The 133,461-nt window shown below is 45.9% G+C and overlaps 44 non-coding genes and 4 pseudogenes across 44 annotated transcripts; all 48 read left to right on the forward strand.

Moving 5' to 3' along the window:
* The first annotated feature begins 1,268 nt into the window (after positions 1-1,268).
* Positions 1,269-1,458, forward strand: LOC130298570 (U2 spliceosomal RNA). Its single transcript, XR_008849907.1, has one exon. It is a non-coding gene; the product is annotated as a U2 spliceosomal RNA (small nuclear RNA).
* Positions 1,459-3,538: 2,080 nt separating this feature from the next.
* Positions 3,539-3,729, forward strand: LOC130298528 (U2 spliceosomal RNA). Its single transcript, XR_008849868.1, has one exon. It is a non-coding gene; the product is annotated as a U2 spliceosomal RNA (small nuclear RNA).
* Positions 3,730-5,806: 2,077 nt separating this feature from the next.
* Positions 5,807-5,997, forward strand: LOC130298540 (U2 spliceosomal RNA). The gene has a single exon (XR_008849879.1). It is a non-coding gene; the product is annotated as a U2 spliceosomal RNA (small nuclear RNA).
* A 2,083-nt stretch (positions 5,998-8,080) lies between these two features.
* On the forward strand, positions 8,081-8,271 carry LOC130298552 (U2 spliceosomal RNA). The gene has a single exon (XR_008849890.1). It is a non-coding gene; the product is annotated as a U2 spliceosomal RNA (small nuclear RNA).
* A 2,077-nt stretch (positions 8,272-10,348) lies between these two features.
* Positions 10,349-10,538, forward strand: LOC130298571 (U2 spliceosomal RNA). The gene has a single exon (XR_008849908.1). It is a non-coding gene; the product is annotated as a U2 spliceosomal RNA (small nuclear RNA).
* Positions 10,539-12,623: 2,085 nt separating this feature from the next.
* On the forward strand, positions 12,624-12,814 carry LOC130298563 (U2 spliceosomal RNA). The gene has a single exon (XR_008849901.1). It is a non-coding gene; the product is annotated as a U2 spliceosomal RNA (small nuclear RNA).
* Positions 12,815-14,899: 2,085 nt separating this feature from the next.
* On the forward strand, positions 14,900-15,090 carry LOC130298575 (U2 spliceosomal RNA). Its single transcript, XR_008849911.1, has one exon. It is a non-coding gene; the product is annotated as a U2 spliceosomal RNA (small nuclear RNA).
* Positions 15,091-17,168: 2,078 nt separating this feature from the next.
* On the forward strand, positions 17,169-17,359 carry LOC130298529 (U2 spliceosomal RNA). Its single transcript, XR_008849869.1, has one exon. It is a non-coding gene; the product is annotated as a U2 spliceosomal RNA (small nuclear RNA).
* Positions 17,360-29,604: 12,245 nt separating this feature from the next.
* Positions 29,605-29,795, forward strand: LOC130298530 (U2 spliceosomal RNA). The gene has a single exon (XR_008849870.1). It is a non-coding gene; the product is annotated as a U2 spliceosomal RNA (small nuclear RNA).
* A 2,084-nt stretch (positions 29,796-31,879) lies between these two features.
* On the forward strand, positions 31,880-32,070 carry LOC130298531 (U2 spliceosomal RNA). The gene has a single exon (XR_008849871.1). It is a non-coding gene; the product is annotated as a U2 spliceosomal RNA (small nuclear RNA).
* Positions 32,071-34,162: 2,092 nt separating this feature from the next.
* On the forward strand, positions 34,163-34,380 carry LOC130298578 (U2 spliceosomal RNA; annotated as a pseudogene).
* Positions 34,381-39,769: 5,389 nt separating this feature from the next.
* Positions 39,770-39,955, forward strand: LOC130298573 (U2 spliceosomal RNA). Its single transcript, XR_008849909.1, has one exon. It is a non-coding gene; the product is annotated as a U2 spliceosomal RNA (small nuclear RNA).
* A 2,084-nt stretch (positions 39,956-42,039) lies between these two features.
* On the forward strand, positions 42,040-42,230 carry LOC130298532 (U2 spliceosomal RNA). Its single transcript, XR_008849872.1, has one exon. It is a non-coding gene; the product is annotated as a U2 spliceosomal RNA (small nuclear RNA).
* Positions 42,231-44,316: 2,086 nt separating this feature from the next.
* Positions 44,317-44,507, forward strand: LOC130298533 (U2 spliceosomal RNA). Its single transcript, XR_008849873.1, has one exon. It is a non-coding gene; the product is annotated as a U2 spliceosomal RNA (small nuclear RNA).
* A 2,090-nt stretch (positions 44,508-46,597) lies between these two features.
* On the forward strand, positions 46,598-46,788 carry LOC130298534 (U2 spliceosomal RNA). Its single transcript, XR_008849874.1, has one exon. It is a non-coding gene; the product is annotated as a U2 spliceosomal RNA (small nuclear RNA).
* Positions 46,789-48,878: 2,090 nt separating this feature from the next.
* On the forward strand, positions 48,879-49,069 carry LOC130298536 (U2 spliceosomal RNA). The gene has a single exon (XR_008849875.1). It is a non-coding gene; the product is annotated as a U2 spliceosomal RNA (small nuclear RNA).
* A 7,689-nt stretch (positions 49,070-56,758) lies between these two features.
* LOC130298537 (U2 spliceosomal RNA) lies at positions 56,759-56,949 on the forward strand. The gene has a single exon (XR_008849876.1). It is a non-coding gene; the product is annotated as a U2 spliceosomal RNA (small nuclear RNA).
* A 2,098-nt stretch (positions 56,950-59,047) lies between these two features.
* LOC130298538 (U2 spliceosomal RNA) lies at positions 59,048-59,238 on the forward strand. Its single transcript, XR_008849877.1, has one exon. It is a non-coding gene; the product is annotated as a U2 spliceosomal RNA (small nuclear RNA).
* A 2,084-nt stretch (positions 59,239-61,322) lies between these two features.
* Positions 61,323-61,513, forward strand: LOC130298539 (U2 spliceosomal RNA). Its single transcript, XR_008849878.1, has one exon. It is a non-coding gene; the product is annotated as a U2 spliceosomal RNA (small nuclear RNA).
* Positions 61,514-63,595: 2,082 nt separating this feature from the next.
* On the forward strand, positions 63,596-63,786 carry LOC130298541 (U2 spliceosomal RNA). Its single transcript, XR_008849880.1, has one exon. It is a non-coding gene; the product is annotated as a U2 spliceosomal RNA (small nuclear RNA).
* Positions 63,787-65,874: 2,088 nt separating this feature from the next.
* On the forward strand, positions 65,875-66,065 carry LOC130298542 (U2 spliceosomal RNA). Its single transcript, XR_008849881.1, has one exon. It is a non-coding gene; the product is annotated as a U2 spliceosomal RNA (small nuclear RNA).
* Positions 66,066-68,158: 2,093 nt separating this feature from the next.
* On the forward strand, positions 68,159-68,349 carry LOC130298543 (U2 spliceosomal RNA). Its single transcript, XR_008849882.1, has one exon. It is a non-coding gene; the product is annotated as a U2 spliceosomal RNA (small nuclear RNA).
* Positions 68,350-70,439: 2,090 nt separating this feature from the next.
* LOC130298544 (U2 spliceosomal RNA) lies at positions 70,440-70,630 on the forward strand. The gene has a single exon (XR_008849883.1). It is a non-coding gene; the product is annotated as a U2 spliceosomal RNA (small nuclear RNA).
* Positions 70,631-72,721: 2,091 nt separating this feature from the next.
* On the forward strand, positions 72,722-72,912 carry LOC130298545 (U2 spliceosomal RNA). Its single transcript, XR_008849884.1, has one exon. It is a non-coding gene; the product is annotated as a U2 spliceosomal RNA (small nuclear RNA).
* Positions 72,913-75,002: 2,090 nt separating this feature from the next.
* LOC130298546 (U2 spliceosomal RNA) lies at positions 75,003-75,193 on the forward strand. Its single transcript, XR_008849885.1, has one exon. It is a non-coding gene; the product is annotated as a U2 spliceosomal RNA (small nuclear RNA).
* A 2,087-nt stretch (positions 75,194-77,280) lies between these two features.
* On the forward strand, positions 77,281-77,471 carry LOC130298547 (U2 spliceosomal RNA). Its single transcript, XR_008849886.1, has one exon. It is a non-coding gene; the product is annotated as a U2 spliceosomal RNA (small nuclear RNA).
* Positions 77,472-79,554: 2,083 nt separating this feature from the next.
* LOC130298548 (U2 spliceosomal RNA) lies at positions 79,555-79,745 on the forward strand. The gene has a single exon (XR_008849887.1). It is a non-coding gene; the product is annotated as a U2 spliceosomal RNA (small nuclear RNA).
* A 2,088-nt stretch (positions 79,746-81,833) lies between these two features.
* On the forward strand, positions 81,834-82,024 carry LOC130298549 (U2 spliceosomal RNA). The gene has a single exon (XR_008849888.1). It is a non-coding gene; the product is annotated as a U2 spliceosomal RNA (small nuclear RNA).
* A 2,091-nt stretch (positions 82,025-84,115) lies between these two features.
* LOC130298550 (U2 spliceosomal RNA) lies at positions 84,116-84,306 on the forward strand. The gene has a single exon (XR_008849889.1). It is a non-coding gene; the product is annotated as a U2 spliceosomal RNA (small nuclear RNA).
* Positions 84,307-86,395: 2,089 nt separating this feature from the next.
* Positions 86,396-86,586, forward strand: LOC130298553 (U2 spliceosomal RNA). The gene has a single exon (XR_008849891.1). It is a non-coding gene; the product is annotated as a U2 spliceosomal RNA (small nuclear RNA).
* A 2,077-nt stretch (positions 86,587-88,663) lies between these two features.
* Positions 88,664-88,854, forward strand: LOC130298554 (U2 spliceosomal RNA). The gene has a single exon (XR_008849892.1). It is a non-coding gene; the product is annotated as a U2 spliceosomal RNA (small nuclear RNA).
* Positions 88,855-90,935: 2,081 nt separating this feature from the next.
* LOC130298555 (U2 spliceosomal RNA) lies at positions 90,936-91,126 on the forward strand. Its single transcript, XR_008849893.1, has one exon. It is a non-coding gene; the product is annotated as a U2 spliceosomal RNA (small nuclear RNA).
* A 2,094-nt stretch (positions 91,127-93,220) lies between these two features.
* LOC130298569 (U2 spliceosomal RNA) lies at positions 93,221-93,411 on the forward strand. Its single transcript, XR_008849906.1, has one exon. It is a non-coding gene; the product is annotated as a U2 spliceosomal RNA (small nuclear RNA).
* Positions 93,412-95,515: 2,104 nt separating this feature from the next.
* On the forward strand, positions 95,516-95,675 carry LOC130298577 (U2 spliceosomal RNA; annotated as a pseudogene).
* A 653-nt stretch (positions 95,676-96,328) lies between these two features.
* LOC130298576 (U2 spliceosomal RNA) lies at positions 96,329-96,538 on the forward strand (annotated as a pseudogene).
* Positions 96,539-98,629: 2,091 nt separating this feature from the next.
* LOC130298556 (U2 spliceosomal RNA) lies at positions 98,630-98,820 on the forward strand. Its single transcript, XR_008849894.1, has one exon. It is a non-coding gene; the product is annotated as a U2 spliceosomal RNA (small nuclear RNA).
* Positions 98,821-106,557: 7,737 nt separating this feature from the next.
* On the forward strand, positions 106,558-106,743 carry LOC130298574 (U2 spliceosomal RNA). The gene has a single exon (XR_008849910.1). It is a non-coding gene; the product is annotated as a U2 spliceosomal RNA (small nuclear RNA).
* Positions 106,744-108,846: 2,103 nt separating this feature from the next.
* On the forward strand, positions 108,847-109,015 carry LOC130298572 (U2 spliceosomal RNA; annotated as a pseudogene).
* Positions 109,016-111,103: 2,088 nt separating this feature from the next.
* Positions 111,104-111,294, forward strand: LOC130298557 (U2 spliceosomal RNA). The gene has a single exon (XR_008849895.1). It is a non-coding gene; the product is annotated as a U2 spliceosomal RNA (small nuclear RNA).
* A 2,092-nt stretch (positions 111,295-113,386) lies between these two features.
* Positions 113,387-113,577, forward strand: LOC130298558 (U2 spliceosomal RNA). Its single transcript, XR_008849896.1, has one exon. It is a non-coding gene; the product is annotated as a U2 spliceosomal RNA (small nuclear RNA).
* Positions 113,578-115,670: 2,093 nt separating this feature from the next.
* Positions 115,671-115,861, forward strand: LOC130298559 (U2 spliceosomal RNA). Its single transcript, XR_008849897.1, has one exon. It is a non-coding gene; the product is annotated as a U2 spliceosomal RNA (small nuclear RNA).
* Positions 115,862-117,952: 2,091 nt separating this feature from the next.
* On the forward strand, positions 117,953-118,143 carry LOC130298560 (U2 spliceosomal RNA). The gene has a single exon (XR_008849898.1). It is a non-coding gene; the product is annotated as a U2 spliceosomal RNA (small nuclear RNA).
* Positions 118,144-120,234: 2,091 nt separating this feature from the next.
* On the forward strand, positions 120,235-120,425 carry LOC130298561 (U2 spliceosomal RNA). Its single transcript, XR_008849899.1, has one exon. It is a non-coding gene; the product is annotated as a U2 spliceosomal RNA (small nuclear RNA).
* Positions 120,426-122,513: 2,088 nt separating this feature from the next.
* Positions 122,514-122,704, forward strand: LOC130298562 (U2 spliceosomal RNA). The gene has a single exon (XR_008849900.1). It is a non-coding gene; the product is annotated as a U2 spliceosomal RNA (small nuclear RNA).
* A 2,071-nt stretch (positions 122,705-124,775) lies between these two features.
* Positions 124,776-124,966, forward strand: LOC130298564 (U2 spliceosomal RNA). The gene has a single exon (XR_008849902.1). It is a non-coding gene; the product is annotated as a U2 spliceosomal RNA (small nuclear RNA).
* Positions 124,967-127,039: 2,073 nt separating this feature from the next.
* Positions 127,040-127,230, forward strand: LOC130298565 (U2 spliceosomal RNA). The gene has a single exon (XR_008849903.1). It is a non-coding gene; the product is annotated as a U2 spliceosomal RNA (small nuclear RNA).
* A 2,086-nt stretch (positions 127,231-129,316) lies between these two features.
* On the forward strand, positions 129,317-129,507 carry LOC130298566 (U2 spliceosomal RNA). Its single transcript, XR_008849904.1, has one exon. It is a non-coding gene; the product is annotated as a U2 spliceosomal RNA (small nuclear RNA).
* A 2,069-nt stretch (positions 129,508-131,576) lies between these two features.
* On the forward strand, positions 131,577-131,767 carry LOC130298568 (U2 spliceosomal RNA). The gene has a single exon (XR_008849905.1). It is a non-coding gene; the product is annotated as a U2 spliceosomal RNA (small nuclear RNA).
* The last annotated feature ends 1,694 nt before the right edge of the window (positions 131,768-133,461 follow it).

The following is a 133,461-nucleotide window of genomic DNA, read 5'->3' on the forward strand; positions in this document are numbered from 1 at the left end:
ACAGTCGCTTTTTATGTATTCAGCACTATGTATAATGTTGTAAAAATGCTCTAGAAGCTAAAGTCGCAGAAATGTCACACATATTTGGCCTGCAACTTTCTGTGCGACAAATTCAGACAGGAAAAATCAGTATAAATCCTTAGAAAATTATCCCCAGTGTCTCCATCTGCTGGCGGTATTGAATAAGCATTGCTGCACTGATGGGGTATGCATTAGACGAAAAAAAAGAAGAAAAAGAAGAATAATACGCCAGAAAAGAGGCGAAAAGGAGAAAAACGTAAAAAAACGTGAAAAAAAAGTAAGAGGAAGAGAGGGAAAAAAAGGTGGAAATGGGTTTAAAAGTGATTTCGGCGGAGAAATATATATATATATATATATATATATATATATATATATATATGCGCACACACACACATAGATATAAACGTATTCTCCGTGAGATATTGCAGCCGCTGCTGTGTCCAGGCCCAGGAGCCTTAGCACTGTGCTGTGATGTCACTCAATACCACTGACATCACTAGTGTAAACAACATCTCTCCTTTGCTGTGTATGTGACTATGAGCTGTTTGGTGATGTCGTCTATTACGCCTTCATAGAAGCAACAGGAGATTGTTGCATCCATCTGAACCCTCAGAACTACAGTGCTATGATGTCACTCACTTCCACAGGCCTTGCAGAGTGTAAACAACAACAACCCAGCTTTGTTGTGTATGTAACCAAAGGGATTTGTGATGTCACCTAGAACCTTCACAGCAGCGACAGCTTTATGAGGAGCATCAGCACTGCTCTGCCTGAGCAGAACCATCACCGCCATAGGTTGTCAAATAACCCGGATTTAACCCACACAGGTAAGTCCAATGGGGTGCAGGCATGTCCTCTATGCTTACAGCTTCCCGTGGGTGTTGGTTTGATACCGTTTGGGGACAGCCAAGGAGGCATCTGCAGGCAACAAAGGTAGGTGTGTGCTTGTGTGTGTGTTTCCTATGCAGATCCTAAGCCCAGTGTCACATGCCAAGTAGGAGGAGTAAGAAGGGTTCCTGGCAAATCCGGGTTATGGATTGCATTTAAAAAGGCCCCGTGGGAGTGCAATGGGCCCCTGTCTTGCTGCTTAGCAATAATGGTATGGGTTTAGGTTCTGCTGTGTGTACTGGTGGTTGACTGCCCCCCAGCCCAGAGTGTGCATGGAAAATTGTCTGGCAGCCTCCCTGACAGCAAGCAGTGATAGTGCCCATGAAGGGGACCTTGTTGGGCCCGCCCCTTTCACGGTTATCGCTTCTCGGCCTTTTGGCTAAGATCAAGTGTAGTATCTGTTCTTATCAGTTTAATATCTGATACGTCCCCTATCTGGGGACCATATATTAAATGGATTTTGAGAACGGGGGCCGATTTCGAAGCTTGCTTCCGTCGCCCTATGCATTGACCCGATATGGCAGTATCTTCGGGTACAGTGCACCACCCCCTTACAGGGTTAAAAAGAAAGATTCCTACTTTCATTGCTACCTGCTTGCTGGCTAGCCAGCTAGCCAGCCCTGTGGGCCTTGCTGCTGCTGCAGCCAAAAACAAAAGGTGGTGCTGCTGCTGCTTCTGCTGCTTCTGCTTCTGCTTGTGTCTGGCCCCTGTTGGAGCGTCCAGGCACAGGACTTCTGCTGCTGCTGACTAAATGGCCTCCTTAATTGGATCATTTGAGTAGCCAGCACACCTGTGCAGGTAGGGCATGACATGATAGGCAGCTGCCTTGATAGCGGGTGGGTGCTGAATGTTCCTAATTGACAAAATAAGATTAATGCTTATGAAGAAATATAAAATCTCATCCCTTCCCCAATATCGCGCCACACCCCTACCCCTTAATTCCCTGGTTGAACGTGATGGACATATGTCTTTTTTCGACCGTACTAACTATGTAACTATGTAACATAACATGGGGGGGGGTCTCCTGGCTGTTCACACAGGTGTGTCATTGCTGTACATTGACCATGCATTGCTTCTGTGGTATTGCAAAGGCAAAGACAAATGCTTCCAGCCATCCATTGCACTAATGGATTGGTCATCAGCTGGCTGTCTATGTCCCGCATCAATATAGACCAAAGTACAGAGGGTTAGGCTATGCTATTGTGCACCTACCTGATGCATCAGAAGGTGCGAGGCCCTTGCTAAATTCTGTGCACAGACTTTGAGATCTATGCTTTAGACTGTATCTAAACCTGCTCCAACATGGACTGACATTCTGGCCTACTTTCAGCCGATGCGACTTGTCTGTCGCTGAACAGTCGCTTTTTATGTATTCAGCACCTATGTATAATGTTGTAAAAATGCTCTAGAAGCTAAGTCGCAGAAATGTCACACATATTTGGCCTGCAACTTTCTGTGCGACAAATTCAGACAGGAAAAATCAGTATAAATCCTTAGAAAATTATCCCCCAGTGTCTCCATCTGCTGGCGGTATTGAATAAGCATTGCTGCACTGATGGGGTATGCATTAGACGAAAAAAAAGAAGAAAAAGAAGAATAATACGCCCAGAAAAGAGGCGAAAAGGAGAAAAACGTAAAAAACGTGAAAAAAAAGTAAGAGGAAGAGAAGGGAAAAAAAGGTGGAAATGGGTTTAAAAGTGATTTCGGCGGAGAAATATATATATATATATATATATATATATATATATATATATATATGCGCACACACACACATAGATATAAACGTATTCTCCGTTGAGATATTGCAGCCGCTGCTGTGTCCAGGCCCAGGAGCCTTAGCACTGTGCTGTGATGTCACTCAATACCACTGACATCACTAGGTGTAAACAACATCTCTCCTTTGCTGTGTATGTGACTATGGAGCTGTTTGGTGATGTCGTCTATTACGGCCTTCATAGAAGCAACAGGAGATTGTTGCATCCATCTTGAACCCTCAGAACTACAGTGCTATGATGTCACTCACTTCCACAGGCCTTGCAGAGTGTAAACAACAACAACCCAGCTTTGTTGTGTATGTAACCAAAGGGATTTGTGATGTCACCTAGAACCTTCACAGCAGCGACAGCTTTATGAGGAGCATCAGCACTGCTCTGCCTGAGCAGAACCATCACCGCCATAGGTTGTCAAATAACCCGGATTTAACCCACACAGGTAAGTCCAATGGGGTGCAGGCATGTCCTCTATGCTTACAGCTTCCCGTGGGTGTTGTTTGATACCGTTTGGGGACAGCCAAGGAGGCATCTGCAGGCAACAAAGGTAGGTGTGTGCTTGTGTGTGTGTTTCCTATGCAGATCCTAAGCCCAGTGTCACATGCAAGTAGGAGGAGTAAGAAGGGTTCCTGGCAAATCCGGGTTATGGATTGCATTTAAAAAGGCCCCGTGGGAGTGCAATGGGCCCCTGTCTTGCTGCTTAGCAATAATGGTATGGGTTTAGGTTCTGCTGTGTGTACTGGTGGTTGACTGCCCCCCAGCCCAGAGTGTGCATGGAAAATTGTCTGGCAGCCTCCCTGACAGCAAGCAGTGATAGTGCCCATGAAGGGGACCTTGTTGGGCCCGCCCCTTTCACGGTTATCGCTTCTCGGCCTTTTGGCTAAGATCAAGTGTAGTATCTGTTCTTATCAGTTTAATATCTGATACGTCCCCTATCTGGGGACCATATATTAAATGGATTTTTGAGAACGGGGGCCGATTTCGAAGCTTGCTTCCGTCGCCCTATGCATTGACCCGATATGGCAGTATCTTCGGGTACAGTGCACCACCCCCTTACAGGGTTAAAAAGAAAGATTCCTACTTTCATTGCTACCTGCTTGCTGGCTAGCCAGCTAGCCAGCCCTGTGGGCCTTGCTGCTGCTGCAGCCAAAAAACAAAAGGTGGTGCTGCTGCTGCTTCTGCTGCTTCTGCTTCTGCTTGTGTCTGGCCCCTGTTGGAGCGTCCAGGCACAGGACTTCTGCTGCTGCTGACTAAATGGCCTCCTTAATTGGATCATTTGAGTAGCCAGCACACCTGTGCAGGTAGGCATGACATGATAGGCAGCTGCCTTGATAGCGGGTGGGTGCTGAATGTTCCTAATTGACAAAATAAGATTAATGCTTATGAAGAAATATAAAATCTCATCCCTTCCCCAATATCGCGCCACACCCCTACCCCTTAATTCCCTGGTTGAACGTGATGGACATATGTCTTTTTTCGACCGTACTAACTATGTAACTATGTAACATAACATGGGGGGGGGTCTCCTGCTGTTCACACAGGTGTGTCATTGCTGTACATTGACCATGCATTGCTTCTGTGGTATTGCAAAGGCAAAGACAAATGCTTCCAGCCATCCATTGCACTAATGGATTGGTCATCAGCTGGCTGTCTATGTCCCGCATCAATATAGACCAAAGTACAGAGGGTTAGGCTATGCTATTGTGCACCTACCTGATGCATCAGAAGGTGCGAGGCCCTTGCTAAATTCTGTGCACAGACTTTGAGATCTATGCTTTAGACTGTATCTAAACCTGCTCCAACATGGACTGACATTCTGGCCTACTTTCAGCCGATGCGACTTGTCTGTCGCTGAACAGTCGCTTTTTATGTATTCAGCACCTATGTATAATGTTGTAAAAATGCTCTAGAAGCTAAAGTCGCAGAAATGTCACACATATTTGGCCTGCAACTTTCTGTGCGACAATTCAGACAGGAAAAATCAGTATAAATCCTTAGAAAATTATCCCCAGTGTCTCCATCTGCTGGCGGTATTGAATAAGCATTGCTGCACTGATGGGGTATGCATTAGACGAAAAAAAAGAAGAAAAAGAAGAATAATACGCCAGAAAAGAGGCGAAAAGGAGAAAAACGTAAAAAAAACGTGAAAAAAAGTAAGAGGAAGAGAAGGAAAAAAAGGTGGAAATGGGTTTAAAAGTGATTTCGGCGGAGAAATATATATATATATATATATATATATATATATATATATATATATGCGCACACACACACATAGATATAAACGTATTCTCCGTTGAGATATTGCAGCCGCTGCTGTGTCCAGGCCCAGGAGCCTTAGCACTGTGCTGTGATGTCACTCAATACCACTGACATCACTAGGTGTAAACAACATCTCTCCTTTGCTGTGTATGTGACTATGGAGCTGTTTGGTGATGTCGTCTATTACGGCCTTCATAGAAGCAACAGGAGATTGTTGCATCCATCTTGAACCCTCAGAACTACAGTGCTATGATGTCACTCACTTCCACAGGCCTTGCAGAGTGTAAACAACAACAACCCAGCTTTGTTGTGTATGTAACCAAAGGGATTTGTGATGTCACCTAGAACCTTCACAGCAGCGACAGCTTTATGAGGAGCATCAGCACTGCTCTGCCTGAGCAGAACCATCACCGCCATAGGTTGTCAAATAACCCGGATTTAACCCACACAGGTAAGTCCAATGGGGTGCAGGCATGTCCTCTATGCTTACAGCTTCCCGTGGGTGTTGGTTTGATACCGTTTGGGGACAGCCAAGGAGGCATCTGCAGGCAACAAAGGTAGGTGTGTGCTTGTGTGTGTGTTTCCTATGCAGATCCTAAGCCCAGTGTCACATGCAAGTAGGAGGAGTAAGAAGGGTTCCTGGCAAATCCGGGTTATGGATTGCATTTAAAAAGGCCCCGTGGGAGTGCAATGGGCCCCTGTCTTGCTGCTTAGCAATAATGGTATGGGTTTAGGTTCTGCTGTGTGTACTGGTGGTTGACTGCCCCCCAGCCCAGAGTGTGCATGGAAAATTGTCTGGCAGCCTCCCTGACAGCAAGCAGTGATAGTGCCCATGAAGGGGACCTTGTTGGCCCGCCCCTTTCACGGTTATCGCTTCTCGGCCTTTTGGCTAAGATCAAGTGTAGTATCTGTTCTTATCAGTTTAATATCTGATACGTCCCCTATCTGGGGACCATATATTAAATGGATTTTTGAGAACGGGGGCCGATTTCGAAGCTTGCTTCCGTCGCCCTATGCATTGACCCGATATGGCAGTATCTTCGGGTACAGTGCACCACCCCCTTACAGGGTTAAAAAGAAAGATTCCTACTTTCATTGCTACCTGCTTGCTGGCTAGCCAGCTAGCCAGCCCTGTGGGCCTTGCTGCTGCTGCAGCCAAAAAACAAAAGGTGGTGCTGCTGCTGCTTCTGCTGCTTCTGCTTCTGCTTGTGTCTGGCCCCTGTTGGAGCGTCCAGGCACAGGACTTCTGCTGCTGCTGACTAAATGGCCTCCTTAATTGGATCATTTGAGTAGCCAGCACACCTGTGCAGGTAGGGCATGACATGATAGGCAGCTGCCTTGATAGCGGGTGGGTGCTGAATGTTCCTAATTGACAAAATAAGATTAATGCTTATGAAGAAATATAAAATCTCATCCCTTCCCCAATATCGCGCCACACCCCTACCCTTAATTCCCTGGTTGAACGTGATGGACATATGTCTTTTTTCGACCGTACTAACTATGTAACTATGTAACATAACATGGGGGGGGTCTCCTGGCTGTTCACACAGGTGTGTCATTGCTGTACATTGACCATGCATTGCTTCTGTGGTATTGCAAAGGCAAAGACAAATGCTTCCAGCCATCCATTGCACTAATGGATTGGTCATCAGCTGGCTGTCTATGTCCCGCATCAATATAGACCAAAGTACAGAGGGTTAGGCTATGCTATTGTGCACCTACCTGATGCATCAGAAGGTGCGAGGCCCTTGCTAAATTCTGTGCACAGACTTTGAGATCTATGCTTTAGACTGTATCTAAACCTGCTCCAACATGGACTGACATTCTGGCCTACTTTCAGCCGATGCGACTTGTCTGTCGCTGAACAGTCGCTTTTTATGTATTCAGCACCTATGTATAATGTTGTAAAAATGCTCTAGAAGCTAAAGTCGCAGAAATGTCACACATATTTGGCCTGCAACTTTCTGTGCGACAAATTCAGACAGGAAAAATCAGTATAAATCCTTAGAAAATTATCCCCCAGTGTCTCCATCTGCTGGCGGTATTGAATAAGCATTGCTGCACTGATGGGGTATGCATTAGACGAAAAAAAGAAGAAAAAGAAGAATAATACGCCCAGAAAAGAGGCGAAAAGGAGAAAAACGTAAAAAAACTTGAAAAAAAAGTAAGAGGAAGAGAAGGGAAAAAAAGGTGGAAATGGGTTTAAAAGTGATTTCGGCGGAGAAATATATATATATATATATATATATATATATATATATATATATATATGCGCACACACACACATAGATATAAACGTATTCTCCGTTGAGATATTGCAGCCGCTGCTGTGTCCAGGCCCAGGAGCCTTAGCACTGTGCTGTGATGTCACTCAATACCACTGACATCACTAGGTGTAAACAACATCTCTCCTTTGCTGTGTATGTGACTATGGAGCTGTTTGGTGATGTCGTCTATTACGGCCTTCATAGAAGCAACAGGAGATTGTTGCATCCATCTTGAACCCTCAGAACTACAGTGCTATGATGTCACTCACTTCCACAGGCCTTGCAGAGTGTAAACAACAACAACCCAGCTTTGTTGTGTATGTAACCAAAGGGATTTGTGATGTCACCTAGAACCTTCACAGCAGCGACAGCTTTATGAGGAGCATCAGCACTGCTCTGCCTGAGCAGAACCATCACCGCCATAGGTTGTCAAATAACCCGGATTTAACCCACACAGGTAAGTCCAATGGGGTGCAGGCATGTCCTCTATGCTTACAGCTTCCCGTGGGTGTTGGTTTGATACCGTTTGGGGACAGCCAAGGAGGCATCTGCAGGCAACAAAGGTAGGTGTGTGCTTGTGTGTGTGTTTCCTATGCAGATCCTAAGCCCAGTGTCACATGCAAGTAGGAGGAGTAAGAAGGGTTCCTGGCAAATCCGGGTTATGGATTGCATTTAAAAAGGCCCCGTGGGAGTGCAATGGGCCCCTGTCTTGCTGCTTAGCAATAATGGTATGGGTTTAGGTTCTGCTGTGTGTACTGGTGGTTGACTGCCCCCCAGCCCAGAGTGTGCATGGAAAATTGTCTGGCAGCCTCCCTGACAGCAAGCAGTGATAGTGCCCATGAAGGGGACCTTGTTGGGCCCGCCCCTTTCACGGTTATCGCTTCTCGGCCTTTTGGCTAAGATCAAGTGTAGTATCTGTTCTTATCAGTTTAATATCTGATACGTCCCCTATCTGGGGACCATATATTAAATGGATTTTTGAGAACGGGGGCCGATTTCGAAGCTTGCTTCCGTCGCCCTATGCATTGACCCGATATGGCAGTATCTTCGGGTACAGTGCACCACCCCCTTACAGGGTTAAAAAGAAAGATTCCTACTTTCATTGCTACCTGCTTGCTGCTAGCCAGCTAGCCAGCCCTGTGGGCCTTGCTGCTGCTGCAGCCAAAAAACAAAAGGTGGTGCTGCTGCTGCTTCTGCTGCTTCTGCTTCTGCTTGTGTCTGGCCCCTGTTGGAGCGTCCAGGCACAGGACTTCTGCTGCTGCTGACTAAATGGCCTCCTTAATTGGATCATTTGAGTAGCCAGCACACCTGTGCAGGTAGGGCATGACATGATAGGCAGCTGCCTTGATAGCGGGTGGGTGCTGAATGTTCCTAATTGACAAAATAAGATTAATGCTTATGAAGAAATATAAAATCTCATCCCTTCCCCAATATCGCGCCACACCCTACCCCTTAATTCCCTGGTTGAACGTGATGGACATATGTCTTTTTTCGACCGTACTAACTATGTAACTATGTAACATAACATGGGGGGGGGTCTCCTGGCTGTTCACACAGGTGTGTCATTGCTGTACATTGACCATGCATTGCTTCTGTGGTATTGCAAAGGCAAAGACAAATGCTTCCAGCCATCCATTGCACTAATGGATTGGTCATCAGCTGGCTGTCTATGTCCCGCATCATATAGACCAAAGTACAGAGGGTTAGGCTATGCTATTGTGCACCTACCTGATGCATCAGAAGGTGCGAGGCCCTTGCTAAATTCTGGTGCACAGACTTTGAGATCTATGCTTTAGACTGTATCTAAACCTGCTCCAACATGGACTGACATTCTGGCCTACTTTCAGCCGATGCGACTTGTCTGTCGCTGAACAGTCGCTTTTTATGTATTCAGCACCTATGTATAATGTTGTAAAAATGCTCTAGAAGCTAAAGTCGCAGAAATGTCACACATATTTGGCCTGCAACTTTCTGTGCGACAAATTCAGACAGGAAAAATCAGTATAAATCCTTAGAAATTATCCCCCAGTGTCTCCATCTGCTGGCGGTATTGAATAAGCATTGCTGCACTGATGGGGTATGCATTAGACGAAACAAAAGAAGAAAAAGAAGAATAATACGCCCAGAAAAGAGGCGAAAAGGAGAAAAACGTAAAAAAACGTGAAAAAAAAGTAAGAGGAAGAGAAGGGAAAAAAAGGTGGAAATGGGTTTAAAAGTGATTTCGGCGGAAGAAATATATATATATATATATATATATATATATATATATATATATGCGCACACACACACATAGATATAAACGTATTCTCCGTTGAGATATTGCAGCCGCTGCTGTGTCCAGGCCCAGGAGCCTTAGCACTGTGCTGTGATGTCACTCAATACCACTGACATCACTAGGTGTAAACAACATCTCTCCTTTGCTGTGTATGTGACTATGGAGCTGTTTGGTGATGTCGTCTATTACGGCCTTCATAGAAGCAACAGGAGATTGTTGCATCCATCTTGAACCCTCAGAACTACAGTGCTATGATGTCACTCACTTCCACAGGCCTTGCAGAGTGTAAACAACAACAACCCAGCTTTGTTGTGTATGTAACCAAAGGGATTTGTGATGTCACCTAGAACCTTCACAGCAGCGACAGCTTTATGAGGAGCATCAGCACTGCTCTGCCTGAGCAGAACCATCACCGCCATAGGTTGTCAAATAACCCGGATTTAACCCACACAGGTAAGTCCAATGGGGTGCAGGCATGTCCTCTATGCTTACAGCTTCCCGTGGGTGTTGGTTTGATACCGTTTGGGGACAGCCAAGGAGGCATCTGCAGGCAACAAAGGTAGGTGTGTGCTTGTGTGTGTGTTTCCTATGCAGATCCTAAGCCCAGTGTCACATGCAAGTAGGAGGAGTAAGAAGGGTTCCTGGCAAATCCGGGTTATGGATTGCATTTAAAAGGCCCCGTGGGAGTGCAATGGCCCCTGTCTTGCTGCTTAGCAATAATGGTATGGGTTTAGGTTCTGCTGTGTGTACTGGTGGTTGACTGCCCCCCAGCCCAGAGTGTGCATGGAAAATTGTCTGGCAGCCTCCCTGACAGCAAGCAGTGATAGTGCCCATGAAGGGGACCTTGTTGGGCCCGCCCTTTCACGGTTATCGCTTCTCGGCCTTTTGGCTAAGATCAAGTGTAGTATCTGTTCTTATCAGTTTAATATCTGATACGTCCCCTATCTGGGACCATATATTAAATGGATTTTTGAGAACGGGGGCCGATTTCGAAGCTTGCTTCCGTCGCCCTATGCATTGACCCGATATGGCAGTATCTTCGGGTACAGTGCACCACCCCCTTACAGGGTTAAAAAGAAAGATTCCTACTTTCATTGCTACCTGCTTGCTGGCTAGCCAGCTAGCCAGCCCTGTGGGCCTTGCTGCTGCTGCAGCCAAAAAACAAAAGGTGGTGCTGCTGCTGCTTCTGCTGCTTCTGCTTCTGCTTGTGTCTGGCCCCTGTTGGAGCGTCCAGGCACAGGACTTCTGCTGCTGCTGACTAAATGGCCTCCTTAATTGGATCATTTGAGTAGCCAGCACACCTGTGCAGGTAGGGCATGACATGATAGGCAGCTGCCTTGATAGCGGGTGGGTGCTGAATGTTCCTAATTGACAAAATAAGATTAATGCTTATGAAGAAATATAAAATCTCATCCCTTCCCCAATATCGCGCCACACCCCTACCCCTTAATTCCCTGGTTGAACGTGATGGACATATGTCTTTTTTCGACCGTACTAACTATGTAACTATGTAACATAACATGGGGGGGGGGTCTCCTGGCTGTTCACACAGGTGTGTCATTGCTGTACATTGACCATGCATTGCTTCTGTGGTATTGCAAAGGCAAAGACAAATGCTTCCAGCCATCCATTGCACTAATGGATTGGTCATCAGCTGGCTGTCTATGTCCCGCATCAATATAGACCAAAGTACAGAGGGTTAGGCTATGCTATTGTGCACCTACCTGATGCATCAGAAGGTGCGAGGCCCTTGCTAAATTCTGTGCACAGACTTTGAGATCTATGCTTTAGACTGTATCTAAACCTGCTCCAACATGGACTGACATTCTGGCCTACTTTCAGCCGATGCGACTTGTCTGTCGCTGAACAGTCGCTTTTTATGTATTCAGCACCTATGTATAATGTTGTAAAAATGCTCTAGAAGCTAAAGTCGCAGAAATGTCACACATATTTGGCCTGCAACTTTCTGTGCGACAAATTCAGACAGGAAAAATCAGTATAAATCCTTAGAAAATTATCCCCCAGTGTCTCCATCTGCTGGCGGTATTGAATAAGCATTGCTGCACTGATGGGGTATGCATTAGACGAAAAAAAAGAAGAAAAAGAAGAATAATACGCCCAGAAAAGAGGCGAAAAGGAGAAAAACGTAAAAAAACGTGAAAAAAAAGTAAGAGGAAGAGAAGGGAAAAAAAGGTGGAAATGGGTTTAAAAGTGATTTCGGCGGAGAAATATATATATATATATATATATATATATATATATATATATATATGCGCACACACACACATAGATATAAACGTATTCTCCGTTGAGATATTGCAGCCGCTGCTGTGTCCAGGCCCAGGAGCCTTAGCACTGTGCTGTGATGTCACTCAATACCACTGACATCACTAGGTGTAAACAACATCTCTCCTTTGCTGTGTATGTGACTATGGAGCTGTTTGGTGATGTCGTCTATTACGGCCTTCATAGAAGCAACAGGAGATTGTTGCATCCATCTTGAACCCTCAGAACTACAGTGCTATGATGTCACTCACTTCCACAGGCCTTGCAGAGTGTAAACAACAACAACCCAGCTTTGTTGTGTATGTAACCAAAGGGATTTGTGATGTCACCTAGAACCTTCACAGCAGCGACAGCTTTATGAGGAGCATCAGCACTGCTCTGCCTGAGCAGAACCATCACCGCCATAGGTTGTCAAATAACCCGGATTTAACCCACACAGGTAAGTCCAATGGGGTGCAGGCATGTCCTCTATGCTTACAGCTTCCCGTGGGTGTTGGTTTGATACCGTTTGGGGACAGCCAAGGAGGCATCTGCAGGCAACAAAGGTAGGTGTGTGCTTGTGTGTGTGTTTCCTATGCAGATCCTAAGCCCAGTGTCACATGCAAGTAGGAGGAGTAAGAAGGGTTCCTGGCAAATCCGGGTTATGGATTGCATTTAAAAAGGCCCCGTGGGAGTGCAATGGGCCCCTGTCTTGCTGCTTAGCAATAATGGTATGGGTTTAGGTTCTGCTGTGTGTACTGGTGGTTGACTGCCCCCCAGCCCAGAGTGTGCATGGAAAATTGTCTGGCAGCCTCCCTGACAGCAAGCAGTGATAGTGCCCATGAAGGGGACCTTGTTGGGCCCGCCCCTTTCACGGTTATCGCTTCTCGGCCTTTTGGCTAAGATCAAGTGTAGTATCTGTTCTTATCAGTTTAATATCTGATACGTCCCCTATCTGGGGACCATATATTAAATGGATTTTTGAGAACGGGGGCCGATTTCGAAGCTTGCTTCCGTCGCCCTATGCATTGACCCGATATGGCAGTATCTTCGGGTACAGTGCACCACCCCCTTACAGGGTTAAAAAGAAAGATTCCTACTTTCATTGCTACCTGCTTGCTGGCTAGCCAGCTAGCCAGCCCTGTGGGCCTTGCTGCTGCTGCAGCCAAAAAACAAAAGGTGGTGCTGCTGCTGCTTCTGCTGCTTCTGCTTCTGCTTGTGTCTGGCCCCTGTTGGAGCGTCCAGGCACAGGACTTCTGCTGCTGCTGACTAAATGGCCTCCTTAATTGGATCATTTGAGTAGCCAGCACACCTGTGCAGGTAGGGCATGACATGATAGGCAGCTGCCTTGATAGCGGGTGGGTGCTGAATGTTCCTAATTGACAAAATAAGATTAATGCTTATGAAGAAATATAAAATCTCATCCCTTCCCCAATATCGCGCCACACCCCTACCCCTTAATTCCCTGGTTGAACGTGATGGACATATGTCTTTTTTCGACCGTACTAACTATGTAACTATGTAACATAACATGGGGGGGGGGTCTCCTGGCTGTTCACACAGGTGTGTCATTGCTGTACATTGACCATGCATTGCTTCTGTGGTATTGCAAAGGCAAAGACAAATGCTTCCAGCCATCCATTGCACTAATGGATTGGTCATCAGCTGGCTGTCTATGTCCCGCATCAATATAGACCAAAGTACAGAGGGTTAGGCTATGCTATTGTGCACCTACCTGATGCATCAGAAGGTGCGAGGCCCTTGCTAAATTCTGTGCACAGACTTTGAGATCTATGCTTTAGACTGTATCTAAACCTGCTCCAACATGGACTGACATTCTGGCCTACTTTCAGCCGATGCGACTTGTCTGTCGCTGAACAGTCGCTTTTTATGTATTCAGCACCTATGTATAATGTTGTAAAAATGCTCTAGAAGCTAAAGTCGCAGAAATGTCACACATATTTGGCCTGCAACTTTCTGTGCGACAAATTCAGACAGGAAAAATCAGTATAAATCCTTAGAAAATTATCCCCCAGTGTCTCCATCTGCTGGCGGTATTGAATAAGCATTGCTGCACTGATGGGGTATGCATTAGACGAAAAAAAAGAAGAAAAAGAAGAATAATACGCCCAGAAAAGAGGCGAAAAGGAGAAAAACGTAAAAAAACGTGAAAAAAAAGTAAGAGGAAGAGAAGGGAAAAAAAGGTGGAAATGGGTTTAAAAGTGATTTCGGCGGAGAAATATATATATATATATATATATATATATATATATATATATATATGCGCACACACACACATAGATATAAACGTATTCTCCGTTGAGATATTGCAGCCGCTGCTGTGTCCAGGCCCAGGAGCCTTAGCACTGTGCTGTGATGTCACTCAATACCACTGACATCACTAGGTGTAAACAACATCTCTCCTTTGCTGTGTATGTGACTATGGAGCTGTTTGGTGATGTCGTCTATTACGGCCTTCATAGAAGCAACAGGAGATTGTTGCATCCATCTTGAACCCTCAGAACTACAGTGCTATGATGTCACTCACTTCCACAGGCCTTGCAGAGTGTAAACAACAACAACCCAGCTTTGTTGTGTATGTAACCAAAGGGATTTGTGATGTCACCTAGAACCTTCACAGCAGCGACAGCTTTATGAGGAGCATCAGCACTGCTCTGCCTGAGCAGAACCATCACCGCCATAGGTTGTCAAATAACCCGGATTTAACCCACACAGGTAAGTCCAATGGGGTGCAGGCATGTCCTCTATGCTTACAGCTTCCCGTGGGTGTTGGTTTGATACCGTTTGGGGACAGCCAAGGAGGCATCTGCAGGCAACAAAGGTAGGTGTGTGCTTGTGTGTGTGTTTCCTATGCAGATCCTAAGCCCAGTGTCACATGCAAGTAGGAGGAGTAAGAAGGGTTCCTGGCAAATCCGGGTTATGGATTGCATTTAAAAAGGCCCCGTGGGAGTGCAATGGGCCCCTGTCTTGCTGCTTAGCAATAATGGTATGGGTTTAGGTTCTGCTGTGTGTACTGGTGGTTGACTGCCCCCCAGCCCAGAGTGTGCATGGAAAATTGTCTGGCAGCCTCCCTGACAGCAAGCAGTGATAGTGCCCATGAAGGGGACCTTGTTGGGCCCGCCCCTTTCACGGTTATCGCTTCTCGGCCTTTTGGCTAAGATCAAGTGTAGTATCTGTTCTTATCAGTTTAATATCTGATACGTCCCCTATCTGGGGACCATATATTAAATGGATTTTTGAGAACGGGGGCCGATTTCGAAGCTTGCTTCCGTCGCCCTATGCATTGACCCGATATGGCAGTATCTTCGGGTACAGTGCACCACCCCCTTACAGGGTTAAAAAGAAAGATTCCTACTTTCATTGCTACCTGCTTGCTGGCTAGCCAGCTAGCCAGCCCTGTGGGCCTTGCTGCTGCTGCAGCCAAAAAACAAAAGGTGGTGCTGCTGCTGCTTCTGCTGCTTCTGCTTGTGTCTGGCCCCTGTTGGAGCGTCCAGGCACAGGACTTCTGCTGCTGCTGACTAAATGGCCTCCTTAATTGGATCATTTGAGTAGCCAGCACACCTGTGCAGGTAGGGCATGACATGATAGGCAGCTGCCTTGATAGCGGGTGGGTGCTGAATGTTCCTAATTGACAAAATAAGATTAATGCTTATGAAGAAATATAAAATCTCATCCCTTCCCCAATATCGCGCCACACCCCTACCCCTTAATTCCCTGGTTGAACGTGATGGACATATGTCTTTTTTCGACCGTACTAACTATGTAACTATGTAACATAACATGGGGGGGGGTCTCCTGGCTGTTCACACAGGTGTGTCATTGCTGTACATTGACCATGCATTGCTTCTGTGGTATTGCAAAGGCAAAGACAAATGCTTCCAGCCATCCATTGCACTAATGGATTGGTCATCAGCTGGCTGTCTATGTCCCGCATCAATATAGACCAAAGTACAGAGGGTTAGGCTATGCTATTGTGCACCTACCTGATGCATCAGAAGGCGCGAGGCCCTTGCTTAATTCTGTGAACAGACTTTGAGATCTATGCTTTAGACTGTATCTAAACCTGCTCCAACATGGACTGACATTCTGGCCTACTTTCAGCCGATGCGACTTGTCTGTCGCTGAACAGTCGCTTTTTATGTATTCAGCACCTATGTATAATGTTGTAAAAATGCTCTAGAAGCTAAAGTCGCAGAAATGTCACACATATTTGGCCTGCAACTTTCTGTGCGACAAATTCAGACAGGAAAAATCAGTATAAATCCTTAGAAAATTATCCCCCAGTGTCTCCATCTGCTGGCGGTATTGAATAAGCATTGCTGCACTGATGGGGTATGCATTAGACGAAAAAAAAGAAGAAAAAGAAGAATAATACGCCCAGAAAAGAGGCGAAAAGGAGAAAAACGTAAAAAAACGTGAAAAAAAAGTAAGAGGAAGAGAAGGGAAAAAAAGGTGGAAATGGGTTTAAAAGTGATTTCGGCGGAGAAATATATATATATATATATATATATATATATATATATATATATATGCGCACACACACACATAGATATAAACGTATTCTCCGTTGAGATATTGCAGCCGTTGCTGTGTCCAGGCCCAGGAGCCTTAGCACTGTGCTGTGATGTCACTCAATACCACTGACATCACTAGGTGTAAACAACATCTCTCCTTTGCTGTGTATGTGACTATGGAGCTGTTTGGTGATGTCGTCTATTACGGCCTTCATAGAAGCAACAGGAGATTGTTGCATCCATCTTGAACCCTCAGAACTACAGTGCTATGATGTCACTCACTTCCACAGGCCTTGCAGAGTGTAAACAACAACAACCCAGCTTTGTTGTGTATGTAACCAAAGGGATTTGTGATGTCACCTAGAACCTTCACAGCAGCGACAGCTTTATGAGGAGCATCAGCACTGCTCTGCCTGAGCAGAACCATCACCGCCATAGGTTGTCAAATAACCCGGATTTAACCCACACAGGTAAGTCCAATGGGGTGCAGGCATGTCCTCTATGCTTACAGCTTCCCGTGGGTGTTGGTTTGATACCGTTTGGGGACAGCCAAGGAGGCATCTGCAGGCAACAAAGGTAGGTGTGTGCTTGTGTGTGTGTTTCCTATGCAGATCCTAAGCCCAGTGTCACATGCAAGTAGGAGGAGTAAGAAGGGTTCCTGGCAAATCCGGGTTATGGATTGCATTTAAAAAGGCCCCGTGGGAGTGCAATGGGCCCCTGTCTTGCTGCTTAGCAATAATGGTATGGGTTTAGGTTCTGCTGTGTGTACTGGTGGTTGACTGCCCCCCAGCCCAGAGTGTGCATGGAAAATTGTCTGGCAGCCTCCCTGACAGCAAGCAGTGATAGTGCCCATGAAGGGGACCTTGTTGGGCCCGCCCCTTTCACGGTTATCGCTTCTCGGCCTTTTGGCTAAGATCAAGTGTAGTATCTGTTCTTATCAGTTTAATATCTGATACGTCCCCTATCTGGGGACCATATATTAAATGGATTTTTGAGAACGGGGGCCGATTTCGAAGCTTGCTTCCGTCGCCCTATGCATTGACCCGATATGGCAGTATCTTCGGGTACAGTGCACCACCCCCTTACAGGGTTAAAAAGAAAGATTCCTACTTTCATTGCTACCTGCTTGCTGGCTAGCCAGCTAGCCAGCCCTGTGGGCCTTGCTGCTGCTGCAGCCAAAAAACAAAAGGTGGTGCTGCTGCTGCTTCTGCTGCTTCTGCTTCTGCTTGTGTCTGGCCCCTGTTGGAGCGTCCAGGCACAGGACTTCTGCTGCTGCTGACTAAATGGCCTCCTTAATTGGATCATTTGAGTAGCCAGCACACCTGTGCAGGTAGGGCATGACATGATAGGCAGCTGCCTTGATAGCGGGTGGGTGCTGAATGTTCCTAATTGACAAAATAAGATTAATGCTTATGAAGAAATATAAAATCTCATCCCTTCCCCAATATCGCGCCACACCCCTACCCCTTAATTCCCTGGTTGAACGTGATGGACATATGTCTTTTTTCGACCGTACTAACTATGTAACTATGTAACATAACATGGGGGGGGGTCTCCTGGCTGTTCACACAGGTGTGTCATTGCTGTACATTGACCATGCATTGCTTCTGTGGTATTGCAAAGGCAAAGACAAATGCTTCCAGCCATCCATTGCACTAATGGATTGGTCATCAGCTGGCTGTCTATGTCCCGCATCAATATAGACCAAAGTACAGAGGGTTAGGCTATGCTATTGTGCACCTACCTGATGCATCAGAAGGTGCGAGGCCCTTGCTAAATTCTGTGCACAGACTTTGAGATCTATGCTTTAGACTGTATCTAAACCTGCTCCAACATGGACTGACATTCTGGCCTACTTTCAGCCGATGCGACTTGTCTGTCGCTGAACAGTCGCTTTTTATGTATTCAGCACCTATGTATAATGTTGTAAAAATGCTCTAGAAGCTAAAGTCGCAGAAATGTCACACATATGTCAGCTTGCTCTTTTTGAGTGTTGCTGTGTAAGAGGGGCGTGAAAGAGGAGTTTCAAAAACTGTGATTATCTGTTGTGCGGAGTGAATCTGTGGAGTGGGTGCGACTGCCTATAGCCCACATTCTTATTTTGGGTAAGTTTTTCTCTTTTGCACATAGTGGGATAACTGTTAGAGTTTAAACACCCTTTTTCATTTTTTTTTTTTTTTTCTCTGTTCCACCTCTAGGGGGAGGAGGAGTAGATTGGGCACAGGTGTATAAATCTTAGCTTGGGACTCTTATTGAGAGCTTGCTCTTTTTGAGTGTTGCTGTGTAAGAGGGGGCGTGAAAGAGGAGTTTCAAAAACTGGAGTTTGAAAGCAGGAGGTTGAGATCGCTGTGAGTTTTCATTTTTGAACCCACAAGGTCTACAAAAAATTTTAAGTGTCATTTTGACTGTCTGTTTTTTTTTGTGAAATCCCCATAATTAGATGGCCTCCATGTTGGAAAATGCAGTCCAATGTACATCCTGTTCAATGTATGCAATCCTTGAACAACAGTTTGAGGGTGCATATTGTTGTGCGAGATGTGTGCTAGTTGTCCGTTTGGAAGCCCAGATCCTGCATCTAGAGGGGCGACTGGCAACAATGAGAAGCATTAACAACATGGAGAGGAGTCTCCTGCTCACTGAGCAGGCACTCTCGGGAATAGAGGTGGGGGAGGACAGTGGGACGGAGTTGCAGGACAGTCAGGCAGTTAGCTGGGTTACAGTTAGAAAGAGGGGTAGGGGAAAAAGTGTCAGGGAGGCTAGTCCTGAACTGGCACACCCCAACAAGTTTGCCCGCTTGGCAGATGAGGGGGATGCCATTACAGAGCTAGCAGAACTGCAGCAGGATACCGCCTCTGACCGCCAGGGAGGTGTCTGCTCCAGTAAGGAGGGAGGGAGGAGTACAGGGCAGGCCAGACAGGTACTAGTGGTGGGGGACTCAATTATTAGGGGGACAGACAGGGCAATCTGTCACAAAGACCGGGATCGCCGAACAGTGTGCTGTCTGCCTGGCGCACGAGTTCGGCACATCGCGGATCGGGTTGACAGGTTGTTGGGCGGGGCTGGAGAGGACCCAGCAGTCATGGTACATATTGGCACCAATGACAAAGTAAGAGGTAGGTGGAGTGTCCTTAAAAATGATTTCAGGGACTTAGGCCGCAAGCTTAAGGCAAGGACCTCCAAGGTAGTCTTTTCTGAAATACTACCAGTACCACGAGCCGCACCAGAGAGGCAGCGGGAGATCAGGGAGGTAAACAAGTGGCTCAGAAGCTGGTGTAGGAAGGAAGGGTTTGGGTTCATGGAGAACTGGGCTGACTTCGCTGTCGGTTACCGGCTCTACCGTAGGGACGGGCTGCACCTCAATGGGGAGGGTGCAGCTTTGCTTGGGGAGAAGATGGCTAGAAGGGTGGAGGAGTGTTTAAACTAGGGACTTGGGGGGAGGGAACCTACAGCAAAGAGGGGGAAGATAGTGTAGATAGAGAGGTGGGAATTATAAATGTACCTGGGGGTGGAGCGGAGGGAGGGGTTAGAATAGTTAATAGGAATAGGCTTCATAGGAAAATAAAACTTACACCCTTGAATCCCATTAACCCCAATAACATAAAGGATGGAAATGTAAAGTGTATGTTCACAAATGCCAGAAGCCTAGCAAATAAAATGGGGGAGCTTGAGGCCTTGATACTGGAGGAACATATTGATATAGTTGGGGTCACTGAGACATGGCTGGACTCCTCGCATGACTGGGCTGTCAATCTGCAGGGGTTTACATTGTTTCGCAAGGACAGAACGAACAGAAAAGGTGGTGGAGTCTGTCTGTATGTAAGAAGTGGTATGAAAGTCAGTGTGAACGATGCCATAGTGTGTGATGATTCTGAGGATGTGGAATCATTGTGGGTAGAATTACAAAAGGAGGGAAATACTGAAAAAATAATATTTGGTGTAATCTACAGACCCCCTAATATCACTGAAGAGATAGTTCGGCTTCATAAACAAATAGAGAGGGCCGCCCGGGCAGGTACAGTGGTAATAATGGGAGATTTTAACTATCCAGATATAGATTGGGGTCCGGGGTTGGCTAAAACTACAAAGGGGCGACAATTCCTAAATTTATTGCAGGATAATTTTATGGGCCAGTTTGTGGAGGACCCAACAAGAAGTGATGCCTTGTTGGATCTGATCATTTCCAACAACGCAGAGCTGGTTGGTAATGTAACTGTGCGGGAAAACCTTGGTAATAGCGACCACAATATAGTTACTTTTGACTTAAAATGTAGAAAACAAAGACAGGCGGGGAAGGCAAAAACATATAACTTTAAAAAGGCAAATTTCCCTGGGCTGAGGGCTGCACTACAGGACATAGACTGGGGGGAGGTGTTCTCAAATACTGATACAGAAGGTAAATGGGACATCTTTAAATTAACTCTAAATAACTATACAGCTAAATATATACCAAAGGGGAACAAATATAAACGATTGAAACTAAATCCTACATGGCTGACACATGATGTTAAAAGAGCAATAAACAGCAAAAAAATAGCCTTCAAAAAATACAAATCTGATGGGTCAGCGATAACATTTAAACAGTACAAGGAGCTTAATAAAATCTGTAAAAATGTAATAAAAACAGCAAAAATTCAAAATGAGAGACAGGTGGCCAAAGAAAGCAAAACTAATCCTAAATATTTTTTTAGATATATAAATGCAAAAAAACAAAGGACAGAGCATGTGGGACCCCTTAATAATGATAATGGGGAGGTTGTCACAGGCGATCAAGAGAAGGCGGAGCTACTGAATGGGTTCTTTAGTTCTGTATACACTATGGAAGAAGGAGCTGACATTGGCCAGGTCAGTGCTGGTAACACATCATGTAATGTACTGAACTGGCTTAATGTAGAGATGGTACAAGGTAAGTTAAGTAAAGTAAATGTAAGCAAATCTCCAGGGCCGGATGGACTACACCCAAGAGTTCTTAGAGAGGTAAGTTCAGTAATATCTGTACCCCTGTTCATGATATTTAGAGATTCTCTGGTGTCTGGTATTGTGCCAAGGGACTGGCGCAAGGCGAATGTGGTGCCAATCTTCAAAAAGGGCTCTAGGTCTTCCCCAGGAAACTATAGACCGGTAAGTTTAACGTGCATTGTGGGTAAATTGTTTGAAGGACTTATAAGGGATTACATACAGGAATACATAGGGGATAATTGTATTATAAGTGATAGCCAGCATGGGTTTACTAAGGATAGAAGTTGTCAAACCAATCTAATTTGCTTTTATGAAGAGGTGAGTAGAAGCCTTGACAGAGGAATGGCTGTGGATATAGTGTTTCTGGATTTTGCTAAAGCATTTGATACTGTCCCTCATAGACGTCTGACAGGTAAGTTAAGGTCTTTGGGTTTGGAAATTTTAGTTTGTAACTGGATTGAACACTGGCTCATGGATCGTACCCAGAGAGTGGTGGTCAATGATTCGTACTCTGATTGGTCCCCGGTTATTAGTGGTGTACCCCAAGGTTCAGTACTGGGACCGCTGTTGTTTAATTTATTTATCAATGATATAGAGGATGGTATTAACAGCTCTGTTTCTATCTTTGCAGATGACACCAAGCTTTGTAGCACAGTACAGTCTATAGAGGATGTGCATAAGTTACAAGATGACTTGGATAGACTAAGTGTCTGGGCATCCACTTGGCAAATGAGGTTCAATGTGGATAAATGTAAAGTTATGCATCTGGGTACTAATAACCTGCATGCATCGTATGTCTTAGGGGGGATTAAACTGGCAGAGTCACTGGTAGAGAAGGATCTGGGTGTACTTGTAGATCACAGACTACAGAATAGCATGCAATGTCAGGCTGCTGCTTCCAAAGCCGGCAGGATATTGTCATGTATCAAAAGAGGCATGGACTCAAGGGACAGGGACATAATACTCCCCCTTTATAAAGCATTGGTACGGCCTCACCTGGAATATGCTGTTCAGTTTTGGTCACCTGTCCATAAAAGGGACACTGCGGAGTTGGAAAGGGTGCAGAGACGCGCGACTAAACTAATATGGGGCATGGAACATCTTAGCTATGAGGAGCGATTAAAGGAGTTACAATTGTTTAGTCTTGAGAAGAGACGTTTAAGGGGGGATATGATAAACGTATATAAGTATATTAATGGCCCATACAAAAAATATGGAGAAAAACTGTTCCAGGTTAAACCCCCCTAAAGGACGAGGGGGCACTCCCTCCGTCTGGAGAAAAAAAAGTTTAGTCTCAAGGGGCGACACGCCTTCTTTACCGTGAGGACTGTGAATTTATGGAACGGTCTACCTCAGGAACTGGTCACAGCAGGAACAATTAACAGCTTTAAAACAGGATTAGATACATTCCTGGAACAAAATAAGATTAATGCTTATGAAGAAATATAAAATCTCATCCCTTCCCCAATATCGCGCCACACCCCTACCCCTTAATTCCCTGGTTGAACTTGATGGACATATGTCTTTTTTCGACCGTACTAACTATGTAACTATGTAACTATATTTGGCCTGCAACTTTCTGTGCGACAAATTCAGACAGGAAAAATCAGTATAAATCCTTAGAAAATTATCCCCCAGTGTCTCCATCTGCTGGCGGTATTGAATAAGCATTGCTGCACTGATGGGGTATGCATTAGACGAAAAAAAAGAAGAAAAAGAAGAATAGGGGGCGTGTCTAGCAGCGCATGGCGGCGGTCGCATAGTTCGTGTGCTCCGCTAACTACTGGGCCTAATAGCGGCTACGCAGCGTTGGTACCCTGATTCTTGCCTGGGAAACTGCTGGTTCCGATCGGGGAGCACTCTGTCTACATGGTGATGACCCGCAACAGAGGAAAGAAGAAAAGCCCTATGAAGCTCACCGCGTTCTTTCCGGCGGCGGAGGCCGCTCAAGATGGCGCGGCTACATCTCCGGTACAGCTCTCCGGGGCGCCTTCCTCCACGGGCTCTACTTCCCCGGCTGCGGGCAGCGCTTCTCCGACATCCTCCTCACCCCGAACGGACAGTGAGAAGAGCGGCTCGTCGAATCAGAAGCCAGCGACCGGCTCGGGCGGACCACCAGTTCGGTCTGGGCCCTCTCAGGTACGCTATCCTCCAGCTACCCCTGCGCCTCAGTGCTCTGTAGCCCACCATGAGACGGAGACTGAGCTCTCCTCCCAATCGCCTCTCACGGAATCAATAATGAGGGGACTGCTAGCTGAGCTAAGAAGTTCTCTACATGCAGATATCCAAAGTGCGGTCTCTAGTATTCAGACGGAGATCTCCTCGCTGGGAACTCGCACTTCACACATAGAGAACAAGATGGCTGAGCTCACCTCGTCCCACAACGAGGTGGTGGATGTGGCTAACGCTCTAGAAGATGAGGTCACGGCGCTGAAACTTAAGATTGCGGACATGGAGGACCGGTCTCGCCGCAATAATTTGCGGGTGCGAGGCGTGCCTGAATCGGTCAAAACTGAGGATCTTAATGCTTACCTTACAGACTTTTTTGCGCTTCTTCTGCCCCAAGCTTCCTCTATGGACTTGCTGATGGATAGGGTTCATAGACTGCCCAAACCCAAGGCGCTCCCAGCTGCGGTCCCTAGAGATGTGATCCTCAGAATGCATTTCTTTCACATTAAAGAGAAATTGCTATATGAAGCTCGAGTGGCCTCCTCCTTGCCAGACCGATTTGCGGAGTTGCAACTGTATACTGATTTGTCAGCGGCTACCTTAGCCAGAAGACGTGAATTTGGTGCAGGAGCTAAAGTTCTACGTGATAATGGCATCCCCTACAAATGGGGATATCCTGTTAAAATGATCGTCACACGCAACGGGGGTAAGATGGTGGTCTCTTCGCCGGAGGAACTTAACCGCTTATGCGCGGATTGGAACTTACTTACTCTGACCTCCTCCCCCCGTCCCACCGGAGCATCTCATCTCCCGGGAGTTACAGAAGAATGGCACTTGGTCACCAATAGGAAGCGGAAAAGTCACTGAAGCTGCAACTGACTTTGCTGGACCAAGACGGTAGCCCTACTTGTGCTCATTATGTTTTTCTTTCACCACTAGGGTACTATATTTGATACCTAACTGTATAGGCCTAGCTGCGGACTTTCTTCACCTATTTGTCCCCATTCTAGGCTTACCACATGGCCTTTCTGCTCTTAACTATTTGTTGTTCTTGGTTTGTCTTGTTTAATGTGTGTTGTTGTTTTTGTTGTCATGTCTGGTCTGGTATACACTGCATGTCTACACCTGCTAATATGTGCACTATTGCAACCTGCCTTTGTGTAATGTGCATCTGCGAGGGGTGGTCTAATGCATTTACTGTTATCCTATTATGGTTATTAATATAGTGTCCCTAAATGCTAATGGTCTTAATTCCCCCTTCAAGAGATCACTTCTCTGGAACGAAGCTAGGCGTCTGCATGCAGACGTGATGTGTGTGCAGGAGACACATTTAAATGAGAGCGATGCAGGGAGACTGAAGAACAAGAACTACCCCCACATATTCTACTCCCATGCTTTACATAAGAAAAAGGGGGTTTCTGTAGCCATCAGGGATACAGTTGCGTTCTCTGTACAAAAAGTGGAGGTAGACAGGGGGGGGCGGTACCTCATTCTGGTGTGCCTACTTAATAATATTCAATACACGTTGGTGGCTCTGTACGCTCCTAATAGTCAGCAATGTGTGTTCCTTACATCTCTGTTTAGGAAGGTAGAGGGGCTGGCTTTGGGACACGTAATTTTCATGGGGGATTTTAATCTAGCTATGTGGCCTCATGTTGATTCTACCTCCCCCACTCTGAGACGGGAACCCACAGGCTTCTTCTCTCTCACATCTCGGTATGACCTCCATGATGCTTGGAGGGTGCTTCACCCCACTGAAAGGGATTTTACCTTCTACTCTAAAGCCCACCACACATACTCCCGCATCGACTACGCCCTCGCCTCCAGGTCTCTTCTGCCTCTGATAGAGCATGCCAAAATTCTACCAATTGAATGGTCTGACCATTCACCCTTAAGCATCACTATCAGGGAGAGATACCTTCAACACCCGATATCTGTGTGGAGGCTCAATGCTATGATACTGAACCACCCGGAGTATGCGGATGCCACGTCTTCCATGGTCTCGGCGTACTTCCAGGTGAATGATACTGGGGACGTTAGTGATCCAATGTTATGGTGTGCCTTTAAGGCCACGATCAGGGGACACTTCATTAGCCAGACAGCTCACGAGAGGAAACAGCGGTCGTCACAGACACTAGACTTACGACAGAAGATAGCTGAGCTCCATCGTCTAAATAAAGCTTCATACTCTCGGGATCGTGCAGAGGAGCTTTCGCAGTTGAATGCTCAGCTTCACTCCCTCTCACTCCACACCTATGAACTCGCCCTTCGCAGATTAAGAATGTCCTATTATTGGCAGGGCAATAAGTCTGGTGCTCTCCTTGCTAAACAACTTAAGAGACGGGCTGCGAAGGCTAGGATACCATACATGACTGATAGCAATGGTGCGAAGGTGTCGGACCCCCAAGGTATAGCCGACTGTTTTGCTAGATATTATGAACACCTTTATAATCTGAATACAGATACTGCCACACATCAGCCGTCTGCTGCTGCTATCTCTTCCTTTCTCTCTTCTATGTCTCTTCCTTCTTTAACTCTAGAACAAGCTGAGGAGCTAGACAGAGCTTTTACTGTGGAGGAGGTGCTTACCTGTATCCGTGCCCTTAAATTGCACAAATCTCCGGGGCCCGATGGTATTTCCAACGATTTTTATAAAAAATTCGGACCCTTAGTTGCTCCATTCCTAGTGCGGACGTTTAACTCTATAGCTGACCTTGGCCGGCCCCCGAGGGAGATGTTGGAGGCACTAGTGGTTACTATACCCAAAGCTGGCAAACCTGTCGATAACACCACCAGCTATCGGCCTATTTCTTTGTTAAATAGTGACATTAAATCATATGCTATGCTGTTGGCCTCACGGCTTAATCTCTTTTTACCAACTTTAGTTGCAAAGGACCAGGTGGGCTTTGTACGGGGTCGCCAGGCACTGGACGGCACTAGACGCCTCCTAGACCTGATTGCCAGAGCCAACTCCGACCGGACGCCTTCTCTGCTCCTGTCGTTGGATGCGGAGAAGGCGTTCGATCGGGTGCATTGGGAGTATCTCAGAGCGGTACTCTGCAAATTTCAAATCCCCTCTCATTTTAGAGATGCTATTATGGCCCTTTACTCTGGTCCCTCAGCCAGAGTATTTGTTTCGGGAGCCCTTTCAAAGGCCTTCCTTTTGAGTAATGGGACGAGACAGGGCTGCCCCCTTTCCCCGGTCATATTTACCTTGGTGATGGAACCCTTTGCTCAGCGTATAAGGACGTCGTCGGTGGTAGAAGGTATACGAATAGGTGATGTTGACCACCGTATTGGGTTGTTTGCCGACGACGTCATTATATGTCTCTCCCGCCCCCAGACATCCCTTCCAGAAATAATGGCTATAATACAGGACTTCAGTGCAGTGAGCTACTACAAGATTAATACCTCTAAATCTAGCATTTTGGCCCTGAATGTCCCGAAGGCAATGGAATGCGCCCTCAAGCATAGATTTCCCTTTGCATGGGCAGAGGGTCAGATCCCGTACCTTGGCGTTGTCCTAACCGCGCTACCTGACCGTTTAGTAGGGGTAAATTTTACCATGCTTAGAACTCAGCTCTGCAAGGAAGTAGACGGCTATTCTAAGTTGCCTATTTCGTGGGCAGGACGAATAGCTGTGGTTAAAATGGTGTTGTTGCCCAAGATACTTTATTTTTTTAGGAATCTCCCAGTAATCATTCCTGCAACTTATATAACCCAACTCCAAAGGTTACTATTAGGTTTCATTTGGGCAAACAAACGTTCTAGGGTGGGGGCTGCTCTTATGTACCAGCCCATTGATCGAGGTGGCATGGGGGTCCCCAACTTACGAGCCTATTACCAGGCCGTGATTTTAGATCAACTTAAGAAGTGGTGGTGGCAATTGGACCCACCTCACTGGGTGGACATTGAGGCAGAGCTCCTAACTTCCCCTTCCTTGTCTCACTTTCTATGGTCTTTACGGTTTAACCCTACCTTTGCTCCTTCCTCTACTTACTCTACTGTGGCAGCAGCGGTTAGACTGTGGAGCAAAACTGACCTTTGCTTGTCCCTGATTCCGCCTAGGCGTAATGATATCCCTCTAGACGCTATAGGGACCTACTTAACTGACATTGACTTCCACACTTGGACTGTGAAGGGGCTTACACATGTGCAAAATGTATTAGGCGAGAGTGGTGTTGTTCCCTTCTCTACATTAGTCGATACTTACGATATCCCCAATAAAGACTTCTATAAGTATTTAAGATTACGACACTTTCTAGACTCGCTACACTGGACTGAAGTGCCCCACAGGACTATATTTGAAAAACACTTTTATGATAGTAGCTGTTTTAGGAGGGGTATAACAGTTGGGTACACAGAAATCCTGAAATCGGCAAACATTGTACGTTTTTCATTTCAAGAAAGATGGGAGGGGGATTTATCCTGTACCTTCACCTCTGATCAGTGGGAACATGTGTTCATTTTACCCAAAAAAATTTCCCGTTGTGTTAATCATTTTGAAGCCTCCCGTAAGCTCCTTTATAGGTGGTATTACACGCCCGCCCGTTTGGCCAAATTGTATGCATCTGTGTCACCACTATGCTGGAGGTGTAGGGGGGAGATCGGTACTTTAATGCATATATGGTGGACGTGCCCTCTCATCCGGCCTCTGTGGTCAGATATTCATCGCGTCCTGCAGAGCTATGTCAGTGTACCGTTTATTTGGGGACCTGAGATGGCTCTGCTCACCCTACATACAGAACTACTACCTACCGCCTGTGTTACTGTTATTTTTCATGTACTTACTGTCACTAGGACAGCTGTTGCCCAACACTGGAAGTCACCTGAACTTCCAAGTATTGCTGCCCTTAAGGCAACACTCCGACATAACTTTACCATGGAAGGACTTATTGCCAAGAGGAAAGGCCTGCCTAAACACCGTATAGACCAATGGTTTGAATGGGCAAAGGCTCTTTAAGATTTTTCTACTTTGATCTTTTACTGATTACATGTATTAGTGCCCATGTGTGTGATATTGTTATACCAGACAGAATTCTGTTAATGACAGTTTCTACCTTTTGTTTTCTTTTATGTCCTCCTGACTGGAGACTGTTTGTCATATATTGCAAAATTTAAATAAAGTGTTAAAAAAAAAAAAAAAAAAAGAAAAAGAAGAATAATACGCCCAGAAAAGAGGCGAAAAGGAGAAAAACGTAAAAAAACGTGAAAAAAAAGTAAGAGGAAGAGAAGGGAAAAAAAGGTGGAAATGGGTTTAAAAGTGATTTCGGCGGAGAAATATATATATATATATATATATATATATATATATATATATATATATATGCGCACACACACACATAGATATAAACGTATTCTCCGTTGAGATATTGCAGCCGCTGCTGTGTCCAGGCCCAGGAGCCTTAGCACTGTGCTGTGATGTCACTCAATACCACTGACATCACTAGGTGTAAACAACATCTCTCCTTTGCTGTGTATGTGACTATGGAGCTGTTTGGTGATGTCGTCTATTACGGCCTTCATAGAAGCAACAGGAGATTGTTGCATCCATCTTGAACCCTCAGAACTACAGTGCTATGATGTCACTCACTTCCACAGGCCTTGCAGAGTGTAAACAACAACAACCCAGCTTTGTTGTGTATGTAACCAAAGGGATTTGTGATGTCACCTAGAACCTTCACAGCAGCGACAGCTTTATGAGGAGCATCAGCACTGCTCTGCCTGAGCAGAACCATCACCGCCATAGGTTGTCAAATAACCCGGATTTAACCCACACAGGTAAGTCCAATGGGGTGCAGGCATGTCCTCTATGCTTACAGCTTCCCGTGGGTGTTGGTTTGATACCGTTTGGGGACAGCCAAGGAGGCATCTGCAGGCAACAAAGGTAGGTGTGTGCTTGTGTGTGTGTTTCCTATGCAGATCCTAAGCCCAGTGTCACATGCAAGTAGGAGGAGTAAGAAGGGTTCCTGGCAAATCCGGGTTATGGATTGCATTTAAAAAGGCCCCGTGGGAGTGCAATGGGCCCCTGTCTTGCTGCTTAGCAATAATGGTATGGGTTTAGGTTCTGCTGTGTGTACTGGTGGTTGACTGCCCCCCAGCCCAGAGTGTGCATGGAAAATTGTCTGGCAGCCTCCCTGACAGCAAGCAGTGATAGTGCCCATGAAGGGGACCTTGTTGGGCCCGCCCCTTTCACGGTTATCGCTTCTCGGCCTTTTGGCTAAGATCAAGTGTAGTATCTGTTCTTATCAGTTTAATATCTGATACGTCCCCTATCTGGGGACCATATATTAAATGGATTTTTGAGAACGGGGGCCGATTTCGAAGCTTGCTTCCGTCGCCCTATGCATTGACCCGATATGGCAGTATCTTCGGGTACAGTGCACCACCCCCTTACAGGGTTAAAAAGAAAGATTCCTACTTTCATTGCTACCTGCTTGCTGGCTAGCCAGCTAGCCAGCCCTGTGGGCCTTGCTGCTGCTGCAGCCAAAAAACAAAAGGTGGTGCTGCTGCTGCTTCTGCTGCTTCTGCTTCTGCTTGTGTCTGGCCCCTGTTGGAGCGTCCAGGCACAGGACTTCTGCTGCTGCTGACTAAATGGCCTCCTTAATTGGATCATTTGAGTAGCCAGCACACCTGTGCAGGTAGGGCATGACATGATAGGCAGCTGCCTTGATAGCGGGTGGGTGCTGAATGTTCCTAATTGACAAAATAAGATTAATGCTTATGAAGAAATATAAAATCTCATCCCTTCCCCAATATCGCGCCACACCCCTACCCCTTAATTCCCTGGTTGAACGTGATGGACATATGTCTTTTTTCGACCGTACTAACTATGTAACTATGTAACATAACATGGGGGGGGGTCTCCTGGCTGTTCACACAGGTGTGTCATTGCTGTACATTGACCATGCATTGCTTCTGTGGTATTGCAAAGGCAAAGACAAATGCTTCCAGCCATCCATTGCACTAATGGATTGGTCATCAGCTGGCTGTCTATGTCCCGCATCAATATAGACCAAAGTACAGAGGGTTAGGCTATGCTATTGTGCACCTACCTGATGCATCAGAAGGTGCGAGGCCCTTGCTAAATTCTGTGCACAGACTTTGAGATCTATGCTTTAGACTGTATCTAAACCTGCTCCAACATGGACTGACATTCTGGCCTACTTTCAGCCGATGCGACTTGTCTGTCGCTGAACAGTCGCTTTTTATGTATTCAGCACCTATGTATAATGTTGTAAAAATGCTCTAGAAGCTAAAGTCGCAGAAATGTCACACATATTTGGCCTGCAACTTTCTGTGCGACAAATTCAGACAGGAAAAATCAGTATAAATCCTTAGAAAATTATCCCCCAGTGTCTCCATCTGCTGGCGGTATTGAATAAGCATTGCTGCACTGATGGGGTATGCATTAGACGAAAAAAAAGAAGAAAAAGAAGAATAATACGCCCAGAAAAGAGGCGAAAAGGAGAAAAACGTAAAAAAACGTGAAAAAAAAGTAAGAGGAAGAGAAGGGAAAAAAAGGTGGAAATGGGTTTAAAAGTGATTTCGGCGGAGAAATATATATATATATATATATATATATATATATATATATATATATGCGCACACACACACATAGATATAAACGTATTCTCCGTTGAGATATTGCAGCCGCTGCTGTGTCCAGGCCCAGGAGCCTTAGCACTGTGCTGTGATGTCACTCAATACCACTGACATCACTAGGTGTAAACAACATCTCTCCTTTGCTGTGTATGTGACTATGGAGCTGTTTGGTGATGTCGTCTATTACGGCCTTCATAGAAGCAACAGGAGATTGTTGCATCCATCTTGAACCCTCAGAACTACAGTGCTATGATGTCACTCACTTCCACAGGCCTTGCAGAGTGTAAACAACAACAACCCAGCTTTGTTGTGTATGTAACCAAAGGGATTTGTGATGTCACCTAGAACCTTCACAGCAGCGACAGCTTTATGAGGAGCATCAGCACTGCTCTGCCTGAGCAGAACCATCACCGCCATAGGTTGTCAAATAACCCGGATTTAACCCACACAGGTAAGTCCAATGGGGTGCAGGCATGTCCTCTATGCTTACAGCTTCCCGTGGGTGTTGGTTTGATACCGTTTGGGGACAGCCAAGGAGGCATCTGCAGGCAACAAAGGTAGGTGTGTGCTTGTGTGTGTGTTTCCTATGCAGATCCTAAGCCCAGTGTCACATGCAAGTAGGAGGAGTAAGAAGGGTTCCTGGCAAATCCGGGTTATGGATTGCATTTAAAAAGGCCCCGTGGGAGTGCAATGGGCCCCTGTCTTGCTGCTTAGCAATAATGGTATGGGTTTAGGTTCTGCTGTGTGTACTGGTGGTTGACTGCCCCCCAGCCCAGAGTGTGCATGGAAAATTGTCTGGCAGCCTCCCTGACAGCAAGCAGTGATAGTGCCCATGAAGGGGACCTTGTTGGGCCCGCCCCTTTCACGGTTATCGCTTCTCGGCCTTTTGGCTAAGATCAAGTGTAGTATCTGTTCTTATCAGTTTAATATCTGATACGTCCCCTATCTGGGGACCATATATTAAATGGATTTTTGAGAACGGGGGCCGATTTCGAAGCTTGCTTCCGTCGCCCTATGCATTGACCCGATATGGCAGTATCTTCGGGTACAGTGCACCACCCCCTTACAGGGTTAAAAAGAAAGATTCCTACTTTCATTGCTACCTGCTTGCTGGCTAGCCAGCTAGCCAGCCCTGTGGGCCTTGCTGCTGCTGCAGCCAAAAAACAAAAGGTGGTGCTGCTGCTGCTTCTGCTGCTTCTGCTTCTGCTTGTGTCTGGCCCCTGTTGGAGCGTCCAGGCACAGGACTTCTGCTGCTGCTGACTAAATGGCCTCCTTAATTGGATCATTTGAGTAGCCAGCACACCTGTGCAGGTAGGGCATGACATGATAGGCAGCTGCCTTGATAGCGGGTGGGTGCTGAATGTTCCTAATTGACAAAATAAGATTAATGCTTATGAAGAAATATAAAATCTCATCCCTTCCCCAATATCGCGCCACACCCCTACCCCTTAATTCCCTGGTTGAACGTGATGGACATATGTCTTTTTTCGACCGTACTAACTATGTAACTATGTAACATAACATGGGGGGGGGGGTCTCCTGGCTGTTCACACAGGTGTGTCATTGCTGTACATTGACCATGCATTGCTTCTGTGGTATTGCAAAGGCAAAGACAAATGCTTCCAGCCATCCATTGCACTAATGGATTGGTCATCAGCTGGCTGTCTATGTCCCGCATCAATATAGACCAAAGTACAGAGGGTTAGGCTATGCTATTGTGCACCTACCTGATGCATCAGAAGGTGCGAGGCCCTTGCTAAATTCTGTGCACAGACTTTGAGATCTATGCTTTAGACTGTATCTAAACCTGCTCCAACATGGACTGACATTCTGGCCTACTTTCAGCCGATGCGACTTGTCTGTCGCTGAACAGTCGCTTTTTATGTATTCAGCACCTATGTATAATGTTGTAAAAATGCTCTAGAAGCTAAAGTCGCAGAAATGTCACACATATTTGGCCTGCAACTTTCTGTGCGACAAATTCAGACAGGAAAAATCAGTATAAATCCTTAGAAAATTATCCCCCAGTGTCTCCATCTGCTGGCGGTATTGAATAAGCATTGCTGCACTGATGGGGTATGCATTAGACGAAAAAAAAGAAGAAAAAGAAGAATAATACGCCCAGAAAAGAGGCGAAAAGGAGAAAAACGTAAAAAAACGTGAAAAAAAAGTAAGAGGAAGAGAAGGGAAAAAAAGGTGGAAATGGGTTTAAAAGTGATTTCGGCGGAGAAATATATATATATATATATATATATATATATATATATATATATATATATATGCGCACACACACACATAGATATAAACGTATTCTCCGTTGAGATATTGCAGCCGCTGCTGTGTCCAGGCCCAGGAGCCTTAGCACTGTGCTGTGATGTCACTCAATACCACTGACATCACTAGGTGTAAACAACATCTCTCCTTTGCTGTGTATGTGACTATGGAGCTGTTTGGTGATGTCGTCTATTACGGCCTTCATAGAAGCAACAGGAGATTGTTGCATCCATCTTGAACCCTCAGAACTACAGTGCTATGATGTCACTCACTTCCACAGGCCTTGCAGAGTGTAAACAACAACAACCCAGCTTTGTTGTGTATGTAACCAAAGGGATTTGTGATGTCACCTAGAACCTTCACAGCAGCGACAGCTTTATGAGGAGCATCAGCACTGCTCTGCCTGAGCAGAACCATCACCGCCATAGGTTGTCAAATAACCCGGATTTAACCCACACAGGTAAGTCCAATGGGGTGCAGGCATGTCCTCTATGCTTACAGCTTCCCGTGGGTGTTGGTTTGATACCGTTTGGGGACAGCCAAGGAGGCATCTGCAGGCAACAAAGGTAGGTGTGTGCTTGTGTGTGTGTTTCCTATGCAGATCCTAAGCCCAGTGTCACATGCAAGTAGGAGGAGTAAGAAGGGTTCCTGGCAAATCCGGGTTATGGATTGCATTTAAAAAGGCCCCGTGGGAGTGCAATGGGCCCCTGTCTTGCTGCTTAGCAATAATGGTATGGGTTTAGGTTCTGCTGTGTGTACTGGTGGTTGACTGCCCCCCAGCCCAGAGTGTGCATGGAAAATTGTCTGGCAGCCTCCCTGACAGCAAGCAGTGATAGTGCCCATGAAGGGGACCTTGTTGGGCCCGCCCCTTTCACGGTTATCGCTTCTCGGCCTTTTGGCTAAGATCAAGTGTAGTATCTGCATTTGGTCTGGTCGGAAGGTGTCTGTGGTACCCCGCTTCTCGGCCTTGGGGGATTGTCTCTCCTTACGGAGGGACTTCACCCCCTTGCTGCTATTGGGGAGCGGGCTTAGTCCACGGACAACGGGTTGCGATCCCCCTGTCTCTGGGACCTTGTGTCTCAGAAGGCATTTTCGGTACGTTGAGCGTTACCTGTAGCTTCGGAAGCACCTAGGGTACCCCCGACCTCTGCCTTGGGTAAGGGTTCCGCTTTTATAGCGGGATTCCGAGCCCCTGCTGCTATTGGGGAAGGGGCTTAGTCCCTGGGTGTGGAAGATGCCGTTCTCCTGGGCTTTCCCCTCTGGGGAAATGTCGATGCGAAATACCATCCGCATAGAGGTGTCGGAGAGCCATCGTCAGTTGAAGAACCTCCGCTTCATTGCGGAGGTGATTCTTCTTGACTACTTCCGCCTCAATAGGGAGGACATCCTGTGTCTAAATGACCAGGAAAGCCGTGGCCTGTATACCGTCACCTTCACGGCCACGGCGTGTTGCGATAACATCTATGCAACCTTGTCTGGTGCGGACCAGAGGGACGATCGACTCGACGGTCTTTCGTTCCAGTTCCTCTATGGTGAGGAACATATACCGTTGGTGGTGGCTATGCACAGCCCTCATGTGACCACGGAGGATATAGCCACTTTTCTTCGGCGATACTGCGAAGAGGTGCGATTCGCAAACAAAATCTTGAACTCCGTGCGGTTCTGGAACGGCAAGAGGAAGTTCTGGGTCAAGCTCCGTAAGGATCCCGGTGGTATTGGGGGTCTTTGCCATCCGCCCCCAAATTTTGCCATCGGGAGAGTTCGGGGCTTCCTGTTCTATCCTCAAATGCCTATGTATTGCCGAAATTGCTTGAGGTTTGGCCACACCCAGGAGACCTGCGGCGCGGAGCGTGTGATTCGCTGCAATAGGTGTGGCCAAGAAGGTCACATAGCCTCAAGATGTAGCCATACGATAAGGTGCAACCTCTGCGGAGAGGAAAATCACGATTTTAATTCCTGTCCCCATAAAGCAAAAACTACGATGGGTGGGTCAAGGCTGGGCCCACCCAAAGAGGGGACAGGACAAAAGACGTCCTTTTTTAAGATGCCCAAACCCCAGATGGCAGGTACTGATGGGTCCAGGCCCAAGACCTCTGGTGCTCCATCGGGGGGCCCACCGGTGGTAGTGCTAGGGGGAGGCCATGGGGATTCCACGAAGCCCAGGCGGGTGATCGAGTTTACTGCCCGGGAAATTGAAAGACGTCGATCGACTTCCTACCTGGCTCAAGAGCCCGCCGAAACTTCTGAAGGGGGCTCACCTGTGGCGGGTGGCAGCCGACGGGCCTCGGTGGGGGCAAAAGTGGACCCAAAATTGCAGCATAAGCCAGGTACTGGCTTGGCCCAGGGTCGCCCTGCTCCGGACGAAGAGGCCCCGGTGAAAGCCCGCCGGAAGGGGAGCCAGGTGGCCAGGTCTGAGCCCGGTCCTGTTACTCCGCCTATACAGGACAGGGCCAAGAAGACAAGTGGCGCCAAACCAGGGTTTGCTGCCCCGCCAGCAGTGGACCCGGTGGGTAAAACTGGCCATCGTCGATCGATGGGGAAGTTGGAGCAACAGTCCTCAGCAACGCTTGCTGGGGAACAAGCGATGAAAACTTCCCAAGGTAGCGGCAAAGGTTCCGGAAAAGAGGCCTCACAGGCCCCTGTGCAGCAGTTCCAGTCGTCAAATGATGAAAGAAGACGCAGATCCATCAGCCGGGGGCCAGAGATTACATCGAGTGAGAGCAACACAGAGGATATGGACAGCAGTGTGACATTTAAAAGACAAAGAGAAGAAGAAGAGGAAGACATTCAAAGGAAAGCGGCGTGCCGTAGTTCGGACGAGAGCGAGCTCAGGGTCGGGGCATCATCGATCTCAAGCTCCGACCCTCAGAACATCAAGGAGCTGATGACCCCGCAGGCGGGGGATGACGGTACGCAGCTTATTATTGACTTTGATTCTCCAAGCACGGACTCTCCATAAACTATGCCTATCCCTGTAAAAATTGCCTCACTCAATGTGAGGTCCTTAAAGAGCCCTGATCGCAGGGCTGCTTTATTTTCTTATCTAGAGACATGTGACTTTGACCTTTGCCTGCTACAAGAATGTGGAATCCCTAGTAAAATGGACTATAAAGACTTAAAAGAAGACTGGAAGCTGGGCCCATCCATATGGTCCGGTGCAAATGACTGTCGTTCTGTGGGTGTTGGGCTGCTCTGCCGAGGCCAGTCCTTTTCTATTCATACAGTAACTGAGATTGTGCCTGGCAGAGCTCTTTTAATTCATCTATATTTTAATGGACTTTTAATTCGTGTTTTAAATGTGTATGCCCCTCCTGATAAACAGGAGCGGGCAGAACTATTTGAAATTTTACCACTGTTTTGTGTTGGGTCTTCCCCCCTGCTGGTGGGAGGTGATTTTAACTGCATACGTGATGGGGAACACCGGCAGGGTGGGGATATTAATCGTAAAGACCGCACTTCTTACCTGCTTAAAAATTTTATTGATGATTTTAATTTGAAAGATTGCTGGAAGGATCTCTTGCCGGAGGACCCAGGCGCCACATGGTCCAATGGAAGAGTGAGCTCCAGAATCGATTTTATTTTTTCCTCTAGAGCTTTTAAACCCCTGAAATGCACGCTCGAGCAGAATATCTTCTCTGATCATAAGCTCCTCTTGGTGGGCCTGGAGCTAGAGGGGGAGCAAAAAGCAAAAAGGGGCCTCTGGAGATTAAACACCACACTCCTAGAGGACCCTGAGATAAAAGAGGAGTTTGTGCGGACCTACCAATGCTGGCAATCACAAAGAAAACCCCACGAGCCTATGCTGCACTGGTGGGAGGGCACCAAATCTAAAATCAGATTTTTTTTTATCAAAGCAGGTAAGAAGAAGGCAAAAATGGAAAAACAGTGGTTTTATGTTCTTAACATGCGTTTAAATGTACTTTTTAAATTGAAAGAAGCTGGTATGGATGTAGAAAATGATATTTTAAACCTTAAAACTGAAATAAAACATGCCATAGAAAAGAAAGGGAAACAAATCATTTTTAACTCACATGTGCAGCACCTGGAGGAGGGCGAGAAATGTTCCCGTTTCTTTTTTAAAAAAGTGATGAATAGGAGGGATATCATCCAAAACCTTGAGGGTGAATCCACTCCAAAAGGCATGTTAGATGCAGTTTTTAACTTCTACCAGCTTCTTTTTAATAAGAAAGATCTTAATCCATCCTTTTTAGAACATGTTCTTAATTCCCTTGATTTTAAGCTAGATGTTTTAGACCAGGAGGTTTTATCCCGTGATCTTAACTTAGATGAACTTTTATTTGTTTTTAAAAGTTTTTCTAGTGGGAAGGCCCCTGGGGAAGATGGTTTACCCATCGAATTTTATTTAGCTTTTTGGGATATTTTAAAGGATGATATGGTTTTATTGTATAAAGAAACTTTTATTGTTAATGAACTTCCCCCTTCCTGGAGGAGGGGGATTGTATCATTACTTTTTAAAAAGGGTGAAAAGGATATGCTAAAAAATTGGCGCCCCATCACACTTTTAAATGTCGATTATAAAGTTTTAGCCAAGTTATTAGCTGTCCGTTTTAAACCTTTTATTCATAAATTAATTCACCCAAATCAGGTTTGTGGGGTACCTGGAAGGTCTATAGCTGAATCCCTAAATATTTTAAGAGATGTTTTATGGTATTTTAAGGATAGAAATCAAACTGTAGCAATTTTATCCTTAGACTTTGAAAAAGCCTTTGATAGGGTCTCCCATGAATACCTGTTTTTAGTTCTTAAAAAGATGGCAGTGCCTGAAACGATTTTAAGCCGAATCATGCTTTTATACCGATCCTGTTTTAGTCAAGTCTCTGTTAATGGCTTTTTAACCAGCGGTGTTCCTCTTTTATCAGGTGTCAAACAGGGCTGCCCCCTGTCCCCACTCCTTTTTATTTGCGCAATCGAACCACTGATGGCCCTCCTCAGAAAAGACCGGGTAGTAAGAGGCGTACCGATACCTGGTGGAGGAGGGACCCATCTAAAGGTGTTGGGGTACATGGATGATGTCACCATACTGTGCCCGGACTCTCCATCCATGAGGGGGGCATTGAGGAACACCAGCTATTTCTGCGAGGTCTCTGGTTTTAAGCTAAACACAGATAAATGTGACTGTTTTTATATTGGCTCCTGGGATTCATCCATCACCCCAGGAGTCACAATGCAACAGGATCAAATTAAAGTTTTAGGTATTGTTTTTAACCAGGTCAATGATGGGAGCCCTAACTGGGATTCAGCTATAGCTAAGATGGAGAAGAAGATTTTAATGTGGAATCTTAGAAACCTTACCATGGAGGGGAAGATTTTAATAATAAAGATGGTTTTACTCCCTATTATGCTATACATTGCCATGGTATTTCCTCCATCTATTTTATACATTAAAAAAGTAACTAGAATTGTTTTTTCTTTTTTATGGGGTTCAAAAATGGAGAAATTAAAGCGTGATTTTATGTACAAAAGTAAAGATAATGGCGGGAAAGATGTTCCTAACCTTTTTACTTTCTTTTACATAAAGTATTTCTGTTTCTGTTTTAAAATTATTAAATCCGATGGCATTTTTAGCTGCTTTTTAAGGTACGCTGCGGGCATGGTTTTTAAAAGATGGTTGCGCATCCCTCTGAACGCTCCGGTGCTTCTGTGTCCCCCAAAACATTATGTGGTGTTGGAAAAGACAGTCAGGCTCCTAGGTCTCCAAGATTTGGAGCCTGACATACTGGGGGACCAGAGAAAGGTATCAAAGGTCCTCAGGCGGAGTGAGGTTACCCTGGCAGTGTCCAATTTCACACAGGCAAGATCCAAAAAGGTATGGCGGAACGTGTACGGGAAGTTTCTGGCGAATGTACACAGGGATCTTGCCTGGGCAATCGTCCACCAGTGCCTCCCTACTCGTGAGTTCCAGCACAGGCGAGGACTGGTGGCGAGAGCCAAGTGCCCGAGAGATGGCTGCGGAGTGGACGAAACGGTGCTGCACATATTTTGGAACTGCCCTTTTGCACGGGAGCTTTGGAGGAAGGTAGGCCCACTTTTGAAGTGGGCCTGCGGCCTAAAAGATTTTAATCACGAATGTGTCTTTTACGGTCTTTTTAACTGCCCCAATTTTAAACAGCAGATGATCTGCTGGATGATTATTAATTGTTTTAAAAATGCCATCTGGAAAGTTAGGAACATCTTACTTTTTAAACATGATTTTATTGATGTTAAAAACTGTATAAAGCTGGCCCTGAGTGAGATGTACATCTATTACCTAAGAGACAAGAAACAGTTGGGGGCCAGCGAGGCAGCATCCATGTGGTGTCTGCCTCTATGGAACGAAATAACAGTATAATCAGTTTTTATGACATTTGTATAATGTTTTATCCTGCCATTTTTATTTTTTCTCCTTTTATTACTGGTTTTATTATTTGTATTTTAAAACTTTTGTGAACCTTTTATTATTTTGCATTTTAAATTTTGTATGGTTTCTTATTTATTCAATAAAATTTTGTTGAAACCTTATCTGTTCTTATCAGTTTAATATCTGATACGTCCCCTATCTGGGGACCATATATTAAATGGATTTTTGAGAACGGGGGCCGATTTCGAAGCTTGCTTCCGTCGCCCTATGCATTGACCCGATATGGCAGTATCTTCGGGTACAGTGCACCACCCCCTTACAGGGTTAAAAAGAAAGATTCCTACTTTCATTGCTACCTGCTTGCTGGCTAGCCAGCTAGCCAGCCCTGTGGGCCTTGCTGCTGCTGCAGCCAAAAAACAAAAGGTGGTGCTGCTGCTGCTTCTGCTGCTTCTGCTTCTGCTTGTGTCTGGCCCCTGTTGGAGCGTCCAGGCACAGGACTTCTGCTGCTGCTGACTAAATGGCCTCCTTAATTGGATCATTTGAGTAGCCAGCACACCTGTGCAGGTAGGGCATGACATGATAGGCAGCTGCCTTGATAGCGGGTGGGTGCTGAATGTTCCTAATTGACAAAATAAGATTAATGCTTATGAAGAAATATAAAATCTCATCCCTTCCCCAATATCGCGCCACACCCCTACCCCTTAATTCCCTGGTTGAACGTGATGGACATATGTCTTTTTTCGACCGTACTAACTATGTAACTATGTAACATAACATGGGGGGGGGTCTCCTGGCTGTTCACACAGGTGTGTCATTGCTGTACATTGACCATGCATTGCTTCTGTGGTATTGCAAAGGCAAAGACAAATGCTTCCAGCCATCCATTGCACTAATGGATTGGTCATCAGCTGGCTGTCTATGTCCCGCATCAATATAGACCAAAGTACAGAGGGTTAGGCTATGCTATTGTGCACCTACCTGATGCATCAGAAGGTGCGAGGCCCTTGCTAAATTCTGTGCACAGACTTTGAGATCTATGCTTTAGACTGTATCTAAACCTGCTCCAACATGGACTGACATTCTGGCCTACTTTCAGCCGATGCGACTTGTCTGTCGCTGAACAGTCGCTTTTTATGTATTCAGCACCTATGTATAATGTTGTAAAAATGCTCTAGAAGCTAAAGTCGCAGAAATGTCACACATATTTGGCCTGCAACTTTCTGTGCGACAAATTCAGACAGGAAAAATCAGTATAAATCCTTAGAAAATTATCCCCCAGTGTCTCCATCTGCTGGCGGTATTGAATAAGCATTGCTGCACTGATGGGGTATGCATTAGACGAAAAAAAAGAAGAAAAAGAAGAATAATACGCCCAGAAAAGAGGCGAAAAGGAGAAAAACGTAAAAAAACGTGAAAAAAAAGTAAGAGGAAGAGAAGGGAAAAAAAGGTGGAAATGGGTTTAAAAGTGATTTCGGCGGAGAAATATATATATATATATATATATATATATATATATATATATATATGCGCACACACACACATAGATATAAACGTATTCTCCGTTGAGATATTGCAGCCGCTGCTGTGTCCAGGCCCAGGAGCCTTAGCACTGTGCTGTGATGTCACTCAATACCACTGACATCACTAGGTGTAAACAACATCTCTCCTTTGCTGTGTATGTGACTATGGAGCTGTTTGGTGATGTCGTCTATTACGGCCTTCATAGAAGCAACAGGAGATTGTTGCATCCATCTTGAACCCTCAGAACTACAGTGCTATGATGTCACTCACTTCCACAGGCCTTGCAGAGTGTAAACAACAACAACCCAGCTTTGTTGTGTATGTAACCAAAGGGATTTGTGATGTCACCTAGAACCTTCACAGCAGCGACAGCTTTATGAGGAGCATCAGCACTGCTCTGCCTGAGCAGAACCATCACCGCCATAGGTTGTCAAATAACCCGGATTTAACCCACACAGGTAAGTCCAATGGGGTGCAGGCATGTCCTCTATGCTTACAGCTTCCCGTGGGTGTTGGTTTGATACCGTTTGGGGACAGCCAAGGAGGCATCTGCAGGCAACAAAGGTAGGTGTGTGCTTGTGTGTGTGTTTCCTATGCAGATCCTAAGCCCAGTGTCACATGCAAGTAGGAGGAGTAAGAAGGGTTCCTGGCAAATCCGGGTTATGGATTGCATTTAAAAAGGCCCCGTGGGAGTGCAATGGGCCCCTGTCTTGCTGCTTAGCAATAATGGTATGGGTTTAGGTTCTGCTGTGTGTACTGGTGGTTGACTGCCCCCCAGCCCAGAGTGTGCATGGAAAATTGTCTGGCAGCCTCCCTGACAGCAAGCAGTGATAGTGCCCATGAAGGGGACCTTGTTGGGCCCGCCCCTTTCACGGTTATCGCTTCTCGGCCTTTTGGCTAAGATCAAGTGTAGTATCTGTTCTTATCAGTTTAATATCTGATACGTCCCCTATCTGGGGACCATATATTAAATGGATTTTTGAGAACGGGGGCCGATTTCGAAGCTTGCTTCCGTCGCCCTATGCATTGACCCGATATGGCAGTATCTTCGGGTACAGTGCACCACCCCCTTACAGGGTTAAAAAGAAAGATTCCTACTTTCATTGCTACCTGCTTGCTGGCTAGCCAGCTAGCCAGCCCTGTGGGCCTTGCTGCTGCTGCAGCCAAAAAACAAAAGGTGGTGCTGCTGCTGCTTCTGCTGCTTCTGCTTCTGCTTGTGTCTGGCCCCTGTTGGAGCGTCCAGGCACAGGACTTCTGCTGCTGCTGACTAAATGGCCTCCTTAATTGGATCATTTGAGTAGCCAGCACACCTGTGCAGGTAGGGCATGACATGATAGGCAGCTGCCTTGATAGCGGGTGGGTGCTGAATGTTCCTAATTGACAAAATAAGATTAATGCTTATGAAGAAATATAAAATCTCATCCCTTCCCCAATATCGCGCCACACCCCTACCCCTTAATTCCCTGGTTGAACGTGATGGACATATGTCTTTTTTCGACCGTACTAACTATGTAACTATGTAACATAACATGGGGGGGGGTCTCCTGGCTGTTCACACAGGTGTGTCATTGCTGTACATTGACCATGCATTGCTTCTGTGGTATTGCAAAGGCAAAGACAAATGCTTCCAGCCATCCATTGCACTAATGGATTGGTCATCAGCTGGCTGTCTATGTCCCGCATCAATATAGACCAAAGTACAGAGGGTTAGGCTATGCTATTGTGCACCTACCTGATGCATCAGAAGGTGCGAGGCCCTTGCTAAATTCTGTGCACAGACTTTGAGATCTATGCTTTAGACTGTATCTAAACCTGCTCCAACATGGACTGACATTCTGGCCTACTTTCAGCCGATGCGACTTGTCTGTCGCTGAACAGTCGCTTTTTATGTATTCAGCACCTATGTATAATGTTGTAAAAATGCTCTAGAAGCTAAAGTCGCAGAAATGTCACACATATTTGGCCTGCAACTTTCTGTGCGACAAATTCAGACAGGAAAAATCAGTATAAATCCTTAGAAAATTATCCCCCAGTGTCTCCATCTGCTGGCGGTATTGAATAAGCATTGCTGCACTGATGGGGTATGCATTAGACGAAAAAAAAGAAGAAAAAGAAGAATAATACGCCCAGAAAAGAGGCGAAAAGGAGAAAAACGTAAAAAAACGTGAAAAAAAAGTAAGAGGAAGAGAAGGGAAAAAAAGGTGGAAATGGGTTTAAAAGTGATTTCGGCGGAGAAATATATATATATATATATATATATATATATATATATATATATATATGCGCACACACACACATAGATATAAACGTATTCTCCGTTGAGATATTGCAGCCGCTGCTGTGTCCAGGCCCAGGAGCCTTAGCACTGTGCTGTGATGTCACTCAATACCACTGACATCACTAGGTGTAAACAACATCTCTCCTTTGCTGTGTATGTGACTATGGAGCTGTTTGGTGATGTCGTCTATTACGGCCTTCATAGAAGCAACAGGAGATTGTTGCATCCATCTTGAACCCTCAGAACTACAGTGCTATGATGTCACTCACTTCCACAGGCCTTGCAGAGTGTAAACAACAACAACCCAGCTTTGTTGTGTATGTAACCAAAGGGATTTGTGATGTCACCTAGAACCTTCACAGCAGCGACAGCTTTATGAGGAGCATCAGCACTGCTCTGCCTGAGCAGAACCATCACCGCCATAGGTTGTCAAATAACCCGGATTTAACCCACACAGGTAAGTCCAATGGGGTGCAGGCATGTCCTCTATGCTTACAGCTTCCCGTGGGTGTTGGTTTGATACCGTTTGGGGACAGCCAAGGAGGCATCTGCAGGCAACAAAGGTAGGTGTGTGCTTGTGTGTGTGTTTCCTATGCAGATCCTAAGCCCAGTGTCACATGCAAGTAGGAGGAGTAAGAAGGGTTCCTGGCAAATCCGGGTTATGGATTGCATTTAAAAAGGCCCCGTGGGAGTGCAATGGGCCCCTGTCTTGCTGCTTAGCAATAATGGTATGGGTTTAGGTTCTGCTGTGTGTACTGGTGGTTGACTGCCCCCCAGCCCAGAGTGTGCATGGAAAATTGTCTGGCAGCCTCCCTGACAGCAAGCAGTGATAGTGCCCATGAAGGGGACCTTGTTGGGCCCGCCCCTTTCACGGTTATCGCTTCTCGGCCTTTTGGCTAAGATCAAGTGTAGTATCTGTTCTTATCAGTTTAATATCTGATACGTCCCCTATCTGGGGACCATATATTAAATGGATTTTTGAGAACGGGGGCCGATTTCGAAGCTTGCTTCCGTCGCCCTATGCATTGACCCGATATGGCAGTATCTTCGGGTACAGTGCACCACCCCCTTACAGGGTTAAAAAGAAAGATTCCTACTTTCATTGCTACCTGCTTGCTGGCTAGCCAGCTAGCCAGCCCTGTGGGCCTTGCTGCTGCTGCAGCCAATAAACAAAAGGTGGTGCTGCTGCTGCTTCTGCTGCTTCTGCTTCTGCTTGTGTCTGGCCCCTGTTGGAGCGTCCAGGCACAGGACTTCTGCTGCTGCTGACTAAATGGCCTCCTTAATTGGATCATTTGAGTAGCCAGCACACCTGTGCAGGTAGGGCATGACATGATAGGCAGCTGCCTTGATAGCGGGTGGGTGCTGAATGTTCCTAATTGACAAAATAAGATTAATGCTTATGAAGAAATATAAAATCTCATCCCTTCCCCAATATCGCGCCACACCCCTACCCCTTAATTCCCTGGTTGAACGTGATGGACATATGTCTTTTTTCGACCGTACTAACTATGTAACTATGTAACATAACATGGGGGGGGGGGGGTCTCCTGGCTGTTCACACAGGTGTGTCATTGCTGTACATTGACCATGCATTGCTTCTGTGGTATTGCAAAGGCAAAGACAAATGCTTCCAGCCATCCATTGCACTAATGGATTGGTCATCAGCTGGCTGTCTATGTCCCGCATCAATATAGACCAAAGTACAGAGGGTTAGGCTATGCTATTGTGCACCTACCTGATGCATCAGAAGGTGCGAGGCCCTTGCTAAATTCTGTGCACAGACTTTGAGATCTATGCTTTAGACTGTATCTAAACCTGCTCCAACATGGACTGACATTCTGGCCTACTTTCAGCCGATGCGACTTGTCTGTCGCTGAACAGTCGCTTTTTATGTATTCAGCACCTATGTATAATGTTGTAAAAATGCTCTAGAAGCTAAAGTCGCAGAAATGTCACACATATTTGGCCTGCAACTTTCTGTGCGACAAATTCAGACAGGAAAAATCAGTATAAATCCTTAGAAAATTATCCCCCAGTGTCTCCATCTGCTGGCGGTATTGAATAAGCATTGCTGCACTGATGGGGTATGCATTAGACGAAAAAAAAGAAGAAAAAGAAGAATAATACGCCCAGAAAAGAGGCGAAAAGGAGAAAAACGTAAAAAAACGTGAAAAAAAAGTAAGAGGAAGAGAAGGGAAAAAAAGGTGGAAATGGGTTTAAAAGTGATTTCGGCGGAGAAATATATATATATATATATATATATATATATATATATATATATATATGCGCACACACACACATAGATATAAACGTATTCTCCGTTGAGATATTGCAGCCGCTGCTGTGTCCAGGCCCAGGAGCCTTAGCACTGTGCTGTGATGTCACTCAATACCACTGACATCACTAGGTGTAAACAACATCTCTCCTTTGCTGTGTATGTGACTATGGAGCTGTTTGGTGATGTCGTCTATTACGGCCTTCATAGAAGCAACAGGAGATTGTTGCATCCATCTTGAACCCTCAGAACTACAGTGCTATGATGTCACTCACTTCCACAGGCCTTGCAGAGTGTAAACAACAACAACCCAGCTTTGTTGTGTATGTAACCAAAGGGATTTGTGATGTCACCTAGAACCTTCACAGCAGCGACAGCTTTATGAGGAGCATCAGCACTGCTCTGCCTGAGCAGAACCATCACCGCCATAGGTTGTCAAATAACCCGGATTTAACCCACACAGGTAAGTCCAATGGGGTGCAGGCATGTCCTCTATGCTTACAGCTTCCCGTGGGTGTTGGTTTGATACCGTTTGGGGACAGCCAAGGAGGCATCTGCAGGCAACAAAGGTAGGTGTGTGCTTGTGTGTGTGTTTCCTATGCAGATCCTAAGCCCAGTGTCACATGCAAGTAGGAGGAGTAAGAAGGGTTCCTGGCAAATCCGGGTTATGGATTGCATTTAAAAAGGCCCCGTGGGAGTGCAATGGGCCCCTGTCTTGCTGCTTAGCAATAATGGTATGGGTTTAGGTTCTGCTGTGTGTACTGGTGGTTGACTGCCCCCCAGCCCAGAGTGTGCATGGAAAATTGTCTGGCAGCCTCCCTGACAGCAAGCAGTGATAGTGCCCATGAAGGGGACCTTGTTGGGCCCGCCCCTTTCACGGTTATCGCTTCTCGGCCTTTTGGCTAAGATCAAGTGTAGTATCTGTTCTTATCAGTTTAATATCTGATACGTCCCCTATCTGGGGACCATATATTAAATGGATTTTTGAGAACGGGGGCCGATTTCGAAGCTTGCTTCCGTCGCCCTATGCATTGACCCGATATGGCAGTATCTTCGGGTACAGTGCACCACCCCCTTACAGGGTTAAAAAGAAAGATTCCTACTTTCATTGCTACCTGCTTGCTGGCTAGCCAGCTAGCCAGCTCTGTGGGCCTTGCTGCTGCTGCAGCCAATAAACAAAAGGTGGTGCTGCTGCTGCTTCTGCTGCTTCTGCTTCTGCTTGTGTCTGGCCCCTGTTGGAGCGTCCAGGCACAGGACTTCTGCTGCTGCTGACTAAATGGCCTCCTTAATTGGATCATTTGAGTAGCCAGCACACCTGTGCAGGTAGGGCATGACATGATAGGCAGCTGCCTTGATAGCGGGTGGGTGCTGAATGTTCCTAATTGACAAAATAAGATTAATGCTTATGAAGAAATATAAAATCTCATCCCTTCCCCAATATCGCGCCACACCCCTACCCCTTAATTCCCTGGTTGAACGTGATGGACATATGTCTTTTTTCGACCGTACTAACTATGTAACTATGTAACATAACATGGGGGGGGGGGGGGGTCTCCTGGCTGTTCACACAGGTGTGTCATTGCTGTACATTGACCATGCATTGCTTCTGTGGTATTGCAAAGGCAAAGACAAATGCTTCCAGCCATCCATTGCACTAATGGATTGGTCATCAGCTGGCTGTCTATGTCCCGCATCAATATAGACCAAAGTACAGAGGGTTAGGCTATGCTATTGTGCACCTACCTGATGCATCAGAAGGTGCGAGGCCCTTGCTAAATTCTGTGCACAGACTTTGAGATCTATGCTTTAGACTGTATCTAAACCTGCTCCAACATGGACTGACATTCTGGCCTACTTTCAGCCGATGCGACTTGTCTGTCGCTGAACAGTCGCTTTTTATGTATTCAGCACCTATGTATAATGTTGTAAAAATGCTCTAGAAGCTAAAGTCGCAGAAATGTCACACATATTTGGCCTGCAACTTTCTGTGCGACAAATTCAGACAGGAAAAATCAGTATAAATCCTTAGAAAATTATCCCCCAGTGTCTCCATCTGCTGGCGGTATTGAATAAGCATTGCTGCACTGATGGGGTATGCATTAGACGAAAAAAAAGAAGAAAAAGAAGAATAATACGCCCAGAAAAGAGGCGAAAAGGAGAAAAACGTAAAAAAACGTGAAAAAAAAGTAAGAGGAAGAGAAGGGAAAAAAAGGTGGAAATGGGTTTAAAAGTGATTTCGGCGGAGAAATATATATATATATATATATATATATATATATATATATATATATGCGCACACACACACATAGATATAAACGTATTCTCCGTTGAGATATTGCAGCCGCTGCTGTGTCCAGGCCCAGGAGCCTTAGCACTGTTCTGTGATGTCACTCAATACCACTGACATCACTAGGTGTAAACAACATCTCTCCTTTGCTGTGTATGTGACTATGGAGCTGTTTGGTGATGTCGTCTATTACGGCCTTCATAGAAGCAACAGGAGATTGTTGCATCCATCTTGAACCCTCAGAACTACAGTGCTATGATGTCACTCACTTCCACAGGCCTTGCAGAGTGTAAACAACAACAACCCAGCTTTGTTGTGTATGTAACCAAAGGGATTTGTGATGTCACCTAGAACCTTCACAGCAGCGACAGCTTTATGAGGAGCATCAGCACTGCTCTGCCTGAGCAGAACCATCACCGCCATAGGTTGTCAAATAACCCGGATTTAACCCACACAGGTAAGTCCAATGGGGTGCAGGCATGTCCTCTATGCTTACAGCTTCCCGTGGGTGTTGGTTTGATACCGTTTGGGGACAGCCAAGGAGGCATCTGCAGGCAACAAAGGTAGGTGTGTGCTTGTGTGTGTGTTTCCTATGCAGATCCTAAGCCCAGTGTCACATGCAAGTAGGAGGAGTAAGAAGGGTTCCTGGCAAATCCGGGTTATGGATTGCATTTAAAAAGGCCCCGTGGGAGTGCAATGGGCCCCTGTCTTGCTGCTTAGCAATAATGGTATGGGTTTAGGTTCTGCTGTGTGTACTGGTGGTTGACTGCCCCCCAGCCCAGAGTGTGCATGGAAAATTGTCTGGCAGCCTCCCTGACAGCAAGCAGTGATAGTGCCCATGAAGGGGACCTTGTTGGGCCCGCCCCTTTCACGGTTATCGCTTCTCGGCCTTTTGGCTAAGATCAAGTGTAGTATCTGTTCTTATCAGTTTAATATCTGATACGTCCCCTATCTGGGGACCATATATTAAATGGATTTTTGAGAACGGGGGCCGATTTCGAAGCTTGCTTCCGTCGCCCTATGCATTGACCCGATATGGCAGTATCTTCGGGTACAGTGCACCACCCCCTTACAGGGTTAAAAAGAAAGATTCCTACTTTCATTGCTACCTGCTTGCTGGCTAGCCAGCTAGCCAGCCCTGTGGGCCTTGCTGCTGCTGCAGCCAATAAACAAAAGGTGGTGCTGCTGCTGCTTCTGCTGCTTCTGCTTCTGCTTGTGTCTGGCCCCTGTTGGAGCGTCCAGGCACAGGACTTCTGCTGCTGCTGACTAAATGGCCTCCTTAATTGGATCATTTGAGTAGCCAGCACACCTGTGCAGGTAGGGCATGACATGATAGGCAGCTGCCTTGATAGCGGGTGGGTGCTGAATGTTCCTAATTGACAAAATAAGATTAATGCTTATGAAGAAATATAAAATCTCATCCCTTCCCCAATATCGCGCCACACCCCTACCCCTTAATTCCCTGGTTGAACGTGATGGACATATGTCTTTTTTCGACCGTACTAACTATGTAACTATGTAACATAACATGGGGGGGGGGGGGTCTCCTGGCTGTTCACACAGGTGTGTCATTGCTGTACATTGACCATGCATTGCTTCTGTGGTATTGCAAAGGCAAAGACAAATGCTTCCAGCCATCCATTGCACTAATGGATTGGTCATCAGCTGGCTGTCTATGTCCCGCATCAATATAGACCAAAGTACAGAGGGTTAGGCTATGCTATTGTGCACCTACCTGATGCATCAGAAGGTGCGAGGCCCTTGCTAAATTCTGTGCACAGACTTTGAGATCTATGCTTTAGACTGTATCTAAACCTGCTCCAACATGGACTGACATTCTGGCCTACTTTCAGCCGATGCGACTTGTCTGTCGCTGAACAGTCGCTTTTTATGTATTCAGCACCTATGTATAATGTTGTAAAAATGCTCTAGAAGCTAAAGTCGCAGAAATGTCACACATATTTGGCCTGCAACTTTCTGTGCGACAAATTCAGACAGGAAAAATCAGTATAAATCCTTAGAAAATTATCCCCCAGTGTCTCCATCTGCTGGCGGTATTGAATAAGCATTGCTGCACTGATGGGGTATGCATTAGACGAAAAAAAAGAAGAAAAAGAAGAATAGGGGGCGTGTCTAGCAGCGCATGGCGGCGGTCGCATAGTTCGTGTGCTCCGCTAACTACTGGGCCTAATAGCGGCTACGCAGCGTTGGTACCCTGATTCTTGCCTGGGAAACTGCTGGTTCCGATCGGGGAGCACTCTGTCTACATGGTGATGACCCGCAACAGAGGAAAGAAGAAAAGCCCTATGAAGCTCACCGCGTTCTTTCCGGCGGCGGAGGCCGCTCAAGATGGCGCGGCTACATCTCCGGTACAGCTCTCCGGGGCGCCTTCCTCCACGGGCTCTACTTCCCCGGCTGCGGGCAGCGCTTCTCCGACATCCTCCTCACCCCGAACGGACAGTGAGAAGAGCGGCTCGTCGAATCAGAAGCCAGCGACCGGCTCGGGCGGACCACCAGTTCGGTCTGGGCCCTCTCAGGTACGCTATCCTCCAGCTACCCCTGCGCCTCAGTGCTCTGTAGCCCACCATGAGACGGAGACTGAGCTCTCCTCCCAATCGCCTCTCACGGAATCAATAATGAGGGGACTGCTAGCTGAGCTAAGAAGTTCTCTACATGCAGATATCCAAAGTGCGGTCTCTAGTATTCAGACGGAGATCTCCTCGCTGGGAACTCGCACTTCACACATAGAGAACAAGATGGCTGAGCTCACCTCGTCCCACAACGAGGTGGTGGATGTGGCTAACGCTCTAGAAGATGAGGTCACGGCGCTGAAACTTAAGATTGCGGACATGGAGGACCGGTCTCGCCGCAATAATTTGCGGGTGCGAGGCGTGCCTGAATCGGTCAAAACTGAGGATCTTAATGCTTACCTTACAGACTTTTTTGCGCTTCTTCTGCCCCAAGCTTCCTCTATGGACTTGCTGATGGATAGGGTTCATAGACTGCCCAAACCCAAGGCGCTCCCAGCTGCGGTCCCTAGAGATGTGATCCTCAGAATGCATTTCTTTCACATTAAAGAGAAATTGCTATATGAAGCTCGAGTGGCCTCCTCCTTGCCAGACCGATTTGCGGAGTTGCTACTGTATACTGATTTGTCAGCGGCTACCTTAGCCAGAAGACGTGAATTTGGTGCAGGAGCTAAAGTTCTACGTGATAATGGCATCCCCTACAAATGGGGATATCCTGTTAAAATGATCGTCACACGCAACGGGGGTAAGATGGTGGTCTCTTCGCCGGAGGAACTTAACCGCTTATGCGCGGATTGGAACTTACTTACTCTGACCTCCTCCCCCCGTCCCACCGGAGCATCTCATCTCCCGGGAGTTACAGAAGAATGGCACTTGGTCACCAATAGGAAGCGGAAAAGTCACTGAAGCTGCAACTGACTTTGCTGGACCAAGACGGTAGCCCTACTTGTGCTCATTATGTTTTTCTTTCACCACTAGGGTACTATATTTGATACCTAACTGTATAGGCCTAGCTGCGGACTTTCTTCACCTATTTGTCCCCATTCTAGGCTTACCACATGGCCTTTCTGCTCTTAACTATTTGTTGTTCTTGGTTTGTCTTGTTTAATGTGTGTTGTTGTTTTTGTTGTCATGTCTGGTCTGGTATACACTGCATGTCTACACCTGCTAATATGTGCACTATTGCAACCTGCCTTTGTGTAATGTGCATCTGCGAGGGGTGGTCTAATGCATTTACTGTTATCCTATTATGGTTATTAATATAGTGTCCCTAAATGCTAATGGTCTTAATTCCCCCTTCAAGAGATCACTTCTCTGGAACGAAGCTAGGCGTCTGCATGCAGACGTGATGTGTGTGCAGGAGACACATTTAAATGAGAGCGATGCAGGGAGACTGAAGAACAAGAACTACCCCCACATATTCTACTCCCATGCTTTACATAAGAAAAAGGGGGTTTCTGTAGCCATCAGGGATACAGTTGCGTTCTCTGTACAAAAAGTGGAGGTAGACAGGGGGGGGCGGTACCTCATTCTGGTGTGCCTACTTAATAATATTCAATACACGTTGGTGGCTCTGTACGCTCCTAATAGTCAGCAATGTGTGTTCCTTACATCTCTGTTTAGGAAGGTAGAGGGGCTGGCTTTGGGACACGTAATTTTCATGGGGGATTTTAATCTAGCTATGTGGCCTCATGTTGATTCTACCTCCCCCACTCTGAGACGGGAACCCACAGGCTTCTTCTCTCTCACATCTCGGTATGACCTCCATGATGCTTGGAGGGTGCTTCACCCCACTGAAAGGGATTTTACCTTCTACTCTAAAGCCCACCACACATACTCCCGCATCGACTACGCCCTCGCCTCCAGGTCTCTTCTGCCTCTGATAGAGCATGCCAAAATTCTACCAATTGAATGGTCTGACCATTCACCCTTAAGCATCACTATCAGGGAGAGATACCTTCAACACCCGATATCTGTGTGGAGGCTCAATGCTATGATACTGAACCACCCGGAGTATGCGGATGCCACGTCTTCCATGGTCTCGGCGTACTTCCAGGTGAATGATACTGGGGACGTTAGTGATCCAATGTTATGGTGTGCCTTTAAGGCCACGATCAGGGGACACTTCATTAGCCAGACAGCTCACGAGAGGAAACAGCGGTCGTCACAGACACTAGATTTACGACAGAAGATAGCTGAGCTCCATCGTCTAAATAAAGCTTCATACTCTCGGGATCGTGCAGAGGAGCTTTCGCAGTTGAATGCTCAGCTTCACTCCCTCTCACTCCACACCTATGAACTCGCCCTTCGCAGATTAAGAATGTCCTATTATTGGCAGGGCAATAAGTCTGGTGCTCTCCTTGCTAAACAACTTAAGAGACGGGCTGCGAAGGCTAGGATACCATACATGACTGATAGCAATGGTGCGAAGGTGTCGGACCCCCAAGGTATAGCCGACTGTTTTGCTAGATATTATGAACACCTTTATAATCTGAATACAGATACTGCCACACATCAGCCGTCTGCTGCTGCTATCTCTTCCTTTCTCTCTTCTATGTCTCTTCCTTCTTTAACTCTAGAACAAGCTGAGGAGCTAGACAGAGCTTTTACTGTGGAGGAGGTGCTTACCTGTATCCGTGCCCTTAAATTGCACAAATCTCCGGGGCCCGATGGTATTTCCAACGATTTTTATAAAAAATTCGGACCCTTAGTTGCTCCATTCCTAGTGCGGACGTTTAACTCTATAGCTGACCTTGGCCGGCCCCCGAGGGAGATGTTGGAGGCACTAGTGGTTACTATACCCAAAGCTGGCAAACCTGTCGATAACACCACCAGCTATCGGCCTATTTCTTTGTTAAATAGTGACATTAAATTATATGCTATGCTGTTGGCCTCACGGCTTAATCTCTTTTTACCAACTTTAGTTGCAAAGGACCAGGTGGGCTTTGTACGGGGTCGCCAGGCACTGGACGGCACTAGACGCCTCCTAGACCTGATTGCCAGAGCCAACTCCGACCGGACGCCTTCTCTGCTCCTGTCGTTGGATGCGGAGAAGGCGTTCGATCGGGTGCATTGGGAGTATCTCAGAGCGGTACTCTGCAAATTTCAAATCCCCTCTCATTTTAGAGATGCTATTATGGCCCTTTACTCTGGTCCCTCAGCCAGAGTATTTGTTTCGGGAGCCCTTTCAAAGGCCTTCCTTTTGAGTAATGGGACGAGACAGGGCTGCCCCCTTTCCCCGGTCATATTTACCTTGGTGATGGAACCCTTTGCTCAGCGTATAAGGACGTCGTCGGTGGTAGAAGGTATACGAATAGGTGATGTTGACCACCGTATTGGGTTGTTTGCCGACGACGTCATTATATGTCTCTCCCGCCCCCAGACATCCCTTCCAGAAATAATGGCTATAATACAGGACTTCAGTGCAGTGAGCTACTACAAGATTAATACCTCTAAATCTAGCATTTTGGCCCTGAATGTCCCGAAGGCAATGGAATGCGCCCTCAAGCATAGATTTCCCTTTGCATGGGCAGAGGGTCAGATCCCGTACCTTGGCGTTGTCCTAACCGCGCTACCTGACCGTTTAGTAGGGGTAAATTTTACCATGCTTAGAACTCAGCTCTGCAAGGAAGTAGACGGCTATTCTAAGTTGCCTATTTCGTGGGCAGGACGAATAGCTGTGGTTAAAATGGTGTTGTTGCCCAAGATACTTTATTTTTTTAGGAATCTCCCAGTAATCATTCCTGCAACTTATATAACCCAACTCCAAAGGTTACTATTAGGTTTCATTTGGGCAAACAAACGTTCTAGGGTGGGGGCTGCTCTTATGTACCAGCCCATTGATCGAGGTGGCATGGGGGTCCCCAACTTACGAGCCTATTACCAGGCCGTGATTTTAGATCAACTTAAGAAGTGGTGGTGGCAATTGGACCCACCTCACTGGGTGGACATTGAGGCAGAGCTCCTAACTTCCCCTTCCTTGTCTCACTTTCTATGGTCTTTACGGTTTAACCCTACCTTTGCTCCTTCCTCTACTTACTCTACTGTGGCAGCAGCGGTTAGACTGTGGAGCAAAACTGACCTTTGCTTGTCCCTGATTCCGCCTAGGCGTAATGATATCCCTCTAGACGCTATAGGGACCTACTTAACTGACATTGACTTCCACACTTGGACTGTGAAGGGGCTTACACATGTGCAAAATGTATTAGGCGAGAGTGGTGTTGTTCCCTTCTCTACATTAGTCGATACTTACGATATCCCCAATAAAGACTTCTATAAGTATTTAAGATTACGACACTTTCTAGACTCGCTACACTGGACTGAAGTGCCCCACAGGACTATATTTGAAAAACACTTTTATGATAGTAGCTGTTTTAGGAGGGGTATAACAGTTGGGTACACAGAAATCCTGAAATCGGCAAACATTGTACGTTTTTCATTTCAAGAAAGATGGGAGGGGGATTTATCCTGTACCTTCACCTCTGATCAGTGGGAACATGTGTTCATTTTACCCAAAAAATTTTCCCGTTGTGTTAATCATTTTGAAGCCTCCCGTAAGCTCCTTTATAGGTGGTATTACACGCCCGCCCGTTTGGCCAAATTGTATGCATCTGTGTCACCACTATGCTGGAGGTGTAGGGGGGAGATCGGTACTTTAATGCATATATGGTGGACGTGCCCTCTCATCCGGCCTCTGTGGTCAGATATTCATCGCGTCCTGCAGAGCTATGTCAGTGTACCGTTTATTTGGGGACCTGAGATGGCTCTGCTCACCCTACATACAGAACTACTACCTACCGCCTGTGTTACTGTTATTTTTCATGTACTTACTGTCACTAGGACAGCTGTTGCCCAACACTGGAAGTCACCTGAACTTCCAAGTATTGCTGCCCTTAAGGCAACACTCCGACATAACTTTACCATGGAAGGACTTATTGCCAAGAGGAAAGGCCTGCCTAAACACCGTATAGACCAATGGTTTGAATGGGCAAAGGCTCTTTAAGATTTTTCTACTTTGATCTTTTACTGATTACATGTATTAGTGCCCATGTGTGTGATATTGTTATACCAGACAGAATTCTGTTAATGACAGTTTCTACCTTTTGTTTTCTTTTATGTCCTCCTGACTGGAGACTGTTTGTCATATATTGCAAAATTTAAATAAAGTGTTAAAAAAAAAAAAAAAAAAAAGAAAAAGAAGAATAATACGCCCAGAAAAGAGGCGAAAAGGAGAAAAACGTAAAAAAACGTGAAAAAAAAGTAAGAGGAAGAGAAGGGAAAAAAAGGTGGAAATGGGTTTAAAAGTGATTTCGGCGGAGAAATATATATATATATATATATATATATATATATATATGCGCACACACACACATAGATATAAACGTATTCTCCGTTGAGATATTGCAGCCGCTGCTGTGTCCAGGCCCAGGAGCCTTAGCACTGTGCTGTGATGTCACTCAATACCACTGACATCACTAGGTGTAAACAACATCTCTCCTTTGCTGTGTATGTGACTATGGAGCTGTTTGGTGATGTCGTCTATTACGGCCTTCATAGAAGCAACAGGAGATTGTTGCATCCATCTTGAACCCTCAGAACTACAGTGCTATGATGTCACTCACTTCCACAGGCCTTGCAGAGTGTAAACAACAACAACCCAGCTTTGTTGTGTATGTAACCAAAGGGATTTGTGATGTCACCTAGAACCTTCACAGCAGCGACAGCTTTATGAGGAGCATCAGCACTGCTCTGCCTGAGCAGAACCATCACCGCCATAGGTTGTCAAATAACCCGGATTTAACCCACACAGGTAAGTCCAATGGGGTGCAGGCATGTCCTCTATGCTTACAGCTTCCCGTGGGTGTTGGTTTGATACCGTTTGGGGACAGCCAAGGAGGCATCTGCAGGCAACAAAAGTAGGTGTGTGCTTGTGTGTGTGTTTCCTATGCAGATCCTAAGCCCAGTGTCACATGCAAGTAGGAGGAGTAAGAAGGGTTCCTGGCAAATCCGGGTTATGGATTGCATTTAAAAAGGCCCCGTGGGAGTGCAATGGGCCCCTGTCTTGCTGCTTAGCAATAATGGTATGGGTTTAGGTTCTGCTGTGTGTACTGGTGGTTGACTGCCCCCCAGCCCAGAGTGTGCATGGAAAATTGTCTGGCAGCCTCCCTGACAGCAAGCAGTGATAGTGCCCATGAAGGGGACCTTGTTGGGCCCGCCCCTTTCACGGTTATCGCTTCTCGGCCTTTTGGCTAAGATCAAGTGTAGTATCTGTTCTTATCAGTTTAATATCTGATACGTCCCCTATCTGGGGACCATATATTAAATGGATTTTTGAGAACGGGGGCCGATTTCGAAGCTTGCTTCCGTCGCCCTATGCATTGACCCGATATGGCAGTATCTTCGGGTACAGTGCACCACCCCCTTACAGGGTTAAAAAGAAAGATTCCTACTTTCATTGCTACCTGCTTGCTGGCTAGCCAGCTAGCCAGCCCTGTGGGCCTTGCTGCTGCTGCAGCCAAAAAACAAAAGGTGGTGCTGCTGCTGCTTCTGCTGCTTCTGCTTCTGCTTGTGTCTGGCCCCTGTTGGAGCGTCCAGGCACAGGACTTCTGCTGCTGCTGACTAAATGGCCTCCTTAATTGGATCATTTGAGTAGCCAGCACACCTGTGCAGGTAGGGCATGACATGATAGGCAGCTGCCTTGATAGCGGGTGGGTGCTGAATGTTCCTAATTGACAAAATAAGATTAATGCTTATGAAGAAATATAAAATCTCATCCCTTCCCCAATATCGCGCCACACCCCTACCCCTTAATTCCCTGGTTGAACGTGATGGACATATGTCTTTTTTCGACCGTACTAACTATGTAACTATGTAACATAACATGGGGGGGGGTCTCCTGGCTGTTCACACAGGTGTGTCATTGCTGTACATTGACCATGCATTGCTTCTGTGGTATTGCAAAGGCAAAGACAAATGCTTCCAGCCATCCATTGCACTAATGGATTGGTCATCAGCTGGCTGTCTATGTCCCGCATCAATATAGACCAAAGTACAGAGGGTTAGGCTATGCTATTGTGCACCTACCTGATGCATCAGAAGGCGCAAGGCCCTTGCTTAATTCTGTGCACAGACTTTGAGATCTATGCTTTAGACTGTATCTAAACCTGCTCCAACATGGACTGACATTCTGGCCTACTTTCAGCCGATGCGACTTGTCTGTCGCTGAACAGTCGCTTTTTATGTATTCAGCACCTATGTATAATGTTGTAAAAATGCTCTAGAAGCTAAAGTCGCAGAAATGTCACACATATTTGGCCTGCAACTTTCTGTGCGACAAATTCAGACAGGAAAAATCAGTATAAATCCTTAGAAAATTATCCCCCAGTGTCTCCATCTGCTGGCGGTATTGAATAAGCATTGCTGCACTGATGGGGTATGCATTAGACGAAAAAAAAGAAGAAAAAGAAGAATAATACGCCCAGAAAAGAGGCGAAAAGGAGAAAAACGTAAAAAAACGTGAAAAAAAAGTAAGAGGAAGAGAAGGGAAAAAAAGGTGGAAATGGGTTTAAAAGTGATTTCGGCGGAGAAATATATATATATATATATATATATATATATATATATATATATATATATATATATATATGCGCACACACACACATAGATATAAACGTATTCTCCGTTGAGATATTGCAGCCGCTGCTGTGTCCAGGCCCAGGAGCCTTAGCACTGTGCTGTGATGTCACTCAATACCACTGACATCACTAGGTGTAAACAACATCTCTCCTTTGCTGTGTATGTGACTATGGAGCTGTTTGGTGATGTCGTCTATTACGGCCTTCATAGAAGCAACAGGAGATTGTTGCATCCATCTTGAACCCTCAGAACTACAGTGCTATGATGTCACTCACTTCCACAGGCCTTGCAGAGTGTAAACAACAACAACCCAGCTTTGTTGTGTATGTAACCAAAGGGATTTGTGATGTCACCTAGAACCTTCACAGCAGCGACAGCTTTATGAGGAGCATCAGCACTGCTCTGCCTGAGCAGAACCATCACCGCCATAGGTTGTCAAATAACCCGGATTTAACCCACACAGGTAAGTCCAATGGGGTGCAGGCATGTCCTCTATGCTTACAGCTTCCCGTGGGTGTTGGTTTGATACCGTTTGGGGACAGCCAAGGAGGCATCTGCAGGCAACAAAGGTAGGTGTGTGCTTGTGTGTGTGTTTCCTATGCAGATCCTAAGCCCAGTGTCACATGCAAGTAGGAGGAGTAAGAAGGGTTCCTGGCAAATCCGGGTTATGGATTGCATTTAAAAAGGCCCCGTGGGAGTGCAATGGGCCCCTGTCTTGCTGCTTAGCAATAATGGTATGGGTTTAGGTTCTGCTGTGTGTACTGGTGGTTGACTGCCCCCCAGCCCAGAGTGTGCATGGAAAATTGTCTGGCAGCCTCCCTGACAGCAAGCAGTGATAGTGCCCATGAAGGGGACCTTGTTGGGCCCGCCCCTTTCACGGTTATCGCTTCTCGGCCTTTTGGCTAAGATCAAGTGTAGTATCTGTTCTTATCAGTTTAATATCTGATACGTCCCCTATCTGGGGACCATATATTAAATGGATTTTTGAGAACGGGGGCCGATTTCGAAGCTTGCTTCCGTCGCCCTATGCATTGACCCGATATGGCAGTATCTTCGGGTACAGTGCACCACCCCCTTACAGGGTTAAAAAGAAAGATTCCTACTTTCATTGCTACCTGCTTGCTGGCTAGCCAGCTAGCCAGCCCTGTGGGCCTTGCTGCTGCTGCAGCCAAAAAACAAAAGGTGGTGCTGCTGCTGCTTCTGCTGCTTCTGCTTCTGCTTGTGTCTGGCCCCTGTTGGAGCGTCCAGGCACAGGACTTCTGCTGCTGCTGACTAAATGGCCTCCTTAATTGGATCATTTGAGTAGCCAGCACACCTGTGCAGGTAGGGCATGACATGATAGGCAGCTGCCTTGATAGCGGGTGGGTGCTGAATGTTCCTAATTGACAAAATAAGATTAATGCTTATGAAGAAATATAAAATCTCATCCCTTCCCCAATATCGCGCCACACCCCTACCCCTTAATTCCCTGGTTGAACGTGATGGACATATGTCTTTTTTCGACCGTACTAACTATGTAACTATGTAACATAACATGGGGGGGGGTCTCCTGGCTGTTCACACAGGTGTGTCATTGCTGTACATTGACCATGCATTGCTTCTGTGGTATTGCAAAGGCAAAGACAAATGCTTCCAGCCATCCATTGCACTAATGGATTGGTCATCAGCTGGCTGTCTATGTCCCGCATCAATATAGACCAAAGTACAGAGGGTTAGGCTATGCTATTGTGCACCTACCTGATGCATCAGAAGGTGCGAGGCCCTTGCTAAATTCTGTGCACAGACTTTGAGATCTATGCTTTAGACTGTATCTAAACCTGCTCCAACATGGACTGACATTCTGGCCTACTTTCAGCCGATGCGACTTGTCTGTCGCTGAACAGTCGCTTTTTATGTATTCAGCACCTATGTATAATGTTGTAAAAATGCTCTAGAAGCTAAAGTCGCAGAAATGTCACACATATTTGGCCTGCAACTTTCTGTGCGACAAATTCAGACAGGAAAAATCAGTATAAATCCTTAGAAAATTATCCCCCAGTGTCTCCATCTGCTGGCGGTATTGAATAAGCATTGCTGCACTGATGGGGTATGCATTAGACGAAAAAAAAGAAGAAAAAGAAGAATAATACGCCCAGAAAAGAGGCGAAAAGGAGAAAAACGTAAAAAAACGTGAAAAAAAAGTAAGAGGAAGAGAAGGGAAAAAAAGGTGGAAATGGGTTTAAAAGTGATTTCGGCGGAGAAATATATATATATATATATATATATATATATATATATATATATATGCGCACACACACACATAGATATAAACGTATTCTCCGTTGAGATATTGCAGCCGCTGCTGTGTCCAGGCCCAGGAGCCTTAGCACTGTGCTGTGATGTCACTCAATACCACTGACATCACTAGGTGTAAACAACATCTCTCCTTTGCTGTGTATGTGACTATGGAGCTGTTTGGTGATGTCGTCTATTACGGCCTTCATAGAAGCAACAGGAGATTGTTGCATCCATCTTGAACCCTCAGAACTACAGTGCTATGATGTCACTCACTTCCACAGGCCTTGCAGAGTGTAAACAACAACAACCCAGCTTTGTTGTGTATGTAACCAAAGGGATTTGTGATGTCACCTAGAACCTTCACAGCAGCGACAGCTTTATGAGGAGCATCAGCACTGCTCTGCCTGAGCAGAACCATCACCGCCATAGGTTGTCAAATAACCCGGATTTAACCCACACAGGTAAGTCCAATGGGGTGCAGGCATGTCCTCTATGCTTACAGCTTCCCGTGGGTGTTGGTTTGATACCGTTTGGGGACAGCCAAGGAGGCATCTGCAGGCAACAAAGGTAGGTGTGTGCTTGTGTGTGTGTTTCCTATGCAGATCCTAAGCCCAGTGTCACATGCAAGTAGGAGGAGTAAGAAGGGTTCCTGGCAAATCCGGGTTATGGATTGCATTTAAAAAGGCCCCGTGGGAGTGCAATGGGCCCCTGTCTTGCTGCTTAGCAATAATGGTATGGGTTTAGGTTCTGCTGTGTGTACTGGTGGTTGACTGCCCCCCAGCCCAGAGTGTGCATGGAAAATTGTCTGGCAGCCTCCCTGACAGCAAGCAGTGATAGTGCCCATGAAGGGGACCTTGTTGGGCCCGCCCCTTTCACGGTTATCGCTTCTCGGCCTTTTGGCTAAGATCAAGTGTAGTATCTGTTCTTATCAGTTTAATATCTGATACGTCCCCTATCTGGGGACCATATATTAAATGGATTTTTGAGAACGGGGGCCGATTTCGAAGCTTGCTTCCGTCGCCCTATGCATTGACCCGATATGGCAGTATCTTCGGGTACAGTGCACCACCCCCTTACAGGGTTAAAAAGAAAGATTCCTACTTTCATTGCTACCTGCTTGCTGGCTAGCCAGCTAGCCAGCCCTGTGGGCCTTGCTGCTGCTGCAGCCAAAAAACAAAAGGTGGTGCTGCTGCTGCTTCTGCTGCTTCTGCTTCTGCTTGTGTCTGGCCCCTGTTGGAGCGTCCAGGCACAGGACTTCTGCTGCTGCTGACTAAATGGCCTCCTTAATTGGATCATTTGAGTAGCCAGCACACCTGTGCAGGTAGGGCATGACATGATAGGCAGCTGCCTTGATAGCGGGTGGGTGCTGAATGTTCCTAATTGACAAAATAAGATTAATGCTTATGAAGAAATATAAAATCTCATCCCTTCCCCAATATCGCGCCACACCCCTACCCCTTAATTCCCTGGTTGAACGTGATGGACATATGTCTTTTTTCGACCGTACTAACTATGTAACTATGTAACATAACATGGGGGGGGGTCTCCTGGCTGTTCACACAGGTGTGTCATTGCTGTACATTGACCATGCATTGCTTCTGTGGTATTGCAAAGGCAAAGACAAATGCTTCCAGCCATCCATTGCACTAATGGATTGGTCATCAGCTGGCTGTCTATGTCCCGCATCAATATAGACCAAAGTACAGAGGGTTAGGCTATGCTATTGTGCACCTACCTGATGCATCAGAAGGTGCGAGGCCCTTGCTAAATTCTGTGCACAGACTTTGAGATCTATGCTTTAGACTGTATCTAAACCTGCTCCAACATGGACTGACATTCTGGCCTACTTTCAGCCGATGCGACTTGTCTGTCGCTGAACAGTCGCTTTTTATGTATTCAGCACCTATGTATAATGTTGTAAAAATGCTCTAGAAGCTAAAGTCGCAGAAATGTCACACATATTTGGCCTGCAACTTTCTGTGCGACAAATTCAGACAGGAAAAATCAGTATAAATCCTTAGAAAATTATCCCCCAGTGTCTCCATCTGCTGGCGGTATTGAATAAGCATTGCTGCACTGATGGGGTATGCATTAGACGAAAAAAAAAAGAAGAAAAAGAAGAATAATACGCCCAGAAAAGAGGCGAAAAGGAGAAAAACGTAAAAAAACGTGAAAAAAAAGTAAGAGGAAGAGAAGGGAAAAAAAGGTGGAAATGGGTTTAAAAGTGATTTCGGCGGAGAAATATATATATATATATATATATATATATATATATATATATGCGCACACACACACATAGATATAAACGTATTCTCCGTTGAGATATTGCAGCCGCTGCTGTGTCCAGGCCCAGGAGCCTTAGCACTGTGCTGTGATGTCACTCAATACCACTGACATCACTAGGTGTAAACAACATCTCTCCTTTGCTGTGTATGTGACTATGGAGCTGTTTGGTGATGTCGTCTATTACGGCCTTCATAGAAGCAACAGGAGATTGTTGCATCCATCTTGAACCCTCAGAACTACAGTGCTATGATGTCACTCACTTCCACAGGCCTTGCAGAGTGTAAACAACAACAACCCAGCTTTGTTGTGTATGTAACCAAAGGGATTTGTGATGTCACCTAGAACCTTCACAGCAGCGACAGCTTTATGAGGAGCATCAGCACTGCTCTGCCTGAGCAGAACCATCACCGCCATAGGTTGTCAAATAACCCGGATTTAACCCACACAGGTAAGTCCAATGGGGTGCAGGCATGTTCTCTATGCTTACAGCTTCCCGTGGGTGTTGGTTTGATACCGTTTGGGGACAGCCAAGGAGGCATCTGCAGGCAACAAAGGTAGGTGTGTGCTTGTGTGTGTGTTTCCTATGCAGATCCTAAGCCCAGTGTCACATGCAAGTAGGAGGAGTAAGAAGGGTTCCTGGCAAATCCGGGTTATGGATTGCATTTAAAAAGGCCCCGTGGGAGTGCAATGGGCCCCTGTCTTGCTGCTTAGCAATAATGGTATGGGTTTAGGTTCTGCTGTGTGTACTGGTGGTTGACTGCCCCCCAGCCCAGAGTGTGCATGGAAAATTGTCTGGCAGCCTCCCTGACAGCAAGCAGTGATAGTGCCCATGAAGGGGACCTTGTTGGGCCCGCCCCTTTCACGGTTATCGCTTCTCGGCCTTTTGGCTAAGATCAAGTGTAGTATCTGTTCTTATCAGTTTAATATCTGATACGTCCCCTATCTGGGGACCATATATTAAATGGATTTTTGAGAACGGGGGCCGATTTCGAAGCTTGCTTCCGTCGCCCTATGCATTGACCCGATATGGCAGTATCTTCGGGTACAGTGCACCACCCCCTTACAGGGTTAAAAAGAAAGATTCCTACTTTCATTGCTACCTGCTTGCTGGCTAGCCAGCTAGCCAGCCCTGTGGGCCTTGCTGCTGCTGCAGCCAAAAAACAAAAGGTGGTGCTGCTGCTGCTTCTGCTGCTTCTGCTTCTGCTTGTGTCTGGCCCCTGTTGGAGCGTCCAGGCACAGGACTTCTGCTGCTGACTAAATGGCCTCCTTAATTGGATCATTTGAGTAGCCAGCACACCTGTGCAGGTAGGGCATGACATGATAGGCAGCTGCCTTGATAGCGGGTGGGTGCTGAATGTTCCTAATTGACAAAATAAGATTAATGCTTATGAAGAAATATAAAATCTCATCCCTTCCCCAATATCGCGCCACACCCCTACCCCTTAATTCCCTGGTTGAACGTGATGGACATATGTCTTTTTTCGACCGTACTAACTATGTAACTATGTAACATAACATGGGGGGGGGGGTCTCCTGGCTGTTCACACAGGTGTGTCATTGCTGTACATTGACCATGCATTGCTTCTGTGGTATTGCAAAGGCAAAGACAAATGCTTCCAGCCATCCATTGCACTAATGGATTGGTCATCAGCTGGCTGTCTATGTCCCGCATCAATATAGACCACCAAAGTACAGAGGGTTAGGCTATGCTATTGTGCACCTACCTGATGCATCAGAAGGTGCGAGGCCCTTGCTAAATTCTGTGCACAGACTTTGAGATCTATGCTTTAGACTGTATCTAAACCTGCTCCAACATGGACTGACATTCTGGCCTACTTTCAGCCGATGCGACTTGTCTGTCGCTGAACAGTCGCTTTTTATGTATTCAGCACCTATGTATAATGTTGTAAAAATGCTCTAGAAGCTAAAGTCGCAGAAATGTCACACATATTTGGCCTGCAACTTTCTGTGCGACAAATTCAGACAGGAAAAATCAGTATAAATCCTTAGAAAATTATCCCCCAGTGTCTCCATCTGCTGGCGGTATTGAATAAGCATTGCTGCACTGATGGGGTATGCATTAGACGAAAAAAAAGAAGAAAAAGAAGAATAATACGCCCAGAAAAGAGGCGAAAAGGAGAAAAACGTAAAAAAACGTGAAAAAAAAGTAAGAGGAAGAGAAGGGAAAAAAAGGTGGAAATGGGTTTAAAAGTGATTTCGGCGGAGAAATATATATATATATATATATATATATATATATATATATATATATATGCGCACACACACACATAGATATAAACGTATTCTCCGTTGAGATATTGCAGCCGCTGCTGTGTCCAGGCCCAGGAGCCTTAGCACTGTGCTGTGATGTCACTCAATACCACTGACATCACTAGGTGTAAACAACATCTCTCCTTTGCTGTGTATGTGACTATGGAGCTGTTTGGTGATGTCGTCTATTACGGCCTTCATAGAAGCAACAGGAGATTGTTGCATCCATCTTGAACCCTCAGAACTACAGTGCTATGATGTCACTCACTTCCACAGGCCTTGCAGAGTGTAAACAACAACAACCCAGCTTTGTTGTGTATGTAACCAAAGGGATTTGTGATGTCACCTAGAACCTTCACAGCAGCGACAGCTTTATGAGGAGCATCAGCACTGCTCTGCCTGAGCAGAACCATCACCGCCATAGGTTGTCAAATAACCCGGATTTAACCCACACAGGTAAGTCCAATGGGGTGCAGGCATGTCCTCTATGCTTACAGCTTCCCGTGGGTGTTGGTTTGATACCGTTTGGGGACAGCCAAGGAGGCATCTGCAGGCAACAAAGGTAGGTGTGTGCTTGTGTGTGTGTTTCCTATGCAGATCCTAAGCCCAGTGTCACATGCAAGTAGGAGGAGTAAGAAGGGTTCCTGGCAAATCCGGGTTATGGATTGCATTTAAAAAGGCCCCGTGGGAGTGCAATGGGCCCCTGTCTTGCTGCTTAGCAATAATGGTATGGGTTTAGGTTCTGCTGTGTGTACTGGTGGTTGACTGCCCCCCAGCCCAGAGTGTGCATGGAAAATTGTCTGGCAGCCTCCCTGACAGCAAGCAGTGATAGTGCCCATGAAGGGGACCTTGTTGGGCCCGCCCCTTTCACGGTTATCGCTTCTCGGCCTTTTGGCTAAGATCAAGTGTAGTATCTGTTCTTATCAGTTTAATATCTGATACGTCCCCTATCTGGGGACCATATATTAAATGGATTTTTGAGAACGGGGGCCGATTTCGAAGCTTGCTTCCGTCGCCCTATGCATTGACCCGATATGGCAGTATCTTCGGGTACAGTGCACCACCCCCTTACAGGGTTAAAAAGAAAGATTCCTACTTTCATTGCTACCTGCTTGCTGGCTAGCCAGCTAGCCAGCCCTGTGGGCCTTGCTGCTGCTGCAGCCAAAAAACAAAAGGTGGTGCTGCTGCTGCTTCTGCTGCTTCTGCTTCTGCTTGTGTCTGGCCCCTGTTGGAGCGTCCAGGCACAGGACTTCTGCTGCTGCTGACTAAATGGCCTCCTTAATTGGATCATTTGAGTAGCCAGCACACCTGTGCAGGTAGGGCATGACATGATAGGCAGCTGCCTTGATAGCGGGTGGGTGCTGAATGTTCCTAATTGACAAAATAAGATTAATGCTTATGAAGAAATATAAAATCTCATCCCTTCCCCAATATCGCGCCACACCCCTACCCCTTAATTCCCTGGTTGAACGTGATGGACATATGTCTTTTTTCGACCGTACTAACTATGTAACTATGTAACATAACATGGGGGGGGGGGGGGGGTCTCCTGGCTGTTCACACAGATGTGTCATTGCTGTACATTGACCATGCATTGCTTCTGTGGTATTGCAAAGGCAAAGACAAATGCTTCCAGCCATCCATTGCACTAATGGATTGGTCATCAGCTGGCTGTCTATGTCCCGCATCAATATAGACCAAAGTACAGAGGGTTAGGCTATGCTATTGTGCACCTACCTGATGCATCAGAAGGTGCGAGGCCCTTGCTAAATTCTGTGCACAGACTTTGAGATCTATGCTTTAGACTGTATCTAAACCTGCTCCAACATGGACTGACATTCTGGCCTACTTTCAGCCGATGCGACTTGTCTGTCGCTGAACAGTCGCTTTTTATGTATTCAGCACCTATGTATAATGTTGTAAAAATGCTCTAGAAGCTAAAGTCGCAGAAATGTCACACATATTTGGCCTGCAACTTTCTGTGCGACAAATTCAGACAGGAAAAATCAGTATAAATCCTTAGAAAATTATCCCCCAGTGTCTCCATCTGCTGGCGGTATTGAATAAGCATTGCTGCACTGATGGGGTATGCATTAGACGAAAAAAAAGAAGAAAAAGAAGAATAATACGCCCAGAAAAGAGGCGAAAAGGAGAAAAACGTAAAAAAACGTGAAAAAAAAGTAAGAGGAAGAGAAGGGAAAAAAAGGTGGAAATGGGTTTAAAAGTGATTTCGGCGGAGAAATATATATATATATATATATATATATATATATATATATATATATATGCGCACACACACACATAGATATAAACGTATTCTCCGTTGAGATATTGCAGCCGCTGCTGTGTCCAGGCCCAGGAGCCTTAGCACTGTGCTGTGATGTCACTCAATACCACTGACATCACTAGGTGTAAACAACATCTCTCCTTTGCTGTGTATGTGACTATGGAGCTGTTTGGTGATGTCGTCTATTACGGCCTTCATAGAAGCAACAGGAGATTGTTGCATCCATCTTGAACCCTCAGAACTACAGTGCTATGATGTCACTCACTTCCACAGGCCTTGCAGAGTGTAAACAACAACAACCCAGCTTTGTTGTGTATGTAACCAAAGGGATTTGTGATGTCACCTAGAACCTTCACAGCAGCGACAGCTTTATGAGGAGCATCAGCACTGCTCTGCCTGAGCAGAACCATCACCGCCATAGGTTGTCAAATAACCCGGATTTAACCCACACAGGTAAGTCCAATGGGGTGCAGGCATGTCCTCTATGCTTACAGCTTCCCGTGGGTGTTGGTTTGATACCGTTTGGGGACAGCCAAGGAGGCATCTGCAGGCAACAAAGGTAGGTGTGTGCTTGTGTGTGTGTTTCCTATGCAGATCCTAAGCCCAGTGTCACATGCAAGTAGGAGGAGTAAGAAGGGTTCCTGGCAAATCCGGGTTATGGATTGCATTTAAAAAGGCCCCGTGGGAGTGCAATGGGCCCCTGTCTTGCTGCTTAGCAATAATGGTATGGGTTTAGGTTCTGCTGTGTGTACTGGTGGTTGACTGCCCCCCAGCCCAGAGTGTGCATGGAAAATTGTCTGGCAGCCTCCCTGACAGCAAGCAGTGATAGTGCCCATGAAGGGGACCTTGTTGGGCCCGCCCCTTTCACGGTTATCGCTTCTCGGCCTTTTGGCTAAGATCAAGTGTAGTATCTGTTCTTATCAGTTTAATATCTGATACGTCCCCTATCTGGGGACCATATATTAAATGGATTTTTGAGAACGGGGGCCGATTTCGAAGCTTGCTTCCGTCGCCCTATGCATTGACCCGATATGGCAGTATCTTCGGGTACAGTGCACCACCCCCTTACAGGGTTAAAAAGAAAGATTCCTACTTTCATTGCTACCTGCTTGCTGGCTAGCCAGCTAGCCAGCCCTGTGGGCCTTGCTGCTGCTGCAGCCAAAAAACAAAAGGTGGTGCTGCTGCTGCTTCTGCTGCTTCTGCTTCTGCTTGTGTCTGGCCCCTGTTGGAGCGTCCAGGCACAGGACTTCTGCTGCTGCTGACTAAATGGCCTCCTTAATTGGATCATTTGAGTAGCCAGCACACCTGTGCAGGTAGGGCATGACATGATAGGCAGCTGCCTTGATAGCGGGTGGGTGCTGAATGTTCCTAATTGACAAAATAAGATTAATGCTTATGAAGAAATATAAAATCTCATCCCTTCCCCAATATCGCGCCACACCCCTACCCCTTAATTCCCTGGTTGAACGTGATGGACATATGTCTTTTTTCGACCGTACTAACTATGTAACTATGTAACATAACATGGGGGGGGGTCTCCTGGCTGTTCACACAGGTGTGTCATTGCTGTACATTGACCATGCATTGCTTCTGTGGTATTGCAAAGGCAAAGACAAATGCTTCCAGCCATCCATTGCACTAATGGATTGGTCATCAGCTGGCTGTCTATGTCCCGCATCAATATAGACCAAAGTACAGAGGGTTAGGCTATGCTATTGTGCACCTACCTGATGCATCAGAAGGTGCGAGGCCCTTGCTAAATTCTGTGCACAGACTTTGAGATCTATGCTTTAGACTGTATCTAAACCTGCTCCAACATGGACTGACATTCTGGCCTACTTTCAGCCGATGCGACTTGTCTGTCGCTGAACAGTCGCTTTTTATGTATTCAGCACCTATGTATAATGTTGTAAAAATGCTCTAGAAGCTAAAGTCGCAGAAATGTCACACATATTTGGCCTGCAACTTTCTGTGCGACAAATTCAGACAGGAAAAATCAGTATAAATCCTTAGAAAATTATCCCCCAGTGTCTCCATCTGCTGGCGGTATTGAATAAGCATTGCTGCACTGATGGGGTATGCATTAGACGAAAAAAAAGAAGAAAAAGAAGAATAATACGCCCAGAAAAGAGGCGAAAAGGAGAAAAACGTAAAAAAACGTGAAAAAAAAGTAAGAGGAAGAGAAGGGAAAAAAAGGTGGAAATGGGTTTAAAAGTGATTTCGGCGGAGAAATATATATATATATATATATATATATATATATATATATATATATATATATGCGCACACACACACATAGATATAAACGTATTCTCCGTTGAGATATTGCAGCCGCTGCTGTGTCCAGGCCCAGGAGCCTTAGCACTGTGCTGTGATGTCACTCAATACCACTGACATCACTAGGTGTAAACAACATCTCTCCTTTGCTGTGTATGTGACTATGGAGCTGTTTGGTGATGTCGTCTATTACGGCCTTCATAGAAGCAACAGGAGATTGTTGCATCCATCTTGAACCCTCAGAACTACAGTGCTATGATGTCACTCACTTCCACAGGCCTTGCAGAGTGTAAACAACAACAACCCAGCTTTGTTGTGTATGTAACCAAAGGGATTTGTGATGTCACCTAGAACCTTCACAGCAGCGACAGCTTTATGAGGAGCATCAGCACTGCTCTGCCTGAGCAGAACCATCACCGCCATAGGTTGTCAAATAACCCGGATTTAACCCACACAGGTAAGTCCAATGGGGTGCAGGCATGTCCTCTATGCTTACAGCTTCCCGTGGGTGTTGGTTTGATACCGTTTGGGGACAGCCAAGGAGGCATCTGCAGGCAACAAAGGTAGGTGTGTGCTTGTGTGTGTGTTTCCTATGCAGATCCTAAGCCCAGTGTCACATGCAAGTAGGAGGAGTAAGAAGGGTTCCTGGCAAATCCGGGTTATGGATTGCATTTAAAAAGGCCCCGTGGGAGTGCAATGGGCCCCTGTCTTGCTGCTTAGCAATAATGGTATGGGTTTAGGTTCTGCTGTGTGTACTGGTGGTTGACTGCCCCCCAGCCCAGAGTGTGCATGGAAAATTGTCTGGCAGCCTCCCTGACAGCAAGCAGTGATAGTGCCCATGAAGGGGACCTTGTTGGGCCCGCCCCTTTCACGGTTATCGCTTCTCGGCCTTTTGGCTAAGATCAAGTGTAGTATCTGTTCTTATCAGTTTAATATCTGATACGTCCCCTATCTGGGGACCATATATTAAATGGATTTTTGAGAACGGGGGCCGATTTCGAAGCTTGCTTCCGTCGCCCTATGCATTGACCCGATATGGCAGTATCTTCGGGTACAGTGCACCACCCCCTTACAGGGTTAAAAAGAAAGATTCCTACTTTCATTGCTACCTGCTTGCTGGCTAGCCAGCTAGCCAGCCCTGTGGGCCTTGCTGCTGCTGCAGCCAAAAAACAAAAGGTGGTGCTGCTGCTGCTTCTGCTGCTTCTGCTTCTGCTTGTGTCTGGCCCCTGTTGGAGCGTCCAGGCACAGGACTTCTGCTGCTGCTGACTAAATGGCCTCCTTAATTGGATCATTTGAGTAGCCAGCACACCTGTGCAGGTAGGGCATGACATGATAGGCAGCTGCCTTGATAGCGGGTGGGTGCTGAATGTTCCTAATTGACAAAATAAGATTAATGCTTATGAAGAAATATAAAATCTCATCCCTTCCCCAATATCGCGCCACACCCCTACCCCTTAATTCCCTGGTTGAACGTGATGGACATATGTCTTTTTTCGACCGTACTAACTATGTAACTATGTAACATAACATGGGGGGGGGGGGGGGGGGTCTCCTGGCTGTTCACACAGATGTGTCATTGCTGTACATTGACCATGCATTGCTTCTGTGGTATTGCAAAGGCAAAGACAAATGCTTCCAGCCATCCATTGCACTAATGGATTGGTCATCAGCTGGCTGTCTATGTCCCGCATCAATATAGACCAAAGTACAGAGGGTTAGGCTATGCTATTGTGCACCTACCTGATGCATCAGAAGGTGCGAGGCCCTTGCTAAATTCTGTGCACAGACTTTGAGATCTATGCTTTAGACTGTATCTAAACCTGCTCCAACATGGACTGACATTCTGGCCTACTTTCAGCCGATGCGACTTGTCTGTCGCTGAACAGTCGCTTTTTATGTATTCAGCACCTATGTATAATGTTGTAAAAATGCTCTAGAAGCTAAAGTCGCAGAAATGTCACACATATTTGGCCTGCAACTTTCTGTGCGACAAATTCAGACAGGAAAAATCAGTATAAATCCTTAGAAAATTATCCCCCAGTGTCTCCATCTGCTGGCGGTATTGAATAAGCATTGCTGCACTGATGGGGTATGCATTAGACGAAAAAAAAGAAGAAAAAGAAGAATAATACGCCCAGAAAAGAGGCGAAAAGGAGAAAAACGTAAAAAAACGTGAAAAAAAAGTAAGAGGAAGAGAAGGGAAAAAAAGGTGGAAATGGGTTTAAAAGTGATTTCGGCGGAGAAATATATATATATATATATATATATATATATATATATATATGCGCACACACACACATAGATATAAACGTATTCTCCGTTGAGATATTGCAGCCGCTGCTGTGTCCAGGCCCAGGAGCCTTAGCACTGTGCTGTGATGTCACTCAATACCACTGACATCACTAGGTGTAAACAACATCTCTCCTTTGCTGTGTATGTGACTATGGAGCTGTTTGGTGATGTCGTCTATTACGGCCTTCATAGAAGCAACAGGAGATTGTTGCATCCATCTTGAACCCTCAGAACTACAGTGCTATGATGTCACTCACTTCCACAGGCCTTGCAGAGTGTAAACAACAACAACCCAGCTTTGTTGTGTATGTAACCAAAGGGATTTGTGATGTCACCTAGAACCTTCACAGCAGCGACAGCTTTATGAGAGGAGCATCAGCACTGCTCTGCCTGAGCAGAACCATCACCGCCATAGGTTGTCAAATAACCCGGATTTAACCCACACAGGTAAGTCCAATGGGGTGCAGGCATGTCCTCTATGCTTACAGCTTCCCGTGGGTGTTGGTTTGATACCGTTTGGGGACAGCCAAGGAGGCATCTGCAGGCAACAAAGGTAGGTGTGTGCTTGTGTGTGTGTTTCCTATGCAGATCCTAAGCCCAGTGTCACATGCAAGTAGGAGGAGTAAGAAGGGTTCCTGGCAAATCCGGGTTATGGATTGCATTTAAAAAGGCCCCGTGGGAGTGCAATGGGCCCCTGTCTTGCTGCTTAGCAATAATGGTATGGGTTTAGGTTCTGCTGTGTGTACTGGTGGTTGACTGCCCCCCAGCCCAGAGTGTGCATGGAAAATTGTCTGGCAGCCTCCCTGACAGCAAGCAGTGATAGTGCCCATGAAGGGGACCTTGTTGGGCCCGCCCCTTTCACGGTTATCGCTTCTCGGCCTTTTGGCTAAGATCAAGTGTAGTATCTGTTCTTATCAGTTTAATATCTGATACGTCCCCTATCTGGGGACCATATATTAAATGGATTTTTGAGAACGGGGGCCGATTTCGAAGCTTGCTTCCGTCGCCCTATGCATTGACCCGATATGGCAGTATCTTCGGGTACAGTGCACCACCCCCTTACAGGGTTAAAAAGAAAGATTCCTACTTTCATTGCTACCTGCTTGCTGGCTAGCCAGCTAGCCAGCCCTGTGGGCCTTGCTGCTGCTGCAGCCAAAAAACAAAAGGTGGTGCTGCTGCTGCTTCTGCTGCTTCTGCTTCTGCTTGTGTCTGGCCCCTGTTGGAGCGTCCAGGCACAGGACTTCTGCTGCTGCTGACTAAATGGCCTCCTTAATTGGATCATTTGAGTAGCCAGCACACCTGTGCAGGTAGGGCATGACATGATAGGCAGCTGCCTTGATAGCGGGTGGGTGCTGAATGTTCCTAATTGACAAAATAAGATTAATGCTTATGAAGAAATATAAAATCTCATCCCTTCCCCAATATCGCGCCACACCCCTACCCCTTAATTCCCTGGTTGAACGTGATGGACATATGTCTTTTTTCGACCGTACTAACTATGTAACTATGTAACATAACATGGGGGGGGGGGTCTCCTGGCTGTTCACACAGGTGTGTCATTGCTGTACATTGACCATGCATTGCTTCTGTGGTATTGCAAAGGCAAAGACAAATGCTTCCAGCCATCCATTGCACTAATGGATTGGTCATCAGCTGGCTGTCTATGTCCCGCATCAATATAGACCAAAGTACAGAGGGTTAGGCTATGCTATTGTGCACCTACCTGATGCATCAGAAGGTGCGAGGCCCTTGCTAAATTCTGTGCACAGACTTTGAGATCTATGCTTTAGACTGTATCTAAACCTGCTCCAACATGGACTGACATTCTGGCCTACTTTCAGCCGATGCGACTTGTCTGTCGCTGAACAGTCGCTTTTTATGTATTCAGCACCTATGTATAATGTTGTAAAAATGCTCTAGAAGCTAAAGTCGCAGAAATGTCACACATATTTGGCCTGCAACTTTCTGTGCGACAAATTCAGACAGGAAAAATCAGTATAAATCCTTAGAAAATTATCCCCCAGTGTCTCCATCTGCTGGCGGTATTGAATAAGCATTGCTGCACTGATGGGGTATGCATTAGACGAAAAAAAAGAAGAAAAAGAAGAATAATACGCCCAGAAAAGAGGCGAAAAGGAGAAAAACGTAAAAAAACGTGAAAAAAAAGTAAGAGGAAGAGAAGGGAAAAAAAGGTGGAAATGGGTTTAAAAGTGATTTCGGCGGAGAAATATATATATATATATATATATATATATATATATATATATATATATATGCGCACACACACACATAGATATAAACGTATTCTCCGTTGAGATATTGCAGCCGCTGCTGTGTCCAGGCCCAGGAGCCTTAGCACTGTGCTGTGATGTCACTCAATACCACTGACATCACTAGGTGTAAACAACATCTCTCCTTTGCTGTGTATGTGACTATGGAGCTGTTTGGTGATGTCGTCTATTACGGCCTTCATAGAAGCAACAGGAGATTGTTGCATCCATCTTGAACCCTCAGAACTACAGTGCTATGATGTCACTCACTTCCACAGGCCTTGCAGAGTGTAAACAACAACAACCCAGCTTTGTTGTGTATGTAACCAAAGGGATTTGTGATGTCACCTAGAACCTTCACAGCAGCGACAGCTTTATGAGGAGCATCAGCACTGCTCTGCCTGAGCAGAACCATCACCGCCATAGGTTGTCAAATAACCCGGATTTAACCCACACAGGTAAGTCCAATGGGGTGCAGGCATGTCCTCTATGCTTACAGCTTCCCGTGGGTGTTGGTTTGATACCGTTTGGGGACAGCCAAGGAGGCATCTGCAGGCAACAAAGGTAGGTGTGTGCTTGTGTGTGTGTTTCCTATGCAGATCCTAAGCCCAGTGTCACATGCAAGTAGGAGGAGTAAGAAGGGTTCCTGGCAAATCCGGGTTATGGATTGCATTTAAAAAGGCCCCGTGGGAGTGCAATGGGCCCCTGTCTTGCTGCTTAGCAATAATGGTATGGGTTTAGGTTCTGCTGTGTGTACTGGTGGTTGACTGCCCCCCAGCCCAGAGTGTGCATGGAAAATTGTCTGGCAGCCTCCCTGACAGCAAGCAGTGATAGTGCCCATGAAGGGGACCTTGTTGGGCCCGCCCCTTTCACGGTTATCGCTTCTCGGCCTTTTGGCTAAGATCAAGTGTAGTATCTGTTCTTATCAGTTTAATATCTGATACGTCCCCTATCTGGGGACCATATATTAAATGGATTTTTGAGAACGGGGGCCGATTTCGAAGCTTGCTTCCGTCGCCCTATGCATTGACCCGATATGGCAGTATCTTCGGGTACAGTGCACCACCCCCTTACAGGGTTAAAAAGAAAGATTCCTACTTTCATTGCTACCTGCTTGCTGGCTAGCCAGCTAGCCAGCCCTGTGGGCCTTGCTGCTGCTGCAGCCAAAAAACAAAAGGTGGTGCTGCTGCTGCTTCTGCTGCTTCTGCTTCTGCTTGTGTCTGGCCCCTGTTGGAGCGTCCAGGCACAGGACTTCTGCTGCTGCTGACTAAATGGCCTCCTTAATTGGATCATTTGAGTAGCCAGCACACCTGTGCAGGTAGGGCATGACATGATAGGCAGCTGCCTTGATAGCGGGTGGGTGCTGAATGTTCCTAATTGACAAAATAAGATTAATGCTTATGAAGAAATATAAAATCTCATCCCTTCCCCAATATCGCGCCACACCCCTACCCCTTAATTCCCTGGTTGAACGTGATGGACATATGTCTTTTTTCGACCGTACTAACTATGTAACTATGTAACATAACATGGGGGGGGGGTCTCCTGGCTGTTCACACAGGTGTGTCATTGCTGTACATTGACCATGCATTGCTTCTGTGGTATTGCAAAGGCAAAGACAAATGCTTCCAGCCATCCATTGCACTAATGGATTGGTCATCAGCTGGCTGTCTATGTCCCGCATCAATATAGACCAAAGTACAGAGGGTTAGGCTATGCTATTGTGCACCTACCTGATGCATCAGAAGGTGCGAGGCCCTTGCTAAATTCTGTGCACAGACTTTGAGATCTATGCTTTAGACTGTATCTAAACCTGCTCCAACATGGACTGACATTCTGGCCTACTTTCAGCCGATGCGACTTGTCTGTCGCTGAACAGTCGCTTTTTATGTATTCAGCACCTATGTATAATGTTGTAAAAATGCTCTAGAAGCTAAAGTCGCAGAAATGTCACACATATTTGGCCTGCAACTTTCTGTGCGACAAATTCAGACAGGAAAAATCAGTATAAATCCTTAGAAAATTATCCCCCAGTGTCTCCATCTGCTGGCGGTATTGAATAAGCATTGCTGCACTGATGGGGTATGCATTAGACGAAAAAAAAGAAGAAAAAGAAGAATAATACGCCCAGAAAAGAGGCGAAAAGGAGAAAAACGTAAAAAAACGTGAAAAAAAAGGAAGAGGAAGAGAAGGGAAAAAAAGGTGGAAATGGGTTTAAAAGTGATTTCGGCGGAGAAATATATATATATATATATATATATATATATATATATATATATATATGCGCACACACACACATAGATATAAACGTATTCTCCGTTGAGATATTGCAGCCGCTGCTGTGTCCAGGCCCAGGAGCCTTAGCACTGTGCTGTGATGTCACTCAATACCACTGACATCACTAGGTGTAAACAACATCTCTCCTTTGCTGTGTATGTGACTATGGAGCTGTTTGGTGATGTCGTCTATTACGGCCTTCATAGAAGCAACAGGAGATTGTTGCATCCATCTTGAACCCTCAGAACTACAGTGCTATGATGTCACTCACTTCCACAGGCCTTGCAGAGTGTAAACAACAACAACCCAGCTTTGTTGTGTATGTAACCAAAGGGATTTGTGATGTCACCTAGAACCTTCACAGCAGCGACAGCTTTATGAGGAGCATCAGCACTGCTCTGCCTGAGCAGAACCATCACCGCCATAGGTTGTCAAATAACCCGGATTTAACCCACACAGGTAAGTCCAATGGGGTGCAGGCATGTCCTCTATGCTTACAGCTTCCCGTGGGTGTTGGTTTGATACCGTTTGGGGACAGCCAAGGAGGCATCTGCAGGCAACAAAGGTAGGTGTGTGCTTGTGTGTGTGTTTCCTATGCAGATCCTAAGCCCAGTGTCACATGCAAGTAGGAGGAGTAAGAAGGGTTCCTGGCAAATCCGGGTTATGGATTGCATTTAAAAAGGCCCCGTGGGAGTGCAATGGGCCCCTGTCTTGCTGCTTAGCAATAATGGTATGGGTTTAGGTTCTGCTGTGTGTACTGGTGGTTGACTGCCCCCCAGCCCAGAGTGTGCATGGAAAATTGTCTGGCAGCCTCCCTGACAGCAAGCAGTGATAGTGCCCATGAAGGGGACCTTGTTGGGCCCGCCCCTTTCACGGTTATCGCTTCTCGGCCTTTTGGCTAAGATCAAGTGTAGTATCTGTTCTTATCAGTTTAATATCTGATACGTCCCCTATCTGGGGACCATATATTAAATGGATTTTTGAGAACGGGGGCCGATTTCGAAGCTTGCTTCCGTCGCCCTATGCATTGACCCGATATGGCAGTATCTTCGGGTACAGTGCACCACCCCCTTACAGGGTTAAAAAGAAAGATTCCTACTTTCATTGCTACCTGCTTGCTGGCTAGCCAGCTAGCCAGCCCTGTGGGCCTTGCTGCTGCTGCAGCCAAAAAACAAAAGGTGGTGCTGCTGCTGCTTCTGCTGCTTCTGCTTCTGCTTGTGTCTGGCCCCTGTTGGAGCGTCCAGGCACAGGACTTCTGCTGCTGCTGACTAAATGGCCTCCTTAATTGGATCATTTGAGTAGCCAGCACACCTGTGCAGGTAGGGCATGACATGATAGGCAGCTGCCTTGATAGCGGGTGGGTGCTGAATGTTCCTAATTGACAAAATAAGATTAATGCTTATGAAGAAATATAAAATCTCATCCCTTCCCCAATATCGCGCCACACCCCTACCCCTTAATTCCCTGGTTGAACGTGATGGACATATGTCTTTTTTCGACCGTACTAACTATGTAACTATGTAACATAACATGGGGGGGGGTCTCCTGGCTGTTCACACAGGTGTGTCATTGCTGTACATTGACCATGCATTGCTTCTGTGGTATTGCAAAGGCAAAGACAAATGCTTCCAGCCATCCATTGCACTAATGGATTGGTCATCAGCTGGCTGTCTATGTCCCGCATCAATATAGACCAAAGTACAGAGGGTTAGGCTATGCTATTGTGCACCTACCTGATGCATCAGAAGGTGCGAGGCCCTTGCTAAATTCTGTGCACAGACTTTGAGATCTATGCTTTAGACTGTATCTAAACCTGCTCCAACATGGACTGACATTCTGGCCTACTTTCAGCCGATGCGACTTGTCTGTCGCTGAACAGTCGCTTTTTATGTATTCAGCACCTATGTATAATGTTGTAAAAATGCTCTAGAAGCTAAAGTCGCAGAAATGTCACACATATTTGGCCTGCAACTTTCTGTGCGACAAATTCAGACAGGAAAAATCAGTATAAATCCTTAGAAAATTATCCCCCAGTGTCTCCATCTGCTGGCGGTATTGAATAAGCATTGCTGCACTGATGGGGTATGCATTAGACGAAAAAAAAGAAGAAAAAGAAGAATAATACGCCCAGAAAAGAGGCGAAAAGGAGAAAAACGTAAAAAAACGTGAAAAAAAAGTAAGAGGAAGAGAAGGGAAAAAAAGGTGGAAATGGGTTTAAAAGTGATTTCGGCGGAGATATATATATATATATATATATATATATATATATATATATATGCGCACACACACACATAGATATAAACGTATTCTCCGTTGAGATATTGCAGCCGCTGCTGTGTCCAGGCCCAGGAGCCTTAGCACTGTGCTGTGATGTCACTCAATACCACTGACATCACTAGGTGTAAACAACATCTCTCCTTTGCTGTGTATGTGACTATGGAGCTGTTTGGTGATGTCGTCTATTACGGCCTTCATAGAAGCAACAGGAGATTGTTGCATCCATCTTGAACCCTCAGAACTACAGTGCTATGATGTCACTCACTTCCACAGGCCTTGCAGAGTGTAAACAACAACAACCCCCCAGCTTTGTTGTGTATGTAACCAAAGGGATTTGTGATGTCACCTAGAACCTTCACAGCAGCGACAGCTTTATGAGGAGCATCAGCACTGCTCTGCCTGAGCAGAACCATCACCGCCATAGGTTGTCAAATAACCCGGATTTAACCCACACAGGTAAGTCCAATGGGGTGCAGGCATGTCCTCTATGCTTACAGCTTCCCGTGGGTGTTGGTTTGATACCGTTTGGGGACAGCCAAGGAGGCATCTGCAGGCAACAAAGGTAGGTGTGTGCTTGTGTGTGTGTTTCCTATGCAGATCCTAAGCCCAGTGTCACATGCAAGTAGGAGGAGTAAGAAGGGTTCCTGGCAAATCCGGGTTATGGATTGCATTTAAAAAGGCCCCGTGGGAGTGCAATGGGCCCCTGTCTTGCTGCTTAGCAATAATGGTATGGGTTTAGGTTCTGCTGTGTGTACTGGTGGTTGACTGCCCCCCAGCCCAGAGTGTGCATGGAAAATTGTCTGGCAGCCTCCCTGACAGCAAGCAGTGATAGTGCCCATGAAGGGGACCTTGTTGGGCCCGCCCCTTTCACGGTTATCGCTTCTCGGCCTTTTGGCTAAGATCAAGTGTAGTATCTGTTCTTATCAGTTTAATATCTGATACGTCCCCTATCTGGGGACCATATATTAAATGGATTTTTGAGAACGGGGGCCGATTTCGAAGCTTGCTTCCGTCGCCCTATGCATTGACCCGATATGGCAGTATCTTCGGGTACAGTGCACCACCCCCTTACAGGGTTAAAAAGAAAGATTCCTACTTTCATTGCTACCTGCTTGCTGGCTAGCCAGCTAGCCAGCCCTGTGGGCCTTGCTGCTGCTGCAGCCAAAAAACAAAAGGTGGTGCTGCTGCTGCTTCTGCTGCTTCTGCTTGTGTCTGGCCCCTGTTGGAGCGTCCAGGCACAGGACTTCTGCTGCTGCTGACTAAATGGCCTCCTTAATTGGATCATTTGAGTAGCCAGCACACCTGTGCAGGTAGGGCATGACATGATAGGCAGCTGCCTTGATAGCGGGTGGGTGCTGAATGTTCCTAATTGACAACAAAATAAGATTAATGCTTATGAAGAAATATAAAATCTCATCCCTTCCCCAATATCGCGCCACACCCCTACCCCTTAATTCCCTGGTTGAACGTGATGGACATATGTCTTTTTTCGACCGTACTAACTATGTAACTATGTAACATAACATGGGGGGGGGGGGGGGGGGGGTCTCCTGGCTGTTCACACAGGTGTGTCATTGCTGTACATTGACCATGCATTGCTTCTGTGGTATTGCAAAGGCAAAGACAAATGCTTCCAGCCATCCATTGCACTAATGGATTGGTCATCAGCTGGCTGTCTATGTCCCGCATCAATATAGACCAAAGTACAGAGGGTTAGGCTATGCTATTGTGCACCTACCTGATGCATCAGAAGGTGCGAGGCCCTTGCTAAATTCTGTGCACAGACTTTGAGATCTATGCTTTAGACTGTATCTAAACCTGCTCCAACATGGACTGACATTCTGGCCTACTTTCAGCCGATGCGACTTGTCTGTCGCTGAACAGTCGCTTTTTATGTATTCAGCACCTATGTATAATGTTGTAAAAATGCTCTAGAAGCTAAAGTCGCAGAAATGTCACACATATTTGGCCTGCAACTTTCTGTGCGACAAATTCAGACAGGAAAAATCAGTATAAATCCTTAGAAAATTATCCCCCAGTGTCTCCATCTGCTGGCGGTATTGAATAAGCATTGCTGCACTGATGGGGTATGCATTAGACGAAAAAAAAGAAGAAAAAGAAGAATAATACGCCCAGAAAAGAGGCGAAAAGGAGAAAAACGTAAAAAAACGTGAAAAAAAAGTAAGAGGAAGAGAAGGGAAAAAAAGGTGGAAATGGGTTTAAAAGTGATTTCGGCGGAGAAATATATATATATATATATATATATATATATATATATATATGCGCACACACACACATAGATATAAACGTATTCTCCGTTGAGATATTGCAGCCGCTGCTGTGTCCAGGCCCAGGAGCCTTAGCACTGTGCTGTGATGTCACTCAATACCACTGACATCACTAGGTGTAAACAACATCTCTCCTTTGCTGTGTATGTGACTATGGAGCTGTTTGGTGATGTCGTCTATTACGGCCTTCATAGAAGCAACAGGAGATTGTTGCATCCATCTTGAACCCTCAGAACTACAGTGCTATGATGTCACTCACTTCCACAGGCCTTGCAGAGTGTAAACAACAACAACCCAGCTTTGTTGTGTATGTAACCAAAGGGATTTGTGATGTCACCTAGAACCTTCACAGCAGCGACAGCTTTATGAGGAGCATCAGCACTGCTCTGCCTGAGCAGAACCATCACCGCCATAGGTTGTCAAATAACCCGGATTTAACCCACACAGGTAAGTCCAATGGGGTGCAGGCATGTCCTCTATGCTTACAGCTTCCCGTGGGTGTTGGTTTGATACCGTTTGGGGACAGCCAAGGAGGCATCTGCAGGCAACAAAGGTAGGTGTGTGCTTGTGTGTGTGTTTCCTATGCAGATCCTAAGCCCAGTGTCACATGCAAGTAGGAGGAGTAAGAAGGGTTCCTGGCAAATCCGGGTTATGGATTGCATTTAAAAAGGCCCCGTGGGAGTGCAATGGGCCCCTGTCTTGCTGCTTAGCAATAATGGTATGGGTTTAGGTTCTGCTGTGTGTACTGGTGGTTGACTGCCCCCCAGCCCAGAGTGTGCATGGAAAATTGTCTGGCAGCCTCCCTGACAGCAAGCAGTGATAGTGCCCATGAAGGGGACCTTGTTGGGCCCGCCCCTTTCACGGTTATCGCTTCTCGGCCTTTTGGCTAAGATCAAGTGTAGTATCTGTTCTTATCAGTTTAATATCTGATACGTCCCCTATCTGGGGACCATATATTAAATGGATTTTTGAGAACGGGGGCCGATTTCGAAGCTTGCTTCCGTCGCCCTATGCATTGACCCGATATGGCAGTATCTTCGGGTACAGTGCACCACCCCCTTACAGGGTTAAAAAGAAAGATTCCTACTTTCATTGCTACCTGCTTGCTGGCTAGCCAGCTAGCCAGCCCTGTGGGCCTTGCTGCTGCTGCAGCCAAAAAACAAAAGGTGGTGCTGCTGCTGCTTCTGCTGCTTCTGCTTGTGTCTGGCCCCTGTTGGAGCGTCCAGGCACAGGACTTCTGCTGCTGCTGACTAAATGGCCTCCTTAATTGGATCATTTGAGTAGCCAGCACACCTGTGCAGGTAGGGCATGACATGATAGGCAGCTGCCTTGATAGCGGGTGGGTGCTGAATGTTCCTAAATGACAAAATAAGATTAATGCTTATGAAGAAATATAAAATCTCATCCCTTCCCCAATATCGCGCCACACCCCTACCCCTTAATTCCCTGGTTGAACGTGATGGACATATGTCTTTTTTCGACCGTACTAACTATGTAACTATGTAACATAACATGGGGGGGGGGGGGGGGGGGGTCTCCTGGCTGTTCACACAGGTGTGTCATTGCTGTACATTGACCATGCATTGCTTCTGTGGTATTGCAAAGGCAAAGACAAATGCTTCCAGCCATCCATTGCACTAATGGATTGGTCATCAGCTGGCTGTCTATGTCCCGCATCAATATAGACCAAAGTACAGAGGGTTAGGCTATGCTATTGTGCACCTACCTGATGCATCAGAAGGTGCGAGGCCCTTGCTAAATTCTGTGCACAGACTTTGAGATCTATGCTTTAGACTGTATCTAAACCTGCTCCAACATGGACTGACATTCTGGCCTACTTTCAGCCGATGCGACTTGTCTGTCGCTGAACAGTCGCTTTTTATGTATTCAGCACCTATGTATAATGTTGTAAAAATGCTCTAGAAGCTAAAGTCGCAGAAATGTCACACATATTTGGCCTGCAACTTTCTGTGCGACAAATTCAGACAGGAAAAATCAGTATAAATCCTTAGAAAATTATCCCCCAGTGTCTCCATCTGCTGGCGGTATTGAATAAGCATTGCTGCACTGATGGGGTATGCATTAGACGAAAAAAAAGAAGAAAAAGAAGAATAATACGCCCAGAAAAGAGGCGAAAAGGAGAAAAACGTAAAAAAACGTGAAAAAAAAGTAAGAGGAAGAGAAGGGAAAAAAAGGTGGAAATGGGTTTAAAAGTGATTTCGGCGGAGAAATATATATATATATATATATATATATATATATATATATATATATATGCGCACACACACACATAGATATAAACGTATTCTCCGTTGAGATATTGCAGCCGCTGCTGTGTCCAGGCCCAGGAGCCTTAGCACTGTGCTGTGATGTCACTCAATACCACTGACATCACTAGGTGTAAACAACATCTCTCCTTTGCTGTGTATGTGACTATGGAGCTGTTTGGTGATGTCGTCTATTACGGCCTTCATAGAAGCAACAGGAGATTGTTGCATCCATCTTGAACCCTCAGAACTACAGTGCTATGATGTCACTCACTTCCACAGGCCTTGCAGAGTGTAAACAACAACAACCCAGCTTTGTTGTGTATGTAACCAAAGGGATTTGTGATGTCACCTAGAACCTTCACAGCAGCGACAGCTTTATGAGGAGCATCAGCACTGCTCTGCCTGAGCAGAACCATCACCGCCATAGGTTGTCAAATAACCCGGATTTAACCCACACAGGTAAGTCCAATGGGGTGCAGGCATGTCCTCTATGCTTACAGCTTCCCGTGGGTGTTGGTTTGATACCGTTTGGGGACAGCCAAGGAGGCATCTGCAGGCAACAAAGGTAGGTGTGTGCTTGTGTGTGTGTTTCCTATGCAGATCCTAAGCCCAGTGTCACATGCAAGTAGGAGGAGTAAGAAGGGTTCCTGGCAAATCCGGGTTATGGATTGCATTTAAAAAGGCCCCGTGGGAGTGCAATGGGCCCCTGTCTTGCTGCTTAGCAATAATGGTATGGGTTTAGGTTCTGCTGTGTGTACTGGTGGTTGACTGCCCCCCAGCCCAGAGTGTGCATGGAAAATTGTCTGGCAGCCTCCCTGACAGCAAGCAGTGATAGTGCCCATGAAGGGGACCTTGTTGGGCCCGCCCCTTTCACGGTTATCGCTTCTCGGCCTTTTGGCTAAGATCAAGTGTAGTATCTGTTCTTATCAGTTTAATATCTGATACGTCCCCTATCTGGGGACCATATATTAAATGGATTTTTGAGAACGGGGGCCGATTTCGAAGCTTGCTTCCGTCGCCCTATGCATTGACCCGATATGGCAGTATCTTCGGGTACAGTGCACCACCCCCTTACAGGGTTAAAAAGAAAGATTCCTACTTTCATTGCTACCTGCTTGCTGGCTAGCCAGCTAGCCAGCCCTGTGGGCCTTGCTGCTGCTGCAGCCAAAAAACAAAAGGTGGTGCTGCTGCTGCTTCTGCTGCTTCTGCTTGTGTCTGGCCCCTGTTGGAGCGTCCAGGCACAGGACTTCTGCTGCTGCTGACTAAATGGCCTCCTTAATTGGATCATTTGAGTAGCAAGCACACCTGTGCAGGTAGGGCATGACATGATAGGCAGCTGCCTTGATAGCGGGTGGGTGCTGAATGTTCCTAATTGACAAAATAAGATTAATGCTTATGAAGAAATATAAAATCTCATCCCTTCCCCAATATCGCGCCACACCCCTACCCCTTAATTCCCTGGTTGAACGTGATGGACATATGTCTTTTTTCGACCGTACTAACTATGTAACTATGTAACATAACATGGGGGGGGGGGGGGGGGGTCTCCTGGCTGTTCACACAGGTGTGTCATTGCTGTACATTGACCATGCATTGCTTCTGTGGTATTGCAAAGGCAAAGACAAATGCTTCCAGCCATCCATTGCACTAATGGATTGGTCATCAGCTGGCTGTCTATGTCCCGCATCAATATAGACCAAAGTACAGAGGGTTAGGCTATGCTATTGTGCACCTACCTGATGCATCAGAAGGTGCGAGGCCCTTGCTAAATTCTGTGCACAGACTTTGAGATCTATGCTTTAGACTGTATCTAAACCTGCTCCAACATGGACTGACATTCTGGCCTACTTTCAGCCGATGCGACTTGTCTGTCGCTGAACAGTCGCTTTTTATGTATTCAGCACCTATGTATAATGTTGTAAAAATGCTCTAGAAGCTAAAGTCGCAGAAATGTCACACATATTTGGCCTGCAACTTTCTGTGCGACAAATTCAGACAGGAAAAATCAGTATAAATCCTTAGAAAATTATCCCCCAGTGTCTCCATCTGCTGGCGGTATTGAATAAGCATTGCTGCACTGATGGGGTATGCATTAGACGAAAAAAAAGAAGAAAAAGAAGAATAATACGCCCAGAAAAGAGGCGAAAAGGAGAAAAACGTAAAAAAACGTGAAAAAAAAGTAAGAGGAAGAGAAGGGAAAAAAAGGTGGAAATGGGTTTAAAAGTGATTTCGGCGGAGAAATATATATATATATATATATATATATATATATATATATATATATATGCGCACACACACACATAGATATAAACGTATTCTCCGTTGAGATATTGCAGCCGCTGCTGTGTCCAGGCCCAGGAGCCTTAGCACTGTGCTGTGATGTCACTCAATACCACTGACATCACTAGGTGTAAACAACATCTCTCCTTTGCTGTGTATGTGACTATGGAGCTGTTTGGTGATGTCGTCTATTACGGCCTTCATAGAAGCAACAGGAGATTGTTGCATCCATCTTGAACCCTCAGAACTACAGTGCTATGATGTCACTCACTTCCACAGGCCTTGCAGAGTGTAAACAACAACAACCCAGCTTTGTTGTGTATGTAACCAAAGGGATTTGTGATGTCACCTAGAACCTTCACAGCAGCGACAGCTTTATGAGGAGCATCAGCACTGCTCTGCCTGAGCAGAACCATCACCGCCATAGGTTGTCAAATAACCCGGATTTAACCCACACAGGTAAGTCCAATGGGGTGCAGGCATGTCCTCTATGCTTACAGCTTCCCGTGGGTGTTGGTTTGATACCGTTTGGGGACAGCCAAGGAGGCATCTGCAGGCAACAAAGGTAGGTGTGTGCTTGTGTGTGTGTTTCCTATGCAGATCCTAAGCCCAGTGTCACATGCAAGTAGGAGGAGTAAGAAGGGTTCCTGGCAAATCCGGGTTATGGATTGCATTTAAAAAGGCCCCGTGGGAGTGCAATGGGCCCCTGTCTTGCTGCTTAGCAATAATGGTATGGGTTTAGGTTCTGCTGTGTGTACTGGTGGTTGACTGCCCCCCAGCCCAGAGTGTGCATGGAAAATTGTCTGGCAGCCTCCCTGACAGCAAGCAGTGATAGTGCCCATGAAGGGGACCTTGTTGGGCCCGCCCCTTTCACGGTTATCGCTTCTCGGCCTTTTGGCTAAGATCAAGTGTAGTATCTGTTCTTATCAGTTTAATATCTGATACGTCCCCTATCTGGGGACCATATATTAAATGGATTTTTGAGAACGGGGGCCGATTTCGAAGCTTGCTTCCGTCGCCCTATGCATTGACCCGATATGGCAGTATCTTCGGGTACAGTGCACCACCCCCTTACAGGGTTAAAAAGAAAGATTCCTACTTTCATTGCTACCTGCTTGCTGGCTAGCCAGCTAGCCAGCCCTGTGGGCCTTGCTGCTGCTGCAGCCAAAAAACAAAAGGTGGTGCTGCTGCTGCTTCTGCTTGTGTCTGGCCCCTGTTGGAGCGTCCAGGCACAGGACTTCTGCTGCTGCTGACTAAATGGCCTCCTTAATTGGATCATTTGAGTAGCCAGCACACCTGTGCAGGTAGGGCATGACATGATAGGCAGCTGCCTTGATAGCGGGTGGGTGCTGAATGTTCCTAATTGACAAAATAAGATTAATGCTTATGAAGAAATATAAAATCTCATCCCTTCCCCAATATCGCGCCACACCCCTACCCCTTAATTCCCTGGTTGAACGTGATGGACATATGTCTTTTTTCGACCGTACTAACTATGTAACTATGTAACATAACATGGGGGGGGGGGGGGGGTCTCCTGGCTGTTCACACAGGTGTGTCATTGCTGTACATTGACCATGCATTGCTTCTGTGGTATTGCAAAGGCAAAGACAAATGCTTCCAGCCATCCATTGCACTAATGGATTGGTCATCAGCTGGCTGTCTATGTCCCGCATCAATATAGACCAAAGTACAGAGGGTTAGGCTATGCTATTGTGCACCTACCTGATGCATCAGAAGGTGCGAGGCCCTTGCTAAATTCTGTGCACAGACTTTGAGATCTATGCTTTAGACTGTATCTAAACCTGCTCCAACATGGACTGACATTCTGGCCTACTTTCAGCCGATGCGACTTGTCTGTCGCTGAACAGTCGCTTTTTATGTATTCAGCACCTATGTATAATGTTGTAAAAATGCTCTAGAAGCTAAAGTCGCAGAAATGTCACACATATTTGGCCTGCAACTTTCTGTGCGACAAATTCAGACAGGAAAAATCAGTATAAATCCTTAGAAAATTATCCCCCAGTGTCTCCATCTGCTGGCGGTATTGAATAAGCATTGCTGCACTGATGGGGTATGCATTAGACGAAAAAAAAGAAGAAAAAGAAGAATAATACGCCCAGAAAAGAGGCGAAAAGGAGAAAAACGTAAAAAAACGTGAAAAAAAAGTAAGAGGAAGAGAAGGGAAAAAAAGGTGGAAATGGGTTTAAAAGTGATTTCGGCGGAGAATATATATATATATATATATATATATATATATATATATATATATATGCGCACACACACACATAGATATAAACGTATTCTCCGTTGAGATATTGCAGCCGCTGCTGTGTCCAGGCCCAGGAGCCTTAGCACTGTGCTGTGATGTCACTCAATACCACTGACATCACTAGGTGTAAACAACATCTCTCCTTTGCTGTGTATGTGACTATGGAGCTGTTTGGTGATGTCGTCTATTACGGCCTTCATAGAAGCAACAGGAGATTGTTGCATCCATCTTGAACCCTCAGAACTACAGTGCTATGATGTCACTCACTTCCACAGGCCTTGCAGAGTGTAAACAACAACAACCCAGCTTTGTTGTGTATGTAACCAAAGGGATTTGTGATGTCACCTAGAACCTTCACAGCAGCGACAGCTTTATGAGGAGCATCAGCACTGCTCTGCCTGAGCAGAACCATCACCGCCATAGGTTGTCAAATAACCCGGATTTAACCCACACAGGTAAGTCCAATGGGGTGCAGGCATGTCCTCTATGCTTACAGCTTCCCGTGGGTGTTGGTTTGATACCGTTTGGGGACAGCCAAGGAGGCATCTGCAGGCAACAAAGGTAGGTGTGTGCTTGTGTGTGTGTTTCCTATGCAGATCCTAAGCCCAGTGTCACATGCAAGTAGGAGGAGTAAGAAGGGTTCCTGGCAAATCCGGGTTATGGATTGCATTTAAAAAGGCCCCGTGGGAGTGCAATGGGCCCCTGTCTTGCTGCTTAGCAATAATGGTATGGGTTTAGGTTCTGCTGTGTGTACTGGTGGTTGACTGCCCCCCAGCCCAGAGTGTGCATGGAAAATTGTCTGGCAGCCTCCCTGACAGCAAGCAGTGATAGTGCCCATGAAGGGGACCTTGTTGGGCCCGCCCCTTTCACGGTTATCGCTTCTCGGCCTTTTGGCTAAGATCAAGTGTAGTATCTGTTCTTATCAGTTTAATATCTGATACGTCCCCTATCTGGGGACCATATATTAAATGGATTTTTGAGAACGGGGGCCGATTTCGAAGCTTGCTTCCGTCGCCCTATGCATTGACCCGATATGGCAGTATCTTCGGGTACAGTGCACCACCCCCTTACAGGGTTAAAAAGAAAGATTCCTACTTTCATTGCTACCTGCTTGCTGGCTAGCCAGCTAGCCAGCCCTGTGGGCCTTGCTGCTGCTGCAGCCAAAAAACAAAAGGTGGTGCTGCTGCTGCTTCTGCTGCTTCTGCTTGTGTCTGGCCCCTGTTGGAGCGTCCAGGCACAGGACTTCTGCTGCTGCTGACTAAATGGCCTCCTTAATTGGATCATTTGAGTAGCCAGCACACCTGTGCAGGTAGGGCATGACATGATAGGCAGCTGCCTTGATAGCGGGTGGGTGCTGAATGTTCCTAATTGACAAAATAAGATTAATGCTTATGAAGAAATATAAAATCTCATCCCTTCCCCAATATCGCGCCACACCCCTACCCCTTAATTCCCTGGTTGAACGTGATGGACATATGTCTTTTTTCGACCGTACTAACTATGTAACTATGTAACATAACATGGGGGGGGGGGGGGTCTCCTGGCTGTTCACACAGGTGTGTCATTGCTGTACATTGACCATGCATTGCTTCTGTGGTATTGCAAAGGCAAAGACAAATGCTTCCAGCCATCCATTGCACTAATGGATTGGTCATCAGCTGGCTGTCTATGTCCCGCATCAATATAGACCAAAGTACAGAGGGTTAGGCTATGCTATTGTGCACCTACCTGATGCATCAGAAGGTGCGAGGCCCTTGCTAAATTCTGTGCACAGACTTTGAGATCTATGCTTTAGACTGTATCTAAACCTGCTCCAACATGGACTGACATTCTGGCCTACTTTCAGCCGATGCGACTTGTCTGTCGCTGAACAGTCGCTTTTTATGTATTCAGCACCTATGTATAATGTTGTAAAAATGCTCTAGAAGCTAAAGTCGCAGAAATGTCACACATATTTGGCCTGCAACTTTCTGTGCGACAAATTCAGACAGGAAAAATCAGTATAAATCCTTAGAAAATTATCCCCCAGTGTCTCCATCTGCTGGCGGTATTGAATAAGCATTGCTGCACTGAGTGGGTATGCATTAGACGAAAAAAAAGAAGAAAAAGAAGAATAATACGCCCAGAAAAGAGGCGAAAAGGAGAAAAACGTAAAAAAACGTGAAAAAAAAGTAAGAGGAAGAGAAGGGAAAAAAAGGTGGAAATGGGTTTAAAAGTGATTTCGGCGGAGAAATATATATATATATATATATATATATATATATATATATATATATATGCGCACACACACACATAGATATAAACGTATTCTCCGTTGAGATATTGCAGCCGCTGCTGTGTCCAGGCCCAGGAGCCTTAGCACTGTGCTGTGATGTCACTCAATACCACTGACATCACTAGGTGTAAACAACATCTCTCCTTTGCTGTGTATGTGACTATGGAGCTGTTTGGTGATGTCGTCTATTACGGCCTTCATAGAAGCAACAGGAGATTGTTGCATCCATCTTGAACCCTCAGAACTACAGTGCTATGATGATGTCACTCACTTCCACAGGCCTTGCAGAGTGTAAACAACAACAACCCAGCTTTGTTGTGTATGTAACCAAAGGGATTTGTGATGTCACCTAGAACCTTCACAGCAGCGACAGCTTTATGAGGAGCATCAGCACTGCTCTGCCTGAGCAGAACCATCACCGCCATAGGTTGTCAAATAACCCGGATTTAACCCACACAGGTAAGTCCAATGGGGTGCAGGCATGTCCTCTATGCTTACAGCTTCCCGTGGGTGTTGGTTTGATACCGTTTGGGGACAGCCAAGGAGGCATCTGCAGGCAACAAAGGTAGGTGTGTGCTTGTGTGTGTGTTTCCTATGCAGATCCTAAGCCCAGTGTCACATGGAGGAGTAAGAAGGGTTCCTGGCAAATCCGGGTTATGGATTGCATTTAAAAAGGCCCCGTGGGAGTGCAATAGGCCCCTGTCTTGCTGCTTAGCAATAATGGTATGGGTTTAGGTTCTGCTGTGTGTACTGGTGGTTGACTGCCCCCCAGCCCAGAGTGTGCATGGAAAATTGTCTGGCAGCCTCCCTGACAGCAAGCAGTGATAGTGCCCATGAAGGGGACCTTGTTGGGCCCGCCCCTTTCACGGTTATCGCTTCTCGGCCTTTTGGCTAAGATCAAGTGTAGTATCTGTTCTTATCAGTTTAATATCTGATACGTCCCCTATCTGGGGACCATATATTAAATGGATTTTTGAGAACGGGGGCCGATTTCGAAGCTTGCTTCCGTCGCCCTATGCATTGACCCGATATGGCAGTATCTTCGGGTACAGTGCACCACCCCCTTACAGGGTTAAAAAGAAAGATTCTTACTTTCATTGCTACCTGCTTGCTGGCTAGCCAGCTAGCTAGCCCTGTGGGCCTTGCTGCTGCTGCAGCCAAAAAACAAAAGGTGGTGCTGCTGCTGCTTCTGCTGCTTCTGCTTGTGTCTGGCCCCTGTTGGAGCGTCCAGGCACAGGACTTCTGCTGCTGCTGACTAAATGGCCTCCTTAATTGGATCATTTGAGTAGCCAGCACACCTGTGCAGGTAGGGCATGACATGATAGGCAGCTGCCTTGATAGCGGGTGGGTGCTGAATGTTCCTAATTGACAAAATAAGATTAATGCTTATGAAGAAATATAAAATCTCATCCCTTCCCCAATATCGCGCCACACCCCTACCCCTTAATTCCCTGGTTGAACGTGATGGACATATGTCTTTTTTCGACCGTACTAACTATGTAACTATGTAACATAACATGGGGGGGGGTCTCCTGGCTGTTCACACAGGTGTGTCATTGCTGTACATTGACCATGCATTGCTTCTGTGGTATTGCAAAGGCAAAGACAAATGCTTCCAGCCATCCATTGCACTAATGGATTGGTCATCAGCTGGCTGTCTATGTCCCGCATCAATATAGACCAAAGTACAGAGGGTTAGGCTATGCTATTGTGCACCTACCTGATGCATCAGAAGGTGCGAGGCCCTTGCTAAATTCTGTGCACAGACTTTGAGATCTATGCTTTAGACTGTATCTAAACCTGCTCCAACATGGACTGACATTCTGGCCTACTTTCAGCCGATGCGACTTGTCTGTCGCTGAACAGTCGCTTTTTATGTATTCAGCACCTATGTATAATGTTGTAAAAATGCTCTAGAAGCTAAAGTCGCAGAAATGTCACACATATTTGGCCTGCAACTTTCTGTGCGACAAATTCAGACAGGAAAAATCAGTATAAATCCTTAGAAAATTATCCCCCAGTGTCTCCATCTGCTGGCGGTATTGAATAAGCATTGCTGCACTGATGGGGTATGCATTAGACGAAAAAAAAGAAGAAAAAGAAGAATAATACGCCCAGAAAAGAGGCGAAAAGGAGAAAAACGTAAAAAAACGTGAAAAAAAAGTAAGAGGAAGAGAAGGGAAAAAAAGGTGGAAATGGGTTTAAAAGTGATTTCGGCGGAGAAATATATATATATATATATATATATATATATATATATATATATATATATATATATATATATGCGCACACACACACATAGATATAAACGTATTCTCCGTTGAGATATTGCAGCCGCTGCTGTGTCCAGGCCCAGGAGCCTTAGCACTGTGCTGTGATGTCACTCAATACCACTGACATCACTAGGTGTAAACAACATCTCTCCTTTGCTGTGTATGTGACTATGGAGCTGTTTGGTGATGTCGTCTATTACGGCCTTCATAGAAGCAACAGGAGATTGTTGCATCCATCTTGAACCCTCAGAACTACAGTGCTATGATGTCACTCACTTCCACAGGCCTTGCAGAGTGTAAACAACAACAACCCAGCTTTGTTGTGTATGTAACCAAAGGGATTTGTGATGTCACCTAGAACCTTCACAGCAGCGACAGCTTTATGAGGAGCATCAGCACTGCTCTGCCTGAGCAGAACCATCACCGCCATAGGTTGTCAAATAACCCGGATTTAACCCACACAGGTAAGTCCAATGGGGTGCAGGCATGTCCTCTATGCTTACAGCTTCCCGTGGGTGTTGGTTTGATACCGTTTGGGGACAGCCAAGGAGGCATCTGCAGGCAACAAAGGTAGGTGTGTGCTTGTGTGTGTGTTTCCTATGCAGATCCTAAGCCCAGTGTCACATGCAAGTAGGAGGAGTAAGAAGGGTTCCTGGCAAATCCGGGTTATGGATTGCATTTAAAAAGGCCCCGTGGGAGTGCAATGGGCCCCTGTCTTGCTGCTTAGCAATAATGGTATGGGTTTAGGTTCTGCTGTGTGTACTGGTGGTTGACTGCCCCCCAGCCCAGAGTGTGCATGGAAAATTGTCTGGCAGCCTCCCTGACAGCAAGCAGTGATAGTGCCCATGAAGGGGACCTTGTTGGGCCCGCCCCTTTCACGGTTATCGCTTCTCGGCCTTTTGGCTAAGATCAAGTGTAGTATCTGTTCTTATCAGTTTAATATCTGATACGTCCCCTATCTGGGGACCATATATTAAATGGATTTTTGAGAACGGGGGCCGATTTCGAAGCTTGCTTCCGTCGCCCTATGCATTGACCCGATATGGCAGTATCTTCGGGTACAGTGCACCACCCCCCCTTACAGGGTTAAAAAGAAAGATTCCTACTTTCATTGCTACCTACCTGCTTGCTGGCTAGCCAGCTAGCCAGCCCTGTGGGCCTTGCTGCTGCTGCAGCCAAAAAACAAAAGGTGGTGCTGCTGCTGCTTCTGCTGCTTCTGCTTGTGTCTGGCCCCTGTTGGAGCGTCCAGGCACAGGACTTCTGCTGCTGCTGACTAAATGGCCTCCTTAATTGGATCATTTGAGTAGCCAGCACACCTGTGCAGGTAGGGCATGACATGATAGGCAGCTGCCTTGATAGCGGGTGGGTGCTGAATGTTCCTAATTGACAAAATAAGATTAATGCTTATGAAGAAATATAAAATCTCATCCCTTCCCCAATATCGCGCCACACCCCTACCCCTTAATTCCCTGGTTGAACGTGATGGACATATGTCTTTTTTCGACCGTACTAACTATGTAACTATGTAACATAACATGGTGGGGGGGGGGGGGGGGGGGGGGTCTCCTGGCTGTTCACACAGGTGTGTCATTGCTGTACATTGACCATGCATTGCTTCTGTGGTATTGCAAAGGCAAAGACAAATGCTTCCAGCCATCCATTGCACTAATGGATTGGTCATCAGCTGGCTGTCTATGTCCCGCATCAATATAGACCAAAGTACAGAGGGTTAGGCTATGCTATTGTGCACCTACCTGATGCATCAGAAGGTGCGAGGCCCTTGCTAAATTCTGTGCACAGACTTTGAGATCTATGCTTTAGACTGTATCTAAACCTGCTCCAACATGGACTGACATTCTGGCCTACTTTCAGCCGATGCGACTTGTCTGTCGCTGAACAGTCGCTTTTTATGTATTCAGCACCTATGTATAATGTTGTAAAAATGCTCTAGAAGCTAAAGTCGCAGAAATGTCACACATATTTGGCCTGCAACTTTCTGTGCGACAAATTCAGACAGGAAAAATCAGTATAAATCCTTAGAAAATTATCCCCCAGTGTCTCCATCTGCTGGCGGTATTGAATAAGCATTGCTGCACCTGATGGGGGTATGCATTAGACGAAAAAAAAGAAGAAAAAGAAGAATAATACGCCCAGAAAAGAGGCGAAAAGGAGAAAAAACGTAAAAAAACGTGAAAAAAAAGTAAGAGGAAGAGAAGGGAAAAAAAGGTGGAAATGGGTTTAAAAGTGATTTCGGGCGGAGAAATATATATATATATATATATATATATATATATATATATATATATGCGCACACACACACATAGATATAAACGTATTCTCCGTTGAGATATTGCAGCCGCTGCTGTGTCCAGGCCCAGGAGCCTTAGCACTGTGCTGTGATGTCACTCAATACCACTGACATCACTAGGTGTAAACAACATCTCTCCTTTGCTGTGTATGTGACTATGGAGCTGTTTGGTGATGTCGTCTATTACGGCCTTCATAGAAGCAACAGGAGATTGTTGCATCCATCTTGAACCCTCAGAACTACAGTGCTATGATGTCACTCACTTCCACAGGCCTTGCAGAGTGTAAACAACAACAACCCAGCTTTGTTGTGTATGTAACCAAAGGGATTTGTGATGTCACCTAGAACCTTCACAGCAGCGACAGCTTTATGAGGAGCATCAGCACTGCTCTGCCTGAGCAGAACCATCACCGCCATAGGTTGTCAAATAACCCGGATTTAACCCACACAGGTAAGTCCAATGGGGTGCAGGCATGTCCTCTATGCTTACAGCTTCCCGTGGGTGTTGGTTTGATACCGTTTGGGGACAGCCAAGGAGGCATCTGCAGGCAACAAAGGTAGGTGTGTGCTTGTGTGTGTGTTTCCTATGCAGATCCTAAGCCCAGTGTCACATGCAAGTAGGAGGAGTAAGAAGGGTTCCTGGCAAATCCGGGTTATGGATTGCATTTAAAAAGGCCCCGTGGGAGTGCAATGGGCCCCTGTCTTGCTGCTTAGCAATAATGGTATGGGTTTAGGTTCTGCTGTGTGTACTGGTGGTTGACTGCCCCCCAGCCCAGAGTGTGCATGGAAAATTGTCTGGCAGCCTCCCTGACAGCAAGCAGTGATAGTGCCCATGAAGGGGACCTTGTTGGGCCCGCCCCTTTCACGGTTATCGCTTCTCGGCCTTTTGGCTAAGATCAAGTGTAGTATCTGTTCTTATCAGTTTTCATGCTGGTGGGGATGGGTGCTGCATGGAGGATGCAGGTGTACCAGGGCTTTCCGGGGCTGGTTCTGAGGAATCAGCTCGACGGCTGCCCCGATGTGACCTGTTCCCTTCGGGTCTCGCCATGAGGCTGAGAGGGTCTAGAGCCGAGGTACTTTTGTGCCTCGGGGAGTGGTGACCCCGAGGTGCCGAAACTCACTGGGAGAATAGACTCACTGAGTTGAAGCACGGGCACCATAATCTCTTCACCTTGTGGCACTCACCTCTTGATTCCCGGCCTTCTGGCTAGGATCAGAGAAATTTTTATAGATCCGGCCGGATGTCCGGCAGTATATCTGCACACATTCACTTATTTATTTATTTTTTGTCTCACTGTGTCACTTTTTGCGTGTTGTGTGTTCACAGGATTTGTCAGGATGCGGTAGCCCTTCTGGGTGTCCCTCCTGGCGGTCTAGGGGAGGTGTGTGTGGCCATTAGGTTCCGCACCTCCCTGCAAACACCCCGGGTACTCCTGCTTTGGCAGGGTACCTACCGTAATCGGCTCTGCGGGCAGATACCTTGGCTAACGCCAAGGGGGATGCCGGGAGCATTTGTGGTCCCCTAGTAGCTTCGGCGAAAAGGGACATCGAACCTGGAACCTCGCAGGTACCTTTTGGTCCGGAGGCGAAGGGTAAGGTTTGTTGGGGGGCCTCTCTCCTATCGGAGAAGGGCTTGCGATAGACCGCATCCTTTGTGCACGTTTTTTTTAGTGTAACACGTTTGCACTTTTTCTTGCACTTTGGGTGAATCGGGCTTTAGATAAAAAAAAAAAAAAAAAATCTGTTCTTATCAGTTTAATATCTGATACGTCCCCTATCTGGGGACCATATATTAAATGGATTTTTGAGAACGGGGGCCGATTTCGAAGCTTGCTTCCGTCGCCCTATGCATTGACCCGATATGGCAGTATCTTCGGGTACAGTGCACCACCCCCTTACAGGGTTAAAAAGAAAGATTCCTACTTTCATTGCTACCTGCTTGCTGGCTAGCCAGCTAGCCAGCCCTGTGGGCCTTGCTGCTGCTGCAGCCAAAAAACAAAAGGTGGTGCTGCTGCTGCTTCTGCTGCTTCTGCTTGTGTCTGGCCCCTGTTGGAGCGTCCAGGCACAGGACTTCTGCTGCTGCTGACTAAATGGCCTCCTTAATTGGATCATTTGAGTAGCCAGCACACCTGTGCAGGTAGGGCATGACATGATAGGCAGCTGCCTTGATAGCGGGTGGGTGCTGAATGTTCCTAATTGACAAAATAAGATTAATGCTTATGAAGAAATATAAAATCTCATCCCTTCCCCAATATCGCGCCACACCCCTACCCCTTAATTCCCTGGTTGAACGTGATGGACATATGTCTTTTTTCGACCGTACTAACTATGTAACTATGTAACATAACATGGGGGGGGGGGGGGGGTCTCCTGGCTGTTCACACAGGTGTGTCATTGCTGTACATTGACCATGCATTGCTTCTGTGGTATTGCAAAGGCAAAGACAAATGCTTCCAGCCATCCATTGCACTAATGGATTGGTCATCAGCTGGCTGTCTATGTCCCGCATCAATATAGACCAAAGTACAGAGGGTTAGGCTATGCTATTGTGCACCTACCTGATGCATCAGAAGGTGCGAGGCCCTTGCTAAATTCTGTGCACAGACTTTGAGATCTATGCTTTAGACTGTATCTAAACCTGCTCCAACATGGACTGACATTCTGGCCTACTTTCAGCCGATGCGACTTGTCTGTCGCTGAACAGTCGCTTTTTATGTATTCAGCACCTATGTATAATGTTGTAAAAATGCTCTAGAAGCTAAAGTCGCAGAAATGTCACACATATTTGGCCTGCAACTTTCTGTGCGACAAATTCAGACAGGAAAAATCAGTATAAATCCTTAGAAAATTATCCCCCAGTGTCTCCATCTGCTGGCGGTATTGAATAAGCATTGCTGCACTGATGGGGTATGCATTAGACGAAAAAAAAGAAGAAAAAGAAGAATAATACGCCCAGAAAAGAGGCGAAAAGGAGAAAAACGTAAAAAAACGTGAAAAAAAAGTAAGAGGAAGAGAAGGGAAAAAAAGGTGGAAATGGGTTTAAAAGTGATTTCGGCGGAGAAATATATATATATATATATATATATATATATATATATATATATATATATATGCGCACACACACACATAGATATAAACGTATTCTCCGTTGAGATATTGCAGCCGCTGCTGTGTCCAGGCCCAGGAGCCTTAGCACTGTGCTGTGATGTCACTCAATACCACTGACATCACTAGGTGTAAACAACATCTCTCCTTTGCTGTGTATGTGACTATGGAGCTGTTTGGTGATGTCGTCTATTACGGCCTTCATAGAAGCAACAGGAGATTGTTGCATCCATCTTGAACCCTCAGAACTACAGTGCTATGATGTCACTCACTTCCACAGGCCTTGCAGAGTGTAAACAACAACAACCCAGCTTTGTTGTGTATGTAACCAAAGGGATTTGTGATGTCACCTAGAACCTTCACAGCAGCGACAGCTTTATGAGGAGCATCAGCACTGCTCTGCCTGAGCAGAACCATCACCGCCATAGGTTGTCAAATAACCCGGATTTAACCCACACAGGTAAGTCCAATGGGGTGCAGGCATGTCCTCTATGCTTACAGCTTCCCGTGGGTGTTGGTTTGATACCGTTTGGGGACAGCCAAGGAGGCATCTGCAGGCAACAAAGGTAGGTGTGTGCTTGTGTGTGTGTTTCCTATGCAGATCCTAAGCCCAGTGTCACATGCAAGTAGGAGGAGTAAGAAGGGTTCCTGGCAAATCCGGGTTATGGATTGCATTTAAAAAGGCCCCGTGGGAGTGCAATGGGCCCCTGTCTTGCTGCTTAGCAATAATGGTATGGGTTTAGGTTCTGCTGTGTGTACTGGTGGTTGACTGCCCCCCAGCCCAGAGTGTGCATGGAAAATTGTCTGGCAGCCTCCCTGACAGCAAGCAGTGATAGTGCCCATGAAGGGGACCTTGTTGGGCCCGCCCCTTTCACGGTTATCGCTTCTCGGCCTTTTGGCTAAGATCAAGTGTAGTATCTGTTCTTATCAGTTTAATATCTGATACGTCCCCTATCTGGGGACCATATATTAAATGGATTTTTGAGAACGGGGGCCGATTTCGAAGCTTGCTTCCGTCGCCCTATGCATTGACCCGATATGGCAGTATCTTCGGGTACAGTGCACCACCCCCTTACAGGGTTAAAAAGAAAGATTCCTACTTTCATTGCTACCTGCTTGCTGGCTAGCCAGCTAGCCAGCCCTGTGGGCCTTGCTGCTGCTGCAGCCAAAAAACAAAAGGTGGTGCTGCTGCTGCTTCTGCTGCTTCTGCTTGTGTCTGGCCCCTGTTGGAGCGTCCAGGCACAGGACTTCTGCTGCTGCTGACTAAATGGCCTCCTTAATTGGATCATTTGAGTAGCCAGCACACCTGTGCAGGTAGGGCATGACATGATAGGCAGCTGCCTTGATAGCGGGTGGGTGCTGAATGTTCCTAATTGACAAAATAAGATTAATGCTTATGAAGAAATATAAAATCTCATCCCTTCCCCAATATCGCGCCACACCCCTACCCCTTAATTCCCTGGTTGAACGTGATGGACATATGTCTTTTTTCGACCGTACTAACTATGTAACTATGTAACATAACATGGGGGGGGGGGGGGGGGGGTCTCCTGGCTGTTCACACAGGTGTGTCATTGCTGTACATTGACCATGCATTGCTTCTGTGGTATTGCAAAGGCAAAGACAAATGCTTCCAGCCATCCATTGCACTAATGGATTGGTCATCAGCTGGCTGTCTATGTCCCGCATCAATATAGACCAAAGTACAGAGGGTTAGGCTATGCTATTGTGCACCTACCTGATGCATCAGAAGGTGCGAGGCCCTTGCTAAATTCTGTGCACAGACTTTGAGATCTATGCTTTAGACTGTATCTAAACCTGCTCCAACATGGACTGACATTCTGGCCTACTTTCAGCCGATGCGACTTGTCTGTCGCTGAACAGTCGCTTTTTATGTATTCAGCACCTATGTATAATGTTGTAAAAATGCTCTAGAAGCTAAAGTCGCAGAAATGTCACACATATTTGGCCTGCAACTTTCTGTGCGACAAATTCAGACAGGAAAAATCAGTATAAATCCTTAGAAAATTATCCCCCAGTGTCTCCATCTGCTGGCGGTATTGAATAAGCATTGCTGCACTGATGGGGTATGCATTAGACGAAAAAAAAGAAGAAAAAGAAGAATAATACGCCCAGAAAAGAGGCGAAAAGGAGAAAAACGTAAAAAAACGTGAAAAAAAAGTAAGAGGAAGAGAAGGGAAAAAAAGGTGGAAATGGGTTTAAAAGTGATTTCGGCGGAGAAATATATATATATATATATATATATATATATATATATATATATATATGCGCACACACACACATAGATATAAACGTATTCTCCGTTGAGATATTGCAGCCGCTGCTGTGTCCAGGCCCAGGAGCCTTAGCACTGTGCTGTGATGTCACTCAATACCACTGACATCACTAGGTGTAAACAACATCTCTCCTTTGCTGTGTATGTGACTATGGAGCTGTTTGGTGATGTCGTCTATTACGGCCTTCATAGAAGCAACAGGAGATTGTTGCATCCATCTTGAACCCTCAGAACTACAGTGCTATGATGTCACTCACTTCCACAGGCCTTGCAGAGTGTAAACAACAACAACCCAGCTTTGTTGTGTATGTAACCAAAGGGATTTGTGATGTCACCTAGAACCTTCACAGCAGCGACAGCTTTATGAGGAGCATCAGCACTGCTCTGCCTGAGCAGAACCATCACCGCCATAGGTTGTCAAATAACCCGGATTTAACCCACACAGGTAAGTCCAATGGGGTGCAGGCATGTCCTCTATGCTTACAGCTTCCCGTGGGTGTTGGTTTGATACCGTTTGGGGACAGCCAAGGAGGCATCTGCAGGCAACAAAGGTAGGTGTGTGCTTGTGTGTGTGTTTCCTATGCAGATCCTAAGCCCAGTGTCACATGCAAGTAGGAGGAGTAAGAAGGGTTCCTGGCAAATCCGGGTTATGGATTGCATTTAAAAAGGCCCCGTGGGAGTGCAATGGGCCCCTGTCTTGCTGCTTAGCAATAATGGTATGGGTTTAGGTTCTGCTGTGTGTACTGGTGGTTGACTGCCCCCCAGCCCAGAGTGTGCATGGAAAATTGTCTGGCAGCCTCCCTGACAGCAAGCAGTGATAGTGCCCATGAAGGGGACCTTGTTGGGCCCGCCCCTTTCACGGTTATCGCTTCTCGGCCTTTTGGCTAAGATCTTGTATCTTGTCAAGGGGCTCTGAGTTCGTCGAACCTTCGGCCTTGAGGCATCGGCGGTTTTTTAGCCGTCTTAAGCCTCATGCTGCTATAGGAGGAGGACTTACAAAGAACGGGAAGGCGATCCCCCATGGCGACCCTTAGGTTTGCTGCGCATACTGAAACTCGGATTAAGAACACCTTCCGTATTGAAGTGGATGAGGAGAAAAAGGAGAAGATGACTTTGGAATTTTTTGTCAAGAGAATTATGCTGGATTTATTGCACATTCAGAGAGAAGATGTGTTTTGCCTAAAAGACCCAGGTAAAGGACTTTTCATTCTTACCTTGACTTCCGCATCTGCATGTGACCATATGTTTGAGAAAGTTCGGGAGCTTGCCAATGAGGAGGATATGAAAGGACTTGTTTTCATTGCTCTATATTCTAATGGCGATGTTCCACTGGTGGTTACTATGCACGATCCATACGTGGATATAAGAGACATTGTCTTATTTTTAAACCAATATTGTGCGGAAGTCAAATACTCTCATAAAATAATGAATGCAATGGACTTTTGGACTGGAAAGCATAAGTTTGCTGTTAAGTTCAGAGAAGATGTGAGAGGAATTGGAGGTCTGTGTCGCCCACCTGCAAATTTTTTAATTGGGCGTAAACGTGGCTATTTATTCTACCCTGGGATGCCGTATTATTGCAGGAAATGCCATGAATATGGTCATACACAAGAATCTTGCAAAGAGGAAGTGGTTATTTGCAAAAGATGTGGCCAAAAAGGCCACACCACTTTGGACTGTCAAAATGAGATTCTGTGTAATGTGTGTAAGCAGAAAGGACACGCTTTTAAGGATTGTCCTCAACGCTCCTGGGCCAATATTGTGGCTACGTCGGCTGGTCCCTCGATGAGGAAGAGCTCCATGGATGCTGTGCCTGTGCCTAAGACCCACACCCTGAAAGTGATGCCTGAGTCTTCTGCTACCGGAATTCCTGTGATACCTGCTGTGGCTCATGTCTCCAAAAGCATTGTGTCCCCGGGGAAGGTCGTGGGACCTGAGACAGAAGTGAGGGGTTCTCCTCTCATGGAAGTTGAGGGTCCTGGACCGCCCAGAAGGGATACAGAGGAGATGGATGTAGAAGAACGGCGAAAGAGGAAAAGCAGAGACCGGAAAGAGGAAAAGGGCCTTAACATCAAAAGGAGTGGTCGAGTTAGTGCGGACGAGGGGAATGTGGAGATTGTCTGCCAAAAGGTTATAACAGCATCCGACCCTGTTAATATTGAGGAATTTGTGTCACCACCTGCAGATTGGGGTTCTTTGTCTGAGGATAATGAATGACCCAGGAGCTACCAAGTGTTAATATCTCCTCCTTCAATGTGAGGAGTTTGAAGAGCCCGGAGAGGAGGGCTGCTTTATTCTCTTTCTTGTCTTCTTTGCCTACAGACATTTTATTTTTACAGGAATGTGCCATTGATTATGATATCAATTATTCATCTTTGAGATCTGAATGGACTCTTGGCCCGTCTGTGTGGTCAGGGGATAATGAGAGGAAAGTGACTGGTGTTGGCATACTGTTCAAGAGCAGTGAGTATAAAGTTACCTCCTTCACAGACATTGTACCCGGTAGAGCCCTGCTCGTTCATATTATTTATAATGACATGAATATGAGACTTTTAAATGTATATGCCTCTCCAGATAAGGATGAAAGATCTGATTTATTAGAGAAAATTCAGTTTTATTTACCGGGTTCATCCCCGCTTATCATCGCTGGTGATTTTAATTGTATAATGGCAGGAGAGGAGCGGGCTGGAGGATCTGAACAAAGGAAAGATAAGACTGAAAAACAACTAAAGGATTTTATAGTTGATTTTAATTTAAAAGATTTGTGGAGAACCTCTTTCCCTAATGACCCTGGGTATGCCTGGGGGAATAGCCTTTATATGTCAAGGATTGATTATATTTTTGCTTCTGGATTTGCATTTTATGGGAATATGCAATTGACTTCTACCTTTTTTTCAGATCATAAGATTTTATCTGCTACATGTAAGTTTGATGGGGTTTGCAGAGCCAAAGGAGTCTGGCGTCTGAATGTCTCTTTGCTTGAAGATGAAGAAATTAAATGTAATTTTATCTATCTTTTTAAAAAATTGCAGAACTCAAGGACTAATTTTAATTCTCTTTTAGCATGGTGGGAATTCTGCAAGGTAAAATTTAAAGAGTATTTTATTAAGATGGGTGTTAAAAAAACAAAAGAGAAATTGAAATGGTATAGAGATCTTAACACAAAACTACAAACCTATTATCAACTCAAAGAGCTGGGTGTATATGTAGACGATCTGATTTTAAGTGTTAAAAGTGATATTCAGAAGGCTATAACTAACAAAGGGAAAGAAATAATTTTTAACTCCAAAGTTGAATGTAAAGAGAAGGATGAAAAGTGTACAAGATTCTTTTTTAAAAAGGTAATGGAAACAAAAAAGTTAATGATTAACATTGAGGATGAAACTACTAATGTAGGAATGTTATCCAAAGCTAAATCCTTTTATCAAGATCTGTTTAATGAGAAACCCATTGATATATCTGCTGCTAATTTTCTCCTAAGCACTTTAGATTGTGGTTTAAGTAAGGAGGACCAAGATGCACTTTGCACAGAAGTAAGATGCCAAGAATTAGAAATTGCTGCTAAAAGTTTATCCACAGGTAAAACACCAGGTTCTGATGGACTTCCTGTAGAGTTTTATAAAACCTTTTGGGAAATTTTTAAAGATGATTTGCTTAATATTTTTAAGGAGGCTTTTAATTCTGATGTTCTACCTTTATCTTGGAGGAGTGGTATAGTGTCTCTGATCCCCAAAAAGGGGGATAGGAACAGCTTAGAAAATTGGAGACCAATTACGCTTCTTAATGTTGATTATAAGATTATGTCAAAAATTTTTGTTAACAGAATGAAGCCGTTTTTGTACAAGGTCATCCATGTGGATCAGGTATGTGGTGTCCCAGGAAGGAGTGTAGCTGAACCTTTAAATGCTATTAGGGACGTCATATGGTATCAGCAAGAGCGGAATCAAAATCTAGCCATTCTATCTCTAGATTTTCATAAAGCGTTCGATAGAGTATCACATTGTTTTTTATGGATGGTTTTACAACGCATGGGTTTTCCTAACATATTTATTAAGCAAATTGCTCTCTTATATAAAGGTTCTTTTAGCAGGATTTTAATAAATGGTTTCCTTACAGATTTTATTAATTTATCATCAGGGGTAAAGCAAGGCTGCCCTCTGTCTCCTATACTGTTTATATGTGCAATAGAACCTCTGTTAAACTTAATAAGGAATGATAAAATAATAAAAGGAGTGCCAGTTCCTGGAGGTAATAATGCCACCCTTAAAGTGTGTGGCTATATGGATGATATTAATGTTTTTTGTGAAAGTGCCTTCTCTTTACAAAGAGTTGTTGATGTTACTGATTTCTTTTGTAAAGCTTCTGCTTTTAAACTTAATTTATCTAAATGTGACTGTTTTTATATAGGTAAATGGGAAAACGTGCAAATACCAAACCTAAAATTACAGTCAGAAAAAATAAAAATCCTTGGAGTCATCTTTGATAAAAATAACAATGGTGAGGAAAGTTGGCTAATGGTAAAAGAAAAGGTAAAGAAAAAGGTAGACTTTTGGTCCCTAAGGAAATTATCCTTAGAAGGTAAAATTTTGGTGATTAAGGCTATGCTAATACCCATTATGCTCTATTTAAATATGATTTATCCTCCTAATGAACTTATGTCTAGGCAACTTCAGAGGATTCTCTTTGAGTTTCTATGGAGTTCTAAAGCAGAAAAATTAAAAAGAGATACTATGTATAAGTCACAAAAAAATGGAGGAAAACAGGTTCCCTGTATTAGAAAATTTTTATACTTAAGGTTTTTTAGTTGGTGTTTTAGGGGACTTTTTATGAAAAGTGTATGGTCCTGTTTTTTAAAGTACTCTGCGGGACATATTTTTAGAAAAAGAGAATGGGTGTTTTTATCATTATCTTCTCCTGTACTTTTAACTCCGCCTAAACATTATGCCATCTTAGAAAAAATTATACGTATGTATAACCTTAAAGACTTTGACTTGTTAACCTTGAGGGATGCTCGCAAGATAGAAGTACAGTTAAATTTGCAAGAAGAAATATGTATGGTCTCTAATTTTTCTTATAATAGGTGTGTACAAATATGGAAAAAGGTAAACGAGCCATATCTTTTTAATGAGCACAAGGATTTAGCATGGATGATTATCCATGAGTGTCTTCCGGTAAGATTTTTCCAATATAGAAGAGGTCTAAATGCTGTATGTGTCTGTCCCCGGGATAATTGCAATATAGATGAAACTGTTTTGCACCTTTTCTGGAATTGTTATTTTGCACAAAAGGTTTTTAGACTAATTGGTTCTTTATTGAAATTCCTAACAGGTCTAAAAGTTTTAAATCATGAAGTTGTTTTATATGGCAAAAGTGATGGAGTTATGAAAGAAAAAGAGAGAATTTTGTGGATTTTTATCAACTGTACAAAAAATGTATTATGGAAAGTTCGTAATATCCTTGTCTTCAAAAGAGATTTTATTTGTGAAAAAGAATGTTGAAGATGATATACAGTGAAGTTTACTTGTACTAATTTAATTGATAAAAAGAGATATGGGCAGAAAAAAGCATTAGCTATGTGGAATTTACATTTATGGAAAACAGTATTTGATGTATTGTAAACATTTTTTGTGATGTATTTAAGTTTTGAGTTTTTTCAATAAAAATGTAAAAAAAAAAAAAAAAAAAAATCTGTTCTTATCAGTTTTCATGCTGGTGGGGATGGGTGCTGCATGGAGGATGCAGGTGTACCAGGGCTTTCTGGGGCTGGTTCTGAGGAATCAGCTCGACGGCTGCCCCGATGTGACCTGTTCCCTTCGGGTCTCGCCATTGAGGCTGAGAGGGTCTAGAGCCGAGGTACTTTTGTGCCTCGGGGAGTGGTGACCCCGAGGTGCCCGAAACTCACTGGGAGAATAGACTCACTGAGTTGAAGCACGGGCACCATAATCTCTTCACCTTGTGGCACTCACCTCTTGATTCCCGGCCTTCTGGCTAGGATCAGAGAAATTTTTATAGATCCGGCCGGATGTCCGGGCAGTATATCTGCACACATTCACTTATTTATTTATTTTTTGTCTCACTGTGTCCACTTTTTGCGTGTTGTGTGTTCACAGGATTTGTCAGGATGCGGGTAGCCCCTTCTGGGTGTCCCTCCTGGCGGTCTAGGGGAGGTGTGTGTGGCCATTAGGTTCAGCACCTCCCTGCAAACACCCGGGTACTCCTGCTTTGGCAGGGTACCTACCGTAATCGGCTCTGCGGGCAGATACCTTGGCTAACGCCAAGGGGGATGCCGGGAGCATTTGTGGTCCCCTAGTAGCTTCGGCGAAAAGGGACATCGAACCTGGAACCTCGGCAGGTACCTTTTGGTCCGGAGGCGAAGGGTAAAGGTTTGTTGGGGGCCTCTCTCCTATCGGAGAAGGGCTTGCGATAGACCCGCATCCTTTGTGCACGTTTTTTTTTAGTGTAACACGTTTGCACTTTTTCTTGCAACTTTGGGTGAATCGAAAGCACGTTCCTCGGCTTTAGATAAAAAAAAAAAAAAAAAATCTGTTCTTATCAGTTTAATATCTGATACGTCCCCTATCTGGGGACCATATATTAAATGGATTTTTGAGAACGGGGGCCCGATTTCGAAGCTTGCTTCCGTCCGCCCTATGCATTGACCCGATATGGCAGTATCTTCGGGTACAGTGCACCCACCCCCTTACAGGGTTAAAAAGAAAGATTCCTACTTTCATTGCTACCTGCTTGCTGGCTAGCCAGCTAGCCAGCCCTGTGGGCCTTGCTGCTGCTGCAGCAAAAAACAAAAGGTGGTGCTGCTGCTGCTTTCTGCTGGCTTCTGCTTGTGTCTGGCCCTGTTGGAGCGTCCAGGCACAGGACTTCTGCTGCTGCTGACTAAATGGCCTCCTTAATTGGATCATTTGAGTAGCCAGCACACCTGTGCAGGTAGGGCATGACATGATAGGCAGCTGCCTTGATAGCGGGTGGGTGCTGAATGTTCCTAATTGACAAAATAAGATTAATGCTTATGAAGAAATATAAAATCTCATCCCTTCCCAATATCGCGCCACACCCCTACCCCTAATTCCCTGGTTTGAACGTGATGGACATATGTCTTTTTTCGACCGTACTAACTATGTAACTATGTAACATAACATGGGGGGGGGGGGGGGGGTCTCCTGGCTGTTCACACAGGTTGTGTCATTGCTGTACATTGACCATGCATTGCTTCTGTGGTATTGCAAAGGCAAAGACAAATGCTTCCAGCCATCCATTGCACTAATGGATTGGTCATCAGCTGGCTGTCTATGTCCCGCATCAATATAGACCAAAGTACAGAGGGTTAGGCTATGCTATTGTGCACCTACCTGATGCATCAGAAGGTGCGGAGGCCCTTGCTAAATTCCTGTGCACAGACTTTGAGATCTATGCTTTAGACTGTATCTAAACCTGCTCCAACATGGACTGACATTCTGGCCTACTTTCAGCCGATGCGACTTGTCTGTCGCTGAACAGTCGCTTTTTATGTATTCAGCACCTATGTATAATGTTGTAAAAATGCTCTAGAAGCTAAAGTCGCAGAAATGTCCACACATATTTGGCCTGCAACTTTCTGTGCGACAAATTCAGACAGGAAAAATCAGTATAAATCCTTAGAAAATTATCCCCAGTGTCTCCATCTGCTGGCGTATTGAATAAGCATTGCTGCACTGATGGGGTATGCATTAGACGAAAAAAAAGAAGAAAAAGAAGAATAATACGCCAGAAAAAGAGGCGAAAAAGGAGAAAAACGTAAAAAAACGTGAAAAAAAAGTAAGAGGAAGAGAAGGGAAAAAAAAGGTGAAAATGGGGTGTTAAAAGTGATTTTCGGCGGAGAAATATTATATATATATATATATATATATATATATATATATATATATATGCGCACACACACACATAGATATAAACGTATTCTCCGTTGAGATATTGCAGCCGCTGCTGTGTCCAGGCCCAGGAGCCTTAGCACTGTGCTGTGATGTCACTCAATACCACTGACATCACTAGGTGTAAACAACATCTCTCCTTTGCTGTGTATGTGACTATGGAGCTGTTTGGTGATGTCGTCTATTACGGCCTTCATAGAAGCAACAGGAGATTGTTTGCATCCATCTTGAACCCTCAGAACTACAGTGCTATGATGTCACTCACTTCCACAGGCCTTGCAGAGTGTAACAACAACAACCCAGCTTTGTTGTGGGTATGTAACCAAAGGGATTTGTGATGTCACCTAGAACCTTCACAGCAGCGACAGCTTTATGAGGAGCATCAGCACTGCTCTGCCTGAGCAGAACCATCACCGCCATAGGTTGTCAAATAACCCGGATTTAACCCACACAGGTAAGTCCAATGGGGTGCAGGCATGTCCTCTATGCTTACAGCTTCCCGTGGGTGTTGGTTTGATTACCGTTTGGGACAGGCCAAGGAGGCATCTGCAGGCAACAAAGGTAGGTGTGTGCTTGTGTGTGTGTTTCCTATGCAGGATCCTAAGCCCAGTGTCACATGCAAGTAGGAGGAGTAAGAAGGGTTCCTGGGCAAATCCGGGTTATGGAATTGCATTTAAAAAGGCCCCGTGGGGAGTGCAATGGGCCCCTGTCTTGCTGCTTAGCAATAATGGTATGGGTTTAGGTTCTGCTGTGTGTACTGGTGGTTGACTGCCCCCCAGCCCAGAGTGTGCATGGAAAATTGTCTGGCAGCCTCCCTGACAGCAAGCAGTGATAGTGCCCATGAAGGGGACCTTGTTGGGCCCCGCCCTTTCACGGTTATCGCTTCTCGGCCTTTTGGCTAAGATCAAGTGTAGTATTCTGTTCTTATCAGTTTAATATCCATATATTAAATGGATTTTTGAGAACGGGGGCCGATTTCGAAGCTTGCTTCCGTCGCCCTATGCATTGACCCGATATGGCAGTATCTTCGGGTACAGTGCACCACCCCCTTACAGGGTTAAAAAGAAAGATTCCTACTTTCATTGCTACCTGCTTGCTGGCTAGCCAGCTAGCCAGCCCTGTGGGCCTTGCTGCTGCTGCAGCCAAAAAACAAAAGGTGGTGCTGCTGCTGCTTCTGCTGCTTCTGCTTCTGCTTGTGTCTGGCCCCTGTTGGAGCGTCCAGGCACAGGACTTCTGCTGCTGCTGACTAAATGGCCTCCTTAATTGGATCATTTGAGTAGCCAGCACACCTGTGCAGGTAGGGCATGACATGATAGGCAGCTGCCTTGATAGCGGGTGGGTGCTGAATGTTCCTAATTGACAAAATAAGATTAATGCTTATGAAGAAATATAAAATCTCATCCCTTCCCCAATATCGCGCCACACCCCTACCCCTTAATTCCCTGGTTGAACGTGATGGACATATGTCTTTTTTCGACCGTACTAACTATGTAACTATGTAACATAACATGGGGGGGGGGGGGGGTCTCCTGGCTGTTCACACAGGTGTGTCATTGCTGTACATTGACCATGCATTGCTTCTGTGGTATTGCAAAGGCAAAGACAAATGCTTCCAGCCATCCATTGCACTAATGGATTGGTCATCAGCTGGCTGTCTATGTCCCGCATCAATATAGACCAAAGTACAGAGGGTTAGGCTATGCTATTGTGCACCTACCTGATGCATCAGAAGGTGCGAGGCCCTTGCTAAATTCTGTGCACAGACTTTGAGATCTATGCTTTAGACTGTATCTAAACCTGCTCCAACATGGACTGACATTCTGGCCTACTTTCAGCCGATGCGACTTGTCTGTCGCTGAACAGTCGCTTTTTATGTATTCAGCACCTATGTATAATGTTGTAAAAATGCTCTAGAAGCTAAAGTCGCAGAAATGTCACACATATTTGGCCTGCAACTTTCTGTGCGACAAATTCAGACAGGAAAAATCAGTATAAATCCTTAGAAAATTATCCCCCAGTGTCTCCATCTGCTGGCGGTATTGAATAAGCATTGCTGCACTGATGGGGTATGCATTAGACGAAAAAAAAGAAGAAAAAGAAGAATAATACGCCCAGAAAAGAGGCGAAAAGGAGAAAAACGTAAAAAAACGTGAAAAAAAAGTAAGAGGAAGAGAAGGGAAAAAAAGGTGGAAATGGGTTTAAAAGTGATTTCGGCGGAGAAATATATATATATATATATATATATATATATATATATATATATGCGCACACACACACATAGATATAAACGTATTCTCCGTTGAGATATTGCAGCCGCTGCTGTGTCCAGGCCCAGGAGCCTTAGCACTGTGCTGTGATGTCACTCAATACCACTGACATCACTAGGTGTAAACAACATCTCTCCTTTGCTGTGTATGTGACTATGGAGCTGTTTGGTGATGTCGTCTATTACGGCCTTCATAGAAGCAACAGGAGATTGTTGCATCCATCTTGAACCCTCAGAACTACAGTGCTATGATGTCACTCACTTCCACAGGCCTTGCAGAGTGTAAACAACAACAACCCAGCTTTGTTGTGTATGTAACCAAAGGGATTTGTGATGTCACCTAGAACCTTCACAGCAGCGACAGCTTTATGAGGAGCATCAGCACTGCTCTGCCTGAGCAGAACCATCACCGCCATAGGTTGTCAAATAACCCGGATTTAACCCACACAGGTAAGTCCAATGGGGTGCAGGCATGTCCTCTATGCTTACAGCTTCCCGTGGGTGTTGGTTTGATACCGTTTGGGGACAGCCAAGGAGGCATCTGCAGGCAACAAAGGTAGGTGTGTGCTTGTGTGTGTGTTTCCTATGCAGATCCTAAGCCCAGTGTCACATGCAAGTAGGAGGAGTAAGAAGGGTTCCTGGCAAATCCGGGTTATGGATTGCATTTAAAAAGGCCCCGTGGGAGTGCAATGGGCCCCTGTCTTGCTGCTTAGCAATAATGGTATGGGTTTAGGTTCTGCTGTGTGTACTGGTGGTTGACTGCCCCCCAGCCCAGAGTGTGCATGGAAAATTGTCTGGCAGCCTCCCTGACAGCAAGCAGTGATAGTGCCCATGAAGGGGACCTTGTTGGGCCCGCCCCTTTCACGGTTATCGCTTCTCGGCCTTTTGGCTAAGATCAAGTGTAGTATCTGTTCTTATCAGTTTAATATCTGATACGTCCCCTATCTGGGGACCATATATTAAATGGATTTTTGAGAACGGGGGCCGATTTCGAAGCTTGCTTCCGTCGCCCTATGCATTGACCCGATATGGCAGTATCTTCGGGTACAGTGCACCACCCCCTTACAGGGTTAAAAAGAAAGATTCCTACTTTCATTGCTACCTGCTTGCTGGCTAGCCAGCTAGCCAGCCCTGTGGGCCTTGCTGCTGCTGCAGCCAAAAAACAAAAGGTGGTGCTGCTGCTGCTTCTGCTGCTCTGCTTCTGCTTGTGTCTGGCCCCTGTTGGAGCGTCCAGGCACAGGACTTCTGCTGCTGCTGACTAAATGGCCTCCTTAATTGGATCATTTGAGTAGCCAGCACACCTGTGCAGGTAGGGCATGACATGATAGGCAGCTGCCTTGATAGCGGGTGGGTGCTGAATGTTCCTAATTGACAAAATAAGATTAATGCTTATGAAGAAATATAAAATCTCATCCCTTCCCCAATATCGCGCCACACCCCTACCCCTTAATTCCCTGGTTGAACGTGATGGACATATGTCTTTTTTCGACCGTACTAACTATGTAACTATGTAACATAACATGGGGGGGGGGGGGGTCTCCTGGCTGTTCACACAGGTGTGTCATTGCTGTACATTGACCATGCATTGCTTCTGTGGTATTGCAAAGGCAAAGACAAATGCTTCCAGCCATCCATTGCACTAATGGATTGGTCATCAGCTGGCTGTCTATGTCCCGCATCAATATAGACCAAAGTACAGAGGGTTAGGCTATGCTATTGTGCACCTACCTGATGCATCAGAAGGTGCGAGGCCCTTGCTAAATTCTGTGCACAGACTTTGAGATCTATGCTTTAGACTGTATCTAAACCTGCTCCAACATGGACTGACATTCTGGCCTACTTTCAGCCGATGCGACTTGTCTGTCGCTGAACAGTCGCTTTTTATGTATTCAGCACCTATGTATAATGTTGTAAAAATGCTCTAGAAGCTAAAGTCGCAGAAATGTCACACATATTTGGCCTGCAACTTTCTGTGCGACAAATTCAGACAGGAAAAATCAGTATAAATCCTTAGAAAATTATCCCCCAGTGTCTCCATCTGCTGGCGGTATTGAATAAGCATTGCTGCACTGATGGGGTATGCATTAGACGAAAAAAAAGAAGAAAAAGAAGAATAATACGCCCAGAAAAGAGGCGAAAAGGAGAAAAACGTAAAAAAACGTGAAAAAAAAGTAAGAGGAAGAGAAGGGAAAAAAAGGTGGAAATGGGTTTAAAAGTGATTTCGGCGGAGAAATATATATATATATATATATATATATATATATATATATATATATATATGCGCACACACACACATAGATATAAACGTATTCTCCGTTGAGATATTGCAGCCGCTGCTGTGTCCAGGCCCAGGAGCCTTAGCACTGTGCTGTGATGTCACTCAATACCACTGACATCACTAGGTGTAAACAACATCTCTCCTTTGCTGTGTATGTGACTATGGAGCTGTTTGGTGATGTCGTCTATTACGGCCTTCATAGAAGCAACAGGAGATTGTTGCATCCATCTTGAACCCTCAGAACTACAGTGCTATGATGTCACTCACTTCCACAGGCCTTGCAGAGTGTAAACAACAACAACCCAGCTTTGTTGTGTATGTAACCAAAGGGATTTGTGATGTCACCTAGAACCTTCACAGCAGCGACAGCTTTATGAGGAGCATCAGCACTGCTCTGCCTGAGCAGAACCATCACCGCCATAGGTTGTCAAATAACCCGGATTTAACCCACACAGGTAAGTCCAATGGGGTGCAGGCATGTCCTCTATGCTTACAGCTTCCCGTGGGTGTTGGTTTGATACCGTTTGGGGACAGCCAAGGAGGCATCTGCAGGCAACAAAGGTAGGTGTGTGCTTGTGTGTGTGTTTCCTATGCAGATCCTAAGCCCAGTGTCACATGCAAGTAGGAGGAGTAAGAAGGGTTCCTGGCAAATCCGGGTTATGGATTGCATTTAAAAAGGCCCCGTGGGAGTGCAATGGGCCCCTGTCTTGCTGCTTAGCAATAATGGTATGGGTTTAGGTTCTGCTGTGTGTACTGGTGGTTGACTGCCCCCCAGCCCAGAGTGTGCATGGAAAATTGTCTGGCAGCCTCCCTGACAGCAAGCAGTGATAGTGCCCATGAAGGGGACCTTGTTGGGCCCGCCCCTTTCACGGTTATCGCTTCTCGGCCTTTTGGCTAAGATCAAGTGTAGTATCTGTTCTTATCAGTTTAATATCTGATACGTCCCCTATCTGGGGACCATATATTAAATGGATTTTTGAGAACGGGGGCCGATTTCGAAGCTTGCTTCCGTCGCCCTATGCATTGACCCGATATGGCAGTATCTTCGGGTACAGTGCACCACCCCCTTACAGGGTTAAAAAGAAAGATTCCTACTTTCATTGCTACCTGCTTGCTGGCTAGCCAGCTAGCCAGCCCTGTGGGCCTTGCTGCTGCTGCAGCCAAAAAACAAAAGGTGGTGCTGCTGCTGCTTCTGCTGCTTCTGCTTCTGCTGTGTCTGGCCCCTGTTGGAGCGTCCAGGCACAGGACTTCTGCTGCTGCTGACTAAATGGCCTCCTTAATTGGATCATTTGAGTAGCCAGCACACCTGTGCAGGTAGGGCATGACATGATAGGCAGCTGCCTTGATAGCGGGTGGGTGCTGAATGTTCCTAATTGACAAAATAAGATTAATGCTTATGAAGAAATATAAAATCTCATCCCTTCCCCAATATCGCGCCACACCCCTACCCCTTAATTCCCTGGTTGAACGTGATGGACATATGTCTTTTTTCGACCGTACTAACTATGTAACTATGTAACATAACATGGGGGGGGGGGGGGGGGTCTCCTGGCTGTTCACACAGGTGTGTCATTGCTGTACATTGACCATGCATTGCTTCTGTGGTATTGCAAAGGCAAAGACAAATGCTTCCAGCCATCCATTGCACTAATGGATTGGTCATCAGCTGGCTGTCTATGTCCCGCATCAATATAGACCAAAGTACAGAGGGTTAGGCTATGCTATTGTGCACCTACCTGATGCATCAGAAGGTGCGAGGCCCTTGCTAAATTCTGTGCACAGACTTTGAGATCTATGCTTTAGACTGTATCTAAACCTGCTCCAACATGGACTGACATTCTGGCCTACTTTCAGCCGATGCGACTTGTCTGTCGCTGAACAGTCGCTTTTTATGTATTCAGCACCTATGTATAATGTTGTAAAAATGCTCTAGAAGCTAAAGTCGCAGAAATGTCACACATATTTGGCCTGCAACTTTCTGTGCGACAAATTCAGACAGGAAAAATCAGTATAAATCCTTAGAAAATTATCCCCCAGTGTCTCCATCTGCTGGCGGTATTGAATAAGCATTGCTGCACTGATGGGGTATGCATTAGACGAAAAAAAAGAAGAAAAAGAAGAATAATACGCCCAGAAAAGAGGCGAAAAGGAGAAAAACGTAAAAAAACGTGAAAAAAAAGTAAGAGGAAGAGAAGGGAAAAAAAGGTGGAAATGGGTTTAAAAGTGATTTCGGCGGAGAAATATATATATATATATATATATATATATATATATATATATATATATGCGCACACACACACATAGATATAAACGTATTCTCCGTTGAGATATTGCAGCCGCTGCTGTGTCCAGGCCCAGGAGCCTTAGCACTGTGCTGTGATGTCACTCAATACCACTGACATCACTAGGTGTAAACAACATCTCTCCTTTGCTGTGTATGTGACTATGGAGCTGTTTGGTGATGTCGTCTATTACGGCCTTCATAGAAGCAACAGGAGATTGTTGCATCCATCTTGAACCCTCAGAACTACAGTGCTATGATGTCACTCACTTCCACAGGCCTTGCAGAGTGTAAACAACAACAACCCAGCTTTGTTGTGTATGTAACCAAAGGGATTTGTGATGTCACCTAGAACCTTCACAGCAGCGACAGCTTTATGAGGAGCATCAGCACTGCTCTGCCTGAGCAGAACCATCACCGCCATAGGTTGTCAAATAACCCGGATTTAACCCACACAGGTAAGTCCAATGGGGTGCAGGCATGTCCTCTATGCTTACAGCTTCCCGTGGGTGTTGGTTTGATACCGTTTGGGGACAGCCAAGGAGGCATCTGCAGGCAACAAAGGTAGGTGTGTGCTTGTGTGTGTGTTTCCTATGCAGATCCTAAGCCCAGTGTCACATGCAAGTAGGAGGAGTAAGAAGGGTTCCTGGCAAATCCGGGTTATGGATTGCATTTAAAAAGGCCCCGTGGGAGTGCAATGGGCCCCTGTCTTGCTGCTTAGCAATAATGGTATGGGTTTAGGTTCTGCTGTGTGTACTGGTGGTTGACTGCCCCCCAGCCCAGAGTGTGCATGGAAAATTGTCTGGCAGCCTCCCTGACAGCAAGCAGTGATAGTGCCCATGAAGGGGACCTTGTTGGGCCCGCCCCTTTCACGGTTATCGCTTCTCGGCCTTTTGGCTAAGATCAAGTGTAGTATCTGTTCTTATCAGTTTAATATCTGATACGTCCCCTATCTGGGGACCATATATTAAATGGATTTTTGAGAACGGGGGCCGATTTCGAAGCTTGCTTCCGTCGCCCTATGCATTGACCCGATATGGCAGTATCTTCGGGTACAGTGCACCACCCCCTTACAGGGTTAAAAAGAAAGATTCCTACTTTCATTGCTACCTGCTTGCTGGCTAGCCAGCTAGCCAGCCCTGTGGGCCTTGCTGCTGCTGCAGCCAAAAAACAAAAGGTGGTGCTGCTGCTGCTTCTGCTGCTTCTGCTTCTGCTTGTGTCTGGCCCCTGTTGGAGCGTCCAGGCACAGGACTTCTGCTGCTGCTGACTAAATGGCCTCCTTAATTGGATCATTTGAGTAGCCAGCACACCTGTGCAGGTAGGGCATGACATGATAGGCAGCTGCCTTGATAGCGGGTGGGTGCTGAATGTTCCTAATTGACAAAATAAGATTAATGCTTATGAAGAAATATAAAATCTCATCCCTTCCCCAATATCGCGCCACACCCCTACCCCTTAATTCCCTGGTTGAACGTGATGGACATATGTCTTTTTTCGACCGTACTAACTATGTAACTATGTAACATAACATGGGGGGGGGGGGGGGGGTCTCCTGGCTGTTCACACAGGTGTGTCATTGCTGTACATTGACCATGCATTGCTTCTGTGGTATTGCAAAGGCAAAGACAAATGCTTCCAGCCATCCATTGCACTAATGGATTGGTCATCAGCTGGCTGTCTATGTCCCGCATCAATATAGACCAAAGTACAGAGGGTTAGGCTATGCTATTGTGCACCTACCTGATGCATCAGAAGGTGCGAGGCCCTTGCTAAATTCTGTGCACAGACTTTGAGATCTATGCTTTAGACTGTATCTAAACCTGCTCCAACATGGACTGACATTCTGGCCTACTTTCAGCCGATGCGACTTGTCTGTCGCTGAACAGTCGCTTTTTATGTATTCAGCACCTATGTATAATGTTGTAAAAATGCTCTAGAAGCTAAAGTCGCAGAAATGTCACACATATTTGGCCTGCAACTTTCTGTGCGACAAATTCAGACAGGAAAAATCAGTATAAATCCTTAGAAAATTATCCCCCAGTGTCTCCATCTGCTGGCGGTATTGAATAAGCATTGCTGCACTGATGGGGTATGCATTAGACGAAAAAAAAGAAGAAAAAGAAGAATAATACGCCCAGAAAAGAGGCGAAAAGGAGAAAAACGTAAAAAAACGTGAAAAAAAAGTAAGAGGAAGAGAAGGGAAAAAAAGGTGGAAATGGGTTTAAAAGTGATTTCGGCGGAGAATATATATATATATATATATATATATATATATATATATATATATGCGCACACACACACATAGATATAAACGTATTCTCCGTTGAGATATTGCAGCCGCTGCTGTGTCCAGGCCCAGGAGCCTTAGCACTGTGCTGTGATGTCACTCAATACCACTGACATCACTAGGTGTAAACAACATCTCTCCTTTGCTGTGTATGTGACTATGGAGCTGTTTGGTGATGTCGTCTATTACGGCCTTCATAGAAGCAACAGGAGATTGTTGCATCCATCTTGAACCCTCAGAACTACAGTGCTATGATGTCACTCACTTCCACAGGCCTTGCAGAGTGTAAACAACAACAACCCAGCTTTGTTGTGTATGTAACCAAAGGGATTTGTGATGTCACCTAGAACCTTCACAGCAGCGACAGCTTTATGAGGAGCATCAGCACTGCTCTGCCTGAGCAGAACCATCACCGCCATAGGTTGTCAAATAACCCGGATTTAACCCACACAGGTAAGTCCAATGGGGTGCAGGCATGTCCTCTATGCTTACAGCTTCCCGTGGGTGTTGGTTTGATACCGTTTGGGGACAGCCAAGGAGGCATCTGCAGGCAACAAAGGTAGGTGTGTGCTTGTGTGTGTGTTTCCTATGCAGATCCTAAGCCCAGTGTCACATGCAAGTAGGAGGAGTAAGAAGGGTTCCTGGCAAATCCGGGTTATGGATTGCATTTAAAAAGGCCCCGTGGGAGTGCAATGGGCCCCTGTCTTGCTGCTTAGCAATAATGGTATGGGTTTAGGTTCTGCTGTGTGTACTGGTGGTTGACTGCCCCCCAGCCCAGAGTGTGCATGGAAAATTGTCTGGCAGCCTCCCTGACAGCAAGCAGTGATAGTGCCCATGAAGGGGACCTTGTTGGGCCCGCCCCTTTCACGGTTATCGCTTCTCGGCCTTTTGGCTAAGATCAAGTGTAGTATCTGTTCTTATCAGTTTAATATCTGATACGTCCCCTATCTGGGGACCATATATTAAATGGATTTTTGAGAACGGGGGCCGATTTCGAAGCTTGCTTCCGTCGCCCTATGCATTGACCCGATATGGCAGTATCTTCGGGTACAGTGCACCACCCCCTTACAGGGTTAAAAAGAAAGATTCCTACTTTCATTGCTACCTGCTTGCTGGCTAGCCAGCTAGCCAGCCCTGTGGGCCTTGCTGCTGCTGCAGCCAAAAAACAAAAGGTGGTGCTGCTGCTGCTTCTGCTGCTTCTGCTTCTGCTTGTGTCTGGCCCCTGTTGGAGCGTCCAGGCACAGGACTTCTGCTGCTGCTGACTAAATGGCCTCCTTAATTGGATCATTTGAGTAGCCAGCACACCTGTGCAGGTAGGGCATGACATGATAGGCAGCTGCCTTGATAGCGGGTGGGTGCTGAATGTTCCTAATTGACAAAATAAGATTAATGCTTATGAAGAAATATAAAATCTCATCCCTTCCCCAATATCGCGCCACACCCCTACCCCTTAATTCCCTGGTTGAACGTGATGGACATATGTCTTTTTTCGACCGTACTAACTATGTAACTATGTAACATAACATGGGGGGGGGGGGGGGGTCTCCTGGCTGTTCACACAGGTGTGTCATTGCTGTACATTGACCATGCATTGCTTCTGTGGTATTGCAAAGGCAAAGACAAATGCTTCCAGCCATCCATTGCACTAATGGATTGGTCATCAGCTGGCTGTCTATGTCCCGCATCAATATAGACCAAAGTACAGAGGGTTAGGCTATGCTATTGTGCACCTACCTGATGCATCAGAAGGTGCGAGGCCCTTGCTAAATTCTGTGCACAGACTTTGAGATCTATGCTTTAGACTGTATCTAAACCTGCTCCAACATGGACTGACATTCTGGCCTACTTTCAGCCGATGCGACTTGTCTGTCGCTGAACAGTCGCTTTTTATGTATTCAGCACCTATGTATAATGTTGTAAAAATGCTCTAGAAGCTAAAGTCGCAGAAATGTCACACATATTTGGCCTGCAACTTTCTGTGCGACAAATTCAGACAGGAAAAATCAGTATAAATCCTTAGAAAATTATCCCCCAGTGTCTCCATCTGCTGGCGGTATTGAATAAGCATTGCTGCACTGATGGGGTATGCATTAGACGAAAAAAAAGAAGAAAAAGAAGAATAATACGCCCAGAAAAGAGGCGAAAAGGAGAAAAACGTAAAAAAACGTGAAAAAAAAGTAAGAGGAAGAGAAGGGAAAAAAAGGTGGAAATGGGTTTAAAAGTGATTTCGGCGGAGATATATATATATATATATATATATATATATATATATATATATATATGCGCACACACACACATAGATATAAACGTATTCTCCGTTGAGATATTGCAGCCGCTGCTGTGTCCAGGCCCAGGAGCCTTAGCACTGTGCTGTGATGTCACTCAATACCACTGACATCACTAGGTGTAAACAACATCTCTCCTTTGCTGTGTATGTGACTATGGAGCTGTTTGGTGATGTCGTCTATTACGGCCTTCATAGAAGCAACAGGAGATTGTTGCATCCATCTTGAACCCTCAGAACTACAGTGCTATGATGTCACTCACTTCCACAGGCCTTGCAGAGTGTAAACAACAACAACCCAGCTTTGTTGTGTATGTAACCAAAGGGATTTGTGATGTCACCTAGAACCTTCACAGCAGCGACAGCTTTATGAGGAGCATCAGCACTGCTCTGCCTGAGCAGAACCATCACCGCCATAGGTTGTCAAATAACCCGGATTTAACCCACACAGGTAAGTCCAATGGGGTGCAGGCATGTCCTCTATGCTTACAGCTTCCCGTGGGTGTTGGTTTGATACCGTTTGGGGACAGCCAAGGAGGCATCTGCAGGCAACAAAGGTAGGTGTGTGCTTGTGTGTGTGTTTCCTATGCAGATCCTAAGCCCAGTGTCACATGCAAGTAGGAGGAGTAAGAAGGGTTCCTGGCAAATCCGGGTTATGGATTGCATTTAAAAAGGCCCCGTGGGAGTGCAATGGGCCCCTGTCTTGCTGCTTAGCAATAATGGTATGGGTTTAGGTTCTGCTGTGTGTACTGGTGGTTGACTGCCCCCCAGCCCAGAGTGTGCATGGAAAATTGTCTGGCAGCCTCCCTGACAGCAAGCAGTGATAGTGCCCATGAAGGGGACCTTGTTGGGCCCGCCCCTTTCACGGTTATCGCTTCTCGGCCTTTTGGCTAAGATCAAGTGTAGTATCTGTTCTTATCAGTTTAATATCTGATACGTCCCCTATCTGGGGACCATATATTAAATGGATTTTTGAGAACGGGGGCCGATTTCGAAGCTTGCTTCCGTCGCCCTATGCATTGACCCGATATGGCAGTATCTTCGGGTACAGTGCACCACCCCCTTACAGGGTTAAAAAGAAAGATTCCTACTTTCATTGCTACCTGCTTGCTGGCTAGCCAGCTAGCCAGCCCTGTGGGCCTTGCTGCTGCTGCAGCCAAAAAACAAAAGGTGGTGCTGCTGCTGCTTCTGCTGCTTCTGCTTCTGCTTGTGTCTGGCCCCTGTTGGAGCGTCCAGGCACAGGACTTCTGCTGCTGCTGACTAAATGGCCTCCTTAATTGGATCATTTGAGTAGCCAGCACACCTGTGCAGGTAGGGCATGACATGATAGGCAGCTGCCTTGATAGCGGGTGGGTGCTGAATGTTCCTAATTGACAAAATAAGATTAATGCTTATGAAGAAATATAAAATCTCATCCCTTCCCCAATATCGCGCTACACCCCTACCCCTTAATTCCCTGGTTGAACGTGATGGACATATGTCTTTTTTCGACCGTACTAACTATGTAACTATGTAACATAACATGGGGGGGGGGGGGGGGGTCTCCTGGCTGTTCACACAGGTGTGTCATTGCTGTACATTGACCATGCATTGCTTCTGTGGTATTGCAAAGGCAAAGACAAATGCTTCCAGCCATCCATTGCACTAATGGATTGGTCATCAGCTGGCTGTCTATGTCCCGCATCAATATAGACCAAAGTACAGAGGGTTAGGCTATGCTATTGTGCACCTACCTGATGCATCAGAAGGTGCGAGGCCCTTGCTAAATTCTGTGCACAGACTTTGAGATCTATGCTTTAGACTGTATCTAAACCTGCTCCAACATGGACTGACATTCTGGCCTACTTTCAGCCGATGCGACTTGTCTGTCGCTGAACAGTCGCTTTTTATGTATTCAGCACCTATGTATAATGTTGTAAAAATGCTCTAGAAGCTAAAGTCGCAGAAATGTCACACATATTTGGCCTGCAACTTTCTGTGCGACAAATTCAGACAGGAAAAATCAGTATAAATCCTTAGAAAATTATCCCCCAGTGTCTCCATCTGCTGGCGGTATTGAATAAGCATTGCTGCACTGATGGGGTATGCATTAGACGAAAAAAAAGAAGAAAAAGAAGAATAATACGCCCAGAAAAGAGGCGAAAAGGAGAAAAACGTAAAAAAACGTGAAAAAAAAGTAAGAGGAAGAGAAGGGAAAAAAAGGTGGAAATGGGTTTAAAAGTGATTTCGGCGGAGAAATATATATATATATATATATATATATATATATATATATATGCGCACACACACACATAGATATAAACGTATTCTCCGTTGAGATATTGCAGCCGCTGCTGTGTCCAGGCCCAGGAGCCTTAGCACTGTGCTGTGATGTCACTCAATACCACTGACATCACTAGGTGTAAACAACATCTCTCCTTTGCTGTGTATGTGACTATGGAGCTGTTTGGTGATGTCGTCTATTACGGCCTTCATAGAAGCAACAGGAGATTGTTGCATCCATCTTGAACCCTCAGAACTACAGTGCTATGATGTCACTCACTTCCACAGGCCTTGCAGAGTGTAAACAACAACAACCCAGCTTTGTTGTGTATGTAACCAAAGGGATTTGTGATGTCACCTAGAACCTTCACAGCAGCGACAGCTTTATGAGGAGCATCAGCACTGCTCTGCCTGAGCAGAACCATCACCGCCATAGGTTGTCAAATAACCCGGATTTAACCCACACAGGTAAGTCCAATGGGGTGCAGGCATGTCCTCTATGCTTACAGCTTCCCGTGGGTGTTGGTTTGATACCGTTTGGGGACAGCCAAGGAGGCATCTGCAGGCAACAAAGGTAGGTGTGTGCTTGTGTGTGTGTTTCCTATGCAGATCCTAAGCCCAGTGTCACATGCAAGTAGGAGGAGTAAGAAGGGTTCCTGGCAAATCCGGGTTATGGATTGCATTTAAAAAGGCCCCGTGGGAGTGCAATGGGCCCCTGTCTTGCTGCTTAGCAATAATGGTATGGGTTTAGGTTCTGCTGTGTGTACTGGTGGTTGACTGCCCCCCAGCCCAGAGTGTGCATGGAAAATTGTCTGGCAGCCTCCCTGACAGCAAGCAGTGATAGTGCCCATGAAGGGGACCTTGTTGGGCCCGCCCCTTTCACGGTTATCGCTTCTCGGCCTTTTGGCTAAGATCAAGTGTAGTATCTGTTCTTATCAGTTTAATATCTGATACGTCCCCTATCTGGGGACCATATATTAAATGGATTTTTGAGAACGGGGGCCGATTTCGAAGCTTGCTTCCGTCGCCCTATGCATTGACCCGATATGGCAGTATCTTCGGGTACAGTGCACCACCCCCTTACAGGGTTAAAAAGAAAGATTCCTACTTTCATTGCTACCTGCTTGCTGGCTAGCCAGCTAGCCAGCCCTGTGGGCCTTGCTGCTGCTGCAGCCAAAAAACAAAAGGTGGTGCTGCTTCTGCTTGTGTCTGGCCCCTGTTGGAGCGTCCAGGCACAGGACTTCTGCTGCTGCTGACTAAATGGCCTCCTTAATTGGATCATTTGAGTAGCCAGCACACCTGTGCAGGTAGGGCATGACATGATAGGCAGCTGCCTTGATAGCGGGTGGGTGCTGAATGTTCCTAATTGACAAAATAAGATTAATGCTTATGAAGAAATATAAAATCTCATCCCTTCCCCAATATCGCGCCACACCCCTACCCCTTAATTCCCTGGTTGAACGTGATGGACATATGTCTTTTTTCGACCGTACTAACTATGTAACTATGTAACATAACATGGGGGGGGGGGGGGGGGTCTCCTGGCTGTTCACACAGGTGTGTCATTGCTGTACATTGACCATGCATTGCTTCTGTGGTATTGCAAAGGCAAAGACAAATGCTTCCAGCCATCCATTGCACTAATGGATTGGTCATCAGCTGGCTGTCTATGTCCCGCATCAATATAGACCAAAGTACAGAGGGTTAGGCTATGCTATTGTGCACCTACCTGATGCATCAGAAGGTGCGAGGCCCTTGCTAAATTCTGTGCACAGACTTTGAGATCTATGCTTTAGACTGTATCTAAACCTGCTCCAACATGGACTGACATTCTGGCCTACTTTCAGCCGATGCGACTTGTCTGTCGCTGAACAGTCGCTTTTTATGTATTCAGCACCTATGTATAATGTTGTAAAAATGCTCTAGAAGCTAAAGTCGCAGAAATGTCACACATATTTGGCCTGCAACTTTCTGTGCGACAAATTCAGACAGGAAAAATCAGTATAAATCCTTAGAAAATTATCCCCCAGTGTCTCCATCTGCTGGCGGTATTGAATAAGCATTGCTGCACTGATGGGGTATGCATTAGACGAAAAAAAAGAAGAAAAAGAAGAATAATACGCCCAGAAAAGAGGCGAAAAGGAGAAAAACGTAAAAAAACGTGAAAAAAAAGTAAGAGGAAGAGAAGGGAAAAAAAGGTGGAAATGGGTTTAAAAGTGATTTCGGCGGAGAAATATATATATATATATATATATATATATATATATATATATATATGCGCACACACACACATAGATATAAACGTATTCTCCGTTGAGATATTGCAGCCGCTGCTGTGTCCAGGCCCAGGAGCCTTAGCACTGTGCTGTGATGTCACTCAATACCACTGACATCACTAGGTGTAAACAACATCTCTCCTTTGCTGTGTATGTGACTATGGAGCTGTTTGGTGATGTCGTCTATTACGGCCTTCATAGAAGCAACAGGAGATTGTTGCATCCATCTTGAACCCTCAGAACTACAGTGCTATGATGTCACTCACTTCCACAGGCCTTGCAGAGTGTAAACAACAACAACCCAGCTTTGTTGTGTATGTAACCAAAGGGATTTGTGATGTCACCTAGAACCTTCACAGCAGCGACAGCTTTATGAGGAGCATCAGCACTGCTCTGCCTGAGCAGAACCATCACCGCCATAGGTTGTCAAATAACCCGGATTTAACCCACACAGGTAAGTCCAATGGGGTGCAGGCATGTCCTCTATGCTTACAGCTTCCCGTGGGTGTTGGTTTGATACCGTTTGGGGACAGCCAAGGAGGCATCTGCAGGCAACAAAGGTAGGTGTGTGCTTGTGTGTGTGTTTCCTATGCAGATCCTAAGCCCAGTGTCACATGCAAGTAGGAGGAGTAAGAAGGGTTCCTGGCAAATCCGGGTTATGGATTGCATTTAAAAAGGCCCCGTGGGAGTGCAATGGGCCCCTGTCTTGCTGCTTAGCAATAATGGTATGGGTTTAGGTTCTGCTGTGTGTACTGGTGGTTGACTGCCCCCCAGCCCAGAGTGTGCATGGAAAATTGTCTGGCAGCCTCCCTGACAGCAAGCAGTGATAGTGCCCATGAAGGGGACCTTGTTGGGCCCGCCCCTTTCACGGTTATCGCTTCTCGGCCTTTTGGCTAAGATCAAGTGTAGTATCTGTTCTTATCAGTTTAATATCTGATACGTCCCCTATCTGGGGACCATATATTAAATGGATTTTTGAGAACGGGGGCCGATTTCGAAGCTTGCTTCCGTCGCCCTATGCATTGACCCGATATGGCAGTATCTTCGGGTACAGTGCACCACCCCCTTACAGGGTTAAAAAGAAAGATTCCTACTTTCATTGCTACCTGCTTGCTGGCTAGCCAGCTAGCCAGCCCTGTGGGCCTTGCTGCTGCAGCCAAAAAACAAAAGGTGGTGCTGCTGCTGCTGCTTCTGCTTGTGTCTGGCCGCTGTTGGAGCGTCCAGGCACAGGACTTCTGCTGCTGCTGACTAAATGGCCTCCTTAATTGGATCATTTGAGTAGCCAGCACACCTGTGCAGGTAGGGCATGACATGATAGGCAGCTGCCTTGATAGCGGGTGGGTGCTGAATGTTCCTAATTGACAAAATAAGATTAATGCTTATGAAGAAATATAAAATCTCATCCCTTCCCCAATATCGCGCCACACCCCTACCCCTTAATTCCCTGGTTGAACGTGATGGACATATGTCTTTTTTCGACCGTACTAACTATGTAACTATGTAACATAACATGGGGGGGGGGGGTCTCCTGGCTGTTCACACAGGTGTGTCATTGCTGTACATTGACCATGCATTGCTTCTGTGGTATTGCAAAGGCAAAGACAAATGCTTCCAGCCATCCATTGCACTAATGGATTGGTCATCAGCTGGCTGTCTATGTCCCGCATCAATATAGACCAAAGTACCCGAGGGTTAGGCTATGCTATTGTGCACCTACCTGATGCATCAGAAGGTGCGAGGCCCTTGCTAAATTCTGTGCACAGACTTTGAGATCTATGCTTTAGACTGTATCTAAACCTGCTCCAACATGGACTGACATTCTGGCCTACTTTCAGCCGATGCGACTTGTCTGTCGCTGAACAGTCGCTTTTTATGTATTCAGCACCTATGTATAATGTTGTAAAAATGCTCTAGAAGCTAAAGTCGCAGAAATGTCACACATATTTGGCCTGCAACTTTCTGTGCGACAAATTCAGACAGGAAAAATCAGTATAAATCCTTAGAAAATTATCCCCCAGTGTCTCCATCTGCTGGCGGTATTGAATAAGCATTGCTGCACTGATGGGGTATGCATTAGACGAAAAAAAAGAAGAAAAAGAAGAATAATACGCCCAGAAAAGAGGCGAAAAGGAGAAAAACGTAAAAAAACGTGAAAAAAAAGTAAGAGGAAGAGAAGGGAAAAAAAGGTGGAAATGGGTTTAAAAGTGATTTCGGCGGAGAAATATATATATATATATATATATATATATATATATATATATATATGCGCACACACACACATAGATATAAACGTATTCTCCGTTGAGATATTGCAGCCGCTGCTGTGTCCAGGCCCAGGAGCCTTAGCACTGTGCTGTGATGTCACTCAATACCACTGACATCACTAGGTGTAAACAACATCTCTCCTTTGCTGTGTATGTGACTATGGAGCTGTTTGGTGATGTCGTCTATTACGGCCTTCATAGAAGCAACAGGAGATTGTTGCATCCATCTTGAACCCTCAGAACTACAGTGCTATGATGTCACTCACTTCCACAGGCCTTGCAGAGTGTAAACAACAACAACCCAGCTTTGTTGTGTATGTAACCAAAGGGATTTGTGATGTCACCTAGAACCTTCACAGCAGCGACAGCTTTATGAGGAGCATCAGCACTGCTCTGCCTGAGCAGAACCATCACCGCCATAGGTTGTCAAATAACCCGGATTTAACCCACACAGGTAAGTCCAATGGGGTGCAGGCATGTCCTCTATGCTTACAGCTTCCCGTGGGTGTTGGTTTGATACCGTTTGGGGACAGCCAAGGAGGCATCTGCAGGCAACAAAGGTAGGTGTGTGCTTGTGTGTGTGTTTCCTATGCAGATCCTAAGCCCAGTGTCACATGCAAGTAGGAGGAGTAAGAAGGGTTCCTGGCAAATCCGGGTTATGGATTGCATTTAAAAAGGCCCCGTGGGAGTGCAATGGGCCCCTGTCTTGCTGCTTAGCAATAATGGTATGGGTTTAGGTTCTGCTGTGTGTACTGGTGGTTGACTGCCCCCCAGCCCAGAGTGTGCATGGAAAATTGTCTGGCAGCCTCCCTGACAGCAAGCAGTGATAGTGCCCATGAAGGGGACCTTGTTGGGCCCGCCCCTTTCACGGTTATCGCTTCTCGGCCTTTTGGCTAAGATCAAGTGTAGTATCTGTTCTTATCAGTTTAATATCTGATACGTCCCCTATCTGGGGACCATATATTAAATGGATTTTTGAGAACGGGGGCCGATTTCGAAGCTTGCTTCCGTCGCCCTATGCATTGACCCGATATGGCAGTATCTTCGGGTACAGTGCACCACCCCCTTACAGGGTTAAAAAGAAAGATTCCTACTTTCATTGCTACCTGCTTGCTGGCTAGCCAGCTAGCCAGCCCTGTGGGCCTTGCTGCTGCTGCAGCCAAAAAACAAAAGGTGGTGCTGCTGCTGCTTCTGCTGCTTCTGCTTGTGTCTGGCCCCTGTTGGAGCGTCCAGGCACAGGACTTCTGCTGCTGCTGACTAAATGGCCTCCTTAATTGGATCATTTGAGTAGCCAGCACACCTGTGCAGGTAGGGCATGACATGATAGGCAGCTGCCTTGATAGCGGGTGGGTGCTGAATGTTCCTAATTGACAAAATAAGATTAATGCTTATGAAGAAATATAAAATCTCATCCCTTCCCCAATATCGCGCTACACCCCTACCCCTTAATTCCCTGGTTGAACGTGATGGACATATGTCTTTTTTCGACCGTACTAACTATGTAACTATGTAACATAACATGGGGGGGGGGGGGGGGGGGTCTCCTGGCTGTTCACACAGGTGTGTCATTGCTGTACATTGACCATGCATTGCTTCTGTGGTATTGCAAAGGCAAAGACAAATGCTTCCAGCCATCCATTGCACTAATGGATTGGTCATCAGCTGGCTGTCTATGTCCCGCATCAATATAGACCAAAGTACAGAGGGTTAGGCTATGCTATTGTGCACCTACCTGATGCATCAGAAGGTGCGAGGCCCTTGCTAAATTCTGTGCACAGACTTTGAGATCTATGCTTTAGACTGTATCTAAACCTGCTCCAACATGGACTGACATTCTGGCCTACTTTCAGCCGATGCGACTTGTCTGTCGCTGAACAGTCGCTTTTTATGTATTCAGCACCTATGTATAATGTTGTAAAAATGCTCTAGAAGCTAAAGTCGCAGAAATGTCACACATATTTGGCCTGCAACTTTCTGTGCGACAAATTCAGACAGGAAAAATCAGTATAAATCCTTAGAAAATTATCCCCCAGTGTCTCCATCTGCTGGCGGTATTGAATAAGCATTGCTGCACTGATGGGGTATGCATTAGACGAAAAAAAAGAAGAAAAAGAAGAATAATACGCCCAGAAAAGAGGCGAAAAGGAGAAAAACGTAAAAAAACGTGAAAAAAAAGTAAGAGGAAGAGAAGGGAAAAAAAGGTGGAAATGGGTTTAAAAGTGATTTCGGCGGAGAAATATATATATATATATATATATATATATATATATATATATATGCGCACACACACACATAGATATAAACGTATTCTCCGTTGAGATATTGCAGCCGCTGCTGTGTCCAGGCCCAGGAGCCTTAGCACTGTGCTGTGATGTCACTCAATACCACTGACATCACTAGGTGTAAACAACATCTCTCCTTTGCTGTGTATGTGACTATGGAGCTGTTTGGTGATGTCGTCTATTACGGCCTTCATAGAAGCAACAGGAGATTGTTGCATCCATCTTGAACCCTCAGAACTACAGTGCTATGATGTCACTCACTTCCACAGGCCTTGCAGAGTGTAAACAACAACAACCCAGCTTTGTTGTGTATGTAACCAAAGGGATTTGTGATGTCACCTAGAACCTTCACAGCAGCGACAGCTTTATGAGGAGCATCAGCACTGCTCTGCCTGAGCAGAACCATCACCGCCATAGGTTGTCAAATAACCCGGATTTAACCCACACAGGTAAGTCCAATGGGGTGCAGGCATGTCCTCTATGCTTACAGCTTCCCGTGGGTGTTGGTTTGATACCGTTTGGGGACAGCCAAGGAGGCATCTGCAGGCAACAAAGGTAGGTGTGTGCTTGTGTGTGTGTTTCCTATGCAGATCCTAAGCCCAGTGTCACATGCAAGTAGGAGGAGTAAGAAGGGTTCCTGGCAAATCCGGGTTATGGATTGCATTTAAAAAGGCCCCGTGGGAGTGCAATGGGCCCCTGTCTTGCTGCTTAGCAATAATGGTATGGGTTTAGGTTCTGCTGTGTGTACTGGTGGTTGACTGCCCCCCAGCCCAGAGTGTGCATGGAAAATTGTCTGGCAGCCTCCCTGACAGCAAGCAGTGATAGTGCCCATGAAGGGGACCTTGTTGGGCCCGCCCCTTTCACGGTTATCGCTTCTCGGCCTTTTGGCTAAGATCAAGTGTAGTATCTGTTCTTATCAGTTTAATATCTGATACGTCCCCTATCTGGGGACCATATATTAAATGGATTTTTGAGAACGGGGGCCGATTTCGAAGCTTGCTTCCGTCGCCCTATGCATTGACCCGATATGGCAGTATCTTCGGGTACAGTGCACCACCCCCTTACAGGGTTAAAAAGAAAGATTCCTACTTTCATTGCTACCTGCTTGCTGGCTAGCCAGCTAGCCAGCCCTGTGGGCCTTGCTGCTGCTGCAGCCAAAAAACAAAAGGTGGTGCTGCTTCTGCTTGTGTCTGGCCCCTGTTGGAGCGTCCAGGCACAGGACTTCTGCTGCTGCTGACTAAATGGCCTCCTTAATTGGATCATTTGAGTAGCCAGCACACCTGTGCAGGTAGGGCATGACATGATAGGCAGCTGCCTTGATAGCGGGTGGGTGCTGAATGTTCCTAATTGACAAAATAAGATTAATGCTTATGAAGAAATATAAAATCTCATCCCTTCCCCAATATCGCGCCACACCCCTACCCCTTAATTCCCTGGTTGAACGTGATGGACATATGTCTTTTTTCGACCGTACTAACTATGTAACTATGTAACATAACATGGGGGGGGGGGGGGGGGTCTCCTGGCTGTTCACACAGGTGTGTCATTGCTGTACATTGACCATGCATTGCTTCTGTGGTATTGCAAAGGCAAAGACAAATGCTTCCAGCCATCCATTGCACTAATGGATTGGTCATCAGCTGGCTGTCTATGTCCCGCATCAATATAGACCAAAGTACAGAGGGTTAGGCTATGCTATTGTGCACCTACCTGATGCATCAGAAGGTGCGAGGCCCTTGCTAAATTCTGTGCACAGACTTTGAGATCTATGCTTTAGACTGTATCTAAACCTGCTCCAACATGGACTGACATTCTGGCCTACTTTCAGCCGATGCGACTTGTCTGTCGCTGAACAGTCGCTTTTTATGTATTCAGCACCTATGTATAATGTTGTAAAAATGCTCTAGAAGCTAAAGTCGCAGAAATGTCACACATATTTGGCCTGCAACTTTCTGTGCGACAAATTCAGACAGGAAAAATCAGTATAAATCCTTAGAAAATTATCCCCCAGTGTCTCCATCTGCTGGCGGTATTGAATAAGCATTGCTGCACTGATGGGGTATGCATTAGACGAAAAAAAAGAAGAAAAAGAAGAATAATACGCCCAGAAAAGAGGCGAAAAGGAGAAAAACGTAAAAAAACGTGAAAAAAAAGTAAGAGGAAGAGAAGGGAAAAAAAGGTGGAAATGGGTTTAAAAGTGATTTCGGCGGAGAAATATATATATATATATATATATATATATATATATATATATATGCGCACACACACACATAGATATAAACGTATTCTCCGTTGAGATATTGCAGCCGCTGCTGTGTCCAGGCCCAGGAGCCTTAGCACTGTGCTGTGATGTCACTCAATACCACTGACATCACTAGGTGTAAACAACATCTCTCCTTTGCTGTGTATGTGACTATGGAGCTGTTTGGTGATGTCGTCTATTACGGCCTTCATAGAAGCAACAGGAGATTGTTGCATCCATCTTGAACCCTCAGAACTACAGTGCTATGATGTCACTCACTTCCACAGGCCTTGCAGAGTGTAAACAACAACAACCCAGCTTTGTTGTGTATGTAACCAAAGGGATTTGTGATGTCACCTAGAACCTTCACAGCAGCGACAGCTTTATGAGGAGCATCAGCACTGCTCTGCCTGAGCAGAACCATCACCGCCATAGGTTGTCAAATAACCCGGATTTAACCCACACAGGTAAGTCCAATGGGGTGCAGGCATGTCCTCTATGCTTACAGCTTCCCGTGGGTGTTGGTTTGATACCGTTTGGGGACAGCCAAGGAGGCATCTGCAGGCAACAAAGGTAGGTGTGTGCTTGTGTGTGTGTTTCCTATGCAGATCCTAAGCCCAGTGTCACATGCAAGTAGGAGGAGTAAGAAGGGTTCCTGGCAAATCCGGGTTATGGATTGCATTTAAAAAGGCCCCGTGGGAGTGCAATGGGCCCCTGTCTTGCTGCTTAGCAATAATGGTATGGGTTTAGGTTCTGCTGTGTGTACTGGTGGTTGACTGCCCCCCAGCCCAGAGTGTGCATGGAAAATTGTCTGGCAGCCTCCCTGACAGCAAGCAGTGATAGTGCCCATGAAGGGGACCTTGTTGGGCCCGCCCCTTTCACGGTTATCGCTTCTCGGCCTTTTGGCTAAGATCAAGTGTAGTATCTGTTCTTATCAGTTTAATATCTGATACGTCCCCTATCTGGGGACCATATATTAAATGGATTTTTGAGAACGGGGGCCGATTTCGAAGCTTGCTTCCGTCGCCCTATGCATTGACCCGATATGGCAGTATCTTCGGGTACAGTGCACCACCCCCTTACAGGGTTAAAAAGAAAGATTCCTACTTTCATTGCTACCTGCTTGCTGGCTAGCCAGCTAGCCAGCCCTGTGGGCCTTGCTGCTGCAGCCAAAAAACAAAAGGTGGTGCTGCTGCTGCTGCTTCTGCTTGTGTCTGGCCGCTGTTGGAGCGTCCAGGCACAGGACTTCTGCTGCTGCTGACTAAATGGCCTCCTTAATTGGATCATTTGAGTAGCCAGCACACCTGTGCAGGTAGGGCATGACATGATAGGCAGCTGCCTTGATAGCGGGTGGGTGCTGAATGTTCCTAATTGACAAAATAAGATTAATGCTTATGAAGAAATATAAAATCTCATCCCTTCCCCAATATCGCGCCACACCCCTACCCCTTAATTCCCTGGTTGAACGTGATGGACATATGTCTTTTTTCGACCGTACTAACTATGTAACTATGTAACATAACATGGGGGGGGGGGGGGTCTCCTGGCTGTTCACACAGGTGTGTCATTGCTGTACATTGACCATGCATTGCTTCTGTGGTATTGCAAAGGCAAAGACAAATGCTTCCAGCCATCCATTGCACTAATGGATTGGTCATCAGCTGGCTGTCTATGTCCCGCATCAATATAGACCAAAGTACCCGAGGGTTAGGCTATGCTATTGTGCACCTACCTGATGCATCAGAAGGTGCGAGGCCCTTGCTAAATTCTGTGCACAGACTTTGAGATCTATGCTTTAGACTGTATCTAAACCTGCTCCAACATGGACTGACATTCTGGCCTACTTTCAGCCGATGCGACTTGTCTGTCGCTGAACAGTCGCTTTTTATGTATTCAGCACCTATGTATAATGTTGTAAAAATGCTCTAGAAGCTAAAGTCGCAGAAATGTCACACATATTTGGCCTGCAACTTTCTGTGCGACAAATTCAGACAGGAAAAATCAGTATAAATCCTTAGAAAATTATCCCCCAGTGTCTCCATCTGCTGGCGGTATTGAATAAGCATTGCTGCACTGATGGGGTATGCATTAGACGAAAAAAAAGAAGAAAAAGAAGAATAATACGCCCAGAAAAGAGGCGAAAAGGAGAAAAACGTAAAAAAACGTGAAAAAAAAGTAAGAGGAAGAGAAGGGAAAAAAAGGTGGAAATGGGTTTAAAAGTGATTTCGGCGGAGAATATATATATATATATATATATATATATATATATATATATATATATGCGCACACACACACATAGATATAAACGTATTCTCCGTTGAGATATTGCAGCCGCTGCTGTGTCCAGGCCCAGGAGCCTTAGCACTGTGCTGTGATGTCACTCAATACCACTGACATCACTAGGTGTAAACAACATCTCTCCTTTGCTGTGTATGTGACTATGGAGCTGTTTGGTGATGTCGTCTATTACGGCCTTCATAGAAGCAACAGGAGATTGTTGCATCCATCTTGAACCCTCAGAACTACAGTGCTATGATGTCACTCACTTCCACAGGCCTTGCAGAGTGTAAACAACAACAACCCAGCTTTGTTGTGTATGTAACCAAAGGGATTTGTGATGTCACCTAGAACCTTCACAGCAGCGACAGCTTTATGAGGAGCATCAGCACTGCTCTGCCTGAGCAGAACCATCACCGCCATAGGTTGTCAAATAACCCGGATTTAACCCACACAGGTAAGTCCAATGGGGTGCAGGCATGTCCTCTATGCTT

Source organism: Hyla sarda, unplaced genomic scaffold, assembly GCF_029499605.1.
Source record: "Hyla sarda isolate aHylSar1 unplaced genomic scaffold, aHylSar1.hap1 scaffold_1004, whole genome shotgun sequence".
NCBI classification, from domain to species: Eukaryota; Metazoa; Chordata; class Amphibia; order Anura; family Hylidae; genus Hyla; species Hyla sarda.